This window comes from Ciconia boyciana, chromosome 2, assembly GCF_034638445.1.
Source record: "Ciconia boyciana chromosome 2, ASM3463844v1, whole genome shotgun sequence".
Taxonomy (NCBI): domain Eukaryota; kingdom Metazoa; phylum Chordata; class Aves; order Ciconiiformes; family Ciconiidae; genus Ciconia; species Ciconia boyciana.
The window spans coordinates 44,376,478-44,520,656 of NC_132935.1; the positions used below are offsets into that span (position 1 = coordinate 44,376,478).

The following is a 144,179-nucleotide window of genomic DNA, read 5'->3' on the forward strand; positions in this document are numbered from 1 at the left end:
TCTGTTTTCCTCTTTCTTTACAGATGAGAATTAATGTAAACCAGACAGCAAAATATAAGTATTTCTATTTTTTTATCATTTTTCCTCAGGTATTTAATTTAGTGATTCACTTCATTAGCTCTTCAGGTGCAAATTGCACTGCAGATCAGTATGAAAATGCATACTAATTTGCTTTCTCTTCTCTGCTCAAATCTTGCAAAATGTATCTTCCCAGATGGGAAGATTCCTTTCTGCCCTTGAACACTGGCTGGCAACAGTCTTTCTTTCCAGAGAAAAGTGAGTCAGTCTAGAAGGAATCAGCCAGGATCCTAAAGACTGCCCAACTCCAGAAGGAAAAGTAAACCAAAGATTACAGCATTTGATTTTGACTTATCCAAATATATATATGTAGTGCTGGGAAGTGCTATTTAGGACATGGCTTCTCTACATTCTTTTATAATACAAAATAATTTACCAAATTATATGATGCTTCCCAAAATGGCTGGAAATCATCTTGTTTATCTCACTGGAAATTCTAAAACTTTAGAGCTTTCTTGCAAACTGGATTGAAAAGTGTCTGTTTCATAATTAACAAAGGAATAGAAGTCTTTTGATGTTCCCCTTTGAACTGGGGAACAATACATATCTAGTTATACATTTTAAATGATTCCAGGACATTAGAATTTAAAAGGTGGAAATGTCTAGAAATTTAATTTAAATTGTTATAACAAAATGCTCTTTTTTAATTGTTTCAAAATGTTTACATTAGAGATTCCACTTAATTATCTTCTTGGTTTATGTCATATCTTTTTTTTTTGAGTTGAGGGATGCAAAACTCATTAAAACCCCTTTTTTAACAAAGTGAAAAAAAATCTGTGTCTCTAGTATTTGTGCCAAGAACAAATTTATTAGTAACAGTTCACTGATGATAAATATTTACTCGTGAGAATGTTCTAATTACAAACAATGTGCGGTATATTCTGTGATATGTTAATTTGCAAAGCCACTTGTCTGGCTAAAACTAGTCTCAGTTTTCAGCACAGTTTTAGGCTGCACATCAGATGTCTTCCCAGGAAAAATATGATAATATTAACTCTGTTAACATGGAATGAATGCTGGCCTGTTTCAAGGGCCCATAGCTTATCCCAAATGCTGGACTGTGAGGTAATACAACTCTTTAGTACATTAATTGCAGCTGTATGAAAAGGGGGGCTTTGCTTAAGACTAATGGCATGGGTTTTATATGACATGGGACAAACATTTTTTCATCTTTAGAATTAAAAAATAAGTCAAATACCTCTTCTTAATTGTTCTTTGAACTAGGAAATTAGTATTTCAATCTAATGCCACTGCATATTTTTAAGGAAAAATCCCTGCGCTGCTATATGTTTGTACTAATACATACTTAGTAGATGTGTAGCACAGATACTAATGCAAACCGAGACACTGTGTTATAATTGCAAAGTGTAGCTCCTGGGATTTACATATCGGATGTGGTGTATTAGTGCTTTTAATATCCAAATAGAATTTTTTCCCCTTTACCACAAGCTCACATATCATATATTTTTTATCAACAGAGTATATCTGGAAATGAAGTTTAATTATATTCATGGATAGCTTGTTCCAAAACCTTTGATTTTATGGAGTATTTTGCATTAGATACACTCAAGTAAGTAAGTAATATTGCAGTCTTAACCCCACTGATTGAGTCAGTGTCATGATCTATTGGAAGTCTAACTGATATTCAAAAGCAATCTCCTGAAATGTAGATTTCAGATTACAGCTGATTTGAATAGACAAATGAGAAACATAAGATAGCACAGAAAAAGTTATAAAGGTGAGAATGGATGTGGTGGAAACTGAGCTATGACGTGAAGTTGGAAGGCAAGTTTTAGTACAGTGAAATACAATAAGGTAACTGGGAGATGAGGGTAAAATTTTGAATTCCCTTGAAGCAGCAGTTTGGACCAGCTTGGAAAGCAAGGACTTTGCTGAGACATTTAAAGAGAAGCAAAATGACACGTTTTAATTGAATGTGAAGGTGATCAAGAGTTGGTCAAGCGGAACAACAGGAAATGAGTTAGAGCAGAAAAAGACAAGGGCTCTAAAGAGCATCAGTGATGCTGATAGAAAACAGGAATCTGTAAAACAAACCCCTTGACTTGCAGCTATGGAGTGAGCTTGGAGTAAGAGGTGCTACCCAGGATGTCCTGTATAACTTGATGAAAGGTAGGAGAGCTAGATATACCTGGGACATGGGTTTGGTCTTCATGTGGGGACTGATATTTCAAAGAAAGAAAAAAAAACCCCAAAAATAAAAACAACAAAAAAGAGCCTTTTATAGAAACAGCCAAATCACTGACCAGCTGGTTCAACTGAATTGTTTGATTTCTTTTTTCCCAAGTGACTAAGCTGGCATGAGCAAAACAAAACTTCCAGAAGCAAAATGAAAAATCTTTCTTTTCTGGAATTGATGATCACTAAAAGAGGTGTTACATAAAATAATGTTAAAGTTTTTTGAGATAATTAGATCTTTGGTGTTTGTGGGAGTGCTTTGTGCATTCAACTGTTTTGAGGCTGATCTATCAGTGACTAACACAGAAAAGTGGAGGTGGGATGCTGTGCCACGTGGTTTTCAGCGACACCGCAGCTAACAAAGGGGGAACAAAACAACAACAACAAATCTTGTCTCTGGGTTTCTTTGAGGAAAAAAAAGCGTTTGTTCAAAATAAGTAACGTGATTTCTGCAATATTTGTTTCCCTCTCTTTTCCTTAGATTGAATTCCTTAGGGTCAAGGGATTTTTTTGTGTTTGGGTCACTGCTAATAGCAACTTAAGAGATTATTTGAGATACGCAGGTTTACTTCAGGCTTAAAAAGGTACATACATGCATTTACTATTATTTCCAATACTGTGCATCATAAAGTAATAAACCTTTAAAGATATGTTAGGCAGTGGTATGCATAGCTAAAAGGATTGGTTTAAAAAAACATCCAAAACGACAGACTTACCTGAAGATAAGTCAGAACTTCTGATGTTTTCTTTGGGTTTAGTAGATGCTAAAGAAGGGTTAGTTAAGAGACATTTATTGCATCCTCATATAATGACGTATTTTTAAATGAAAAGGAACGCTGTAATGTCTCAGATCTATAAACATGTATTTAAGTGGTGGCATTTACTTTCTCATTGGTGGGGAACACACACAGGTGTTGTGCCTGAATGCTTACTGTAAATTAACAGCCATCTTGCCTAAAGTTGGCATCTGAGTGAAGCAGATGAGTAATAAATACCCCTTGTAGGCTTTGTAAGGTTCAGAATTAAAACTGCAGTCTGTGTTAAGGGGACTGTTCAACATTTTAATAGGAACAGCAGATATTGTAACACTAATTCAGTAATATTAATTCAGATCCAATGAGGCCATTATTTATGGCAGACAGTAAGACACCAACTATTGTGCACAGAAGCATATACTCCTCAAACATCTTTGGTATCCTTCTCTTCAGTCTCTCCTATTGTAATTCTAGATACCTTTTCAGCATCTTCTATCTTATTTTGAATTTTTTTAAGACTTCTGCTTCACTGCTTTTTGTGACAGTGAAGTCCAGCATGCAGGACATTCTCTTACTCTGTGAGAATTACTATTTCTGCCATGAAATGTAAATTTGCTGCTTTCAATTTCATGCACTGGGTAGTGACTCTCACCTTGGCTTTTTAGGCTCATCTAGCTTTCCTTGGGTGTGTTCAAAAACTCTGTGTATATGGTACTATAACTACCCCAAATACAGACTAAGATTTCATTGTTTCAGTTGCTTCTCTCTACTGCCTTTGACAAATAACTTGATGTGCATCCTTAATTTGCTTCCTCTAGAGTGGTTTGGTTTATATACTCTTTGGAAGAAAGAGGCAAGATTCAGTCCTGAAACACTGCATGTAGAATCATATTATCATTTAGTTGTTAGTAGTTAGGTTGGAAAGAACCTTTAAGATCATTGAATCCAACTGTTAACCTAACACTGTCAAGTCCACCACTACACCATGTCCCCAAGCGCCACATCTCACATCTTTTAAATACCTCCAGGGATGGTGACTTAACTACTTCCCTGGGAAGCTGCTTCCAATCCTTGACAACGCTATTGGTGAAGAAATTTTTCCTAATACCCAATTTAAACCTCCCCGGCACAACTTCAGGCCATTTCCTCTCGTCCTATGGCTTGTTACATGGGAGAAGAGACCGACACCCACCTCTCTACAACCTCCTTTCAGGTAGCTGTAGAGAGTGATAAGGTCTCCTCTCAGCCTCCTTTTCTCCAGGCTAAACAACCCCAGTTCCCTCAGCCGCTCCTCAGAAGACTTGTGCTCTAGACCCTTCACCAGCTTCGTTGCCCTTCTCTGGACACGCTCCAGCACCTCCATGTCTCTCTTGTAGTGAGGGGCCCAAAACTGAACACAGTATTCGAGGTGTGGCCTCACCAGTGCCAAGTACAGTAGGGGACAATAACTTCCGTAGTCCTGCTGGCCACACTATTTCTGATACAAGCCAGGATGCTATTGGCCTTCTTGGCCACCTGGGCACACTGCTGGCTCATATTCAGCCAGCTGTCGACCAATGTCCCCAGGTCCTTTTCTGCCAGGCAGCTTTCCCGCCACTCTTCCCCAAGCCTCTAGCGTTGCATGGGGTTGTTGTGACCCAATTGCAGGACCTGGCACTTAGCCTTGTTAAACCTCATACAATTGGCCTCAGCCCATCGATCCAGCCTGTCCAGATCCCTCTGTAGACCCTTCCTGCCCTCAAGCAGATCAACACTCCTGCCCAACTTGGTGTCATCTGCAAACTTACTGAGGGTGCACTCAATCCACTCGTCCAGATCATTGATAAAGATATCAACAGAACTGGCCCCAATACTGAGCCCTGGGGAACACCACTTGTGACCAGGTCCCAACTGGATTTATCTCCATTCAACACAGCTTTCTGCCTGGCCATTCAGCCAGTTTTACACCCAGCAAAGCCTATGCCCACCCAAGCCAGGAGCAGCCAGTTTCTCTATCAGGAGAATGCTGTGGGAAATGGTGTTAAAGGCTTTACTAAAGCCTAGGTAGACAACATCCACAGCCTTTCCCTCATCCACTAGGCGGGTCACCTTGTTGTAGAAGGAGATCAGGTTGCTAACCATTTCCCCTTGGATTATGGGGCTTCATTCTTCTTCCCATCCCTGTCTTCCAGTTCGGGGGCTGGGTACCTGGAGAAAAACTGGTCTTTCTGTGTGCTTAAGTGCATTGGATCTATGCCTGTATCAAATAATGAGCTTGCATAAAAGGCTTGGGCATTAGCTTGGAAAATGCTAATGGACAAGGATCATTAAACAAGGCAATAGTCACACAAAGGTAATTGTCACAATACTTTTCTGTTGTATTTCCATGGCTACATAAAGGTAATTCTATAACAATTTCAGTTACACTGAAATGTAATTTCATTTTGAAATTACATTTTCATTTAATTTCAAATCATGAAAATTCAAATGCAGTTCCATTCACTTTCCTTTTTTCTCTCTTGTGTAGATCTGAAAAGCTGACTTGCCATTCCCTGTTTCTTGATGTTAACTCTCTCCTCATGCTCATGATGCTATCACTACAGTTGTTCACAGATTTAATACTACTTTACCAGATGGATTAAAGCAGACGGACTAGCTTTCTCTCTTCCCTCCTCCCCGTTAGTCTCTAAATAAGGGTAAATTTCTTGCACTTAGTAAACTGCCCATACTTTTGTATGGTAAAAAATAAAAATCTTCCATAAAGTAATTCTTTAGCCATAACAAGTAATTTGTGCCTGAAAATTTATGAACATTCAGAAGATTGTTCATAGAAATTAAATTGCAAAATCTGTATTTCAATACAAGATGGATTTTCCTCCACTGAACTGTAGAAAATAATTCAAATGCAAAAACATAGTTTTTTTCAGAAACTATTAATTTAAACTTCTAGCTTATAGTATTGCCAACACATTTCAGAAATTCAAATAAATACTTTACTTATCGCTCTTAATTCTGTTAAAAACATTGGTTGACAAAACCATATGAGACCTAACACTTTCGTTGCCAGTAAATTCAGGTTTGTGGCTATGAAAAGCTACCAACATGCTCATTCTACTCTGTAGAGAAAAAAACAAATAAAATCAATAACTTCTTCATCACAAGCATTTCATGCAGAGTGAAAAGCTAACCATGTAGGTACAGTTTCAAATACCTCAGCTGACTGTTTCATGGAAAGCACCGTGTTCTAAACAGAAACAGATTTGGCTGATCATTGTCTCCAGCCAGCCCAGCCATCTGATGCGTTTTGTACAGGGAAGATGCAGGCAGAGCTGCAGGGAGGTTGCTCATTGACACAGGCTGGCTCTGCCACTGGCTCTCTGTTTGAAAATACAGTTCAGCTTCTTGTAGAACAAGATAGCTGAGCCTGGAAGAGCCACTACGTCAGGTAAGGTCTGCTTAAGAAAACAACTATGTGAGCAAAAGAAGGTTTTAGTAAAGAGGCCGAAGGTAAGCACAAATTGGTTTTTTGGAGCAGCACGTTTGCAACACGCAGCAAAGTATTGCAAAAGAAAATGTAGAAAGGTTTTGTAGCTAGAGAAACATTCCCCTACCCCATAGCAAGTGATAAAAGACAAAGCCTTTTGGGAAGAGTCCTGGCTAGAAAGGCTTGAAATGAAACAGTACCTCCTCAGTTCTTGCTGAACAAGGTGTTCACTTTTTAATAACTTTAAAAAAAAGTATTGTCTGTATTCTCCAAAGTATATATTCCTTTTGGAGAAACTCACGAGGCCTCAAATCTGTCTTGATGATGGGATTTGGTAGGGTGACGTTATGAATGAGATTAAGTTATAAATGAACACTCTTATGAAGGTGTATCTATCCATCAAAAATGGAATAATGACTTTTTTTCATCCCTCCAGTTGCCTATGGTGTATTTAAAGTCCATTTTAAAAGTGTGGAGTTTTTTGGCACAGGCAACAGGCACAATCTGTGACTGTTCTTTGAGCTTTCCAAGTGTGGGATGGGTGTTGAATCCATCAACACTATCATGAATTCAGCTTTTGCTGAGCCTTGTAAAATATGCCCATGTAAAAGCTGTCCAAAGCTCATAGCAGATCTCTTAAAAAGATGCGGTACCATCAACATGTGTAGTAATAAGATATTATAAGTAATAGTAATTAAGAGAGCAAAAATGTTTTGTTTTTCCAATTTTAGGTGGAAAGCAGCATGAACCGTAGGAAGGATTCTCTCATAAAAGCACATGCTATGACCTAAAATCGTGCATAGGCATAAGGAAAGAGGGAGAAGCAGTAAATACAGGAATTTCATTTTAAGGCAAAAAAGAAATTGAAACCTCAGAGCACGTTCAGTCTTTAATAACAAGAACCTTTACAGGACAGGACAGCACTGGGTTAAGCTGCAGAAGATTAAGAGCCTGCTTTACAAATGAATGGGATGATAGAGGTGCTATGCAAAATCCTTCCAGTTAAGTGGAATTTTAATAGTGTTGGGAATTTTTTGCAATTTTATTGCACTATTGCAAGCCTGTATTTTCAAAAATACTCAGTTTTATCTTTCAAAAAGGTCTCTAGGGATAAAATTGATCCAAATTTCTCTAACATATCAAGCCATTCTATCCCTACCAATATTAAAATCCCTAAAACCATGCTATGGGGGAAGCTCTTGAAGTCAGGGGCATTACAGGAAAAGTTCTCAAGGGTACCCAAACGTACAGTTGTGCCTTCAACTGTTTTCTCAAGTACATTTAAGAGCTACTACAACAGCCCTGTGTAAAGCTCCTGCTTGAGAAGTAGTTATGATGCTGGCAAGTGTATTGAACCTGTGCTACAGTTGGACTCTAGTGTTTCTAACGTATTAAAAAATGCCTTATCCTTAATCCTCCTGGGCATAATTTTCATGTATTCCTCTTTGTAACTGTCAACTTTATTTGCATTTCATTGTTGTCAATTTGAATTTCTTGCCTATATTTCCCATGTGCTATGTATTGGAGGGATGGGGACTTTTGTTTTCTCACAGTTTTCACTTCACCTCGACAGAATTTAAATTAAAATGCTTTCTCTTGCACATGTTAAAATATTTTAAAATAATTTCCCTTTATCATTGAGATTCATATACTTGTATTTTCCTCCTCTTCAGTCTTGTGTATGTACACTTCCATGGTAAAGGCTTTTTTCCTTTTTTTAATTTTATTTACCTTGAGTTGTGTCTTATCTTTCTAAATTTAAAATTAACCATCTTCTTTACTTTTTACTGACCATATTAGAAGCCAGTTTTCAGCCTCTAGATCCAGCAGCAATATGTCAACATTTGGGCACTGGAATAATTATTTAACAACAAGTGGTTATTAATTTTTTCATGAACATATGCAGGAAAATGCACTATAAATAATTTGTTAGAAATGCAAAATACATTTGAGAGGGAGAACTAAAGGTTCAACCTACCTGTCTACAAATGTTAATAAAATTGCTAATCTGCTCCTTGCTCAGAAAACAAAAATCAGAGCTGACTGCAGTCATTTTCATCCCCACAATTTTCACTGACAGAAAAAAATTACAGGGAAGCAAAGCCTACAACAAGCCAAATTTGGCTTAGTACATATAATTTATCTCTCTACCCACACTCAGTTAAACAGTATGGTATAAGGCTCGTCTAATTTCCTTGTTCCAACACAAAGACACCCACCATTGAAGTTAATGGTTTTTATTTTATTTTACAGAGCTATTCCAGCTAAGCTAAATTAGCAGGAACATTTTAATCAAAGCTTGCAGTGGATAGTCCCTTGCCAATCTCAGGGGGACTACAGTTTAGTGCACGCAGAGGGTGTGTTTGGTTAAACATATCTATGCACTGATACATGGTCGGCTCATCTCATGAACACAGACAGACTGGCTAAAATGTGTTATTTGATCATAGCTCTAACAAGCTTAAATTAATGTCAACGTTACCTTTCTTGCTTTTGTGCAGTCTGCAGAAGGAAATTACAACGGAGTATTCAGAAAACTGTGCAGATTATCGACCTTTGGAGAATTATGGAGTGAGCACAGGTAAAGCTAAGCTTGAAATCATGGCAGCTTCTTGCCTCACTGTAGTTTCTCCAGTGGAGAAATGTAGTTTAGTTCTCAATGAGTTGGAGTTGTTGTACATTATGAAACATTTGATGTTTATTTTATCGTAATGTTTAGGAATAAGTTACCTCAATAAAACATCTCATTTTAATGGTCACTTGTTTAGTAGGAGTATTCTTGTGAGACCTATCATATTTTCCAGTACCACTTCTCATCAAAGATGAAGTAGAAAAGTATAACAGCATTCCTTACTGAAAATAAAATTGACTTAACCGAGCTTAGATTAAGGTCTGAAGTAATTAACCGCACTGTATATCTAACAGTATGTGAGTCTGTTTCGGTCCTCTGGAAATGTTAGAATTACTATTTGCTATGTATTCCTAGTCTTCTTCAAAAAGAGCACAGCCAATTGGAAATGTGATTGCATTAACCATATTAAAAGGCTATACTTTTATACTAAAAACAAACAGAAAACAGTTTTTTACCTTTGTGCATAATACCTAAGATACCATATCAAGAAGACAGAGGTGGGCTCTTCATAGTGGAGCAGTGGGAGTACAAGAGACCACGAGCGCAACTTGACACAAGAGAGGTGCTGACTGGGTATAAGGAAGTCCTTTTTCCCCCTTATGACATTGTCAGTCACTTATGTGGATCTGGTAATGAATATCCTGTTCAGCTCCACCATATGGAATAAGAACCCATACTCTTGGACTTACATATGTTTATAGACATAAAATCAGCACAGATAAAAATTGCTGCAATTCTTCGGAGGGTCTCAGATCTTCCTCAAGAAGTCTTTGAGAATGTTTCCTATTGCACCTCTTTTCTTATCAAGAGCTAGTCTGATTTTTTTTTAATCTTGAAGAGTATTTGAATTATTTGTCCTTAAAAACTTTTTTTTCCCATAAATATTATTTTTCTTGTTTTAAAAGACTTCTAACAATGGAGTTTTTCAGTAATTAAAACATTTTAAAAAATTAAAAATTTTTTAAGTAAAATGAAATCCTGTATTCTGTAATGCACACTTACATTAAAATTAGTTGTGTTACAGTTGAAGACTAATTCTCCAGATGAAAATAAACCACTAACATAAAAACACCTTTATTTTGGACTGTTGTCTGAAAAAAATTAGTTCATGCTGTTGATCACATTTCATATTCACTGCTGTCTTTGTTCACTGTAAAAAGGATTGCTTGGTGTATTTTCAGTAACGTCTTCTTTGTAAGAAAGCATTTCTGTTGGGTGAGATTAGGTGCTCAGAGCAGCCAAATGTATTCTGCCCAGGGACTATGAGTAGTGTCTTGCTCTTTCCTTGACCTGTCTCCTGATTTCTGCATAAACTGAAAGCATTGAGGGCTAGAAGCCGTCTGTTTGTTCCTTGTGTGGGTCTGGGTGCTCAACCCAGACTTGATCTATGATCGAGACTACTTGTTGCTACAGGCGGCAAATAATCCTTAAAAAGAAAAAAGAACTCTTTTAGCAGATGGATCTGATGCCATATGAGCAGAAGTCTTTCCTGACCTTGCAGCAGACCTGTATGCTGCACAGCTAATGATTGCAAATTTCGCTGTGTATGTGGAGTGGAACAGGGTGTACAGTCTTTAGGCTCAAAAGTGTAGGGCTCTTCAGTGTGAGGCCCCGAGCTGTCCGTGAGAGCTGATTCTTCTTCATCATCATCTTTTTCTTCTCTTCATCAACACTGTCAAAGAGGACTTGTCACAGGCTGTCATCATTAAACACATACCGAAATAAGTGCCCGTACTGGGTCTGGCTGGGATGAAGTTAACTTTCTTCATAGCAGCCCATATGGTACTGTGTTGTGGATTTGTGGCTAGAACAGTGTTGAAAACACACTAATATTTCAGCTGTTGCTGAGCAGTACTTGCACAGCATCAAGGCTTTCTCTTTTTCCCACTCTGCCCCCCCCCAGTGAGCAGACTGGGGGCAAGCAAAAAGCTGAGGGGGGGCACAGCAAGGAAAGCTGACCCCAACTGGCCAAAGGGATAGTCCAAACCATATATCATGATGCTTGGCAATAAAAACTGGGGTAGAGGAAAAAGGGGGTGGGGATTTGGGGCCATTGCTCAAGACACTAGATACTAGCTGGGCCTCTGTCTGCTTGAGGGGGTGACTACTTTTGCATCACTTGTTTTTTCTCTTTCCTTCACTTATTAAACTGTCTTTATCTCAACCCAGGAGTTTTCTTGCTTTTTCTCTTCCTATGCTCTCCCCTGTCCTGCTGGCGGAGAGGGGGAGTGAGCAAGCAGCTGTGTGGGTGCTTGGCTGCTGGCCGGGGTCAACCCACGACAATGACTTTTTACATATTTCTTAAATACTGTCAGGAGACATTGCCAGACTCCAGAATAGATATTTTAGCAGGGTTTTAAATGAAAAAGGAGTTAGTATTAAAACGTTGAAGAAAATTGCTAAGAAAAGTTAAGGAATTTTGAATGTATGACTTCTGACTTCTCATTAACTAACCAGATAAGAAAGCAACAATTACTAACCATGGCAGGGTTAGTTTATAATTGGATTAATTTTTAAGAAACAGATTCTGAAAGAAAGTTACTTGGAGCTAGTTACCATCACAGATCTAACCACCCACTTTTCAATGACAAGATGGGTTTCTTTGACTTTGCCTTCTCTAATATAATAAATAGTATCACATATGCTTTCTTTCTTTCTATAATCCAAAGGAGAACAAAACATTTTGTCCTATGAAACAAGACATACTTCACACCTGATACCCATGGTGACTGATGACAGAATGAGGCAACAATCAATAAATGATACATGCTAGCCACAGTGTGATTTTGAGGCAACTACCTTAAGTATTGTGAGGTGTTCCCTGCGAGATACACACTTTTCTCCATCTTTGGTCTTTGGTACTGCTATAGTACTTGCACTCAAGTCTGTAGTGCAAAAGGGATATTGAAAATTGGATATTCTGTGGGCTAATGTAAGGGGGGGGGGAAGTGTGAGTAATATCTTTAGTCCTTTCCTTTACCATCATACTCTTCTGTAAGACAAACTGAGCCTTAACTCGATGCTTACCAGAAACGTTACTTAAGAGAACTTATGCAAAACAAAATATTTAGCGCGGGTGTCTGCCATATCATATCACACACTTTCTACTAACATAGATAGCTATGAAGAAAACTAATGTATGCTGATTAATTTTTCATTTTCTAACATCGTTCTCCAAACACCAGTTTTGGCACCTCAAGCAAGTAATAACAGCCGCTAGCCTGTCTGGGAGCACATTTGGCTTTGACAGGACTGTTGGATGCCAAAGTAGAGAATATGTTTTGTCCCCAGTGATATCTGGGTCTTTGCTTTGCTCTTTGCCAGACGCTAAAAGAGAAAATGCTTAAAATGTTGAATGATTTTTGGATCAAATGCAACATGATGTTTCTTTCTTCTAGAATTTATAAGCAAAGTAGTTTAAAAACAAAAACACCTTAGTGATGCTTTAGATACCTAAAGCAGATGGAAGAGACTATGTGTGAGCATTTTATTTATGCATTTTGAAAGGCATTAAAAAACCCTAATGTATTGCTCTATACTGATCTTCTAATAAGAAGAGAGAGAATTTCACTTCTCTACCGTAAGATCTCTGCTAATTTCTTCTCTTACTAGTCTCTTCTCTCCCTTAATAATAGTGATAAAGTTTCATTTGAAAAAAATTACATGGGAAAGGAAATATCTCAATGGAATTTCTCTGAAGAAATGACATGAATGTTGCATTGTATTGACTCAAAATGTGCTCTGAATTTTATATTTTATCAATATTAATCAATATGTCCAGGTCAACTGTTGTTGTATTTCATGAAAATTGTTATTCATTCACACTTTCGGTCTCCCCAGAGATCAACTTATCTCAGCTTGCCAAGTATCTAACACAGCTCCTCAGTGTCCCATGGCCTCTCCCTCTGGTTGAGCTAGGGGAGGATTTCATGTGGAATGAAAGTAAAGGTAATTCATCTTGGAATTTTCTGTGGAATGGGATTTTGTTTTCTCAGCCACCTACAAACCCAGTCACTGTCTCCTCCGCATTTTTCCCTGGTCACATTCTGAGAGGGTAAATAATATGATCAAGTTGCATAGCCGGATCTCAAGTGGTGAGAAATACTAGTGGAGAAAATTAGCAGATTGAAAACATTGTAACTAGATTCCCAAGTACAAGAATTGGAGCTGTGTTTGAATCCATGAATTCCCATTCCTTGCATGTTCCAGATGCCAAATTGTGCTCTAACCTCCAAGTATAGTTATCAGCATGCTTCTTTTTCATTGAAAGAGTAAGCTGCTTCCAGCCCTGATCCTTGCTCCTGTCCTACTGTCTTATTTATATATGTGATCAACTGGAAGGGGAAATTCATGGCTGAAAATTAAACCAGCGGTGAAAAAATGCTATTTTTAACTTGTCCCTGTTCTATCACACAGCTCCACAAACAATTGTAGTGGTGCAACTGAAGCAATGACACTGGAGCAGTAGCTGACATGGCTGTTCAAAGAAATGTAAGTATAAACAAATTATTTTCCTTTGCCATTATGAGCTGGGTACAAATGCTTGTAAGTCTGCTTTACCTTTCTGAAATAATCTTTCTGAGAGCTGTGAACTGTCAATTAATTTTAATGAAACACCAACTCTGAAATGTGAGGATGTTAAAGTTCATACTGCACATTGCTTCATTGCTTATCACCCTAGCAGAAGCAGCCAGCTAACATGATCCTCTCACAATCCTGCATTTCCATTCCAAGCATTTGGGAACCAAATGTACATAAAACATTCAACAAAATTACCAAAAATTTCTCAGGTCCCTGTTCCCTCCCTCTATTTCTTCCTACACTTCATGTATCTGTTACTGAACAACTGAAAATATGAAAGTTTCCTAAATATATATATGGTGAAATGGATGCTAATATTGGTTCATGCTGGCTTCTCTCCTAAACATATTTTTGTGCAAAGATTATGGTTGAGTAGATATTGCCCATCTTGACTTTCCAGAAATATGTACTAATCTCATGAGTAATTCTTAATACCATGGTTTTCTCTTGCTTGAAACCATAGTTTTCCTTTGGTTTAGTTTCCTCAGCTTTTCTCCAAGTTTCATTTTTTCTGCTGTTTGATATGGTTATTGAAATGTCTTGAAGACTGCATATTTCAAAATACCAGCAGGCTCCTGGCACCAAGTAGAAGATGGATAAAGAAATCAAGATCATTTCTTTCTGCTCACACTAACTTGCAGCTGTAAGATCCTCTCAAGCCTGCATAAAACACTCACCAGACATATTCACCAGACACCAAGAAAACATGTGAATGCCTCACTAATACCAAGTAGTATATCTCATTGTTATGAGGACATCTTTCTTATTAAAAAATGTAAAAGCTGTTACTCAAAGAAACCCTTAAATACTTCCATTGTGAAAATTAGTTACACTTGGAAAGGGATAAAATAAGATTCTCTTTTCAGTAGTTTTTTGTAACTCAAAAAAAGTCATTCAACTGGCTTTCTGCTGTAAAATTTAAGTTTAGGTAAATAGTCAGTTTTATAACTATTAAATCAAATGTATACAGGAGTAGGACCAGAGAATTTTAATTGGTTTTGACTGAGCAACTAGTTTTGAGGGAAAGAGGTCTGGTTGCTCATACAAAACGGATGTAACCATAAATCTGTCTTCAGTGAAGATTTGCAAAAGTACTACATATTTGGTTTATGCTCCAGCCATAGCTGTACAGAGTAACTCTCCTCTGCTTCTTCCACATTTGTCTCTCCTTCTGTCTGTGCTCCTGTCTGCAAGCTTTATGTTACTACAGTATATTCCCCTTATTTCTAAAAAATTCTCTCCCATTTAAAGTGTTGGTTTTTTTTTTAAAGAACAGGTTTGAAAATGATTTTTCTAAGCATTTCTTTAGTGCTGGAATTTGAAGGAGTATAATTACAGTTTTCAGGGGTTTTTAGTATTAATATCTTTAAATAAATTCATTTAGGAGGTTGGAACAAGAAGCTATCCAAATTATTTTAACTATTACTTAAAAACAACACAGAAATATTTTTTAAAAACTTTTCCCCTTTTAATAATTTTTCTTTGTCTGTACCCAATCTGTTTCCCAAAACTATATGCATGGGAAGACAAAATCTTTTTAGACAACTATTTCTCAGCTGTTCCCTATTTTGACAACTCTAAACCAATTTGAGCATGACTTTCAATACTAAGAAGTTATTTTCCACTGAGCTGAGCTTCATTCACCTTTACTAGTGGCAGGGTGAATATCTGGAGGGGAGGAAAAACATGGTTCTAAATGGATTTTGTACTCAGGGATGAAAAATGAAGATAGCCAGTTGTCACAGTTACATTTCAACTTTTTCATTTCTCATGATGTGGCTGCTTTTGAACTTGCAGGCTAGCTTTAGGTGCTTCCATGCAGGCAGCAATTTAGGAAGAGTTAGCTATGGGCTTTAATGGGTCTATTTGCCTGATACCACTTTCATAGGAGGGATTTCATGTGCTGTTTGCTGTAGCACCAAAACTAATGCTGTTCCTTCCCCATAATTTTAGTTGTTTTGGTAACTCAAGCAATTTTTTCAACTTTTACACATTTTCCTCATAGCTTGCTAAGTCAAGACTTCGGATTTAGTCAGCGAATGTGCCTTCTCTTCATACATGCACATTACATTTTTTGGTTTTCCATTATCGTGGTCTCATCTCCTGCAGAAAAGCACCATTTTCTTGCTGGCACTGTTCCAAAGTGCTGCTGTTTGAATGGAAGGTTATTCAGGTTAACAACCACTCGTTGTTGCTATACCAACCCAGCTGATGGTGTAGCCTCACTGCTGAGCAGCTGGCTTGGTACAAGTAGAGGTTTTACAAGCTAAAACACAAGCAGCTGGCTTGGTTCAAACAGAGGTTTTACAAGACAATCCACAGCTCCTGAAGTCGGCATTAACACATTTGCTGAACTATGAAGCAAGTGGTTAGAAATATGTTCAGCTGTAACTCTAAAACTGTTAAGTTTTCATTTTTAATAGTGCAATTTCTATCCTCATGAAAAATAAGCTGTATTTATGAAATCTAGCAAACAAAATGCAAGTGTTCTGTAACGAAACTCCCTACTTTCATTGATTTTCATGACCTGTCAAGACACTGAGATAAAATTAAGAGTATTTTAATACATAATTTGGAGAAAAATCTGATTTTCTCTTGCAAAATTCTCTGCCTTTCCATCACTCAGGAAATTATTTGATAAACTGTCAGTATAAGAACGAGATAGTATTTCTGAATCTCATTTAGAGCTGATTTACTTAAATAAATGCAATATTTTTATTATCTTATTGGGCTATAAATATTGAGCTTTATTACTGCTATGTAATAAAGGATGTGCAGTTCCCAATAAAAGTGTAATTCTTTGATGCAATTTACATCATATGTGCTTAGACATTTTTGTACTTAGGATTTCTTTTTTAGATCATTCAGAGTAGTAGCTCTATAAACTCCTGTCATCACAGACACAAACATAACAATTAAAGCTTTCCTCTGAGAACACAGGAGGGATGGAGATCAGTCTTTTTCTTAATTTGTCCATTTGTAACCAAGAAGTGTTATGCAGGTTACATGGTACTGAAAGAATATTCGATTTCAGATTCCAATAAATACTACAGAAGCAGCAAAGCGGCCATAAGATAATAGCATGTTTTGAAAGTGAACCAGAAAGTAGATGATGAAGAAGTGGAAAGACGAATATTGTGCCAGCCTTCAAAAAGGGCAAGGTGGAGGGTGTAGGCTGGTCAGCCTTACTTCAGCCCCAGGACCATTTTTTGAGCAGGTCTCCCTACAAGCCATTTCCCGGCAGATGCCGGGCAAGCGGATGACCCAGAGCAGCCAGCGGCGCTTTACCAAGGCAGCTGGCCAACCTTCTTCCCTTCCATGAGGAAGTGACTGATTCTGTGAACAAGGGGAAAAACATTCAACTTGGTTTACCTTGACTTTAGCCAGGCCTTCAACACCATCTGCCACAGCATCCTTACAGACAAACTGGAGGGAGCGGGTTTGGATAGGTGTACGTTAAGGCCAGTGAAAAATTGACGGGACTTGCAGGCTCAAAGCAGAGTCCACAGTTTGCAGCCTGACTGTGGCTAGTGCCAAGCACCATTCCCAGGAATCGATTCTGGAGCAAATAGCATTTAACATCTCCATTTATGACCTGAATGATGGGATACATACAGTGCACCCTCAGCAAGCTTGCAGGTGGCACTGAATTGGAGGGAACAGTCAATATGCTGACAGAAAGAGCTGCCTGTCAGAGATGCTTTGACAGGCATGAGGAACAGGTTTCCTGGGAGAAATCTCAGGAAGTTTAGCAAACATAAAGGGGAAGTCCAGTGCCTGGGACAAAATAATCCCATGCAACAGTAGCAGTTGGGCTCTGGCTGACTGGGGAACAGTCCTACAGAAAAAAGCCTGGGATGCTGGTAGACAACAAGTTAGGTGAGGTTGCAGCGTGCCCCTGCAGTGATGATATGGCTGCATTAGCAAGAGTGTATCAAGAAGTCAAGGGAAGTGATTATACCTTTCTAGTTGGCATTTGTGAGGGTAAGTCTGACCTACTATGTCCTCTTTTGTGTCTCCTTCCTCCCCAGTACAAAAGAGAGATTGAGAAACTGGAGGAAGTCCAGCAGAAAGGCTCTGAGATGGTCAGGGTGCTGTAGTATAACATATGAGGAGAGGCTAAAGCAGGTGGCTTATTTCAGCCTGGAGAAGAGAAGACTAAAGGTGATGGAATGTAACTGTAGTCTTTGGCTACCTAAGTGCAGGCTATAGAAGACTCTCACTCCAGCTTCTCTATGAGGTGTATAGGATGACAATCGACAGCCACAAGCTGCGTCAGGGGAAATTCTGACAGTTATATGGAAAAAAAAAATCAAAATGAGAGTGGTTAAGCACTGGAACATGTCACCCAAAGATGTTGTGAAATCTCCATCCTTGCAGATATCCAAAAGTTGACCGGACAAGGCTCTGAGCAACCTTATCTAACACTGACGTTGGCCCTGCAAGTTAGGCTGGGGAGGTGGGAATGGGTTGGATGCCAGAAGTCCCTTCTAACCTAAATTATTCTGTGATTCTAAGCTCAAGTTAAGCAGAGGGGACCTCTGTTCTTTCCCAAGAAACTAATAAATAGCTACATTTAGTCACTCTGATAAGGTCAATGAAAGCAATAAATGCCTTCTTAGAACTGCCGAAAATGGATTAAACACTGTCTTTGGCTAACCCAACATCAGAGATACCACAATCTGACTACTGTTTGCCACTCATTGTCCAGTGACACATTTTGGCAGTGGTGATTTATTAGATAAATGTATCAGCTGCAGGGCTGAAACTTGTTCCGTTTAGTGATACTTCCCTGAACATCTGTATCATCCCTTTAGGCATGTCCTGTTTGCAATCCATGTACTATGCTTACAATTAGTCTGTCTCAGAGTTGAAGGGTTTTGTGCATCTGCTACATTTTTAAAAGTATGACGCAGGCACTATTGTACTGCATTATACTATCATTTATGGATATAGGTGTTCACAAAATGTAATCTTGACCTTATTGAAACAAGTGGTTAATCCCCACTAATTGTACTAAGGATGTCACCCTAGTGTTTCAAGAAGATTCACTGACACATTAGCTCCAAGAGCTTGATGCTCATTTGGTGACTATTCCACAATATGAGAACCAGGAGACTTTCGCTGATAAGAGATAAAGAACTAATCAAAATTGGGGGGCTTGTATATTTCCGTGTCTCGTGATCCTTCTATCTTCTGAAAGTTTTAAAAATAGTTACTGACAGAGAAAAGAGAGGAGAGCAGGAGTGGTATCTTAGAACTGATCTTCAGGAAGGTGCTTTACAGAAAATTTGGCACAGCATTTTGCCCTGTTGTCAAAGACTAAGGTTTCTGTGAAACTACGCAGCTTGATGCATCCAAGTCCGTTTTTATTGACACTTAAAAGAACAATTAGAGAGCCCTTGCTGGCACTGACCAGTACCAGGATGTGAGGATACACACTGATGACATAACAGTTATCTGAAACATTTATTCTTCCATAAGTGCATTATGAAGCATCTTTGACTTTAATATACAGCATGCAAACTTTTAATCAATTTATGCACATCAAGAAAGTTAGAAACCCACAATGCTTACTTAACCCTTTCTGTGCTGAAAAGGCTGCCTTAGTGTTAATATGCTTTCATAGAACTATTGGTAAGGCTAAGGTAATTCCCCAGTGAAAAGCAGTCGGATTCATGTATTAGAAAGACAATAGATGCTGCCTCTCATACCCCACTGCTAGGACTGGTAACAGTTTATGATTTCTGAGGTCAAGCACAAACAGTGAACTGAAAACAGGGTTCAGCTGTTGAGCAGTATTTTGTATTTTCCCTAGACTGTATAATTTGGACACTCAATGATTAACTCTAAAAACATTTAGGAGACAACATTAAATCCAAGAAACAAGTACCACACAGACCAGTAGGTTTCAAGCTCATTGTCAGAAATTTAATTCAAAACAGATCATAAGAGAAAACTGAATTAAACGATTTTAGACTTTCCTACTTTTCAAGAGTATTCAGTTCAGTCGTGATGCTAGTTCAGCATTCTCACACTATTGAATCCATTGTTGTTTTCTTTCCCCAGATATGCTAAATACATCCATTTAACTGCCATGACATCCTTTGTGGAAAAAGGAAAATACTGTGAATATTTCTGAACTTATCAGTACCTTTCCTTTAACAGTCCTGAGAACCGGAGCAAGTAATGGGACCTCAGATAGCTCCAGTGTACTTATAAATGCACAGGTCCTCTTCAGACTCAGGTAAAACCATCCGTGGAGGATTATATTGGGCATGTCTGTTCTCTATTTTGAGATTATCAGTGTTCAAGGACTCCAAAAATCTGTTTTGGTTTCATCATTTTTTATCTACATATTTGTAAGGCCCAGGACACACAAGGCAGCCAGACTCTATGCTACAGTGGGCATTGAGGTGCTGGCTTTGGGACAGTAATGATGAGAGTGGTGGTCTGAAAACAACACTGAATTCTTTAGACCATGAATAATAAATATTGTCATGATTATTAATTCGCACACAGAAAATAATGGATGCCCTTATTCACACTGACTGGATTTATCTAAAGATCAAGATGTTTATTTTAGATAGGTTTTGATCATTTAATAAGTTTGTTTTGATTGAATTTCAAATTAGAACTAATAATTCCCTCATTGTTAACTGTGACTCATGAAACGTCTGGAGTGTTTCCAGATATTAGTTTACTGTTAGTTTATAACATGTGATACAATTAAATATATATACCACACAACCCACTGTTAGAAATACTTGCAGCTATGCAGAGAAAAATGTCTTCTGAAACTACCACTGTGTTCTTCTGTAATTACAGTGAAGTGTTCAGTGTTCTCTTTCCAATGCAACATTTTCATCTGTTAACCTCAGACTGTTTCTTTCCTTCCATGGCAATCAGAATTAACTTCAATGGAATACCACAGTATCACACACTTGTAATGCAAAGTCGTTCCTCTTCCAATACAAAATGCTAATTTTATGGTAAGCTTTTATTTGCTGAAGCCATATTAGTTCTTATGGGACAAAAAAAAAAGCCATCTTGATATCTAAAATGTAAGGGGTGTGTGTATATATCTTCATGGTTTATGAAATGTACTGTATTTATCTGATATCTGTTAAAATCAATGGAATGTTTTAGACCTCTGAAACACTGCTAACATTTTCTTTAGCAACTGGATCAGATTGGTAGGCAATACAGGTTATTTGATTTAGACCGTACATTCAGGTTTTAGATTATACTGATTAAATCCAGCATTTATATGTCTATATGTTGTGTTACATCTATATTATTCCCATATCTTATCTACTATAAAATGAAAATTTATTTTTAAGAATATGAGATGAACGGCAGGCATTTCCTGGAATATTTTATTCAATAAAGGCTTATTTGGAAGGCCATTTCTATTAATGTGTGGTTAGGAATAACTGCTGATGAACAGATTAGACAAATAAGACTTCTGTGGGCATGCACATAAGTCTCTCACTACTTACAAGTGGCCTCACAAAGCTTGTGTCCAACGCTGCATAACTACACACTGTAATTTGAATTTCAAACTAAAAATTGACTCCTGCATCACAGAACTGTCAATAGCTGCTAATCCTGTACTTCACGATATTGTAACACATTTAAGGAGTTTGTAGAAAGGAAAATACTAACATTTCTGACCATCATGACACTCAAAATGCATGTCCACAAGTCTTGTGCTCTCTTTACATATGAGTAGTTCAAGCAAGTTCTTGGCAGATTTGTCACCTTAGAATTGACATCTAGTGTGGTTGTTTGAAGCTTGAAATGTATGTGAAATTATAGTTTTGTTTCACAAGCTTGCAGCAGTACTGCTTGGTCCAGATCCTATATTAATTCTGACATTCAAGCACACCTGCCTTTGACAGCGGCAAGGGCAAAGACTGGTAAAACAAGAAAAACAAAACAGAAAGGTGTTTCTGCTTAATCTAAATATTTACAACGTTATCATTGCTGAGTTAGCAAAATTGGAGTTATAGGTCATATTGTGTAAATTAGCAAGAAAAAAACAACAGTTTAGGCCAATTTCTTCAAAACAGTTCTCAGTTTCAGTTCTCAGCTGTGACAATTGTGGCACATCACAAATGTCTAATAGAAAAATATATGCAGCTAATAAAAATAATATGAATAGATGAAAACAAGAACAAATATTTTGACTCTGCACAAAATTTGCTTTTTTTAGATTCCATATGGGTTAGAACCTTTCAGTTCCCTTTTCATGGAAATGGTGCAGGGAGAAGAGTCTGGAGATAAACACCCACAATGATTTCCAACACCCAAAATGAATTAACAAATGATGCTTTCCCCAGTCATTTGTTTGATAGTAATGCCTGTAGCAGTTTTATAAATCAGACTCTGAAAATCTCTCTGAAAATGCATGTTTAGAAACAATGCCACTGGAGACAGTGTTACCGTACCACACATCAGAGGTCAGAAAGCTCTATTTAACCACAAAACGGTAGAAATGAAAGGATGTATGTCCATGCAATAGCAAGGTTCCTGTTCTGTCATCAGGAGACTGCTGATGCTTTAAAATGCGTGCATAAAAAAGTTTTGAGCTTAGCATTATTTTATACATTGTCTATAAAACATGTTTTGTTCCGTATCTTGCTCCTACACCTACAACAGCATTATGTCAGGAATGTCTTCACTTGAATCTTTACCAAATGATGACATAAACCACCTGGACTGTATTTTCATTTCCCAGGGAATATTTCCTGGCCCAAAGCATAACTCTGTTGAACAATTTTAGGTTTTTAAGTCTATGACATAAAACTTTGAGCAAAAGGCAATTAATCCCAAGCAAAAATCCCTGACAAATTATTTGCTATCTACCCAGTGACTGCGGCTGTATGCAGCCCTGGAGCAACAGCCTTTCAGCCTCAGCTACCCTTGCTGCCATGAGAGCAGGCTTAGATGCTCCACCATTACACCCACCCGTAACATGTTCATTCTCCAGGCTGAGACCTTTAATCTAAAATTGAGTCCTAAACTGAAAAGAGTTGTTTTCTGCTAGGGTCCTAGGAAAGCAACTGGGGAAAGAGGATTGACAAGCAGCTTAAAGAAAGTATTTGTTTACTATGGATATGCAACAGCAATTCTATTTCTGAAGCAGTGTGGAGCAGGTGCGCTTCTTATTACTGCTCATATTTTGGGACTGATTTTTTGTCAAACTACCTACCTGCTGCTTGTAGGTGCTGAGGTCCAGCTGACAATGTCACAGGGATGAACCTTCTCTTAAAGAGGTGCAAATCCTCTGCATAAACTCTATTGCCTTCCACAACTTGGTGCAAGGTTACGTCTGAATACAGCCACATTTCTGACACTCCCTGGGAGGGCTTCTGTGAGGACTCCTCACAGACTTGCAAACTAGCCTGTAGCTTGGAAAGATATCTCTGTGTTCATTTAGTTTCACTTCCTTTTCGGAGACAGAAACATGGGGGAACACTGGTTTGGTTTAACAGATTTCATTCTGCCTTAAAGTTTCTTTGACTGGAAATAATCAGCCCTCTCTTTGGTTATTCTTCTAGCTGCATTTATAAATCAGCATTTTTATCAGAGTTTACTATTAACCATACCCGAGTGTAACAGTATGAAGCAATTCACCCACCACTTTGGGATTATTTGTTGTGCTACAGCAGGGACTTCTTGTCACACATGAAAAGCTCTTTGTACTATCAAGACAACTCATACTGCTCTTTTGTACTCAACATACAACTCCACTATAATTTAATCAATTAAATCATGTGGTATGTTAAAAAAAGCACACACATTCATTCATATGTTCTTGATTTAGATGCACTGAAGAAATCCAAGGTAATTCTGCTGTTTGTCATTGGCTCTAGACCATGTTTCATAAAAACCTCAGTATTGTTGGAGTGTATCTTGGGTGTAAATCTATCATTTTTAATAAGACAGGAAACAGTATTTCTAGTTTCCCCTTTACAGGCTAAATCCATCACCTGCCTCTCAGAGAAAGTGTTCTAATATAGGACCTGGAAAAGCCTTTGTGATCAAACCTCTGAGGTAGGTTCTCTTTTTCAGTGTCAACTATATGTTTGTAACAAAGATTGTTAAGTAAGACTGTGCTTTCCAAAACATATTGTCTCCAGTTGCCAGAAGGCATCATGACTTTTAAATTAAAGCTCTGGTAGGCTACCTATCTCATCCATCTAAAATACAGTGCCCTGGGACCCATTCCTATAGATTCATATAACTTTTCCATTTTTATTGTGAACTGCATATTTCTTTTTTATCTGCTCTATTACTCTTTTTGTTTTCCTTTGAAACACAAATACATTGCCAGTTTGTTGGCTCTGCTGTATTTTTAACTACTGACTGTCTTTATTTTGCTCCTTCCAAAGATGCTCATAAAAAGTGTACTTTTACTCATCTATTATTACACTGGATTTGTTGTTTATAGCAGGAATAGCAATAGCTTAAGGCAAGAATAATTGAGACGAATGCTTTTTCAGACTTCAGAGTTTTGCTGCATGAATGCTGCATGAGTTTTGTGAATTCATAGATAAAGTACCTGTTTTAATCTAGTTTTCAAAGTCCTTAATGATGAGACTGTCAGTGATGTGAAATTTTGTTTTCTTTCCTTACATACACAATGGAACATTTTTTTAGACCTGAAGATCTACAGATAAAGAATTCAAAAGCAGATCTTTTACCAGAATATACTTTACACTTATCCAACTCTCTTAGGTCTGGCTGTGAGCTGGATACAGGAAAAGACAAATTGGAAATGACTGAATAGTACCTTACCAGGAATTGAGGTAGACCTTCGACATCTAAGATTCCAGACACTGGATCATTTGTCAGAGATGGATACCTAGTTTTAAAATTACCGTGAGCCAAAGCACAAGCTCACTTTACTCAGAAGCTGTGATTTTCAGAAACACCCACTAAGTATAAGCAGAAGTCTCTGGCCTTATCAAGATACGATAATCAGAAATAGAAAGAATGTTTCTTTAATATCCATACAGATACTTCTTTTTTCTGTTATCAGCCTCTTCTCTCAAGTCTAATATGAAATGAAAGTGGAGTATGGGTCATGCCCTTCTAGTGCAGTGATCCCATTATCATTCTGTTGTGCAAGTTTGGCTTTCAGCTGTGTCAGAAAACCAGAAATCCCATCCCATCTACCTAAACATGCCATAATTTTCTGAGAAAAGAAAGAAAATTGGGGCATTAACATTCTAAGTACTAAAACTAGCAGAAAATTAAGCCAAACTGACAAGATCAGCAATATCCCTTTTACATGCAAAATATCTGACTGCAGAAATAACATTAGTGGTGGGTCACTGATCATGACATGTAACCTTACTGAATACGTGTTTCCAATTATGTTCTAATCCAAAGTCCTGTTTGCAATTACTATCTTCCACTGTCATCTAGTGTCCAAAAAACTATCTGCAAGTGTTTGGTGATTACACAGAAGAATGAAATACTATTTTTTTCCCGACTTTGTTTAAAAACTTTTAATCAAAAAGTAATTCCTAAAGTTTGGATATTCAAGGTTTTCTTCTGTCTATATAGTTACTCAGCCTTGAAAAAGTCTATAAAGTCTATGCAGCTGAACATGCATGCCCAGCAAGAAAAGATGAAACAGAGAGGAAATACAGGGCTTTGAAAAAAAATACTGTTACAGAAGATAGTGGAAGGAACAGGGACTGCAGGTCCCAGTTGTGTCTGGGTTTTAAGGGAATTGCGGGCTAGAAGAAAGCACAGTAAAAATCTCTCAATACAACTGAACAGAAGAAATAAGTAAATATATCTAGTGAAGAAAAACATTAGGATATATTGCTAAAAAAACCAAACAAACCAACCAAACCCAAAACCAACTAAAACTTTAAATTGCCAAAACAAGAACATGCATTAAATATATTTCATACTTTCCTCTTTCCTACATAAAGTAACAAGAAAGCAAACATGACAGGTTTGAGTCATGGTCTCTAGGGCACTTGTAAGGTATTGCAGTGAGCACACAGTTTCAGCTTGCATAGTGAAGAACAGAGCCATATTCATAGCTATTATGTTTAAGCCTTACTCTTCATAAACACCCATGTTTATAATTTTGATTAGTAATATTGCACTGAGAATATCTGATCACCTTTTCAAAGAAATATTTATTAGTTTTCAAAGTGAAAGATTATATGAAACTGTTGTTTCTACTTACATGTACTTGCCACAGCCACATGATCAAATTCAATTTTCATTTCACAACATTCAAATACTGACAAGATATTCTGAGAAAAGTGGGGACTATGCTCACACATCCAAAAGGAAACAGCTTAAAAATAAGCGTCAATAACCTGAGATGTTGTTAATCTGTTTAGCCCTGCTGAAATCAGCCTCAAGGAACCATGGCACCAGACTCTTAAAAATGACAAACTTAATGCAAGGCATTAATATCTGTTCTTGAATGTAAGGCTGCTGCCAAATGTGAATTATCTGTTTACTTTGTAAATGTTATTCCAAGGGTAAAAGGCAGTATTAGTGAAGCTAAATAACCCAAAATGACATAAGGGCAATTTATTAACATAAAACATATTAATCAAAGGGTGATTTTTAAAAAAATATATTAAAAGTTGCCTTTGGAAAAAACAAAACAAAACAAAAAAAACCCAAAACCCAATACTGTTTATGTAGGTGAATAGGTAATTCAAATATAGAAACAACCTTAATTCCACCGTCTTATGACCTATGAAAGATATGAAGGTTTTAAAAGAAACTTTCAATCTTTACAAATCAGATTCATGCCACCTTAGACTGCAAAAAAATTGATCAGAATATTACAATTTTTATTTGAATAATAATCATCAACAGGTAAATGTTGCACTGATTTAAAGGTTTAGAAAGAACAGATCCACATTCATCTGCTCATCCTTGCAACATGGCAGCAATATTCTTACAAGTTCAGCTTAAGGAATCTTGGTGTCCATACAATTTAAGAGTAAAAAAATAATAAAGCCCTCACAATAATTTAATTTTAAAATATTTATTTGGCAGTTAGTGCAAGAGTAAAATAAAATTGCTATTCTTGATTAAGGTAGGTACTGAACTTAAGTGGGTAAGGGGAATAAAGATTTCAACCTGTTTAATAGAACTTTTCTTAAGTTTTCTTCCTGTATTCACTACATATATAAATAACCAACCGCATTTACCAGTTTTTAGTGCGCAAAAGAACACACCATCATCCTCTTTCAGTTGGCATCTTACAGTAATGAGTGGTGATGTCTTGATTACAGAATTCTGGTTAGTGTTAGAATAAGATGAATAGAAGATGATTTTTAAGTCCCAGTATGTCCTCAGAGAGGTCCATATGGCAAATGCAAAGACACTTGGAACCCAGTGAAATACGTGCATTATTTATTCTCCTCTCTATTGCTTCACCTAGTGACTAATGAAATTTCAGTAGCTCGGGGTTCTGACAGTATTTTAACTCATTTTCTGTAAAAAACCCAATTTATTCTGTACATTTGAACTATAATTTCCTTGCATTAAAGTGTGCTGAAAGAAAATTTAATAGTAACTTTAGAACTCAGTAGAAAATACCATACCAGAGATGACTGTCCCACCTAAAATGTTGTTTTAAGAAAACAAAAATTTTGTTCCAAAAATATTTTTTTTGTTATGGTTATCTTTGATTTTTTGAACACAGTAATTTTCAATTGGAACATAACCTTGGAACCCAATAAGCAGTTCCAACAACTTCAAGTCTTTGTGAAATGAAGTATATGTATTTAGTAAAATATCTAAGTATCAATACTTAAACATTTGATGTTGTGCTACATTGGACCGCTAAATTTCTACTTGCTCTTTGTTAGAGCATTAGAAGTATTCAAGGATATGCCTTTTTGCATATAGTAAGAGACTTGCAGACAACTTTGCAATCATTGGACTGTAAAAGAAACAGAACAAAGATAAACTTTCTTTCTGAAAACCCTCCTAACCTCACCAAGGATTCTATATACTATATTCTGCATCAGAATTCAGTAGAAATTCCTAATGTTGGCCTTTAATGAAAAAAATCAAAAGACAAATTCATCCTTGCTAAATGAGAGATTGGGAGAATAGTTAAGAACCAATTAGAGAGTAAGAAATAAATCACATAGGACTGACATGCAGGTTGCTAGACCATTGTGTTGTTTTTAATGTGTATATTCTCTGGTCTGTTCTGGGATTGCTGTCCTACTACTAAAAAATTTCCTAAAAAATAAATAATAAAAAAAACCTTAAAAAAAAAAAAATCTTAAAAAAAAAATCCAAAATGAAGTGTGAAAACTTATGAAACCATAGATCAAGTGAGATTTGGATCCCAGACATACTCCACACTGTGTATGGTTAAAGAAGAAAAAAAAAAAGTAATTCCTATCATTAAACTCTGACAGCTCCAACACTTGCTTTCAGACAGTTAAAAATGTAAAGACTAGCAATGACCTCTACTGTTGCGTTTTAAGTACTGCAATATCGTGTTGCTAGCAATAAACCACAGCATGCATGAAACAGCCAGGTAATTCTAGACTATTATTCAACTATGTTGTGTGACACAAAAGCAGCTCTTTTAAACAAGAAAAAATGCTTTGCCTATCAACTAAAGCTAACAGCAGCAGAAATACTCTGCCATTTTCCTTAAAAGCTAGTAAAAACTAGTGGAATACTGTTTGGATTGATAGTGTCTGTTTCTGACGATACAGAGGGGGAAACTTTCTGTACTCTTCTTCACACCTGGTTCAAGAACAAGGATTATGTATCAGATGAGATGCCACTCTGGTTGGCTCATATGCCCAGGACAGGTAGGAAAGGGGGAGCAGGAGAAAGTGAATTAAATCCCAACAAGAAAAGCAAATGAGAAGCCATTATATTTCATCCTATTGCTGGATATGCATCCTTTGGACCATTTGTGGAGAAAGGACAGAGCAGTGTTGCTTTCTAAGATGACCTTCATGCAAGGAGAAGGCTATTACTGTCCCCTACGTAAGCAAATGCCCCTGTTGCATATTGGCTTTATCAGCCATGAGCGTGAACAGAACAAGCCTAGATGCACAGATGTGGTTTAAAGAAGACACTACTAGGACCTGAATCAATTGCTTATTTAGGCTTGAGAGGAAACACAATACTTCTCTTTGGTTAACACCACAGAATTCTTGGCCTAACTCTTACAGCTCAGACCGTGCTTTTAGATTTCCTGTACAATTATTTAAGAAGTGGGATCCATTTATTTCTACTAAAAAAAAAAAAAAAGTCTACAGCTTCAGTGAAATATTAAAATTTGTCTTTAGGGACAAATCGCCACAGCAGGATGGTTAAAAAGATCATATGAAACCTGCTGTGAAACCCTTGTGTGTCTTACCTGAGCTTTCAGGGGTACTTCACAAACATAGGTGAAGTGAAATCACAAAGTGATCCCCCTAGGTTTTTCCAGGGCTTGCTCTGGTCACGAAGCACTGAAGAGAGTAACATTTCTGTGCCTAATTCCACTCTTGGATCTGTCTTGCTCTCACTTGCTCCTCACTTTTCTTCTTCTTAATATTTCTTTCTTTTTTTCTTCCTAACAATGTTAAGCACACTACTGAGCTATTCCTTACAGCTGTAAGAGTTTCCATGTGCTATTTAGCTCTTTGATTTTCTTTAAATGCCTCCATTTTATTGCTACTTCCTGTATCAATGTGGGTATGTTTTTTTCAGAGTACACCTGTGCAATACTCTAGCCAATCTTTATCTGCAATTTGAGATTATTTTTATCGTAGACTTTCAGAAATGTAATCCTGTAATTAGAGACAAAGTCACCATAAAACCTCTCATCAAAAGTTTGACTCTGCTAGCCTGAAACTGGTTGCAGCACTGCTGGTGCCGCAGCTGCAGCAACACAGAGCTCAGGCTGGCTTAGCCGATTGTGAATTTCCCCTTTGCTGGTTTTGCAGCTGTAGCTGAGCCATATGATGTTTCAGCTGTGCTGTAACCGATAAAAGATACAGTTGTGTAAAGCAAGTTCCGCTCCAATTCTATGATCTGAAATCCCATATAGAGCATGAGCACTGTGTGTCGATTCTAAGATTAGCTATCTGCAGTAAAATCACAAAACACTCCAATTCATGCTAGAATGTACCTCACAAGATATTAAACAGCACAATGATCTTAGGGGGGTGTGGAAAACAAAGGCTTTTTGAGACGGTAGTCTGGAGTATTTCTGAATTAAAGATAATTGCAAGAAATGCTTAAATTGCTATGTGGCTCTGGAGAGCATAATGCAAACCAAAGCTTAAGCAGGCTCAGATTTTAAGAAGCATTTGGGACAGATCAGGGGTTTCTCTTCTGCTGCATCCTAAGCAAACTCCAAAATTGAGTTAGTGCTGAGAGAAACATTAAACAAAATTCTTTATGACAGTTTCTCCAGCGCTGTCTTTCAAAATTAACCTCTTATAACTAAGCTGGAAAAAACAATTCCTCCTGCAGATAGATCTAGATTAACTGGGATTTGTGACTCTTTACTGACCACCAATACTTCTTGTCTCACATTCAGAACAGGTATATTTTGTTCAGATTAGGGGACATACGTAAACTCGGCAATTCCTTTCGCCTAATTTTCCAGAGGTAAAGGTAGTGTGCAAAATTGATCTCAAAAGACACATACAAAGAAAAATGTGGATGAAAACTGAGTATTCTTTCAAAGGATTTAATAAACAGACAAAAAGCCCCAACTCCACAGTCTAGACAGAGCTACTGCTAAGAGCCTATCCAGATTCACCGGTTATATAAAAGACATAGTTCAAAATTAAACAACAGCAGCAACAACAAAACTAATCAGTATTATGTAACATATCAGAGGAAAAGAGAAATGGATAGGAGCAACGTGAACTTGAAGCTATGGAACATGAAACACTGAAAAGCTAAAGTCCATAGCCAGTCAAGGCAGGGGTCAGTTGCTCTTTTGTTCCCAAAGTCCTAGAACTAAACACTGAGCCTATAACAAGGTGCTGAAAATGGTAATGACATGAAAATTGTCTACTGCTAATTAAGAAAGTTACTAGACACTCACAGAATTTAAGTAAGTCCAGGTAACTTGGGATTGTACACTGTAGTACATTAAAGTTAATATTAACAAAAATGTGAAAATCAGGGAAACTTCAGAAGACTGAAAGAGTACTAATGTTAGGGAAATGTTCAAAAAGGGCAATTAGATAAAACTGCTTAATCTATAGTTTGCTGTGACACGTATATCATGCTTTTTCTTTATGATGCAGATCAATTCAGTTAATACAGCTCAATTCAGTTAATTCAACTGTTAATACAGCTCAATTCAACAGTTCAATTCAGTTAATACAGCTAAAAGGATTAAGAACACAGTTAATGCTCAGAAAGGTTCTGTGAAAATGGATCCAAAACAGTAAATTTTAATTGACTGGGACTACATATTTGAGGAAACAACATACATACCACTTACTGAAGTTAATTTCTTCACTGTTAAATCAGGAACAATGCAAAACTTTATGCAGAAATCTGATTTGTACATACAGAGTAAAAAATAAAGAAAAGCAAAACGCCAAACAAGTCTTCAAGGAAAGAATCCTCTTCCCAATCGGGGGGGAAGCATTACAGTTTTGACATATTTGTCTTTCTTTCCTGTGTCCAAATAATTGTGCAGGTATTGATCTCTATTACCTCTAACTTGCTTATTTCAGTAGAAGAGAGTAATTTGTAATGAGTAGAGATTTTTATGTGTTAGTGTGCTGGTTTCGGCTGCAATAGAGTCAATTTTCTTCACAGCAGCTAGTACGGGGCTATGTTTTGGATTTGTGCTGAAAACAGTGTTGATAACACAGAGGTGTTTTAGTCACTGCTGAGCAGTGCTTACACAGAGTCAAGGCCTTTGCTGCTTCTCACCCCACCCCACCAGCGAGTAGGCTGGGGGTGCACAAGAAGTTGGGAGGGGACACAGCTGGGACAGCTGACCCCAGCTGACCAAAGGGCTATTCCACACCATATGACGTCGTGCTCAGCATATAAAGCTGGGGGAAGAAGAAGGAAGGGGGGAACGTTCAGAGTGATGGCGTTTGTCTTCCCAAGTAACTGTTACATGTGGTGGAGCCTTGCTTTCCTGGAGATGGCTGAACACCTGCCTGCCCATGGGAAGCAGTGAATTAATTCCTTGTTTTGCTTTGCCTGTGCGCGCGGCTTTTGCTTTCCCTATTAAACTGTCTTTATCTCAACCCACGAGTTTTCTCACTTTTACCCTTCTGATTCTCTCCCCGATCCCAGCGCAGGGAGTGAGTGAGCGGCTCTGTGGGGCTTACTTGTCGACTGAGGTTAAACCACAACAGTCTTTTTTGGCACCCAACGTGGGGCTCGAAGGGTTCGAGATAACGACAGGTTTGACTGGAATGATCAAGTTTAGATCAAGTTTAGAGCTGTTATGGCTGTTTAGCTATTCATCGGCAGGTTCCTGTGCTTGCCATGGGGCTTGCTTGCCTTACTGTGTATTAGAGTCGAGTGCTCGTTAGTGGCTGCTTTTTGCTTTTCCTGCTTGCTGTACTGCTGTACTGCTGATCATCTTCCTCTGCTGTGCCTGGGAACTTTCTGATAACAGCAATGGCGATGTGCCTGGGCTGGCAGATTGCCAGGGCATCGCTGCTGCTTCTGTGCTGCTGTACTGGACAGGCTGGACTCCAGTGTGAACTTGAGTCAAAGGGACTGTAACCTGTCAATGAGTCTGTGTGGGAGCAGGACACCCCAAAGTGTCTGTGGCCGTGGTTATGTCTGTGCTGCAGCAGGTATACCTCTGAAGGGATTGTGGCCCAAGGATAAGTCCACGCTGGAGAAGGTACACCTCGAAGTATCTGTGGCTATGGGTAAGTCCATGCTGCAGCAGGTACACCTTGAAACATCAGTGGCTGTGCATTATGTCATTCTGGAGCACCTCAAAGCGTGTGGCCATGGATAAGCCCATGACAGAGCAGGTACACCCCTGAAGGGACTGCAGCCATGGATGAGGCCATGTTGGAGCAGGTACAGTCCTGAAGGGACTGTGGCTGTGGATAAGGCCACAGCAGAGCAGGTATATCTCTGAAGGCATTGTGGCCCATGGATAAGGCCATGCTGGAACAGGTGCACCTCAAAGTGACTGTGGCTGTGGGTAAGGCTATGCTGCGGCAGGTATACCCCTGGAGAGACTGTGGCGCATAGATAAGGCTCCACTTGGAGCAGGTACACCCCTAAGGGACTGCAGTCTGTGGATAAGTCCAAGCCAGAGCAGGGGCAAGGGGAGGAGTTCATTGCAATGTTAAACCCGATGGTCTGGTCCAAAGGGACCAGGGGTGCAGATTGTAATGGAAATACCTTTAAACTGTTGTAACCCATGATTTGAGTTGTATGTTATAGGAATTACTATAGCAGGAGCCACCTGAATCAATGGAGGAGAAGCCTTACAAGAAGCAGTGCAAGTGCAGCAGTGACCTGACCTGAGCTGGCTTTGGTGCCCAGTAACTCCATGCAACACACCACCTCTCCTGTCCTGAGTGACCACCATAACAGACGGACCCCTAAGTTATGGATTAAATGAACTCAACAGACATTTTGTGGACATTTGTGGACATTTATGGACATTTTACAGACATTTCACAGGGGTGGTCCGTAGACTAAAGGAATGATATCTGTGTATTATATCAAAGGATGAGAAGGGGGGTGGTGGGTAATGAGAATGTATTGGATAGTGTGAGACCTGAGCATGATGTAAGTGAATAAGGGGTGGAATAAGGGAAGTAAGTGAATAAGGGAAGGAATAAGGGGTGGAGAATGTGCTAGTATTGGCTAGTTAATTTTCTTTATAGTAGCTAGTATGGGGCTATGTTTTGGATTTGTGCTGGAAATAGCGTTGATAATACAGGGGTTTTCATTACTGCTGAGCAGTGCTTACAGAGTCAAGGCCTTTTCTGCTTCTCACACCACCTCGCCAGTGAATAGGCTGGGGGTCCACAAAATGTTGGGAGGAGATGCAGCTGGGACAGCTGACCCCAGCTGGCCAAAGGGATATTCCATACCATATGACATCATGCTCAGCAATAAAACTAGGGGGAAGGTTGGCCAGGGGGCCGCTGCTTGGGGACTGATTGGGCATCTGTCAGTTGGTGGTGACCAATTGTTTTCATTTGCATCACTTGTCTTTCTTGGGTTTTATTTCTCTCTCTTTGTTATTTTCCTTTTCATTACAAACTATTATTATTATTAGTAGTAGTAGTAGTATCTTATTTCAATTATTAAACTGTTTTTATCTCAACCAATGAGTTTTCTCACTTTTACCCTTCCAATTCTCTTCCCCCCATCCTGCTGGGGTAAGGAGTGAGCAAGTGGCTGTGTGGTGTTCAGTTGCCGGCTGGGGTTAAATCACGATAGTTAGTTTCCATTTTGGTGTCCTATATACACTGGAGTATAAATATACTAAATGCAATCATTTTAGAAATGCATTTTAGAAAGACACTCATTTAAGAGCTTTGGATATTCTTAACTTCAAAATAGCCTACCACAATCTCTCTAAACAATTCCCTGTCTACACTGATTTGAACAATCTATACATGCTTTTAAAATGCATAGGGAACATAAATGATGCAATCAAACCAGCAGTCCTCTGAGTTGCTGTATTGGAAAGCTCAAGTGCAGAGCAAATTCCAAAGCTGCAAAGCCCTGAAAGAGGATTCTACCACCACCCACCACTCATCAATGAATATAACAAAGCCCCTAAGAAGGAGTAATGAATGCAAGTGCACACAGAATAGTCATTTTTTTTCTTTTGAAAATGGTTTAAAATCTAAAATGATTTTAAATTAGTCTGCTCCTACAGTATCTTTTAAAACAATACAACTAGGTACTTAGGAATGTTTTATATGTGTAGTCTCTTCTGGAGATGCAAAGAATCATCATTTCAATTTACTTGGTTCATCGTTTCAGTTTATTCCATTGAGGTCAATGACTAATTCTTTGAATTGAGACTCTGGGAGCTGGAATAAAATAATGGTTTTGTTTATATTCCATTCAGGAATAGAAATTAAACAAAAAGGGCTGAATGCTGTAAGTTACTAGAACAAAGGACAAAAAGTTAATTCAACATGTAATAGATGATATTTTCATTTAACAATTCATCTTCATGTAAGCACAAAGTGGGTTTTATGTATTTGGTTTAAGGCTCCTAGTAGTTGATTTAAATATAATTAATAAAATATATTAAATGAAGAGTTTCTGCATCTTGAATTTCCAGTTTGTGTTGACAGAAAGCTTGGGGAGGAGAGAGGAATTTATATGCTTATTTAAAAAGGTAATTAGTCCTTATTAACAAAACGTAAAAAAACCCAAATGTCTAAATTAGTGACTTAGATTAAATATAATCATACTTGTCTAGCATCTAAAAAAATAGACTGCACATTAAAATCTAAATATAGAAGGAGTGGACATAGTCTAGAAGCATCTGAACCTGTCTCACTGGAGTGCCTGATGAGGTACATTTCCAGGCTGGCTGCTGTGATGCTGGCTGGCTTGTGGCCTGGGGTTTCAGCTAGAGACACCCAAAATCCCTGTTGCTGTAACAATACTTCCATTTGCTTCTGGCTTCCCATACTGTTCTAGGGGTTATAGTGAGAGGCAAAGTTCACTGCTGGGGCTAAGGAAGGAGCTGAAGCCTCACAGGTATCTCTGCATCCCTTGGTTTATAAATTCTGTCTTTATGCTTACCGAACCAGGAAAGTGACTGATGCAAATCATGAAAGGATCAGAGTATGTTATCTGTGAACAGAAAGACCATTAGATAATTGGAAGGTTATTTTGCAAATGGGGACAACTTATCCTGTGCCGTAACTGTAAAAAGAAAAATAAATCAGGTTGTAGCAATGCAGGCCAAGTTAATTCCTGGTATAACTTTTTCAACCGAAGTACCTGCTTATGTAATTAATTTTATTGCTAGCAGAAATTAGAGCTAACATTTAAAACTATGAATGTATATGTGAACATGACTTAAGTACTTTAATATAAAAAACCAAAGCTGCTACACATTATAAAATGGTAAATCTATTCTCAGTAACATCAATTATTCAGTAATGCTACTACAGCAATACCTTTCTATAAGTGTAGTATTACTGTTGTTCTATGTAGTCTTCAGTGTATTACTTGTTTGGCCTCATTGGTTCAGTATCGTCTGTGTGTTGTGGAGAGGTGGTGGTGTGGGAAGGTCCAGTTGCTATATTACACACATGGGGTCTCTTAAATCAAAATGTGCAGCAGGGGATTTTTATAGGATTATTCAGGCTGCCTGCTTTCCCTTGAGAGCTTCTGTCTTTAACCACTTCTGAGGATATGTCCATTCTGATTATTTTATCTGAGATTTAAATGTCCTTTGCATATTTCTGCCCAGGACCAAGAACTGATCTCATGACCTAGATGTTAAATTGACGCTAACTATCCCCTTCCTGCAAGGAGTGCTGGCAATAAACAAGAAAAATCACTTATGAATTCAAAACCTGTGTAAGTCAGAATTACCGAAACATATTGGGAAGCCACACAATGTTAAAATCACTGGTTAGGAATGATCCATAAAGGGGTCAGAGGGAGTGGCGTGCTTTCAAAAATGGCATCAGCTGCTTCTGAGTCATTGGCCATTCAAAAACAAATTACTGAGAGCTTATGGACCAGTCAATGCCCTACAAAAGAAGAAAGAGATGAGACAATCCTTGGTGTTTGCTATGGACTGCCAGGCTACATTAAAGGATAATCAAAGTTCTTGAAGTATCTCTCCCTAACACGCAGAACTTGTGTTGTTGGACATTGGTGTTTACTTTGTATATTCCAGTTCAGAACAGTAATATATACTTCATGCTTTAAAAAATTACTATTTTTTAAAGTGACTTAGTTGTAGGAAAACTTAAATTGAAAATCAATACTTGTTTGAGATTACCTTACAAAGCCTCAAAGGAGAAGGAAGGAACTTGGGTTTAAAACAACAGCCTGGGTTAGCAGGGAAGTGAATGCAGCTGTTTCCAGTATTAAGAAAAAAAAAAAAGACAAAACAAGACAAAAATGAAGGGAAGTTGATGAAGAGAGCAACTGTAAGGGAAGCAGAAGTACACAGAGAATTTATGGCAAGTAGAGCTAAAGAAAATAGGAAGATGTGGTTTTTCAAGTACATTTGGAACTAAATAAATACTGACAGTATTGGTCCATTACTGGCATGGCAGATTACAATTGTACAGAAAGATTGATATGCTACTTCTCTGTTTGATACTGAAATAATTTTTCTGACCTGCTGTTACCAGTTTAAGAGGGGTGCTTGGTGTATTAGAGTATTACAGATGAACTATGGGAATAAACACTTAAGAGCAGAACTCAAGAGGCTTAGTTTACTGGAGAAAACTAAGAGGTGTTAAGGAACCGCATGTGAAAAGACATCTCCAGAGAGAAACACATAACAAACTAAATTGCTGACAGTGAAACTGCTCAGCTGAGGTAATAGTATGATGCTAATTAGCCACTGTAATCCTTGAAAGTTTAGATTCACACTTGATGTTTTTCCTAAAACACACTGTAAATGAAATGCCCTGTCCCATTTGTTTTCAGAAGAAAGTGGAGTGCTCAGACTAACTCCCATCTCCTAATTTTCTTTTGGAATTGAATGAACTCAATAATTTTTTTTAATTTTTTTTTTCTAAATCATTATCTCTCAAAAAGCATTCTTGACTTCAGGAAATCCACCATCCCCATCGTTTGTCGTAGCTAATCAACAATGCTTCCAATTTTTTATATGTAAAATTTTGTTTTACAATTGGAATTTTTAATTATAAATCACATCTACAGTATCCAGTTTAATATACAAAATCTATTGAGAAGTGTATATTTAAATTAAAAGAAGCAGAGTTATTGCATAAGCTAAAAGGGGTCATAAATGCAACAGGTAAGGCAGAATGGAGTACCATATTGAGGTGTTAGGTTGGATATAATTTGACAATAAGTTGGGGAACGAACACTCATAACAGATAAATCAATTCTGAAATTGACTATAAGAAGGAGATGGTAATCTGTAACAGAAATAGGTTCACCTGTTTATTTCATATTGGGTTCCGTATCTACACTGTTTAACTTTGCATATAAATCTACTTCCAGTCATGGCAGCTGTCACAGCCCTGGAAGCACTAACAAGCTTTGCGACCTCTTCTCCCCCTCTGAGGGGCCTGGCTGCCTCTGCTCGAGGCCAGCTCCGACACGGCATGGCCGTGGAACCTGGCCAGGCTGCTGTCAGAGTGCTGTGTGGGGGTTGCTTCCCCTTTGCTCAGGAGCTGCATTCAAGCTTCAGCCGTTGGCCTTGGCCCTTTCTTGAGCTAGGTTGCAGCTGTGACTCCACTGATCCTGCTGCACTGTGCTGGCTCTACCCTAGACCTGCCTTCTCACCACAGACTTGTCTGCCAGTCACTGAACTGGTGGCTGAACTGGATTTTTGTCACCAGACCTCATTCTGGTACTGTGGGACTGTGCCCCTTGTCCCTAACAGTGCCCCTGCCTGCCTTGCTGCCAGCCTTGGCTCCCAGCTTGCCTTCCCTCGCAGAGCAGCCTGTTCTTTTTGCTCCCTGACTACACCTGCATAAACATGTAGTTTTTAAAAGAGACACATTCTTTGATATATCAAATTTAGCACCCAAAACTAAAAGCACACAGTGAAAACCTCCTTCAATCTTCTTGTCTCTTTTACAGAATGTGAAAAAAATATACAGGTGAATTCTAAACAGTATGTTGAAAGAATAATAACCTACATTTGGTACAGCACTTTGAAAATGCATAGAGTTATCAGCAACCCTGATTTAATGCTTTCTTTTCATATATCCTGGAGCAAAATAATCTTCATAAAATACTGCTTTTTTCAGTATAGAAGTGCTAGATATAAAGGTTAAACTTCTGTTTTTGTTCAGACAGGCTCAGGAAAAAACCCTGTAATTAGTTGCTTGGCATGAAGTGGCTCTGGATCACTTTGAGAGGAAGCAACATAATGAAATGTTACAAGAACAAGCCAGACCAACCTGCTCTGCTAGCAGCGCTTTGCTTACTCCCCAGTTCCTGCTTCAGTCCTGCCTGAGCTGCCTCTCAAATCAACAGTTGTCCCACAGGTGCTGTAAAAAACTGAACAGTGCTTAAGTGCCTGGAACCTCATTTTATGCAATTACTGAGAGCTTGACTGGCAGAAGTGCTTTCCCAGAAAACTACGAACCCTGTTGGCACTGCAGCTTCAGCGTTTGAATAGTTGCTGTTGCTTCTCTCAGCTCCTCAAACTGCAAGAGGTCACTCTCAGTAGTATCTCTCAAGACAAGTTTAATGAGGCTCACTGGTGCTTCAGGCTTACTAAGCCTCAAAGCTGTTTTTTACCTCTGGCTTACCTCCCTGTTTACAGTGTGTATGGCACTTGTTCTGTGAAGTTCTAGCTGGATGTCATCCCCTTGACACTAAAGATTAGTCCTTCATCACATTCAAAGAATTTATGAAGGAGAAGACCATTTTAGGAGATGCAAAAAGAAGCTGACATCCGTAGAACTAAAACACCACTTAACTTTTGACATAATCAGTGTTATATTACACAAAGCTGCCTTGAATTGCTTTGTTAGAAACTTGTATTATCTTTCCCATTGCATTACACCTGTTCATCGGAGTACTGATGCCTTCTCAGCTCCATTCACTGTTGTAGTCTGAAGTGCCAAAGATGTCTTTCAGAATGTGGGTAATGGGGACATGTCTCCCAACAAGCTGCAAAATTGGAGAGCGCTTGTTTATCAGGTGCCACAAGGTGGCAACTGAGGGTAGTGAAGCCGTGTTTACTTTCAAAAGCCCACGCCAGTGGCGTTTTCCAGGAACAAATACCTGTCTGTACAGGCTGTGACTGTTCAACATTGTCTTTAACGTAACAGGCAGGAAGCTCTTCAACCTGGCAGAAGTAGCTACTAAGAGTTTACTGTGAAAACCATAAGTCTGGTCCAGCTTGTGGGAAGTAGTAGATTTATAAGCTGATGAACTACAAGTAAAAATAAAATTAGGTGAAGAGCTGTGCATATGAGGTTTAAACAGGCCTAAGAGGAAACTTTAGGTAAGAGGAAGAAAATGCTTTATATAACAAACCTAACTATTTTACTGAATGCATCTGTCCCGCTGGCTGAAAATGAGATGCTTGCGCTCTCTTCTGCATTTCTCTTCCGACGTGCTTGCTTCATATTCTGGCTGCAACATTGTGCTTTGAATTTCTTATATGCCATGACCTGCCGCCTATGATGTACGTTACAGAAGAAGGAGTATCATGGTGAGGCAGCAGAGGAGGTATGACCCAGTCATATGCTGTGCTCAAGGGATCTTTGCTAGAGGATGTCTGTTAACTCCAGCGATGTGACCCCCACCTGCAGTTCTGACTGAAACAAGCCACTTCCTCGCACCCGTCTCCAGTCCGCTCTTCACCGATTTATGCAGCTACGTCCTCATCTCAAAGAAGTTCAGTGGGCTAAGCCTGTAAAGAAACTTGTAATAAAAAAGAAACCTGAAAGTGACGTGTGCAAGCTTCACTTTCGTTTTCTCAGGACAGGACTAAGAGGCCGGTTCCTACCCTACAGCTTACGGTCTGCTTTGTGTCAAAAGCTCCGAGCCCCCACAGGGGCCCCAGTTCCTTCCCCGCGGCCCCTGCAGGGAGGCAGCGAGAGGAGCCCGGCTTGGGCGGTGAGTGCACCCGGAGCCTCCCTCTCCTGCCGGGGGAGGGATGAATTTAACGTTTGTTACAGGTGGAGGCGGGCTCCTGCCCGCCTCGTTATCCTTCTTCGGATAAGGCCTAGGCGGCCTGTGGCCCCAAGCCAGGCAGGCCTCGGATCGGCATCCCCACCGGCCGGGCCGGTTAACGGCCGCCAGTCACGACCACCTCGCGCTTCAACGCTCTCCGGGGTCTCCCGGGGTGAGCGCGAGGGCGCGACTTCCGGCTCCCCTGGGCCCGCGCGCCGCCGCCGCTTCCGCCCCGCGGTTCCTCCTCCGGGCCGCCCTCTCCCGGCATGCACTCGCGCCGGAAGCGGCTGACGACAATAACAAACATCAGCGGCGGCGGCTGCGCCAGGACTCCCCGTCCCTGCGCTCCCCAGCCCGCCCCGCCGGCCCCGCGCCACCCTCCCGCCACCCAGCCCGCCGCCTCTCCGCGTCCCCGCCGGCCGCAGTGACCGCTGAGGCGGTGCGTGCCCCCGCGAAGTCGCCGGGCCCGGCCGCGCGGGGCGGGGGGGGCCGCGCCGCCGCCGGCGCCGCCGCCGCAGGATGCGCGGCGCTGCCGCGGGACCCTCGGGTGAGTGGCGCCGGGTGAGGCGCGGGCTCCCCCCGCCGTCCCGCTCCTCGTCTTGGCCCCTCCCAACCGGGGGGAGGGCGGGGACCCCCGCCAGCGGGAGCTCCGCTACCGCGAGGGCGGCCTTGGCGAGGGGCGGCGGTCCCGGCTCCGGACGCAGGGCTGCACCCGTGGGGCGGGCGACAAAGAGCTGGGAGGCGGGGGCGGGGGGATCGGGGAGGACTGGGATCCCGCTGCTGGCTGCGGTCCCGGGGTGGCCGGGTGACCCCCACGCAGCCGGGCGGGTGGGGGACGGGGAGCGGCGGTGTCGGGGCAGCGCCGGGCGGGCCGGGGTGCTCCCTCCCTGCCCAGGGCTCCGCTGCCAGGGCGAGGGATTCGCGGTGAAGTTACTACAAGGAATGACTCAGCCTGGCTGCGCCTCCCTGCTCGCCGTCGGCAGCGGTCGGACGAGCGCCGTGCAGAAGCGTTGTGTTTACAAACGTTGTTCTGCCTTTCCCTCGGTTGTTTACGTGTCTCTGCTCCCGAGGAAGCATTTGTCGTGTGCTGAATTTTCCCGTCGGTTTCTCGTTATTGCTTTCGTGTACACTTTCAGGCTGTTCTTTTGATCTGTGCTGGCGTTTCCTTCTCAGTGCCCCTCAAAGTTCTGGCTGACGGTGATCCAGAGGTAGAAATACTGATATGAATGCTGGAAAAATTAAATGAACTGGTCTTTCTAGCACTCGTGTTTCTTACTTAACTTCACTTGGAGATGAAAAAAAAAATCATGACTGAACCTGAGATGCTGGGAACGGACCCAGAAATGTTAGTTTAGTCCTCTTTTATAGCCATAGCTTTTTTTACTGTGTCATTTGTTTTTTGTCTGAAGTAATTAAGTGGTATGTTCTGTCCATGAGCCGTTCCCCGTGGTTTGTATTTAAAACTTTCACCTTTATTTCTTTATGGGAGAGAATGAGGAGGTCAAGTATTTTTTTTTGCTGCTCACATAAACACACGTTAGAAGTAGTTCATGCCATTGGCTTTATGGAAGAACTTACAGCCCTGAAGTTGTTTGGTTGACTGCTTGGTAAAAGATACCTCAGTGGTGCTGGAGAAATAATGAGGATGGAAAAACATGCTTCTTACAGTTGAAGTTCATACAGCTGGGAAGTACTGTGAAGAGTACTAGATGCTATAAATACTTCATAACAATAAAGAAAACTTGTATGCTATTATGGTATGTTTAAGTTGTGAACTTTAGGAATGTTTAATATTTAGTACCTTGGGAAGTTTTTAGAAGATGAAGCACATGAAGAAAGGACTTTACTGTTATCTAGTGTTTTAACATAAACTTTACTGCCAAGAAACAAATATTAACAAGAAAGAAATCAGGTGTTTAAACATCATTAAGTTTAGTTTAAAGGAAAGTGTGCAGAGGGTATATTTGTACTTATACTAAATACTGTCTGGAACTCAAAATGGTTTTATTTTATAATGTTGGGAGTAGTAAAGAAGACAACTTACTGAAGAAAGTGAGGTAAGGGACTTCAGCTGTGCCAGTTACAGAGCTGGAAATACAAATGGGATCTTTTGGGGTAATGGATTAGTGTAAGATAGACCTCATTACAACAACATATTTCCAAAGTGCACACTTTGTACAAGTAGCTGTATATTTTGTAGATTTAAAAAAAGAAAAAAGAAAACCTATCTTATGCTGTATTGTGTTGATCTACCCTTGTGCTCAGCACAGATTTGGGTTAGTAGTCTCTGAGATCATATTTGAGGGGCTGGCGCTCTCGCCATGTCATGTTACCATATTTATAATTAGAAGCGTATGCAGCAGACTTGCACTCTGACTGGAGAAGAGGGCAAGGGTTATTTTGAGGTCTTTTGTGGTGTCTGTTTGAAATGTTACTTGTCCCTACATGTTGTCTGAACACAGCTAAGATTACATAATCTTGCAAAAATTAAGGTGGAAAATATAATTTCTAAACTATTAGTACATTTCTTAGAATTTCAGTTATCCTGGTTACATAGGGGGTGAGTGTATGTGGGGGGGGTAGGAGTAGCACATGGCGATCTCTTCCTTTTGGTAAGAGAGTGGTAGTTACAGTAGGATCATTTGAAAGAATTTTTCCGTATGTTATCCTGAAGGGTAGGCTGTTACCAGTGTGTTCTTAAGTCTTTATTTGGTTTTAAGCTAGCAGTTAGTTTCTGTGGAAGACTGGCTCAGAGTAGTGTGAGAGTCTGGAGTCTTTTACTGCACAGGTTGGATTCATCTGCATATTGTGGTAAAGTGAAGTAAGTCAAAATGAAAAAAATATAGCGTGCATACCCAGCCATCCCATGAGCTACTTCAGAGTCATTTGGAGAGTGTCCAAGCAGTCATGCGTCTCCTTCTGCATATGCATATTGCTCAAGAAAGTTGTGCTCCTGATTTTGGTCCACAGCTCAATGACATTAGGTGAAGAGTTTCGGGGGCAGGGGGGTGGGGGGAAGCGGGGAAGAAATTTTTAATACCCTACTATTTTCAAGGACTGTCCTGGTAGTTAGCATTCTGATGCAGAGTTGATAATCGGTATTATCGAGTAGCAAACACTTGATTACAAGGTGCCAGCTTACGTAATAATATTTTATTATACTGCAGGACCTGTTTGAACACACTGATATGAAGCAGGCAAAAAAAGTATCACTAACACGTAAATTAATAATCTAATTGCTAGAATTAAAAAGTGTTTTGTAGCTGATTTGTCAAAGTAATTATTTTGGTGTACAAGTTGAAAGATCCTTGCATGAATTTTTTGTTGTAAAAGCCTACAGCATGATTAATGATGATGAAGAAATTGCTAACAATTATTTTTGTGAGCTAATTAGGATTCTGTGGTTACTGTGAAAGTCGCTTGTCTATTTATGAGTTAATTCATATTGCAGATCCACTTTTAATTTAAAGTTCAGCTGGAAGACATCATAGCCATGTATCAGCTATTTCTATCTCTATTCGTAAGCAGGGTTGGAAGTGGATATACTTTGGTGATGTGTTTTCTAATGGGATTTGAGCATAACTAAATTGTTAGTAATGCATAAACAATATCTAAATCTAAATTGTTGGCACTTGTCGATAGAAATATCAAAACAAATTTACTGATACAAAACTTTCGTTCAGAGATACAGATGGGGCTGGTTACTGTTGGCTGGTCAGGAGAACCACCTGGGATGTCAGGGGAATTCTTGCTTGTCTTCTGTCCGTCTCCAGGTGTGTATTTTAGTTTTCTTCAGGTTTTGCAGTCTATGGTTCCAGTAGGGTTCTGAGCTCAAACTACCAGATAAAGCAACAGCTAGTGTAGCTCTTTACATGCATCCAAGATGTTGACAGTTTCTTTTGGGAACAGAGTTTGCAGCTGGGCCTGCTGTCTTTATCGCATGAAGGTGAAATGGTTACAGTGTGCTATATATAAATCTCTAGTAGTTTGCGCATCTAGAAAAGTAGCTCTTGCAGAATGTGGTAGCCTGCTTTCTATGTGAAATGACTTGTTTAAGCATTATATTAATTTCTCGCTGACCTTTATTGGTTACCTGTTGATTGAAAGTAAAATACAAAACTGCTTTGTTGACTAGCTGGGTTCCAAATGTCCTGTATCTGTCTTGCTGTGTAATGTCATAGGTCCAATAAGCAGACTGATGTGCGAATATTTGAGAACAGCTCTGCTTAAGGAATGTTCTAATGGGTCTCTGACTTCAGAACATGCTTTTATTTTCTTATTATGAAATAGCTCATATTTTCTTACCTCCTAAGACTTATTTTTGAAACAGTATTTTTGCTTTTTCATGAGAGTAGGAAAGTTTTGGTGGGGAAATAGTGTGTTCAGTATTTCAATTGCTTGTTCTTCTTATTTGGAGGAATTAGGTGAAACTAGTGTCTGTATGATAGAAGCACAATACGTCAATCTTTATTATTATTCTTGAAGATGTGTTTGAAAGGCCAGTATGCTGTTTTAAGTTTGAACAGATTGAAAGCAATGTGTGTATTAGAGGTAGAAAGGAGCATTGAAGAACTAATTAAAGGGAAGGTTTTACTTCTGTCATGGATTAAAAAATCAGACCACTCTTAGCAACGCTAAAATATAAATTCTGTTAAGGATGGCACTTTGCTGAGATCCGATTTCTGTGAACATTTGAGCTAGCTGCTCCTAAATACCCAAATTTTATTTTGATTTAGTGTTCATGTTCTCTTTTGTAACTGACTTATCTGTCACTTTTTTATATGATTGAATATGTTTATGCTACATTTTGTAAAATATGCTCTTTAGTCTACTATGTATATTGTAGGTATGGATGTAGCAATTTTTGCTCTTTATCATTTGAATGGTGGTGTTTTCCTGATATTGCAGGGACTCTAAATGTCAGTGGTTTATCACAAATTTTATTTTGGGTTTGTTGATGCCAAGTAGCTGTGCTGGTATGTCAAAAGTATGGATATTTGACCCTTATTTAGTGTAGTCGTGCCTAGGGTAGACAGTTCATACTGACAAAATGGTGCTTTTATTTATACAGTTTTCCTTCCATCCTCCAGAGTGTGTATTTTTATTAAATTCAGATGAAGTGGAGATTCTTATATAACAATATATTGTGTAACTGGACTAGCAGCTCTCTTCTAATATATTATGCTTAAGCTATATTGCAAGTATTCTGCTAGTAAACTCAAGATGACTTATTTGTCTATTGTAATTAAAAATATTCTTTACAAATGCTTGTGTTGTCTAGTGATTGAAAGAGATTTGATTCAAACCCCGTGAATGCTTCTTTAAACAAAAAATGAAAATATGACTCAAAATTCTCAATTCTGTCTGAACGAAAAGAGGGGGTGTAATGTGTAAACTTTCCTTTACTTATGTTATGTGAAAGACTCAGAGATAAAATACCTATGAATTTCAAAAAGCAGATGTCATATAACAATTTCACATGCATGTTATGGCTGCAAACAGCACAACCAGGGTTCAATAAGGTAGGAGTACAGTTGTAATATCTCAACAGTTGTGGGCTGTGGTTTGGGTTTTTTTTCTGTGAGGTTGTGTAGTTCTTAAGTTGGTAATATTCCATAAAGGGATTTATTAGTGCACTTTGCTAGCTGTTTTAAACTACCAAAGATTTATCCCAGAAAGGTAAAGAAGGCCAGTTGAAAATTACTAAACACCTTGTTTAGATAAGATAAAATTTAATAGTCTTCAAACCCATCCTGCAGCTTTTCTCATTTCTCAATACATTGCTGTTATCTTTTTTCCCATGGATGCCAATAGAGATCTGAAGGTGATTTGTAACTATGTAACATGCAAATAGAGTAGCAAGCTGGCTTGCCAAAATCTAGACAGGATTTTTGAATATGTATTTGTAGGAAGGGTGGGGCTTATGTTGACTCTGCATATCACTGATGGTCCTTTACTTGTCTGTTTCAGGTACCACTGAAAAAAAAGAATGTTGATAAATAGGAAAAGGTTCATAGGTGATGTGAACTATAAGGAATTTAAAAATGAGAAATTAGAGAAATTCCATCTGTAGATCATGAAAGTTCCAATGCTAAATTTATGAACATCCATATGAATAAGAAAAATTTGAAACAAGTTGGGAAGTTGCTCGTCATTTGGACAGTTTACCAAGATGGTGGTGGATTTCCTTATTACTGGAAAACTTTAATGTTATTCTAATATATGATTATTTATTAATAGAAACTAATTAAGGAAGAACCTGTGACTTTTATGTAGGCAATCAGACTGTCACAAGGATCTTTACTTGTCTTACATTTCATTATTGTCGATCTTTTACTTTCTTTTCTATCTGTAGGGTTTTCGTTCCTGTGAAATAAATGCCATTTAATCAGTCTAACTTTCTGTGCTTTCATCCTTTAAAGTAGATCTGGCCAAGTTGTCTTCTACTATCCACGTGAAAGAGAAAAAAAACCTTGTAGCATTACAGTGGTGTATCTGGAGAGGGGAGGGCAGAAGTGGCCTCATAGTCTATATTTTGAGAAACTCTGTCCTCAGTTGCATCTGTAGTAATTGCCCATTTTTGAGTTATCTTAGCCTGTTCTTTAAGAGGATACTGGCACTTTTTTTAATAGGTTACCATTTATAAGAAGTTATTAATAACTGGTGATGGCATGGGCAGTTAGGAATGTAAATGATGCCTTCTGGAAATTCTCACTTGCCTTCTTGCATGCTGGTGCTGATGTTCGGTATCCCCTGTATACATCAGCCTCTTTCCAGCCTTAGTTTTAGTGTAACAGTTTGTGGGGCCGTGTAGTGAACTGGATCATGGAACTAATTTGAGCTAGCAGTAACCTGGGGAAGTATGCTGTTTCTAACTGGTTACAGCAAAGTAATCCAGTTTACTCCATAGAAGTATGGAAAGTTGCACCACTGAAAGTTGGTGCAGGGAGAAGAGCAGAAGAAGAACTGGCTGAGGAAAGGGATTCATAAGTCTGGTGCTCTTACTATAACCAGTGTTTATGTGATTGTGGTCTTGGTTAACCAGAGAGAGAGTGTTAGTGAAAGAAGCATTGGTGCCGGCTTGTCTGAGTTTGATGTAAGAAATAAAGGAATTTTTGTTGGCTGTTCCTTGCAGAATTGTTTGCAAACACTGTATGATTTTACATGCTAATTATTTTTAAAGAGTATATGTCTACAGGGAGAACCTTCCCACCACTATGGAGTCAGTCAGTAACTTGAATAAAACCACCTGAAGCTCCACATACCCAAGAGCACTATTCTTTGCAAAGTGAATATATTAATCTCTGTAATTAGAGGGAGACTTGTAGTCTACAAATGCTTTCTGAAATGGCAAAATTATACATTAAAAAAAAAAAGCTGACAAAACCTTCAGTTAACTTTGTCAGAGACCGAGTTGCAGACAGCTGTGGAAAGACTGTTTCCATCAATTAAAAACAAAAAAGAAAGATAGAAAAAGTGTACTTCTACAGGCCGTGGGCTGTTTCCTAGCAATAAGAATGTCAGAAATCCTTTGTTTGTTTTCTGACTTGTACCTGTTAACTGAGGCACAGATATTTAACTTTCTGTCAGGTAAGAGATGCGGGGTTTTGAAAAATGTGGTAAAGTGTTTTTTGTTTTTTGTTTTGTTTTGGTTTTGGGTTTTGTTGTTGTTGGAGGAGGAGGAGAAAAACTTGTCTGATCCATTATGGATTGTGTTTTGGCAGCTCCTCTAATCAGTGAAAAGAGCAGTGTTAATAGATGCTAACTCTCAGATCTGAAATATACATATGGAATCATGACACAGTACCTAATAATGTGCTTGTTGCCTCATAAACATGTTTGAAACTATTGCTTTCCTAGAATTCATGATAGAAGTTGTGTCTGAACTTGTAAGAACTATTGTTTTGGGCCACGTGAATTGCAAAGCTACTCTTTCAGTACACAATGTTTTCTTACCTGCCCAGATGCAGTTGCTCTTGATCTCCTGCTGTTCCACCATTGATGGTAAGGATCTGTGAAGGTATCGCTGCACCTACTTTGCTGAAAGAGGAGCTGCCATGTAATTCAGAGTTGCAGGAGCAACTCTGAATATGGTGGTCACATATAACTCTTAAGTATTAAGTTGGTATTGTGTAAAATGATTCATCTTAAAGAGGGGAAAAAAGCCTCTTATACTATGAATTACTGTATACTGAATTACTGAGTTTTGAAATTCCTCTTTAGTGAATTGGGAAGTAGGGGCTTAGGCATGTTTCCTGGTTGCTCTGCAGAATTGCAGCTTCTTTCCTGTGTTGAGTGGAAAAGACTTGCTTTACTGACCAGCAGCTGAGTTTGAGAGCTGCTAACAACACAGCGACTGTTGGAGATGCTCTAATTAAGTAACCGCCTCTGTGCCTGATGCACATCTCAACACAGTATAAATAGAGCTCCAGATGGTACCTTACAGATGTCAGGGATTGACATCCTTTCTTTAAGTCTACAGTGTGGCTTGAACATGAGGTTTATAGGCTATGATATAAGGTGGTAATGGGAGATAGGATCTCTACCTGGAGTGACATGTATCTCAGTGATTAGATGTGGTCTTCTGGTTAAATTTATTTTGGAGGAGCGGGGGATGAAATTATTCTCTGCAACTGGGTCAGGAGGAGCCCTACTATTTATTCATCACATAGTTTAGGATTTTTTTTTTAAAGTTTAAGTTTAAGTGGCTTTTAAAGCATGTTTCCTTCCAACACTCAGTTGTCCAGATAAGGGTATGCATTTGCATTGTGTTTTAGGAACTAAGCCATTTCTGTTGCTAAAGGCATTTAGAAAGAATGTGTGCCCTCATGGTGAGGTCCTTCTGGCTGTTCTTCTGGTGGTGGTGGTAGTCTCCTGCAAAATTAAGGTATTTCTGGTTAGATGCATTGGTTGCAGTATTGAAGAAAACTCCTTGAAGTCTGCTTTTAGAGATGATCTTACAACTAATGTGAAGGAAGGTGTTTGTTTGCTTAAATCCAGCTTCAGCCTCTGTGTTTGTTTTCCTTTGATACTAGGCTTTATGTGCTATAAAATCCTTTGCTTATGAAGTGAGGTTTGCAATTTGGAGCAAGAGAGCATTTTTTGAGAAGGGCACCTGAAAAAAACAAAGGAAATAGAGGTAGAAGACAGGTTTGTAGAAGAAAACAAAATGAATTGGAAGGAACATTCTGTGCTAGTCTTGTACCTTTGTGTATTATAGAGTTGCCTAAGTCGAAGTTAAACAGGAAATGCTGCTTTAAAAGGAGAGGAGAGAAAGGTGAAATCACAGGAACTGCAGCATCTCAAAGGCAAACCGTAACATTTGCTGTATGGTAATGAAGCACAGCTTAGTAATGTGCCCCAAAGTTGGCTCTCCATCTCCAGAGGTAATAAAGGTATATTCTCCTTGAGGGGAGATGTTCTCTAGATAAGATATTCAGTGAATGAGGAATAGCACTTGAGTCTTTTAAGCATGTGATGGACTTGTCAGCTTTTGCCTCAGATGAATTGACCTTTTGACAGGCAGTTCTGCAGTGATCTTCTGTGAGATGCCTAACCCTTGTAATCAGGGGTAACATTTGTGACTCATATTGGAGATGCTATCTGTTACCTGCAGTATATCCTCAGCTGCTCTGCAGTAAGAGGAGAGAAACTTCCTTTATTAGCAGCGTACAGATGATGTTCATACAGAGCTATGTGAATGTCTAATAATGAGCAGTGTGGAATTGCAGGCTTCTGAGGGAAAGGTGAGAGTCTTCCCTTGCTTAGGTAGTTAAGCTAGTTCTGTCTGCTTTCAGAGTTGAGCCCCTTCCAACCTGGAGATATACACAGGGGAGGGAAGAGTTTAGGCCTCTTGGTCCTCTGTGACCTGGGAGATGAAGCCTTGATAAGTATGGCACTTACTGTACAGATGTGAAGCAGTACTTCTCCAGGCACAAAAAGCAAGGTACTTTATGCTGCTGGTGTGTTGCTGTTGTTAAAGATGGAATTTTTAACCACTGGGTTTAAAGGAAAGCTGTGACTTAAATTAATTCCAGGGAGTTAAAGAAAAATGTATTAATAACTTTGCTTAAGTTTAGTTTGTAATCCAGTTTATTAAAGGAGGCATGGGAAATGAGATGTCAAAAACATGTTCATGAACTTAAATATTGGGATATTGTAGAGGAAACTTCATGACTTTAAAGTGAAGTTGATAATGCCCCTTTAAACCCAGACAGCGTAAATGTTGATTTCTGTCTTTGTCCTGCCCTGAATGCCATATTTCAGTGTTTGAGTTTGTGGGGTTGGAAAGCATTGTACCATGAAACAATGGAACAGTCAGAATTGGATAATGGAGTAGGGATTCTGTGCTTAATGGCAGAAATGGATGGTTAATGTAGCCATAGGATTATTTGTGGAGTGCTGTGAAACCCATGACGCCTGTACTGTAATTACAAAAAGGAAAGGTCTGTAAACAGACATTCATTTCCTTTTACGGATGTAGCAATGAGCATGTTCTGAACTAAATAAAATACATTTCAAAACTTCTAAACAACATGCATTGAAAGTATCGATCAACACAGACTTCAAAAGTGCTCAGTTGTTGAAGAGTTTATGTTGGATAGGAAAAGCTTGCAATACTTTAATGAAGTGAAGCGGATGTAGTAATTGCATTGCAATGTAAACACAATGTAGAGCAGTGAAATAAATGTTATAACCAGCATAATGTATTCATGGCTGCTTTTGGTGTTTTGTTAGCTAATGTAACAAAATATACATCCTCTGAATAAGTTATGGAAGCTTTTTCTACTTTGTGCTATTCTTACTTGCATTTTTGTTATCTAATTCTTTTTCTTATATTCATGTCTGCCATCTTCTGTCTGCTCTGGCAGCTGCTACAGAAATTTCCTTTTCAAATTTTCAGCTATTTTTTCAATGGCGTTACTGATAATTCATGGCTGTTGATCATACAAGCTTCCATCCCATAATTTAAGGGATCTAGTTTATATGATAGCATAGATCTAATGCTGCAGGTCACACAGTTCAAACAAATAATCTGGGTGGATTAGTCATTTTGTTACAGTTTGTCTGATTACATAGTTAGCAGCTCTGTCTTCAGTAGTTGTCAAATTTTGTAATTGTTCAACCTCTATTAAAATGAATTAAAATAATTTCAGCAATGTAACACTGAAAAGCTTGAAACTTGCTATGTAACAGTGTAATGCTAAAAAAGCCTGAAATTCTCTTAATGCCCTGTTGAGGTAATACAAACAGAAGAAGAATAAAATGTATGTGTTTATGGATATATTCTGTTGAAGCTTGATGGTGCCTGACTTTCACACCAAGCTTGTGTTAAAAACTTGTATTACTGCTGAATTACAATATTCTTGAATCTTGGGAACAAACTTGAAGGCTAACTTGTAATATGTAGCTGACCTTGCTTGTAATAGTCTGCTGTAACCTGACCTTTAAAAGGAAAGGGAGTTACGCAATTGTGACTGGTTTTCATGCATCTCCCCCTTTAATCTCGGACTTTGCTGGCCAGACTCAGCCAGAAGTTGTCCGGAGATGCAAGACTAGGGAGAGCTCTCAAAATTCAGTTTCTTCCAGTGTTACGAAAACAGGCATGATTCCTGCTGAAGGGAGGGCTGCAGCCTGCCTTTATTGGGCACCAGTGAATCTGCAGGAGAGCTTGGTGTTAAAGGCATGTATTCTCTGAAACCTTGCTTTACACGATTCCTCTGTTCCTGGAAGTACTCACTGAAATTTGTGGCAACGTTGGGAGTGGGTGAATTCTACTTTTTTTTTTTTTCTTTAAAGAGTTACTTAATACAGATTTGTCCTGCCTGTGTGAGTGTACTTCTATTTCCCCAGGATTGTTTGTTGAAATGTTGGGTGGAAGAAACAACACTTGTTTTTTGACTTAATGGTTGCAAAGGAATTAGAAGAATAGAGATTATAGCGTCGTGATCCTACTTTGTGGCAGAAGTGTTTCGGTTGTGTTTCGTGTTACTCATGTTAATGTGCATTACTTTGATCTAAAGTAAGCGTTCATAAATTTATTTTGCTCAGTACAGCTGCTGACTACCGATAACTAAACTAGAAGAGGACACTTCAGTTACTATTTTTGCAGTGGTGGTACTTAAACACATTGCTTTTTTCCCTTTTATTGCACCTTTGCTTCTGACAGGGTGATGTGTGTGCATTTTGCATAGGAGAAAAGAGGGAGTGGACAGGAGGGAGGAAGATAATAGCTCAAATAACAGCCTAACAAAGTGCTATCTGTTCTATGCATGTAAAATACATGTAATAGTTGTGTAATTTTTTCCTTTATCGTAAGGTTTTCAAATTTGGGATGAAGTGCTTTTGATTTACCGTTAGTAGCATTAGTTGTATAAAATGATTTACACATTCTAATAGTTTTCATGCTTCAGCAAACCTATTTTTAGTACTGGATTATCGCCCTTTATAGTGCCTGATCATCTTCTCAGAAAGCTTGCTAGGGCATTAACATGATAGAAATAATGTCCGTTTGCAGTTCGGAGTTTGATTGTGCACTTGCCTGACTGTCCCGAGCACAACTGCTCATGGCCACCTTCCTTGCCCAGGGCTCCTTCTCCTTTGGCTCTGCTACCTAACTGGCAACAGTTAAAATGAACTAGGGTAGCCTAAAAAGACCGCCTTTGTTCATCCGGCTCATTTTGATTGTTGTAGTTTCAATTGTAGTTTAAACAGCAGTTCTGGGAGAGGAAGCCCCTGGCAAGGATGCCAGTGAGAAGCAGCTGGTAATGGTAACATCTTCAGTTTATTTAAAAAAAAAATAAAATTAAAAAAAAATTTCTAAAGTAGGTGAATGGCTTAACAAACACAGTTACCTTGTTTCAGGTAAGGAAGGTGATGCTGATTCCTGAAGAAATCTGTTGGATACAGCTGCAGGATAAGGCTGTTCATTCAATAGCTGTAGCATGTGTGTCTCTTTATACTGGATTTTCTTAGATAAATTGCATTTCTTTATGACTTTCTGTATTGCTCTTAGCATCATCATATCAGCATTCTGCACGAGTTCTGAAAAATACTTTCAGTTAATGGAAATACAAGCAATGGTTTTTAGTGAACTAACTTTGCCTCTTTGTAAATACTGAAGAATATCACTAATGGTTATTTTAAACCAAACCTATGGGCAAAAATATTCAGGTATGTAGCAATTTTGAGCAGACTTGTAACTGGATAGCATTGTTAATTAAAAAAAAAATACTACCACATAATTGTTCTTCCTGGCATTGACATACACTGATTTGTGGGTTAGATGCAATGATGACCATAAAATCCCGACATTTTAATAATACCTGTAATTGCATTCTGTATCTTTTCTTTGCAGATCTTCTCTGGCTTTGAACAGCCATGCTACCCTGTTGCCAAAAATCAAGTAAAGCGAATGTGTGCATTTATTCTCCTCTTGAATTTGAAGAAGGTGGTGGTAGGTTCGTATAGTGCCTGAAGGTAATTCTTTGCTTGAAGTTAAAAAGTTTGAGACTGCTGATGCATGTGTGGCAGATGCTGTTATAAATATTTTTTATCTTGATAATGTTTTTTCTTTCTATGTTTTAAATAGTTAGCTTTAGTGTTAAGGTATGGAGGGGGAAACGTTTGATTAAAATTTCACTTTATGTACATGAGGTTTCTGGACAGATTCTCTCTTAAATATTGCTTGAGCTTAGAAAGTAAAGTTTATATGAAAACTAGATACAAGCCTTTTACTCTGCTTAGGTGGAAAAGAGATTTTTTTGGTGGGTGCTCCATGGTGCTTGCTTTAAGCATTGTATTTAACGCATGTTTCTAATTCTACCTGGACCATGGTCACAAATACAAACTTTATGAAGTCTCTCTACATGTGACACTGATTAATTCTGAAACCTAGGCCAAAGAATTTAGTAATAAATTATTGCTAGCTTGTTTTCGGTGTTCAGCAGTTTTTGTCTATCTAATAACTTTGTTTATATTCTTCTTTTTCCAATATAAATTGGAACTGGTGCCACTGAGTACAGTAGAGTTCAAGTATAAGGACAACAAAACTCAATTCAGATAAAATTATTTAACTGGGGCTTTTTTATTTGATGTGGTTCTGTTTCTGAAGCCTTGTTGTGAAAATGCATGTTTTGAGTAGTTTATGTACTATAATTAATACTTGAAAAGTGTATGGAAAGCCACTCTTGAAATAAAGCTCTCTTGACTTTCTGGACTTACTATTCTAATAAAACCTCTCCCCCTTCCTCATTTTAATGGTGTTTTTGTCATTTTTTTCTCTATGGTTTGTCAATTTTTCTCTGTGTAGGCAAAGAAATAAATGCAAATTCAGACTAATTTTAGAATAATACAGTTAGCTGTGTAGACCTTGTGTGTGCGTCCTGTTCATATTTCAAGGAAAGAGGGACTTCTTATACTTCCTGTGAAGTAATTTTATCCAAAAAGTCATCTTTATAATGATAAAAGAATATTGGTGAGTGGCTAAAACTTTTACAGCTTAACTTTTCATAACTCCTTCCACATCAAAAAAATTTCAGGTCGTTAGTGACTGCAGTGGTAGTTGTACTTCTGCAACAGCTTTGTTAGTGTGGAGGAAATTATTCATGCTTCCGAGCACCTGTGGAGGAGAAGAGAAAAAGGCTCAGAAGTACAGAGTATTTCAGTGATAAAATCTCAGATTAAATCTCATTGTTTTACAAAGCAGTTCAATATTTTTCTTCTGTTGTGTACACTGGAAAAACATGTGCTTATAGTCACTCACCCAGATGCTTGTAGGGCACAGGACTGAAAATGTGTCCAATGTGTTGCACTGGACTGTCTGTCTTGAGCGCTCCATATTCGCTATTAGTCATGAAGAAAGTATATACAGATTTAGCTAGTGCTGAAAACAGAGGAAAATATTTTTTAAAACTATTACTTAATTATGGAGAGATACAAAAAGAAAATCTACATAATCTTAGCTATTTTTTTATTTTTATTTTTTGCTAATGCTTCCATATGTCTGAGTGAAAAAACTTGTAGCTGTAAGTTGAGGAATGAATACTTACAGCATAGATCATGCTGCTGTTCATAAAATCTAGAAAAGATGTCTGGAAATAACTACATCTGGGCATTTAAAAATGCATTTCATAATTGAGAAAAGCCAGGTAATGATCTGAGATGGTGGCCTCTGCAACTGAAAGTCATCTTTTTTTTTTTTTTTTAATTCTCCTCAGTGTATATTTTCATATGTTCTCCTAGCTATTTGCATATGCAGAGGCTTACCTTGCCCATGTTTCTGGTCACAGAAGCATCTGTATGTTTAGTAATGGATAAAGAACTATGGAATATGAGAGCTGATGTATTCACCCACTATATATCTAAAAGTATTTTTTCAAAAGCATGTACCTGTCTTTTTCATAACTCATATGTGAAACTAACACTTGAAATTTTTTTTCAGTTTCTAAATGATTTTAGCAGTGGAAGTTATAAACTTCAGAGACCTAGAGAAATCATCATGAAGCTATATGTATTTCTGGTCAACACTGGAACTACCCTTACCTTTGATACGGAACTTGCTGTACAAAAGTAAGAAAGTAAATTAATTGTGTATTGTTTGTTTTTTAAATTAAAAAAAAAAAGTATATATACTTTTTGTATACTGACTTCTGGAGAGATGATACTCAGGTTGGTTTTTTTTGTATGTCCATGTAGTTATCTTCTAGATTTTCATGTATTTGAGTGAGTTGTGGGAGCGTTTTTGGATTAGCATTTTCAGTGCCTTGCGGGTGATTGTGTGTTTGATGTCCCATGAAAGAGCGGAGAGGTTATTTACTTTCTGGGGCAGTGACAGAGGATGACCTGCTCTTAGCTGAGGTGATGTTATGTTTGGTGTTTTTTGGAAGAACTGTCAGAATGACTTCTGATCTTCTGTGACCTTTTATTAGATGGCTTTTTCATTTAGGATTCCTCTGTAAAAGGTTTATTTTTTACTGACTGGCATCATAGGAGAAATTCTGCAGATTGCTCTTTCTCCTGTCAGTATATACTCATCCTGAAGAAAATGTGCACTCTGTAATACTTTCAGATTGGATGCTAAAGAACTGGCATATAGGTTTTTGTCTCATGTTCAGGATGGGTAGAAGTTGGTTCTGTCCTATGTTGTAAGGCTCCAGAATGTTTTATGGCATTTTATATGTAAAACATTAAGCTCTGAATGCCCAACTGCCTGAAACACGAGCAGTGTTACAGAATCACAGTTAAGTCCCAAAAACTTTGCTACTTGTATTTTTTTCACCGCACATTGAAAGCGTCTTGCAAATGTAAAGATGCTTTTAGAGAGGTCTAGATTTACTGCATGTATTGTATCCTTTTTCCTTGTTCTCATATGGGACTCTGATCTAATAAGTAAATCGTGTATAGCATCGTGATAGCCCATATACCTTGGAGCTAGCGAGAGCCAAGCTTACCTGCTGTCTCCGTATTCTATCAGTGATGAATGAGTTGCAAGTAATTGTGCTTGAAAGATTTCTGCCATGGATTTTGTGCTCAAATCCATTGTTTCCTTTCTCCTGAATTCCTGTTTGTAATTTTCATGACTCAACAAGTGAATTTGGATTTTGAAACTTGTTTGGGGTGGAAGGCTGTCTACACTGGTTATTTTCATATGCTCTTCTGCAAAGCCCACTGACACTCAGGGTGTTATTGAGCATGACATAGTTTCGTCTCAGCTATTCTGGGTCTACTGGGTCATTTGCAGATGTGTCAGGACCCCTGTATGCTGTCTGGTACACTGAGACATTCTGTTCCTAAATCATGATGGGTAGTGAGGTACAGCATCTGAACTGCCAGACCAGGCACCTAATAATCTGGTACGGGCCGACTTTTGCTCAATTGGATAGTTCTTTGGGAAAGAAGCTTTCCAGCGGCTGAACCACACCAAATCCAAGACTCTTCAGTTGAACAGTTTAGTTCCTTATTCTTAGCTCTTATTCTTAGCTCCTTATCCATATATATAGACTTGCTCTTTCTAGCAAGATTTTCTTGGGTTCTTTGCCTGTCTCCTTGTACATGGACAGGCCAAGCTATCTTCCCAAAGACCATGGAGATGATAGGCGAATGCGTACTGTAATGCAGCTAGTGGGTACAAGCTTGTGCTCATGAGATGTTTGTAGTGAATTAATGATATTGTATTGAATCATGGTTATTTTAGATAACTGATCTTTATTTTTCAAGTACCATATAGCCAGTAACATCGTTATGCTTCCTGCCAGTTATATCAAAACCATTGATGCTTATATTGATTATTCACTTGATAGTCTGAAGCTTTTTAATACCTTTGCACAGGTAGTACCCCAGTGTGTTATAGTTTGGGTCAGTTACTGTATCATATTAGTAAATTCTTGTTCAGTTTGCTGTTTGCCTGTGTCTTCAAGACAAAGTCTAGAACTGTCTAAAATAAGCAGTAAGGTAAAGATGTCATCACCCAGAATTAAAGGTACAAGGATGGTGAATGAAAACAGGGATGGTTTATTGATCTACTGTTTCCACATTAAAAGTGTCTGTAATGCTTATAGGAATTTATTGCATATATATTAATTGTTTAATTTCCCTTTAAGTGCTATACTGCACTTCATGTACAGTAAATCAGAGTTGATTAGGTGAAATTGTGCTTATGCATAATGAAGTGTTAATACTCTTGTTGTTGTCTTCTAGGGTTTCAGTAAGTCAGTTGTTTGTTCATAAAGTATATATTCAAATAACATAATATGATTTTTACAGTTGTTATCCTAAATGCTTGATGTGACTTGATCCAGAATGTTAGCATGCTATCAGATCTTGGAGAAAGATTGCTGATGACTGACCAGTAATGCAGAGGCTGTCATCTTTTAGCTGATAGCTTATTAGCTTGAAATCCAAAATGCAACACGTTACAGCACTTACAAAACTTAGAAATATGTCATTGTGCAGAATAAAAAGTAATAGTTCTTTTAAAAAAAGTTCTGCTTTGACACAGACAAGTCACCTGTCTCTATTACAGGAATATGTAAAATTAGAGACACAAATACGCTGATAGTGTCATCTTCTCTTCCCATTTTTTTCCCAGTGTGGCTGATCTGAAACATGCAATTCAAACAAAGTATAAGATTGCCATTCAGCACCAAGTACTGGTTGTCAATGGAGGAGAGTGTATGGCACCAGACAGAAGAGTGTGTAGTTACAGTGCTGGAACAGTAAGTGCATATTGCATTCTTCATCTAAACCGTCATTTATAGGGGAAGAAAAAGATGTTTTACTAAGGGATTTTTAAGTTTTTTTCTGTAGAGTACTGTTTGCTGGATTTCTTTGTTTTGAGAAACAGATGTTTATGTATTCAGCTTATATGTGTAGATTTTAACATGCTCTTAAGACACATTACCCATATGATGAAATAATGGGTGATCGAACAGTATGTTGCCTTTACTCAGTGTTTGGCTTCATTTTCTTTTTGAGTGTAGGATACCAACCCAATTTTTTTATTCAACAAAGAAATGATCTTGTGTGAGCGTCCACCAGCTATCCCCAAAACCACGTTTTCAGCAGAGAATGAGATGGAATTGAAAGTAGAAGAATCTCTCATGATGCCTGCAGTGTTTCATACAGTAGCATCACGGACGCAACTTGCTGTGGTAAGTAAATTCTTACTGTACTTGCACACCAAAGGAAAATAACCTTTTTGTATGTTAGAAGGGAAGCTTAATAGAAAGTATGAAATAGTTTGTTCAAAAGACAGTAAGAATGGCATATTAGTGATGATGTATTCTTCAGAGCCTTTGTCTCGAAGTTTCAAGGTAGGTATTGAAATATGCTTGCTGCTTCAGCATGTTCAAAGCTTCTTTCAAAAGCATATTGTAATACAGCTTTATGGATGTGTATGTTTACAGCATTTGCAAAATAAAAGCAATCTGGTTGCCTTGGACCCATGCCTTAATGCTCTGCCTTATTTTCAGTGTCTTCAGTCTGCCTCAACCTGCAAACACAAAAGTTTGTTACTTTGGAAATGTTGTCAACTCAAGTAGAAAATTAGTAGTATAATTTTTAAAAGCACCTTGCCAAGCTTCTGTTTCATCTTATATGTCTAAAAAACCAGTGAGGAATTAATAAAACTAAGCTTCCTTTTCCTAAAATTCAGGTCTTTTATTGAGTGCTGGCTTTTACTTGCATAGAAAGCAAACTTGTCAGAATTCCGATTTGATTACTTTTGTATTATGTTGATAGGGGGAACTAGTTCCCTGCAACATGGTCAGTAAGATATCAAGTGTGCATGCAGTAGGAACGGCTGTGTGGTCAAGAATGTGACACAATGCCTTCAGTAGCTGGACTGATTGCTTTTCTTCATGTTAGGAAATACTGCCCTCATTTTCCTTTTTTCAAATTTTACATTTAAAGATTTTAAATATTTTTCATGTCTCTAAAGATTATTTAAACTTCCAATGGCTCTGGGTGGGGGAATGGTTATGTGTAGCACCTAGCACAAAATGAATAGTAATACATGTTTTTAGTATGTTGTCTTGGTAATAAAGTTTCTTAGTTTCAGTGACAACTTTAATGCAGTCCAAAAGAATATTTAGCACTTGAAATGGCTGTGTTTTAATACTCTACAGCTGAATTCAGAGAAAAGTACTAAGTCTTGCATATAGTACAGGGTTTTTTTGGTTTTCCCCCCTGGACTCCTGACCTGTCAAGACAGGGGAAGTTAGCCTGAGTAATTTGACCTTGACATACTGTCTGATTTAAGGCAAGGTTTGAGTCCAGTAGACTCTCTTCCTCTCTCCACCACCTGTTGACAGTTACTGCTGACTTAGTAAATAGGACCTTGAGTTATTAGGGATCTGTGAATCATATGAGTGTCATATGGAGAAGAGTGGATATCAATGTGAATTCAGCTAGGAGTGGGAGGTTTTCACTCGTGCTCCTTGAAGAGTGTGAGGATTCTGGTTTTAGCAGCTGAAACAAAGTGCTTTCAAACCATTATTTGTGAGGTGTTAAGAGGATCTTATAAAAGTCAGCAAGACTGATATCTATTAAATGCTCAGAGTTGATTGATTTGATACGAAAGGGGGGGCCGTAGTAATTACTGTGGTCTTTGTGTTTGTGGTTTACTTAGGGTAATGGAAGCGAAAGGTGATGGTACCCAGTCTCACATTTCTCATTGTTAATATTTTACCTTCTTTCTTCATCCCATCCCGATTTTGTGTCTTGAAGATTCTTAATTTTAGGTTTGGTCTGGTGAAGTTAGTATGTACTGATAGAACAGATTTAATTCCTCTGGAGTAAGCTTTTTATATTCCAGGAGTTTTATAAAAAATATTCCTACTTAGACTTGAAAATAATTGTTAGTGCTATCTTTTCTTCCCCCTTGATTCTGAAGGATGTATTAATATGCAGAGCAAGCAAGTTTATTGCAGTGTTTCTGCTTTTAAATTAATTATTTAGATCTTTACTGGCTCGTTCTGGTGGCAAGTTGTCTGTAAGGGAAGCCTATATTTCAGAAATACTCTCAAAAGTCTCTGCCTGGAGTACAGCTTTTATCGGTCAACTGGAGCTATAATATTTAGAGACTGAAAAGTTTATCTAGAGAGAGTGATCCTGAGCTGATTTGCAAGAATAAAATAAATCTTTCCATACTTGATGGCACTTTATTAATAATATTACAGGATGGGGGGAGGAATTTAGTATTTAAAGGTCTTTAAACATGGATCTAAGTAGAATGGAGGTCTTATTTTTAGCCTGCAGATTTATCTTGAAAAAGATTATTCTCTGTTCCCCACTTCTTCCAGTTCTTCCCTGCTTTTAAAAGGGCTACAATGTTAGTAGAATCTTTTGTGAAAAACTTAGAAATTTATTTGAAGATTAAATAGGTAGTAATATTCTTAAATCTGATACACCATTATACCCACAGTTAATTTTATCCAAGATTTTAAATCTTTCAAAATGATAGGCTCTGTGTTAGGCTGTGAAAATGCATTGGGTACTTCTTTGGGAGGTCAGGGGAATGACAGAACTGTCATGTATGGTGGAAGATTAGTAAATAGGCTGCCATGACTTTAGATGTACCAAGGTGTGAAAACTGTATAAAGGAGTATTGCAGTATTGTGCTAAAGCAGTTTTTCATGATGCCTGCTTGAAGCATTTTGAGCAGTAATTCAGAAGAAACTGAGGGACGACTGGGAATGTGGTTAGAACATTAATCTTCAAGGTTCACCATAAGCCTCTTGGCTGGGAGGAAAAGGGAACATGGGATATTAATCCTTCTCAAAATTGATTAAGATCTGGGGAGGACTAGAAAGGGTCTGAACCTCTGTAGTTGTGAGATTAATGCATCCAAAGCCACACTGAGAATACTGTATGAGAGACTTCCTGCAAAATGGGCATGAAAAATCTGCCTTAAAATGATCCAAGCTTTGTCTTTTTATTAATTTTAGAGAGATAGTAACCTGCTTTACCAGAAAAGCAGAGTGGCAGTACTTGATGGAGAGTTTTTGCCTGCTGTAATTATTTAGGGTAATTTAATTAATTAAATTTAATTAATTTTTACTACTAATACATGATAAACATGTTTTGTATTAGGAAAATAAAAGTTACAATCTAAATCATTGCTCATGATAGAAAGTCTTACCTATTCTTGCCAATAATAAGAAACAGTGATATGTAACTATGTAAAAGTAGGGGAGAATATTTGATAGCTACCAGTTTCTATTTAATTTGGTATCTATTCTTCCCAGAGGATATACAGTATGATTTTAAAATCAGACTTGATATGAAATTGTAAACAGCATATGAAATAGTAATAATTGCTTAGAAGATGGCTGCTAACTTACTGTGCAGGAGCTCTTGGTTATCTCTTGTACCTCATATCCTGTGTCTACTTTAGTAATAGGCAAACTCGTTGTGTGGAAGATTATGAATATTTCAGGGTGTGAAGACTTTTATTTCTGTCTTGTTTCTCCCTCATTTTAAGCCTGCCTGAAAACTGTTGAATTTCATCACATTTTTCAGCATCTGTGACTTGAACTGTATACTACTTGGCAACTATGCTGTAGAACAGTATGAAACGTGTTTTTTTTTACCGTACCTTAATTTGAACCTTATTTGTACTGTGGAGAAGGGTGGACAGGTATTTCTGATTCACTTTTTCTGATCCATATTTTGTATACACTGGTATATGGCCTTTAACTTTTCTTTCCACAATAGCAAGTAGCTCCAGATTCTTCTTTAACAAGTATGTTTATTACTCCATGCCTTTATTTCTTCTCCATCATTTTTTGCCTGCCTAAAACTGACCATTATTGATTTAAATTCTGCTTTTGCTTTCTGCATTGTTTTGCCATAATTTTCAGATATACTTAGTTACTATTCAAGTATAAACAAAAGTCATCTCTTAGTTCACAGTGGAGGCCGTGGCATTTTTATAGACTTTTGTCCATATATGTATAGGGTATAGGTATATACAAAAGCAGCCATTATTTTTTTTCCCAATTGAAACTAATTTCATTAACTTATATGTAGCCTTTTTTAGATTTTAATGCCTCCTAAACAAAAATCATTCCTGTGAGAAACTTATTATCTCCTGTTTGTTTTTCCACTGTACTGTCATTATCATATCAAGATACCTCAATTTTTTATTTCTTTTTGCTTTAATGATTTTAACTTCTATACAGATTTTCTTAAGTTCCTGTTGATTACACGAGATCTTGTTACATAGAATTTACAGTATAAAGATTCAGTAGCATGAAAGAAGCTATGTCTGTTACCTTAACTTGTTCCTTTATCAATTAAACTGAAATTCTTGCCATAGGTTTTGTCACACGTGGCGCAATGTTTCTCTTACAAACTTTTTTTGTGAGATCCTTTTTGGTCAGTGTTTGTTGCATCTACTGTCTGGCTTTTAAATCTCAGTTAAAGTAACTTTCTAAGCCTGTTTTCATTTTATGTCCCAGTATCCTGGTTTCCTTTTGACTAAAAACTTACCTTTCAGATGTCTGTGCCTAAAGGGTTACAGCTTGCCTTTTTACAACTAGCCTAGTTTCCCACCTCTCTTCCAGTTCAGCAGTTTTGGCCTTGAGCTGCAGTATGTGGACAATGAGGTGCACAGAGTGTTTGCAAAAAGTTACGTACACACTAGCTTAGGAGAAGACAACCTGTTGTCTACACAGTCCATTGTGCAATAAACTACATTGTGTGAATCTTGTCTAATCTTGTGGTCTTTTAACACTACTACTTAAAATAATTTCTGGCAGCTTAGCCTTTAGAAAATGATTATTTATTTATTTATTTAAAGTGATCTAACTGAAGTTCCTGTGTTATTTGTCCCAGATAAAGGATATTGGAAACTTGGACTTTTTGTTAGTGGATATGTTTCACATTTCATGTGACAGTGTTGCTGTCATCATCAAACTGTCAATTCTAGACATTTTTTCTTTGAGAAATGGGAGCAAGGGTGACAAACTGTGCAGTTATTTCATTTGGTTGCTTAAAACCATGGCTGTAGTCATAGTACCTAGATTGTTCTTGGTTTAGTTCCAAACACTTTGTAATACTTAAGCCAAGAAGTATAGTCATGCTTCCTGAAAGCTGTGTATCTACTGTTTAGAGAAATGCTCTTTCACTTCTACTAGAAAGCTGTTTTGAGACCCTCTGGAAAAGGGTTACTTTAAAATGTTGATGTTCTTTAAGACATTGTAATGTTTGTAACAATTGTAGTAGCTAAATTAATGCTATTCATTCTTTTTTGACTAAATTATTAGTCTAATAGCCAAACACACTTCTAGCTCCTCCACAGAAGTCCAAACTTCTTTGTAGTTCGGATTAGCGATCAATAATATTTTGAAGTAATCGAGCTGGGTGGGGTTAAAATAGAGTAGGTTGTAGTTTACCCTAAGGTGTACTAAAAGATCTGCCCTAAGGTGTACTAAAAGATACAGCATTTGTTTTGATTGGCCTTTGTAACCAGAACTGTTAGATCAAGCTTTTAGAAAATTCACCAGGAGGAAAAGACTTGGGTGGCTTGGAATCAGGCTAGTAGAAGTTATCACTTACCTTGTGCCATGGTTTGATTCCCCGGCTGTGGTGACTTATGTCAGCTTCTCAATATTTTTTTCAGTGCTAAATTCTGTCACTTGACTTCTCCTAGCCTGCTTTTAATGTCAGAGCCAAGAACTGGTGAAAACAGTACTGAAGAAAAAGTTATTAAGCTATAACTTACCGAATAACTTGCTCTGTATTATGCTGATGAAATAAATACTTTCTGAGTATCTAATAAGTCGTGAACTGTGTGGACAAATGTCCAAAGGACACAGTCACTGAAAATGACCAATATTAAAGGAGAATGGAATAATCAATCTAACGAAAGGAGAGGAATTGCCATGAAATATCAATCTCCCTCACAGTGACGGTAACTGTTCCAATTACAGGTTTTAAAAACTGAAATCTTGAAGTGATTAATCTAGTAGCTTTAACTGATGTTTTTAGTTGAAGGTGCATGAATTAGAGGTCATGGTCTTGGTGACTAATTTTGGTAAGCAAGATAACGGTTACCTTTTGTGGAAGCGTTTATCTGCTGTTACAGTGTATGGGCATGTGTAATTTCACTTTCAAGGATCTTCTTTGTTGGCCTGAGGTTGATTTTTAGGGTGACTGAAACCCATAAGGAGTCCTTTTTACAGGATTTCAGACACATGGCAATAGAGGACTTTGATGACTTGTTTCCTTTTACCACAGGGTTGTAGAGAATGGAAAGAACCCTGCATTTCCTGAGAACTTTTGTTCTTTAGAGGTAAGTCCAAAGACCACTTAAGACAAACAGACCTTGCCCTGATTTTTTTTAGATTCAGATGAGCAGAATTATGACAGTAGGATGCAAAGATGAAGTCTTGAAATTGATGGGAAACACTTTACCAGTTAATTTCTGTTTTAGATAAAACATACTTTGTTGCTTCTACTGATTTTGGTTGAAACATACTAAATGGAAGTAATTATAATCAGAAGAATCACCTAAATTTAAGTTGCAATGAATGAAGGAAATAATTCAAGTAAACATTCTGTTAAAGCACCCAGCCAAAGATAAAAATCTTTCTGGTAGGTCTGGGAATTCCTTGACAAATTAGGAAGTGAAAATGCCTTTATTTACTCTTCAACATAACAGCATGTTGAGATTAGCCTGGGTTTGTCTAGTCTTGTACTGATAGTGGTGCTTCTTGAGGTCCACATTCCAGTGGTATGGTGAAGCTGTCAGTGTTCTAGGTATCCTGGTATAGCTGAGTAAGATGGACGTAGCTCTGCAAGGCAACTGAAGTTAATTTTTATGCTCTGTGAACCATTGGGTGTCTGCCAGTTACCCTTGAGTGGATCTGTGAAAAATCAATGACAAAAGCAAGCCTGTTGTTAGGCAGGCTTAATTTTCTGTGCTGGAGCTGGCAACTTTACTGAGAAGTGTTAAAACATATGTTGGATTGCAGGCCTTTATTTATATGCCTGACGTAATTCAGTTTTCAGACTTTATTAATTTAGCAGAGAGCTGCTTAATTCTTTTCTGCGTACAGACATACCGGTTATGTGAAATAGGTCAGTCTTGATCCTTATGAATTAGCTTGAGGAGGTGTCCCCAGAAATGTTGTCTATGGAGATGGCAGGAAGAACAAGCCAAATCACTTGAAGATGTATTTCAGTAGTGATGGAATGATGAGGGAGGTATATCTCTAGTTTTTAATTGCTTAACTACTTTTAAGCTACATAGATAACTCCAAAGGAAGCAAAAAGCTTCACTGCTTCATTTTTCTTGCTGCACACCCTCACATTTTGAACGCAGGGTTATAGGATTGACTGAAACAGTGTTTTCTTCTTGACCCCTCCATGCAACACTAAAAAATGAAATAATGGTTTAACATAGTGTTCTTGTTCCCTGCACTGGTATCTGCTTAGTATGGTCTAAGACTGAAACAGTTCTGGTAAGTGGAAAGACAGTTACTCCCTGTTGTTTGAACTTTAGTAGAACCAGCTACTTGGATCCCCTGAATTCAGAGTAATATTCTTTACTATTTGAATGTAATGAGCTTATTTCATGATATTGCCTAAGGAACCAGCATCAAAAGCAGTACTGGGTTCCTGTGGACTCTAATTGTGTTCGGGTTCATCCATGCAGACAGAATTCTACTGCTTGCCCCTCACCACCCAGAGAGAATTTCTTCAGCACTTGGCATACACATGTAAAAATAACTTTGGGAGGATGATAATATGGAATGCTGTTGTAATATCTTGCATATATGCCCTGTAACAGTCATGTCTCTGTTTAGTTGTATAATTTGACTTGTAGTGTGTTAGCTTACAGGTAACTTTGAAAACATGTTATTTGAAAGAAACTTAGCTATGTTTTCAGGCTAATGAATTTTGAGTTCAATGTTAGTTCAGATTGATCTCTAAATAGTTCAGAAAAAATCTTTTGTGTCTCAGTATCGTATTTATGATTGCTTTCATAATGGGATTTTTTGTTTTAATGTCCACGTCTCCTGCGTGTACAACAAGGAGCTGCAGCTCATGTGACAGTGAATACCTGGTTGAATACTTAGATGGCATTGAGGTATTTTTATCTTTATATAACAGTTCCTTTGGGCAAGTCTCTGTTACATGACAGATCCTGACACTTACTAGAATGCCCTTCTGTTACATGGTTTCTAAAAAATAAATATTAATTTGCCACTCTGGGAAATACTGTTGTTTACTCTCACTTTTCTAGGAGTCAGACTGCTGGGACACAAGCTTCTGGTTTGGTTAAATTTGGGTAAATTGCCACAGGTTAGACTTCTAGATTACAGAGTGTCAGTGCTGGTCATCAGTAGTGTAACAAGTGATCTCAATTGTAATGATTTTTTTTTTTTCCCCTACTAAAATTTGGTAACTTGTGACTTCTGTTTTGTGTTCGAAAGTGTTTTGCTGAGGAAACAACCTTGTTAAAACTAAAATCTTAAATTGACAACACTTAGGTTCTCAAAGGAGCATCAAGACTGACATGTAATAAAGCTTCATAGGAAGACACTAACTTGTAACTTTTGACTTCCACTGTGAACACAATAAATATATCTATCTGAAAAAGCAAACACTTGCCAGTAGTTAAGAGTATGTCTCAGGGCGGAAAGTCTGGTCATATCAAGCCTAGTGTATATATTTCCTTACTACACAGTTGAGCTGTACCATACGAAGTGAGTTTGTCCAAAGGAAAATAAAACTAACAAAAGCCTACCAGGGCTTTTGAAGAAATGTTTTTGTTTGAAGGTGGGAGAAGGACAGTCTTTACTTTCCCCAGTAAACTGTCATACTCACTTGAAGGAACTGCATAAAAAGACTTTATGATTGTTTTGATTTTGTAGACGGCTTATATTGTTTTAGTCTTCAAACTAATGTGTGGTTCTGCATATGCTCTCACTTCTGGAATTACTGCCAGTAGTTTGGAGGAAGGCTGACTTCGGGAAGAGAATAGTGTTTGTGAGTTGAAAGTAAAATGTGCGTGTGTGTTCCCAGGACATACATTAGAACACAATAGGGACATTCAGTTACCTTTTCAGCTTCATATTTTTGGTGTATTTTTTAGTATACCTTAGGGTAAAACAGCCTGTTCTTTTCATTCTTAATATCATAATTGAGGAAGCAGTAATTCTGCTTTTTTATATGCTGTGGAATTTGCCTTTGAGTAACTTGTATACAAAGTGAACTTAAAATAATAAAAAATTGTTCAAGTTGTCAATATTGCATTGGTCAGGTTATGTGAATTTAAATTGTATAGACAAACTGAAGATAGTCTGAAGAAAATGACTTGCAGATTTCAGCACTATCTGGATGCTGTCCCAATTGTGTTACTGATTGATTTTGACTTAGGAAGCGAGAGCTCATTTCAAATAAAATAACTATTCTTTTCAATCTGGAAATCCTTATTCTCATGTGCACAGGAAGTGACCAAAACTTAGAACACAAGAAGGCAGGTAGTACCTTTACTACGAAGTCATAGAAATTCGTAATAGCTTTTGATTTCCTTGGAGTTGCATGTATTAGTATGTTTGTATATTCGTTGTTCATCTGCTGATAGCTTAGATACCAGTGATTTGAAGGACAGTGGAATTTTGTCATGCTGCTTGAGATAAAGCTTGGACTTTTTTTTTTTTTTTAAAAAAGAGGGTATTCATAACTCAGGTTTTGTCGATATTAATTCTGAAATGTTTGGATTAAATGCTCTGCAGTTTTGTGGGGTTTTTTTGGGAAGATAAGTGTTATTGGGCTCTAAGGTTTTTTTGTGTATGCATATGTGCTGCTAAACATGTTCAGCAGCAAATGCATTCTAAAATATACTGATGTGTTGGGTTTTTAACACTGCTTTCTCACTGCATTTGTATAATTTGTTTCTCTGTACATGGTTTTCTCACATGTACTATAGCAGAGGACAATTATGTGTTCAGTCCTAGTTTAACAGTATCCTCAACCTGCAAAAAGTAGTAAGATTTTCCTTCTTGGCAGGTAGGTAAATATTAAAACCCAACATACAAGTATGCTTAGGAGAATATTTTCCATGTAGTATGTTATTGATAAAGTATTGAGCTGAAGAATTTATTGTATGACTTTTGTTTTACTTTCTCATTTTGGTATTTGAGTAGTAGGCACTTTGAGGGGGACAGTCTCTTTTCTTAAATTGGTAAACTTAAAATAGTTGCTCTTCTACTAGTAGTTAAAACTTTGGAATTTAATATAATAGGCATTGGTGTTTAGTGCACTTTAGTAAGATATGGTACTTGCCATATGTAGGTCTCTGTTTTAACTCTGCCAAGTTGGGTGGTAATGAAATTCTCACCTTCTTATGGCAGTAAAATGCTTCTGTCATCCAGTTCTTTAACAGAAAAGCTTCCACGTTGGTTTGCATATATCAAGTTCAGGGTATGTTTTAGAGTTTTGTGGACACTCTGCACTGCTTCTCATCATGCTGCATCTGGTTTATTAATCAAGGGAAGACTTCAATTAATTATCTACCCTGCTGCTTTCCTCATGCATCTCTTCTTGCATCTGATGCACCTGCTCTTCTGCTGACAGATCCTGCAATTCATTGTCTTGTTCTGAGCTTCTGCTTGGCTCATCAATAGTTTTCTCCTTAATGGACCTTGTTTGCCAGCTCCTTCTGTCAGATTAGTACAAGCATTATTATTCATGTATGTCTGCACTGAATATTTTATATTAGCAGCATTTAATTAATTTTATAAGGGTTTTTTGAACTGCAGCTTTCACCTGTCTGTTTTGAAGATATTTCTCAGTAAATCATCTATACAATTTTTTATCTAATTAATTTTTTTATTTAAGAATAAAGCAAGTTTTGTTACTTTTGATGAAGTTTTAAGGTGTACAAGTGTTTAGCTATCTAAATTTAACACTTTCTATGTTATGTCTCACTTTAATGTTTTATATAGTTACCACAGTAAAAACCTGAAGAGATTTGAATTTTGTTGGAGATTTTTTTTTTTTTTTCCAGGAAATGTACGAGGTTGCCAAGAAGCTTTGCTCCTTTTGTGAAGGTCTTGTACATGATGAACATCTTCAGCATCAAGGCTGGGCTGCCATAATGGCCAACTTGGAAGATTGTACATACTCTTACCAAAAGCTACTTTTCAAGTTTGAAAATGTATATTCAAGCTATTTGCAGTCCATAGATGATATCAAGTTGAAACTTACACAGTAGGTTTGCCATTAAACTTCAGCCTCAGTCTCCAAAGTTACTATATTTTAAACTTATTTTTGAGTGTTGTATGTCTGCTGCTAGTTCTAATTAATCAAGCATGTATTTGTTTGTTTGATATGTGTCAAGGAGAACATTCTTTCTGTTGTACGCTAGTCATTTAAGAAATGACATTTTTTTCCTTGTATTCATCAACACACAAAAACCTGTATTGAATTAGGTGGAAGATATGCTCGTTAATGAACAGCTGTTTAAGAGCTGGAGTCCTTCCAAATGTGCACTAGAAATAGCTAGATAATAAATTTCGGCATTAATCAACATTTTAAAATACATATTTGCATTTTGAATTAATTGCTTTTTAATACACTTGAGCAGATATTAAGAATGGTGATCTATGTTGAAAGTATGAAGTCATAACATAAACTTTGGGTGTATATGTATACATTTGGGGGGTGTAGATACATGTGTGTGTATACTTGTATCCTGCAAACTCTGGATGTTACTTCAAGGAAAATCTTTAACATCTTTCTGGACATTATAGCATTATGGTATTTCTATGATTGCTTTGCCTAATGGAATGTAAGTGGATGTTGGATACTTAAAGAAATAAAGCATAAATATGTTTCACTTTTCAATTCACTTTAAAAAAAAAAAACAAAAACAAAACCCCAAACCAAAAAAACCCTTGAACTTCATAACTTTTACCAAATATATAGAAACTATTCAAACTCTGCAAAAGTAGTCAGCCAGAGGACACTCAGTCTTTGCTAATAAGCAGTGGTATCCCTGCAGATTGGAAACATAAAAGTCTGAGTTGTGTGTTTAAAAAAAAAAAAAAGTGGGCATGTCTCAGTTTATCGAACTGTCCTTTTTTTCATTGCATTATAAATATAAGCTTACTTGGAAGTTTAGAAGAGTTCATATTCAGCAGTGGAAGAGAGCAAAAATTGTAACTTCTTTAGCTGTCCTCTCACAATGTTGATGCTGAACTCAGTATTTTGAAAGGATAGTTACCAAATCCATTTTGCAATTGGCTCCAATTCTAAAATAAATAGTACTTTATATTACAGGCAGTTTGTATCTAAGTTTTTATGTCACATTGGCTTCTAGATACTGATGGTTTTTTTCTTTTCACCCTTTTTAAAAAAGCTTGGGTTCTGCTGTTTCTGTCATGGCCAAGATACCACTGCTGGAGTGCCTAACAAGACATAGTTACAGAGAGTGTTTAGGAAGACTGGATTCTTCAGCTGAGCATGGAGGGGCAGAAAGTGAAGAAACTGAGGATGGAAAATCTGCTGAATTGGTGCTTTATTCTGATATATCTAAAGTGAACAATAAATCAATGTTAGGCTCATTTTGCAAGTCAGTTGAACGTTCAGCTTTGGAAGGCACGGATCCTGAAAATGTAAAAGATGATAAGGAATCAGGTCAAAATGCTACTGTCCAAGACAATGAAACATCAGTAGAATTGAAAGATGATGATCAGCCTTCCTTCAATGTGTCTTTGTTAGACTGGATAAATGTTCAAGATCGACCTAATGATGTTGAATCGCTGGTCAGAAAATGTTTTGATTCTATGAGCAGGGTAAGTTTACAATTTTTAAAAATCAAATTGTATCGCATTGAATGTTACTGTTTGTTTTCTGGGTGCCAGTGCTTTTGAAGTGACTCAACTTCTTGTTACTTGTTGTTTCTCAGATAACTATGAATGGAGACCAAAGCAGAAACTGGTGGGGGAGGGAGGGGACGAAGTATTTTAAGGACCAAAGTTAATGTTCTTTGTGTTAAAAATACTGAAACCTTTATTAAAATATAGGACAAATTCATGTGGTTAATTGTGATAAATTTACATACTATATATATGCATTCTTTGTTAGCTGATACAGATGCACTCGGAAGAGCCCAACATGTCAGTTTGTATTTCTGCTGCTGGTAGAATAAAACATTGCTCACTTTCTTTACTTTCCAAATGATTATTTTAACCAGTGAGCATTGTAACTGTTTAAAAACCTTTTGCCTAGGAGTTTCCTCCTTTATTTGTTTTCACTGTAGCTTATATTTCTTACCTTGTCTAGCCTTGTTTGCGTATGTATAATTTTATACCATTACAACTCCATATACCTTGAACAAAGAAAACAGTTTCTATTGTCTTTGACACTTTATTTCCTCCTTAGAAGACTGTCTCAGTTATGTCTAAACCCCGTCTGTTGTAGGGAACATTATGATGTGGTCAGTTCTGTACATTGATTTTTTCAGTTCTGTCTTAAAAGTAGTTGGAGAATTGGGCTTAATATTAAGGGCTACTTAAGATTTTGAGCTGTCTAAATCTTAGTAGGACAGAAAAAGCTAAGAGAAAGATTGGACTTTACAAGTTTTTTTCTTTAGCAAAAACAATATTCAATTTTGTGTGTGAAAGACTTCCTAATTGCTGAAGTCTCAGAGAATTCTTTGTCCTATTTGTTCAGTAACGCTACAAGGTGCTTTCTACTAGTTTAGAACAAGTGACAAAACCCAGTAGTTCGGTTGCAAGAGAATAAATTCACTTTGCACATAATATTAACAGGGCACAAATGCAATGTCTCTTAATCAGTATTTTAAGAGACAGACATTAAACAGTTGCTTCCAAATAAATTAGTGATACTAAAGATACAAAAGTGGAAAAAATAACCACTTCAGTTAAATACTTATTGTACCTTTTTTGATCAGCTTGTAGTCTTATGTGACATACATCACATGTTTTAGAGAGGCTATCTTGTCACTGTGTGCTTTTCTGTCCTTGACTTATCTAAGACTAGTCAGAAATCCCTTATTTCAGCTATTGTAATTGTTTTGTAACTTAAGCTGATTTTTGTAGGGGAAAAATACGATTGCTCCTGCAAAAATGAAGTTTCTTTTTGTTTTCTTGGCATAAGCAGAATTGGCAGGTAGGGAAAATGCTTTAGTCAGACTATTCTGGCCACCACCAAAACAAGTGTGATTGATCAGTCTTTATCTATTTTGGTTCACACAAACCCAGAGCTTTGAAGTAATGTGATTGTTCCTAGTTTTCCTTAGGAAAACGTTAATTTACTCTGTTTCGATAGCAGCACGGACAAAGGATTGAATCTTTGCCTACCATTGATTTAGAATTAGTTTGAAAACAGAATTGGCCTGTAGCTGAAAAGGAAAAGAAAATACTAAATAAATAATTTGCAACACAAATGTTCTTTTAATATTTACTTGATGACATTTGCACATAGCGAGCTAGAATAAAATGGCACTTTTTTTTTTCATTTTTCCTGTGTTGTCCCCATGCCCTTTCCTTCTTGGAAATATGAACCATACAAATGGTTTGTGATTGCAATTCTTCTTTGAAACTGTGAATTCAGGTAAGATTTTCATGAAAGTGTAAAGCGTCAGAGCATGAGCTTTATACCTTTGATATTGGTAGTCTTGTCAGAACTGGTGTGTTGCACAGAGTGCTGCTAGGTATCTGGTTCTTCTAGCCTGTAGGTGCTTCTACAAAATGATGCTTCTAATTGCAGAAACCTAGGCTGCAGTAAAAGCAGTGGGTAAGTAGGAGCTAATCAGATGTTTCTGTTAAGTGCTGTCATAGCCACTGAAATAAAAGGCTAGAAAAGGAAGAGAATTTTAAAGATGAGGAGAGCAATATTATCTACCAGTAAAATTAGAGCTGAGTGCTGCTGATGCAATTAGGTCAAAGATGGGATAAAAAGAATGGGTGGAGGAAGTAAATTACAGGGTGGAATGAAAGGAATAGGCCTTCTTTGTAAAAAGAGATAAAGCACAATTAGTTTATGAAGGTAAAAAGGAAAAAACCCACCATATTGTTCTTTAGTATTTTGTCTGTTAAGAAACTGTTCTGGATGCTGCAGTGGAGTAATTCAAGATGCCACAGGGGAGTAATCCTGAACAGGATGGCAATGAAGATTATCCTATAAAAACAATCTGGTTTAATCTCAGAGACTATTTTTATTACTGGTTCTTAAAGATGGACAACTCACTTTAGAAGGACCAAGATTCATAAGATCATTCATGACATACTAAAAATTAGCCTTTGCCGTTTTCAGAGAACTTCAACGTATTTTGTCACGTTAATAATAGCATTAATTATTTATTCTGAAAAGTTCTGGGCTAACTACCAGTTTTTAGTACTTCCCCTTGTGGTCTTGTTTGTTTGTTTGCTTTTGGGGTTTTTTTTTTTGTTTGTTTGAAGAGAATGAAAGACCTATTCTTTGTAGTTGCTCCTTAATTTGTAATACTTTTGCTCTTCAGATTCCCCTCTCCATACCCCAGAGGGGTGTTTCCAGGATGAAGGTGCCGTGTGTGAAAGCTTTCATACAGTTAAATAATAGATTGAGGGGAAAATAGTACTTCAATTTATGTTAATATTGAGTCATGTAAGTGGCTTCTTTTTTGAGGGTTGTGTGCTCTGTAAGTGGCATAAACCCTGCATGTTGACAAAAAAAGCCAGTACTGTGACAGCTACTATGACTTCACGGAATAGTGTCCTTTTCACTAGATTCTCATATAATAGACGGCATACCATAACCATTTTGGATAAATTTGGGCAAATTTGTTCATGTTCTGCTAATACCTAATGACTCTTACTGTGTTCCAAACTAATATATTCCAGGTTTAGGCTAAACTCTGTCCTACATAAGCTGTTGCAATTACCTATGTTGTTTTTAGAACTAAGGAAATAAAGACTAATTTATTTCACAACTCTTACAGTGAAACTTGAAGAGCCACCCTTAATATCTGTGGACATTGGTAGCCTCTTAATGTTTCAAACACTTTTTTTCTGGATAATGGCCTGTGAAGGAATATGATGAAATTATTTTAAAAATGTGTTTTTATTAGGAAAAACATTAGCAAAAAGTATTACAAATGTATTATTTTTCCATAGCTTGTTTTCCACTTACTTGGAACTGATCTGCTTGTCTAAGGAATCAATTAAAACATTCATTTAGTGGGAAGAGGGTAATGGGTCTTGCAGCTCCCATCACCCTCCCTACTGCACTTCCCACTGAGTCACATTCATCACTTGTTTTGATTGTAGCTGTACGGATTCTGTTCCGGGGTAGATGGTGTCCATTAGCTTTAAACTGCCTCTTCCCCCCATACTGTTGTCCCCTCAACTACTGTCCCTTCCCCTTGTAAGGATCCTGATTTCTATGATGGTCTGGTTGGAATACTTCAAAGATTTTCACTCTGTGGTATAAAATCCACAGACTCATTAACTCAGAATTCTGAAACAGATGTAGGCACACATTATATTTAAAAAAAAATAAATAAATTAAAAAATTAAGGTTATAAAAACCCATGTAGCTAGCTCATGTCACCTTTCAATATATCAACTGCTCTTTCTTTCTTTCTTTCTTTCGTTTTTTTTTTCCCCAGCTTGATCCAAGGATCATCCAACCCTTTCTGGCAGAATGTCGACAAACTATCGCCAAACTAGATAATCAGAACATGAAGGCTATTAAAGGCCTTGAGGATAGGCTCTATGCATTGGACCAGATGATAGCAAGCTGCAGCAGACTGGTGAATGAACAAAAAGAACTTGCTCAGGTAATAGACATTTGTGTGTGTAACATTGGAAGATGGTAGATTTTTGAAACGTGTATGCTGTTAAAGATTACAACAAAACAATTGCATGTCTTAATGCAAGATAGTTTTCAACTTATCACACTGAAGATGCTCAAAAAGGTGCTATATTCATAATAATTTGACATTTAAATATTGGTAGATTTTACATCTTGTGGTCATGTTTTCAGCTCATAACTCCAACTACCACATTAATTTAAATACTTTTTTAAAACATCAAACTAGTTGAAAATGCAACAGTGGGTGGGGGACAGCACCGGAACTTAAATATAGGGCTTATATTTATGTCGCTTCATCTATATTGGAGAAAAAGTCACTCTACAAAGTAAAAATGTCTTACTTAAAATATCCTAGACTTAATGCACTAGGAACATGCAGAGCTGTAGTTCACTGCAACTTTGTCAACTGCATATTAAGCTGTATATTTTTATAGCTAAAGTATTTCTGTCAACTTTCTCTTGGTTATAATTTGGAAAAATATGTTTAATTCCAATTCAGCCAGTCAGCTTTCTCATAAAGCACCAGTGTAAAATTGCTGGCTTCAGAGATACATCAGTATATGGTATTGTTTCTGGAATAGAATACATCTAGTTTATTTTTATTTTAGCAATTAGGTTTCTTCTGGATGAGTAAGAATCACTTAGAAAATGACAAAATTTAAAAACTTTGAAAATACTTTTTAAGGTGTGTCTTGTGTTAAGGTGTATCTTGTTACATCTAGTGAATAGTTTACAAACAGGTTGTGCTGTATTAGTGTAACATTTTGCACATTAATGTGGAAAGCTGCTGATAAAAATAGGATCTGATGAAGGTGTCTAACAGTTATAAACACTGTAGATATTTATTTTGAAGCTTGTTTGAAAATTGGTGTTTTTAACAAATATTCTGAGCTTAAGGAAAAGAAAACATCTGGCTTAAATATTATCTTAGTATCTGCCTGTACATATCTTTGTGAAGTCTGTCTAAATTCCACCTGGTTTTACAGCTACGTTTAAGAGCAGACAACTTTTTGCCAATGGTAGACCGTCAAAGACAGCCTGTCGTTTGCAGTTGCTCTTATACTGGAGACTGGGATGCTGTGAATTGATTAATCTTTGCTAGTTCATCCAGTCTCTCATTAAATGGAAGGCAGAAATGGAAAAAACCTCAATAATGGAAAGGGAAAATGAGGCATGAAATTGGCATCATGCCCAGGTGGCATGTCCTGAACACTTCCTGTCACACCAACTAATTTGTTGGTTTGGTCTTAATATGTTGTCATCTTCTGACCTTCAACTAGTTCCAGAGTCAAATACATGCAGTCAGACGGTTGGTGAGCTGTTCCACTGTCCTTTTGTCCTTTCTCTTGGAAATGTTATTTAGCTCTGTGCCACTCCATGCAGTTACCTTTTCTTGTTCTGAGGGTGCATGTTGTTTTATTTTTTGAGCTGAAAAGGGGTGTTATGACCCTGCTGCAGTATATATGTAAGGAGTTAGAAGTTGGGGACTTTAAGGTTTGAGTAGTTGTGGAGGGATTTTGTTATCCGTATAGTCTAGAAATAGAAAAACAGCTAGAAAATCAGAACTTCAGTTGGAGATATGGAATAAGAGATAAGTAGATTAAATTTAATTTTGAAGGGAAATACTGAGTCCTTGGTAACTTGCCACTCAACAGTACAGGATCAAGGAAGAGGTAATGTGGTTAATGACTGATCACCAAGCTCGTAGTGAAGAGATGGACTAGTGTGCCTGCACTAGACAGTGTCATTTGAAGTGACAAGAAATTTGATTGAAGACTATTTTAAATGTAAAATATATAGCTCCTGGTTTTTTTAAAACATTACAGTGCCATATTAAAGCTTCTTTATTAAATACAGTTTCTGTGAAGAGCTTCAGTTAACTTTATACTTAAGATTGTCCTTTAATGCTTTGTTAGCAACTGAAAGTATATTAAAATCTGTATGTGGTTGTTACCTGATGTTCAAATTTCCATCATTACATCAGAGCTGAGACCGTGAAGAAAGGCATGAGTTTCTTATTTTTGCTTGCACATTGGTATGTCATTAGTAGGATTAAGTGCCCAATGCTGCCTCCCTGTCTTGGGGTGGTTAGAGCCCCCTTTTGAGGAGGAGACAACTGGGCTGACAGTTGCATAGGTCCCAGGCTTCCTGCTCCATCCTATGGCTGGTACGTAAAGGTGGGTGCTACCAGAACTTCTCACAGCATCGTTTAAAAGTGGAGCCTGTCTTCAAATAATTTCAATGAGTAAGTCTAGAAGTAAATTTGTGCTAAATCTCAGTCTTGCAGTGTTTATATTGTAGGCCAGTGCTAAATCCGAGGGAATTCAGCATGATAGAAAAGCTACTCTTCCATCCCTATACTTGGTTGCCCAAAGCTGTGAAGGGTAGTTTTAGCTATGTTTTCCCTCTTCAATTGAATGAAGAGCCTCCCTCAAGTTTACCAATCCCACTTCTGAGTGAGATGCCTAAAAGTCAGTTGGAAAGATACTTTGTCACCTTGTTTAAATGCCACTGTAAACTTAGAATCTGTACCTTTTGAAGACTTGTCAGAGACTTGTAACTTTCAAATCTTCATCTTTGCCTTTTCTTTTTATAAATTGTCTATTCCTTTACTTGTGATATAGGGGTTTTTAAGAACAGTCAGATAAAATGTGGTGGTGTGTTTGGGTTTTTTATTGGTTGTTTTTTTTTTTGAAGCTTCAGTTAATTAAATGTTTTAAGATACTAGAGCTGGTATGTTACTCATTCAAATGATAGTCTGCATAGAGATCTAAGAAGAATGGTGAAGTGTACGGGTTTGTTTATATTTAAAATTATAGATGAGGACTTGTGTATTTTTAAAGGTGGTGCTCACAGTTTGTGTAATAACTGTTAATATTTGGTGTTATCTGAAAAAAAACCTCATACAATTTTCCTTTACATCACACCTTCCAGCAGTGAACTGTTTCTGTTCATAAAGAAATAAAGTGGAGGTACTTTACAGAACAAGGATAAGGAACATCTCAATGGTAGTCCCATTGGCAGTATTTGTATTGGAAGATATAGGCTTATTTTCCCCAGGACAGAAAAAGCTGATGTCCTATCCAGAATTTGAGTTGACTTTCTACTCCAACCTCAGTTTCATTATTAAAATTCAAACCAAACTTATCCCATGGAACAAAGTTGTCTGCTGCTAGAAGGCCTTATTGCTTAGTTAATTTGCTTGTTCCTGGACCTGCCTTAAGAGTTCTTTTGCTTCCAGTCAGCCTTTTCAATTAACTGACCATTAAACAGCCTTTTATATGAAAAATTACATCCTGAGTTATATAGTTGAGTAGCTGATCTCCAATCCCTAATGTTTAATATGGAAAACTGCATTGTTAAGTTGAAAAACTATTTTTCTCTGTGGAAGCTTGGATTTGTAACATAAGCATATAGAATTGCAGTCAGTAGGTGGCATTACGTAATAAGAGTATGTATCTAGAAAATTTGGAGCCTCTCTAATCTTTCAGTGTGGTTCTGTCCAATAGCTTATCCTTTCCAATATTTTCTTGTTTGATTTTTTTTTTTAATTTCCCTATTAGTAGTGTAACTTTTCAAAACATTTTGTTACATCCAAATGCATTTCCATCAATTAGGTTCATAGAAATGTTACTCTTCTATTAGCTCTGTTAAACATAGTCAAAAAAAAACCCTGGTTGGCAGATGACTTCCTTTATTCTGGGCTTGTTCTCTTTCACTTGAAGTTGTTGGGAAAAGGACTTTATCACTATCATATTCTGTACTTTTACTTTTTTCCTGCTTCTTGTTACATCAAAGAAAACCTTAGATTTATAGGTTTATAATGATTCAGGGTCTTCTCAGCTGCTTATTACGTCACTGACTGCTTTCCTTGTTGATTGTTTGACCTTCAGTCTAAAATGTTTTAAAATATTCTTTATTGTTGCTTCTTTGATTTGGAAATAGTCATTGGGAAGAATCCATAAAGACGTTGTTATACCTGCTTTTCAGGACCTTTCTTAATTTGACTGTGATGCTCACGTCATGGATCCTGTCATCTGATCAGGGCTAGAAAGGCAAGAACTTGCAAGAACAATTGATTATTTAGATCTTGGATTTCTCCACAATTTCTTGGGGTTCTCCCCTCCCCCCCTTTTTTTCTTAGTTTACTGTAGTTTTTCTTAACTGGCCTTTTTCTAGTATGCTGAGATTTTTCTTTCTAATTTGCATATTAGGGTAATTTTAGTTTAAATTTTATTTTCAAGATGGGCCCACAGATACAGAAATGGCAAAAGATACTCAAATTTATGAATAGCCTTTTGGAACTGAGAGTGAAGCTGGAAGGGATTTTCTAGCTTACTGTATCCAGTTTTGTGTAACTTCAGGCTCCATGCCATGTGATTCATTTAAAAAGCTTACTGAGCTGCTATTTAAAAGCAATTATTTTCTTGACTTCTCTATTCCTGTTGCAAAGTTGTATAGAATCTGATTGTCCTAAAGTTTATAAACATCTGTTAAACTCAGATCTGAAAGTATTCTTGTCTAATTCAAATCCATATGCTCTCATCCTATACAGCCTTTCATTGTGGTGCTCGGCAATTCCCTAACAATTATCACAGCATGTTTCTTCAATGTGTTTGTCTTCCTTGACTAAACAACCCAAGTTCTTTTGATGGGGCTGTCCTCTTCATCTCAATAACAGTTCTTCCCACCTTTTCTGGTTTCCATTCACTTGGCTCGGGTAATACATACAGTTAAAATGTTTACAACCTGCTTTTGTTTCCCAGAGGGTCCTTGCTTATTCAGTACATAAGTTGTGCAGAGTTCAGTAAACGGTTGACTCTTCAGTATTCTCTTCCATGTTTGATGTCCTCCTTCATTTTCTTTTCATTACACTTAACATACTTGTTTAATACTTACTTTGATTTCTGTGCTGTTCTCACTAGGATATAAATATTTATTGCAGGCTTTGCAAATGTGTTTTATAGCATCTTATGGCAAGATTGCTTTACATTCAATATCAAATCAGTAATGACAGTGGTTTCATTTTTCAGCAGTTTTGTATAACTCTCTATGATTTACTGTTCTCTTCAACTTCAGAAAGAAACAGTTAAAACTATTGTCTGGTTTTGAACTCTTTATTAAGAAAACAAAGGCTTAATAAACAAGTTTGTAGAACTACAAATTTAGTGAACACTGTGATGTTCAAGTGACGTGTCAGAGATGATATGAATGTGGACAAAATCAAAGCTAAAATTGGTGGTGCTGGGTGGTATTTTTGCCTAAAAAACCACACTGTTTCCAGCAGTATTTTATCTCACCTGTTGAATGTGATGAAGACAACAATGGCCTGGCACAGTAGTTGTTACAACAGCAGCTCCCATCTTCTTTCTCTTCTGTGTATGTGTACATATGTTACCTCCTGTAGTCAGCCATCTAAGACATGTCTGTCTAAGGCAGTCCATCTTCCCTGTTTTGCTCCCCACCCTTTTAGGGGTTGCCTGTTACCATCTGCAACAGATAATTCTTTGCCATGCCCAACTCCTATGTGCAAATAAGATGTCTAGCTGTGATCTTGGCTCTCAAGAAGAATTAGTTTCATGTATGAATTTCTTTATGCAAAAAATACATTCTTTAGCCCACAGTAGTACTGAATATGCTCTAAGTTGATGTTAAGTGTTGCATATGCCAGAAGTTAACAAGCTAGTTGTTTGCAGAAATTAGAATGATGGTTGATGCCCTCCATCCTAGTAGCTACTTTTCTGCTGCATTAACTTCTGTGATCTTTCACTGGTGTTGGTTAGTTGTGTAAAGTTCTTATAGGGTTGTGTTGGTAACTGTTTGGGGGGGAAATATCAGACAAGATTTATTTAGACTGGATTATAGAATGAGAAGAAAGCAACTTTGACACTTGACTTCTCTATGTAGCATTCTGTTATACTCCTCAATGTTACAGTAAGTTTATTAAAATGCTTGCATTCTTACAGAGAAGATGGATCACTTCCATGCTTTTTGATTGTCACAAAGCTTGTGTAATAAACATGTCTCTTTCCTCTAGGGATTTTTGGCTAATCAGAAGAGAGCTGAGAACTTGAAAGATCCTTCTGTGCTGCCTGATTTGTGTTTGAGTCATGCAAATCAGCTGATGATTATGTTAACTAATCACAGAAAACTGTTAGATATTAAACAGAAATGTACCACTGCCAAACAGGAGCTTGCAAATAATCTACAAGTCAGACTGAAGTAAGTTACAACTTTTCAACTTTATATTGCTTCCACTTGCATCAAGACTGTTTAAAGAATGTGTGTCTTAAGAAAATCCTTGGTAATGCATAGAGTTTTTGTTAATGGGAGAGAAAATAAAAGTTGGATCACTTCAGTTTGTATATGAAGTTATTTGTAAGTGTGAAACAAAATATTATTTTAAGAGATACTTTTCTTAGAGTTTAAATGGTCTTCATATCAATAAAACAATATCCAAGAACCTACAATCCCCTCTCCTCTCATCAAGCTCAGAAGCCGTCAGTATCTTATTTAAAACTTGACTGGCAATTACATTGATGTTTTCAAAGGATTATAATAAGCATAAGTGAAACACTCTTCAGTAGCTTGTGATCACATCAAAACAGAAAAAAATGCCAGTAGTTTGATTTACTTGTAGTTCATGAAAAACAATTATATCCAGTCAAAGCCATTAAAATGGTAGTTTTTCATGTAAGCATCATTACTGTATAACATAGAAGGCAGTAAGTAGTCTATATTGCTCAATGCGAAATACAGTTTTTCACACTACTACACTTTATTAAGCTTTAGATAATTTATGTCAGATACATAGGAAAAGTATACAGAGTTTAATAATTTTTGGAAGAAAAAACTTGGTTTATGCTAGCAGCTACTAATTAGGCAGCGTTGCAAACCTGTTAAACTTGCATGCTGGATATTCATCAAGTAGATTTTTTTTTTTCTTGAAGAGATTGCAGTTTGTATGGATGAGGCAGGTGCAAGGTACAGGAAGAAGTAAAGCAGAATCAGCAGTGCGCTAGTGACAAAAATCCTGTTGTGTTTGTAAAATAAATTACTGCTAGGTAAATTGAAATGTGAATTTGTCTGTCTTTGTTACCTATGCATCTGCTCTTAGCCCAATGAAAAGATGACTGTTTTTGCACCATTTTTCCACTGTAGCAGGTATTTAGGGATAGTACATAGAACCTAGGTTGCCATAAATATCACTTTCATTTTCTATGTGTTAAAGTATTTGTATAGTATGCACTTAATTCATGAGTTATTAGAGGAAAAGACTTGCATCCCTTTGTAAGGAATTAAGCTAGTGAGATGTGGAGAGTGAATGCAAAGAGGATAGATCTGAAGAGAACAATGAAGCATAGCTTAAAAAACAAACAAACAAAATACCCAACAACAACTCGCACCCACTTTCACCACCACCCCCAAACAAACAAACAAAAAAACCCACTGTATTTTGGGTCAAACCAAAGGTTCTTCTAGCTTGTCTTCAGTAGCAGTTAGTAACAAATGACCATAATGGGAATCCAAGAATGAGGAAAGAACATAAACTTAACTGTATGTAAATATTCTTAAAGGAGAATATTCTTATCTGACCTAGAAGCAGCCCTTCTGTGTTTAATTGCTGATGGAGGATTTTTTCCATGAAGTAGTCCAACTTCTTTTCGAATCCACAAAGTCATGTTTTTTGCAAGTTTTGCAACTTAACTATATGTTGTGTGGAAAATGTACTTCCCTTTGTGTTTTGAACTGGCCACTTGTTGGCTTTGTATAACGCCCTCTTTTTATTTCTTACTACTCATTACTATGAGAAAGTCAACAGTGCATGTCTTGTAGTTTCTCTGTTAGTTTATGTTCCTAGTTGCTTAATGTTGACTTGTTTGTATTTGTTGTTTCACTTTTACTTCACTTCTGTCAAGAAAAACAATTTTTTTTTTTTTCTACTTGCGGGACATACCTCCACCTTATGACTTCTCTGGTGGCAAAGTTGTTGTAACGTTTCCCCTCAAACACACCAGTTGATCACCTTTTCAGTAGTTATCCTGTGATTTAGTTATGTTGGTGGCTGTGCTTGAAATTAATGTATTGATTGTATCAATAAGATAATTGAAGGTGTGCTTACAAGGTGTGGGAATTTGTATGTTACAGGGGCTGTAATTTGTAGTGCCTGAGTAGATGGCGTGAACTTCCTAAACAGTATCCTTACCCTTAATATTTCTTGTTAATGCTTTGCAATAAGTATTTTTAAGATTTAAAAACAAAAAAGTAGTCTCTTCTTTGCTCTGGATGTACCAGCTGTTTTTAATTCTTCTGGAGAAAGTTGCTTTATCATTCCTCCTAAGGTTATGTATGCGAAGACCATTACTTGTCAAAAACAATACCTGAACTCAAATGGTGGTAAGTGTTCATTTTTTGAGCACTGATATGGATATCTTTCTGTGAGAAATTAACAGGGAACTGCAAGGCAGCTACTGAATTCTGAATTGCTTGGTACTTCCAGATAGCCTGTTGTTGTCCCATGTAAAATGATGTCATTGTTCAGTTCATCCAGACATGTTGCTAATCTTAGTGAAATTTAAATGCAGGAAAGATGACTAAGTTGTTATCTTCTAAAGTGTAACCTGCTTTTGTAGGTGGTGTTGTTTTGTAATGCTTCATGCTGACCAAGATGGAGAGAAACTACAAGCATTGCTTCGTCTTGTAACAGAGCTCCTAGAAAGGGTCAAGGTTGTAGAGGCTCTCAGTACTGTTCCTCAAATGTACTGTCTAGCTGTTGTTGAGGTTGTGAGGAGAAAAATGTTCATAAAACACTACAGGGAGGTAAGTAAGTAAAACTTCGAGACCAAACCTTTGTGTCAATGTATAAATGAACAACTAACTACATATTTTCCCTTCTGCAGTGGGCGGGTGCTTTAATAAAAGATGGGAAACACCTATATGAAGCTGAAAAGGCAAAAAGGGAATCTTTTGGTAAACTGTTCAGTAAGTACTTTCTCTTCTGTGAAATCAGAATTGTGGTTAAGTATGACTTTTGTCTTTGTAGTTAAAATACTTTTGTTATGTTGTAGTTTAAATACCTGTATATTTTTTTTTTACTTAAATTGGAAATGCATGCAGTGTGCCAGATGGTCCTATTATGAACAAAATATTTTTCTATTAATTTTTCTGTTAACCAAGTTAATGAACTGTTTCATATAGATTATCCAAAATACTGTGAAAGTTCTAATTAGTTTAATGCTTGTAAAATACAAGATTCCTGATTATTACATTTGAATGCAATTTCTGTTTCAATATGCTCTGTGAGCTTTACTGTTCTTTTAAATAACACTTTTGAAACCATTACTGAATATTTGAGTATTGTTATGACTTCTTCTATGCTACTTCAGAAAAAAACAAGAACGAAGACCCACATCTAAAGAGCTTGCCCAGAGGTTAAAAAAAATAAATTAAAAAATAAGTTGCTGGTAAAAGAAATCTGATTATTTTTTATTTTTTTCTGCAAAGTATGCAATTTATGTTCTGAATGAACTACTAAAATAAGAAAATTGAGCAAAAGGCTATCAAAATTTTGGAACAGAGATTAGCAAGATTACAATGAAAATTTGGAAAAGGAGTTGAGGTTTTTATAGGGGTGAACATTAGGCAAAAAGAGGCTGCAATGAAGTGAGAAGTTCTACTTTTATGGTGGGTTTTGCATCAAATTGTGTGGTGACTTGTAATTTTTATGTTGTCAAGAAATGGCATAGTTAGTAATACTTTCAAATTTAGTTCAGCTGTTAAACTGCAGTAGCTTAATTGTTTTCTTTTGAGGCATTGTTTGTACGTTGCATTTCTTTCTTTTAAATAACCATTTTTTTTCTTTGCCCAGGGAAGTCTTTTCTAAGGAATCGTTTGTTTAGAGGACTTGACTCCTGGCCTCCATCCTTTTGTGTATGTACTTAATATCGTCTTGGTTTTAATTTCATTTTTATAAACAGTACTTCCATAAATTAAAAACCTAAGCCTAATTCATTCAAGTTACATGCCTGTCACATTGCTCTGACAGATGAAAAAGCTGGGAGCTAGTGTTCTTTGTTATTTCAAGTGACCTATGTTAACATCGGTTCATAACTTGCAGTGTGGTGGGAGAGGAAATGTCAACTCGATACTCCTTTTTAAAAAGGAGTCTGTGGTATTGAACAAAAAATTGCCATTAATGATCAGAAAAAAGAAGCCAGTAGGGATAATTTGATCATCTAACCCACTCTTCTGAATAATAGAGCCATAAAATTAATCAGATGGTAAGAGGAAATAAAAGGTTTTTATTTTTTTCTATAATCACTGAATGAGTGGAAAAGCATTGTCATCTCTTTGTTGGCTGATAACATGAAGTGGTGAAAAAGTCAAGCTGTAATCAAGCATTGCCTGTTAACTTTGATTTCATACAGCTTGGTTAATTCAAGTAAGATAACTGTCCCTGATTCTAATGTTGCCATATCAGTTTGCCTCACTTAACCTTTTCAGCTTCTCCTTTGCAGCTTTTTTTGAAAGGATACTTGGAAAAATAAGAATGCTACTCATTTCAGTGTGTTAAAAACTGAACTGAATTAATATGTGACTGTATGTTTAGTAGCACAATAAGTAAAGCTTCAGTGCCATCTCTTATCCCTTAACTTTTTAAACATGTCCTTAATATTTATGAAGCTTGGTAACAGGGAGGAAGTACTGCTGCCCAAGGCACTATGGATAGAATTAATGGCTGTAAATGTAAATGCCTTTTTTTTTCCTTTTTAGTGGGGTGGGTGTGGGGCCAGACATGGTTCCTTTAAAAAAAGTATGACATCTTTTGAGAGAGAGATCAGTTTAACTGCAACTTTTCTGTGTTATTAGTTAAGCTCTTTTTTTAATCCTTCCTTAGTCGTCTTGATATTATTTACCTTAACAGTGTGTAAATTAACTTCTTCTCAATACAGACACGAAAACCTCGCAGATTTGATAGTGAGCTTCCAGATATCTCATTAAGTGACTTGCAGTTTTTGCAGTCATTTTGTCCTTCAGAAGTACAGCCATTACTCAGGTAAATCACTTTTTTAAACTGTTTGTGCTATGGAAATAGCTTCCCTTTCTGTCCTGCTCCTACTCACAATTCATTTTTCTTAAGGAACAGACAAGGATATTTCTTGAACTAATATCATTCTTAGCCAATGCTCTTCAATGACTTAATGCAAATAAATATTACCTATATGCTTCATGTACTCAAGCTCAGATGATTTGAACACATGTATTCTGTATTGAGGTGTAAAGGATGTTGGATGTTCCTCTGAGCTGTGTCATAGCTAAAATCCAAAAAACTCTTGTTGTCAGTTTTAAACTGAAATAAACTCATAACTTCATGTATGTTTTGTCAGATCAGGATTAGTTTTGTTTTTTTTCATTTGCCCATTGTTAATGTGGTATTCTGGAGGAAATAAAATAAATTTCTTTAGCCCAGCATGAGATCATAGAGATCTCCTATATTCAATTATTGCTTTTTCTCTGACAGACTTACTTTACTAAAAGGTGTATTCTGTAAGTGCCTCTTTCTGGAAAAGCTGACTGTTAGAGTGAGCTTTCAAACTCATATACCTTAAATCTGTAGCAGCTGGACAGAGAAATGCCAGCCAAGATAATGGGCAAGAAAAAGGCAGTAGGAAGTTCTATGTAAGGTTCTATCTAGGGAGAGATCTGTCAGTATGACCACAATCAGATGCTGCGTGTATCCATCATCCTTCTGCTAGAAGGGATCTGCAGTTAGAGATTTGCTGAGATTCCATTTTTCAGCCCCAAGGCCACAGTCCCACAAAGAATGATAAGGTAAATCCAAAAGGAGGATGCTCCGCTGTCATCTGTCAGGTTCACCAACAGTATCAGCCTGATACCTGCTATTGGTGCACAGTGCAGGAGCTGAATTCACTGCTGTTTTCACTTCTATTTTGTACTGGCATTCTTTTTGATTCAGAATTCCTGGCCATCCTTCTGGTATTGCTGCTGGAATTAACAGTAAGTATAGTGAGTTTAGTCTGCTTGACAGTGGATTTGTCCTAGATCATGATACAGCTGGTTCTCTTGTTATGCTCTTAAGCTTGCTCCTTAGTGATTCTGCAGGAAAAAAAATGCAAACTGTAGTATCATATTGCTGATATTTGTCTGATTTTCAGGTTTCTGAGAATTTTACAACCTTCCTGGGAAGTTCAAACTGAATTCAGGAAGAATTTTGCCTTTCTGCTATTGGCAGAAAAACAATCACTAACCAAACTTTTAGTTGGTCAGAATTGTAGTGACACAGCTTTCCACTTGATGGCAGTAGAGGTGGGATTATGTCATGTTCCTCCTGGTTTCTGGGCTAAGGGTTACGTTTGGTGGTAATATTGACGATAGTGGTGGACTTGGAAATTGAGTCGGCAAAACTGTCGCACAGTTTGGTAGAAACTGAGCTTCAGAAGAAACTTCTTTGGTATTTTCATGTAACATCTAAAAAGCAAGCAATAGGTGAACTGGGACCCAGCACAGAGGCCTTTTCTGTCAGCGCTGAACCCCTGAGCTGCATAATTAAAATGATGCTTCTGTTTACTTACAGTGTTTCAGTCTTCTCAACTTATATGTTTGAGCAATTATTGAAATCTTAATTCTAAAAAAAAATACACTAGGTGCCACTTGCCCTGTATATTGAATAGAGAATGCAAAATACATTGAAGTGTAATCTGCTTTTATTATATTGTTAGTCTAAATGAGCTCCTGCTTCATGGTTTCAGTGGGCTATTCCTGAACAAATTAAAAATTCTAGATATACGGATTCTCAAGAAAAATTAAATGTTGCTTTTCCAGAGGTTTAGAAAACTTGAAATCGAAAGCTTATCTTGCAGCACTTACAATGCAATCATGACACATTAATCAGTCTTTTAATTTAGGTTACCTATCATTAAAATAAAACAGTAGAGAATTATTAGCTACTTCAAAGGGAGAGCTAGACTGGAGAGAATCCAACTGGAGAGAAGAATAGAGTCATTTGCAAACATAAGTACTTCGATTACAGATCTAATCGCTATCAATTCTCTTCTGTTACTGTTAACGTAATTCTGGGTACTACTGGTAAATGTTTTCCTCAGAAGGAAAGACTCTGACTAGTAGTTCCCCATCGTTGTTTTTATCACTGTCTACTCTTAAAAGCTCTCGAGTTCTTAATTTAAAACACAAATAGCAGGTGGTTTTAGTGGATTTTCCATGTAAAATAGGTGAAATGAAGAAAGTACAAACCTTATATAGAGGAAAGCATAGTCTTGTTGGAATATGCACATAATAATTTGATATATTTGAATATTAGATTAACAATGTGGAAAAAAAACTTTAATCCTATACTGTTTTTAAGGGTTCCCATACTTTGTGACTTTGAACCTCTTCACCAGCATGTACGTGCTCTACATAACCTGGTAAAAGCAGCACAGAGTTTGGATGAAATGTCACAAACCATTACAGACCTGCTGAATGAACAAAAGGTATTTTTGTTTTTCTTTACCAAGAAAAGAGAATATTCTATTCAAAACAGTAGAATATTTTCATAGTATTGTTTTATCAACCTCTTCAGAAAGAACCCTTGTTTTTCCAGTTGTAAAAATTAGTTGGTCTCATAACTGCGTAATAATAATTTCCTTTTGAATCACATACTAGTAAATATCCTGAGAATTTTGAGCTCTTAAACGAGTAAAGTGAGTCTATCTAGAGAATAGTCAAAAGATATAAAATATCTTTTAACAGATGCTTATATTCCACAGAAATTGTAGAATTATTCTGTTAATATTTCTGCTTTCTGCCATTTTCTCAAGCTTCTGTGTGCAGAATGTGTGCATTTTGCCTTTGTCGCTTTAGTTTGTATTTAATGAAGTTGGTTGTTACTTCTCTAGATGTTTGCATTGCTGTTTGAAGTCCTTTTGGCACAAACAGTTAAGGAGAATTCAGGGTCTTGATTGGTTGTCCCCATTAGCCTGAATATTGATGTATCATCTACTCCTTTGTTGTAGTCCTTTTTGGGGAAGAAATATGTGCAGTTTTTTTCTTTGAGTATAGAAAGAACAGATGGCAAAAAGAACTCTTCCTAGTTTCACTGTGCCTGTCAAGCAGATTCTTTCACCTAGAAACTCTGTTTCTACCAGTCACTTTTGATTGTTTCTATGTGTTCAGCCTCTAACTTTCATAATACACCAAACGGGGTCCTTTTAGTTCCTGACTGTAGCCTGTCCCAGTGAAACCCTGGGTGAATTTAGTGATGCTTAAAATTATATGTGAAGTTGACTGCTTCAAATTGGGTTTCTTTAGTGGTTTTGCTGTAGAAAAAGGAGTGTCATTTTTTGTGGGACTCCATGTTATCACCTACAGTGTAAGTGTTTGTATGCATTTTGATGCTGACTTAGAAGCATCTTCTGTAACTGCCGAGGTTATGGGCATGGTCAATGTTGAATTAGCAAATATCTGCTTAAACCAGGTGACATGAAGTCCTCTATCGTCTTACTCCTCTGGAACTTGAACAAGAGATTTACTGGAAGTCTTTCATTTATGGAAAATATGAGATCTGGGCTGCTCTTTGTTCTGTAATATCGAAAAGGTGTGTCATTTGTCATAAATTACTTCTTTTCTGACTTTATGAAGATTTGGTTTATGTGAACAGCCATTAAGAACAAAAGTGTTAGGGCCTGATCACTGTATTAGCCAATGGAATGGCTAGGAGTGGTGTAAATTTTGTGAGATCTGGGGCTTTTTTAAACATGCTCTTCCAACAGACCATGCCTTGACATATAGAAGTCCACCCCCAACTTGGAGCATCCTGAAACTTATCTTATAAGAAACCAGGATAGTGGCAGGTGTTCTAACAAATTCATTTTTCACTAAGGCTTGCATTGTCAGAAGACTGTGAAAAAAATCAAAGGAGTATATTTTTAATCCAAAATATACATAACAACAGTGGAAAAATAAACAGGAAAGGTGCCTTACTTGTTCAAGTCTTGATGGTTTGCCCTTTTTGGTTCAGACTTGCTTATCTGAGAAATTTTTATCGGTGTCTGGCTGCATAAAAAAGATGTTTGTCAAATCAGGAGAATCTGTTCTTTCCACTCTTCTCTTTCGCTGTGCTTTGACCAGTTTGAATTCTTGGCTGACTCAATAATGTCAAGTGCTTAGACAGATTTGGATAATTGTCTCTTTCCTTAGAGTAAATTGCATTGCACAATCAGAGCTGGGCCATTCATGATGTCATCTTGAAAATGCCCATCTCTGTGTGTAATTTCAGTGATTCATTTGAACTCTTTTTTTGGAGTTAGAGCAAATAGATCTGTCAGAGATTTTTCCTTCTCAACGACAGTGCTCTTGTTATTACTTGATGAAAGATACTAGGTCTTTCTCTGTGTTGCTTTGTTCCACAGATGGTCTAGAAGTGTTTTGTTTTGTTTTTAAATTATACTACTTTTGCCTCTGTGTGGTTTTTTTTGCATAGAATTACTGAAATAATTTGAAAATGTTCTTTTCTTATCCTTAGTATTGCTGGGATTTTACAGTATATAATTAGAGGGATGAATAAACATTTAATAATAGTCCTGAAGATGCCTACAGCTTAATGCACCTACACATTCTGTTGGTGAACTGTGAGATACTGTCCCACTTCGGTGCAGAGCTGGCGATGACTGTGCAGGCGTTGTGTTGCCCATATAGCAGAATGTTGCTCTTGTCCTGTCCCAAGGAAACACATTTGACCCCAACCTCCCTTTCCATCCAAGTGGCAGCAGAAGCCTGGTTCTTTAAGTTGGACTGGGGTAGTTTCCCTGGCTTGTTGGCAGTGCAGCAGTTTAGCTCTGTCTGGGTCAGGTGGGAGTTCATCCTACTGCATCAGCCACAGCAGCTGGTCTTTTGATAGTTGCTTTAGGCAGGACAAAAAAAGGTGTGGCTGCAGACAAATGAGCAAAGAGCAAGTCAGAGAGGAGATCCACTACCTTACTGGGGATGTTAGTAACATTTCTTTTTAAGTGTCCTGTAACTCTTATTATTTCAGCTTAACATTCTATAAACTTTAAATGATGATATGCTTCTCTATCTGATATCAGATTTCTTTTTTTAGTATTACATCAGAGTAGTTGAAGAACGTTGTTGTTGATTTTTGCTTAATTTGCTACTACTTTGAAATATGTCTTCCTTTTTAAGGCTTTCTGCTTATTCTTTGTAATTTAGTGGTCTCACACCAAAGATATTGCTGTGCCCTGTCATTTCCATAATACAGACAAAGTTTAAGCAGATCAGTGATTGGGTTAAAGATGTCCAGGAGAAAGTTAAGGTCCCCATAGGAGTCAGGTAAGATGATTAAGGTGTTTTCTCCATGGTTAGTAGGTGATTAACACATGCAATTCTTTGGTATTAAAAGTTTTTCTTGTAAGAGAAGCTGGCTTTTCAAATGAGGTTATGAATCTACCATTTGTTCTAGTTGAGTTCGAAATTCACACAGTGTTTGTAATCTTTCCAAGAATTACCCCATTCCCTGACTATGTTTATCATAGTAATGTAACTAGAACCACCAAGCATGTAATCCAGCAACACCTGAGAACTTAAAAATTAACTCTGCTTCTTTGTCTCTGCTTTCTATTTTGTCTTGTTTGCTCTTGACTCCTTTTCCTTTGTCATCACAGGAATTACAGTGTATGACATGCATACATTGCTGCCTGTAGATTGTAAATAGATGGCAGGCACCAGCTTCTCAGGGAAATAGGCAACAGTAAAAGTCTTCCATATAGTTTCAGCTACTCAAAATGTGAGGTTTAACTCTTCACTAGGCAGTAATCTGGTACTCTAACTAGAGACCCAGCTCACAGCAGCCACTGCAGAGGCATGGAATTTGTTAGAGCCCCAGGTCATGAGGATACCAAGCTCAGTAGAGTATTATTCCACACAGTGACAGGTTGTTTTGTTTTTTTTTGTTGTTGTTGTTCTTCATGCTATATCCTTAGTCTTTACCTTCTAAGATGATTCTGCAGAGGTGCCAAAAGTAGATACCATCTTTCCTTTGTGTGTGGCTTTCTGTAGGGCCTTCTAACATTCAAAGTCTTTGAAGTGCTTTTTTAGTATGTGCTTACTGACATCTGTGTTGCTAGCTTTTATTACTGTTAAAGCTCTGGTTTATCAATGTTAAATGTTTGTCACTTAAAACATATGCTTTGAATCCCAGCATGTACCAGCATATACAGTATCCTTCAATATTTCTTTTTCTAAGTTTTCTTAGACAAACAGCAAGCTGAAATTAAACCCAAGGGAAATGCTTAAACCTGGACTAGTAGTACCTTTAACAAAAGCAGCATTTCCCTTTAACTTTTTTGTCTCATGTCCTGTGTTCGTTTTTGTTAACTATAGACAATATTTTGTATATAATGAGCATAAGTTTTTTACAGTGGGTTTTCATCACTGGATTTCAAAATCATTGTATGATTTACTTTCATATAGATGCAAAAGCTAATGGAGGTGAGGTGTAAATGCAGCTCTGCTATATAGATGAGTGTCAGAGCTGGAAATAGATTCTTCCTAAATCTCAGTTTAGAATTCAGTCACACTACATCTCCATTAAGAGAACATTTACATGGTATGGAGAAGAATAGGGTCTCTTTTTGGGTAGCAGCCATTTGTAAAAGATTGAGAAAACAAAAATCGGCTATTTATACATCAGCAGTCTGATATCTGTCACTTCTATCTGGTTTTTTTGAGTTCTGTTGCTGACCGTTTATTGCCCAGCTCCACTAACTGTTGCCAGTCAAGTAGCTGAGTTCAATGGATAGCAAAAGTTTCTTTAATTAAAAACTAACTACTAAAGAACACCAGACACATGATTTAAATGCATGGAGACAGTGTGGATGGTTTGGAAAAGAGGCATGAGCAGCATTATCAGGAAAATCAGCTAGAGACAGTGTTGGCGTTTTGGAGAACAGCACCATTCTGAAACATCTCCAGCGCTTTGAGACTGAACATCTTATGGGAATCTTTTACTGCAAATATTCCCATGAGTCTTTATGGATAGTTTCTTTTCAAGATGGTCACATTCTTCAGATGAATAAGATCAAACAAGTCCTTCAAGGATGAAGGATAGACAAGCAAGGTAATGGTTGGGATATGGTGTTACAGACAATGCACCTGAAATCTTTCAGGACACTGATTCATTCAAAAAACTCAACATCTCTTCCAGTTTGTGATCCGGATGATCCCGCTCATGCCTCTTCATCCTACATGTCACAGATACTCTCCTTATGTATTTTAAGTGTGTGTATTTCACTGTAATTTTCTTAGGAAAAATTGCTTCACTGTCTGTCCTATTACAGACTTGTTCAGGAATGCATCATTCCTGGATACTGAGGCTGTATGTTGCTTTTTGGCTTCCATTGGGATGTGTTTTGCACTTGCTGAAGCTTAAGGGTTTTATTTTTGTTCTAAGAATCTGCAGATGATGATATTGTTGGCATTAGGGCTTTTATATTCCCTGTTGTATTTAATAGTTAATAGTATGAGATACTACAGGTTGACCACTTGTTCCTGGTTCTGGTAGATGTGAAGATAGTAATGGAAGAGGACACACTTCACTTATTCTGTCAAACAAAGCTTGCAAGTGGTAAATTTATTATGTTAAATCTATTAAATAAATAGCAAAGATAAGAAAATCTGTAACTGAAGTGTAATCTTGTAGATACATTATACTGTACGCTAAACTGAGTTTTAGTCACATTTGAAAAGCTTGACAATCTCAGAACACAGGCTGTTTGCACAGTCTCTAAGGCCTTGCTGAGGTTGATTATTTTTTTTAAAGCATTTCAGAATGGTGCTTTACTGAATTTCAGATGCATATAAATAAGTGCCTGTAACTTGGCCTGCAGTTACAACTATTATAGCTATGATAAATCAAAATTCAGTGGAATTCACTTAATATATATATTCCATGGCAGTATAGAAAAGTGTGATGTCTTTGAAATAGCAAAGGTTGGTTTTCAAATGCTGTGCGTGAATTTACACTTTACAGCAGAGTATGCACTGGAACTTGAGATCTTGCTTTATAATTAATATAGTAATGAACAAGAACTGATGATAATGAGATTTAAACATGTTATCTAATCACAATTAATTGGAAAATTGATTTGAAGGTAAGTTTTTAGTCTTTTAAGAATCAAGAGCAATTCCAAGAATCTGGAATTGATAAGAATTACTTGGGAACAGTTCCGTGAAGGTGGAGAAGCTTTACTTAATCTTTGCATTGGTTTACAAGCTGCTGTTACTGATGGATGATTATGGGTGGTTATTCTAACCATTAGCTTTTCAGCCGGAGATTGAAGGATCTGGTGCTACAGAATCAGGTTTGGTGGTATCCAGGGTCAAATGGCAAAATGACAAAAATCGGGAGTGATGGGAACATCGTGGAGGGGAAGAAAAAAATCCACTCAGACTCTGATGTCTTGCATTCTGAAAAATCAGAATGTTGCTTTTAATTAGAATGTGCCCTTCATTATACTGTCTTACTTTTACACTCTCACAAGCCGAACAATTCTCATGCGTGTTTTCGATATGTTAGTAGACAACGGTTTTGTTGTGGTAAAGCTTTTTGTAAACCACCTTAATTTAGTATATTAATGCTGACTGGATTACACTGATTTTTTACAGCAATATTAGCAACAATAAAATACAAACATTTTAGTAACAAAATTATTAGGAGAACGGAAATCAATAGGCTGTTAGAAAACAAAGTCTTCAGTTTTTTGTGTCATCCAAACTTATGTTTAAGCCCTTTCAAATACAATTATATGTGATCTATGTAGGACTTTTGGATAGATGAACATTTAATATTTATGTATTTAGAAATGGTGATCTTTTGAAACTTACTGGAAAATCTCTCTGAATTTCTACAATTTTTACTTAAATTTTAGTTGTACGTATTTTGGACTGTTACGGATAATAGGGCTGACTTTTGAAGTTCTTGGTTTTGCCTGGTAATTTTTAATCAATTAAAATTATTAACATTTTTGCCTATCACTTTGTTAAGTGTTTGTTTCATATTTTATAACTTGTAGGCCTCCAACAGTCAAGCATCGCCACAATCTGTTACTACACCAAGGATGGAAAGTACAACAGGAACTGCAATTGCTACCTCTTCAAGAACTCCTCCATCGCTCAGTCTTCAGGGTCCCCTGTGTCCTCCTGTGTGTCCCCCAGCTCCATTAGAAGAATTGTCTCCAGACAGCATTGATGCTCATACATTTGATTTTGAAACTATTGCCCATCCGAACTTGGAGCAAGCTCTTAAGCAAGGATCATTAGACTTGGATTCATTAGCAGAAAGTCCAGAATCTGACTTTATGTCAGCAGTAAATGAATTTGTAATAGAAGAAAATCCAGTATCTCCTAATGTAATAAGTGATCCACAAAGTCCAGAAATGATGGTGGAATCTCTTTACTCTTCAGTTATCAATGCAATAGACAGTAGACGTATGCAAGATACAAATTCTCGTGTAAAGGACGTTTCAGTAGAAAATGCATCTCTCAGTGTTTGCATGGAGAAGTGCAGGGTTATTGCCCAAGACTCAAAGGTACATTTAAGAGGTATAAAAGAAGATCTTTGCCACTTTAGAACACTTGTACAAAGAGAACAGTGTGACTTTTCTAATTCTTTAAAATGCACTTCATTAGAAATAGTAAATACTATTGAGAAAGTAAAACTTTCACTTGAAAAAACACTAAAAGATAAACATCAAAAAGAATTACAGTCTTTGAAAAGTGAATATGAAACTAAAATGAATAAATTATTGGAGGATGGTGAAGAAAATCAAAAGAAGATCAAAAAGTTAAAAGGTGATTTATTAGGCCTTGAGGAAGTTCTTCAAAATAAGAATGATGAATTTGCAATGGTGAAAAATGAGAAAGAAGCTGTGGTTTGCCTTCAGAATGAAAAAGACCAGAAATTACTTGAATTGGAATGCCAAATGGAGACACAGAATTGTGAAATTAAGGAGCTGAGACAGTCACGTGAGATAGTACTTGAAGACTTGAAAAAACTTCATGTTGAAAACAATGAAAAACTACAACTCCTGAGGGCAGAACTCGAGAGTTTAGAGCAAAGCCATTTAAAAGAACTGGAAAACAACCTACAAGCCAGGCATTTACAGGAATTTGAGAAGGTGCTAGCTGAGCACAAGGACTGTTTAGATAAATTAAAAAAAGAGAACCAGTATAGACTTGAACAAATGCAGGAATCTCATGCAGTAGTTGTGCAAGAGAAACAACAACAAGTAGAAGAGTTACAACTCAAGGTTTCAGATCTGTCTGATTTGAGGTGCAAATTAGAAGTTGAACTTGCCCTGAAAGAGGCAGAAACTGATGAAATGAAGCTTCTTTTAGAAGAAAGCAGAAACCAGCAACAAGACATGTTAAAATCTCAGATTGCTAAGGAAACTGAAAGCTTAAAGAAGGAGATAGACAAATTAAACAATAAAATACAAATTAACAGTGATGAATATCAAGTGGGCTTATCGGAACTAAGGACTCTGATGACAATTGAGAAAGACCAGTGCATTTCTGAGCTAGTAGACAGATATGAAGAAGAATCAAATTTGCTCAGAACTGAACTAAATAAAGTAACACTTCTTCATCAAAAAACTTCTGAGGCAGAAAAAAGACTTTCAGAGCAAATAACGGAACTGCAAAGTAAGTTAGAGTTGGAAGCGAATGCCCTAGAAAAGGAAAAAACAGAAAAATTGTCTCTCTGTGAGCAGCAGGAAAAATATGAAGCTATTATCCGTAAGCTTAAGGAAGAGAAAGAACTGTTAGTATCTAACCAAGAACAAGACAGGCAGTTGCTCATTCAGAAGCTCAATTGTGAAAAAGAGGATGCAGTACAAACTGCTTGTAAAGAGTTTCAATTACAGAGGGAAGCTGCTGAAAAAGGGCTTTTGGAAAAAATACATCAACTTGAGATGCAAGTAAATCGGAGGTACTGTAAGAATTAAGTTGCTGTGTTTTCTTAGTATTTTAAAGTAATTAATATGGTATATTCATGATGCACTATACAGTAAGTAAAATTTATATGTATTTTTAACAGTGTTTATCTGGGTTGTTTTCTATATTCAAGTTTCAAGTTACTTCCATTTTATAGGTTGTAATATTCCTGTGTCTGTAGTTAATCTCAAAGATTGTAAAATATCTTATACAATATTATTTCCAGACAGCAGTGAAGGTTTTCTATTTCAGTCTTGTAATGCTACGTTGAAGGAGTGTTTCCACAATAGCATGTTGCTTGAAATTCCGATTTTGATGGTCTCAGCCTCTCTCTCCTTTCCCATCCTGTGCTCTGGTATTAACACTGTGGGAGCATTGCAGTGGCTAGCTTTTAGGCTGATAACTTTCTTTTATTGGCTAACTATACACTCTTGTTGGTGCTGATGGTGGCATGAAAAAGTATGTGGGAATAGATGTGATTGACTGAGAACTGTCCGATGGCCACCTGGACTTCCATTAACTTTAGCTGCCATGGTTATGTATTTCAGGGTCTTCAGTTTGAGCTTTAATGAAACACACGTGGGAAATATCATTTTAAAGAACATCCTAACATAATTGTTTTTCATTATTAATTTCTGCAGTGTTTTTCCATTTTAAAAAGAAAAATATATTTTCCCTTGACATAAACACCTAGAATTACTCTTTCTGACTTCTCATATCTTGTCTACTTACTAGTTCATAACGCTTGTTAGCAGAGTAGATTATGATGTTGTGGAATGGAAATACTAGAATTTTTCTATGTGACTACTGCTTAGAAACCATATTCTATTTTGAAATGCTAGAATTTGTCACTTATGTTCTTGTAGTGTGAAGGAATGCAGTGGATAGATCTTGTTTGTACAATACCTATATAGAGCATTTTTTTCTAGGTATTATGATACACCAAGTATGTGAAAGACCAAAAAATGGACAGAATGGGTGTAAAAGAAGAGTACTGCAGAACATGAATACAGACTTAAGTTAGCATTTAACTTTTTCAAATATCAGTGTAGTGTTTAAAAAAAAAAGAGAGGGGAGGTTATGCAGAGTCCAACACATGCGCATAATTCACTTACATAGTACAAGGGAAATCTGAGTATCTGCTTCACTTGAATTATCCACTTCAGTCCCAATACCTCAGGATTTTGATATGTGAAAATATCCATCATTAAATGATGTTTGTATCAGTGTCTGTGTTTTGTATGTCAGTGTACGAAAAAATACATCAAGATAATATGTTTTTTGAATTAAGATTGGGATATAATGAAATTAAGAACTGCTCTTAATTGAACAAAATCTTCTCTTAATGAAATATGGTGAAATGAGAAGGAAAAACATAAACCCTATGTTCTTTTCCTTTTATATGTATTAAAGTACTGTAGAAATTTTTAAAACTTGACTCAACAGGAAGAAGATGTAGCTGTGTCATCAGACTTCTTAAAAATCCACCATCTACACTTAAATTTGAACAACTTCAGAGCACAGCTGTGTTATCCAGCACCAACTGGATAAAACAGATAGTAATGTATTTCAAAGAAATATTATCTGCTTCAGTCTAAAGAAGTGTTAGTAGTTTGTTATGAATTCTGTCAAGTAATTTAATTTTCAGTGTGACGTTAAAATATGTCTTGCCTCCTAAGGCTGCTCTTTATGCCTTTAATCTACTGTTAGGCTTTTTCTCTAGGAATAAAGACATGCTGTGTTTTATCTCCAGAGGGCATATATGTTATGTGAATCTGTCTTAATATTTCAAAGTCACTGTCCAGCTGTTTGGTTTTTGAGTTCCTAATACCCCAAGCTATGTCAGTAATTAGAGATGACTTGTTATCCTCACTCAGTCGTTGTTTAGCAGTTAACTTGTAATGGTAGAAACCAACCTTTATTTGGCATGTGCCTATATGCTTGTCAGGTAAATGTCCTTTCCTGCAAGAGCAATGTTACATTAGCCGTCCGGAAGGTGTGGAAAGGGAGGTGAATTGTTAAATTTGACCTGAGTGTTGCACTGGTATCAGGAATTTAGCTTTTGAACTTACATGAAAGCTAACAAAAATATTTAGAAGTGACAAAGAAATGTTTGTGACCCATGCATCACCAACATATGAAAAGTAATGTTTTTTGGTTGTCATGTGCCTGGAATTCAAGTCATCGTGATTAGGAAAGATAATAAAACTGCAAAGCATTTGTTACTCTTCTATTTAATCTTTCTACTGTATGTAGTATGTACTAACCAAGACTACAGAAATTGTGTTTTTCAGTTAATGACTTTCATTGTTAAGCAGTTTGCTGGTTAGTTAAAAGATTTATAACATTATACAGAATGTTAAAAATAGAAAAGGAATCCTGACTGCTTTGAAAACTGAATTACAGCTTTGGTGTCTTCCGGCCTTGGTATTGTCCAGCTGCTTCTATCAGACTGCCATCAGTAGCAAAGCTTCTCTGTGGAGCACATGCTCACTCTCACAGCTAAGCTTAATTTAGAAATAAATTTAAATTTAATCCAGCACAAAAATGCTTTCTCAGTGGCATCAAAAAGATTTGCCTGGGTGTCTCAGGACTTGCTTTGTTCTCTGCTTATTTTACTTCTGATTTCTGGAATGTCAAAGGTTGTTTTTCAGCTCTGATAACTTGAGTTGGCTTTCAGGGCTCTTTTATTTACAACTTCTTACAGGCTTTTTGAGGGTGTAGCTACTGCATAATAGTTTGTATCTTCAGTATATGCCCATGTGGTAGAACAGTGGTAGTGTTGCTAAATACATCCTTTTTATCTTAGGGTAGAGCATTACAGTGTTTACTTGCAAAGGAACCCCAGCCTCTGAAGAAATGTGCTTTTGGTATCTTGAAAACACTAAAAAAAGTTAGGCATTGTCACTATTGCCATAGTTGTCGAGACCTTTGCAGATTAAATGTGTAAACCCAATACCTGATATAGTGACGAGGTTTAAAAACTAGGAATGTATGTTAGCATACTTTGCAGAAAATAACAATATCCTTTACTTGGCTGTCATTTGCAGTCAGTCAGTAGTCCAGGCAGCCTGTCTGAGGAGCAGATGATACCTGCTTTGGTTTAGGGCAGCTAACAGGCTTGGGTTTAGGCTGATGTATTAACTTGGCATTTAGATAAAATGGAATAATATGAGTGAAATTTTGCTCGTAAAGTAAGGTGCAGGCATACCTCCTCTTTACACTTCTCAGACAAACTTGTCCTGTGCTATCTGAACTTGATAGGGAGAATTGATGGCAGAAACAGAGGTAAGTGAGTATGTGCTGGATCATATGGTAAAGCAAAGACTCTGTAGAAATAGCTGGAACTGGTCATTTCATGGATGCCCAAACTCCCATCCAGTATACAGTGATCAGAATTTTAGGTTCCCTGCCTCCTCTGCAATTCAGTTTTCTTTCATGTTGTCTGTGCTGAATCTTTCTGGTGTCTCTGAGGTTCTGTAGCCCTTAGTCTTAACAGAGAAGCTTTGCATTATGAAGCAAGAAGAATTCTTGGAGCATTTTTAGCATTAGGAGTTGTGTTTGTGAGTGTTAGTATATTAGCACATGATGTTTTGCTTTCAACACAGCCTACCTAACATCAGGAGACCATACCTCCAGTCTGTTCTGACTAGAGAAAACCATTGACAGATGTATGTAGATGTAAAGTTAGGTTTGGGGGATTTTCTTTATACTAAATATGATTCTGGTGTTGAGGAATAATAGAAATTTAAAATAATAGTTTTTTCACAAAAGTTGCCTGACAAAGGGATTTGTCTATTCCAGTGTTCTTCAATGGTGGTTCTTGGTAACTCAAACCAAAACACAGGAGAGGGTAGTTAATGCTTTCGGTTCAGTGATGGCAAATATTTGGCTTCTGTAATATTGCCTGTCTCGAGCCATTTAAGGTCGTTATCCTTCCTGCCTTGATGACTATTGGTGCTTTCCTTTCTTTATGATCATTACTACTCTTCTCCAGATTCTGCAACCCAGAGTTTTGAGTTTCATATCTGGATTCCTTAGTGCCAGAGTTATTGCTGAATTGCTTTAATTATGTGAGAGTTCTGGAGGCTTTGCATTTTGACATACTAAGAATCTTCAGGGAGTTGATATGCCATTGTTCCTCTTTTTAGCAGTTTCCACACCTTCTGTTATGTTCAAAAAATGAAAACAAAAATCTCTCCCCTCAACAAAATTTCAAAATTAGAGCCAGTGTAGTACACTATAAAACAGAATGCCCAAGAGTGAGAATTTGGTGAGATGTTAATGATTAAAAAGTAGAATTGAAGATTAGTAGTGGCTTAACTGGAATACAGTATTTATTAAACATTTCAGAAAAATGTTTCCAAAAAGGAACTTCTGACTTGTGTGTGTTTGCTTATTTCATGTATTCTGGGACTCTGTATGTGGCTCCAAATTTAAAGCCTAAACATTTTATTTTAAGTCCTCCCACTGAGTCATCTGCTGAATCAAGCTTGGTTGCTGAACTTCAAGAGAAGCTTCAGGAAGAAAAAATGAAGTTCTTAGAGCAACTGGAAGAACAAGAGAAAAGAAAGAATGAAGAAATGCAGAACATCAGAACATCGCTCACTGCAGAACAGCAGGTAAAGCTGATTCTTTTCTGTTACTTTTGCTCCCATGACAAATATGTGTTCTTTTGCCCCCCCTGTGTAACACACATCTGTGAACTGGGCAATCCAGGCTTAAGTTTTGTTATTTTGTGACTTCTTTTGCTTAAGTTGTTAAGCTAGTGCTGTAAATTTTTATCCATTAATCTGTTGAACTCCAGAAAGACACAGGAAATTCCACAGTTTTAAGTTAACAACACAAGCTTTGTGGACAACGCAAAATTAATTATTTGAAATACTAATTGATTTGGAATGCCACTTAATGGCTTTTAAACTTCGTTAGCCTGGGCAGGTGGCATTTGAGGTTCAAAGCAGATGTTATCTTTTACTTAAGCTTAAAAACACTATGTACTCCACACCTTGATACAAAATCATATTGCACTGGATTAATAATTATAATTGTATCCACACATTTTTTCCTTTCAAAACATCTTGAATGTCTCAGATTTTGTAGATGAGTCTTCAGTTCTTAAATTAAATCTCTCTTAGTAGCAGCTATTATCTACAGCTTCGTTGCATTTAATCACTAAGAAAGGATTTTCTGTTTTAAGCACCTCTAGTTACTTTAGCTATGGTAGGATCAAATAAGGACAAAGAGACAGTGTAGTGATCAGCCAGCTTGGTGAATGAACGCTATGAATCACTTGGTGCGGACAGCAGAAAATTGCAGACAGTTATAAAGAAAGGAATATTTTTTTAATTTTTGGACTGCAAACATTAATACTGAAGTGAGCCTTACATAGTAAATCTAATAGAAATATTTCATATATTACATTGGTAATTGTAAGATTTGGTTTTCCATCAGAATATGCCTTCATGTGCCATTTTCCTCATTATCTAATAAGATTCTTCATTTGTGTAGCAGAGCGTGGAAGAGGCATTAACAGCAAATTCCAGGGAAGATGGAACCTTTTTATTTAAAAAACAAAACCAAACCAAAACAAAAAGCCACAAACCCATAAAAACAGTGTATCAGTTAGTGCTGAAAGCTTACTGGACTGGCTCTGCTGATCACTGAATATTCTGGATATTTAACCTCACTTCTGATGTAATTTTTTTTTTTTCCTCAGTAAAGTTATCTTAGAGGTGTTACTTATGCTTGTGGTGTGGGATAGTTTTGTTATACAGACATATACCAAAGGCCGCTGTGCACTATGTAAGGTCTGTAGCCTGCCAAAGAGCTTGCATTTTAAGATTGAGAGTTGATAGGCATAGGTCAAGACAATCTTAAAATTCACCAAAAAGTGAAATTGTAATTTAAAAATTGTAATCTAAAAAATCCTTTTAATAGATGGTTGTTGGTAGTTTTTGTCTGTCTCTTCAGCACAGCCTTAAGAGTGGAAGGGGTGAGGGCATAATGGTTAGTAGAAGGATTGAAGAAGCAGAAAGATTTGTCAGACTGATACCGAATATGTTCAGTTATTCAAGCTACCAGCCAGGAGTCTTGTATGACTTCTGCATTCATTCATTGTTCACTGAGGAATTAATGCATGACTTGAAATGTAGATTTAATTTAGATTCTAGTATATTATTCTAGTTTATTAATAATGATATTTTTCTTTATTACGTGTAACATCTTAGTGCAGTGCAGCTTTGTCTTAACCATTTTAATCCTTAAAGTAACCATTTTTAATATAAAACATGCAACTGTTGGACATTAACTAGAATATAAAGCATTATGTTTAAAAAACCCAACAGGTTACAAATTATTACTTTTTTAATGATTATTTCTTTATAATTATACTACATGTGTATGTTGGGCTTGGGGGAACCAGAGGGATTAAAAAAAAAAAATATTACAGAGAAACCTCAAAACAAAATGTACAGACATGTTATCTCTTCAGCAAAGTGATATGTAAGCAAGTCTAATTCCTTGTTTAATTATAATTTAGGAAACTGAAATGCATGCTATCTTTTTTACTTTTTTGTTCTAGTGATGTATCTTGCATTACGTTTATACAGTACATTTCTTATTTCAGTAATACTTCTTTCTGTTTTCAGACCAACTTTAACACTGTTCTGGCAAGAGAGAAAATGAAAAAAGAAAACATAATTAATGATCTTAGTGACAAATTAAAAATGCTTACACAACAGCAAGAAAAAGATAAGGGTAAGCAAAGTTCTGAAAAAGTATTCATCTTTTCTAGTAGGACAATTCCATTCACTACAGATTGGTTTTGATCCTTAGTGTTGCTGTTATTAAAATAATTTTTATTTACTTGTGTCATAGATTTGATTGAAACACTTTCTGAAGATCGAGCTCGCTTACTTGAAGAGAAGAAGAAGCTTGAAGAAGAAGTTAATAAACTGAGAAGTAGTAACTTTTCTCCGTCAGCCTACTCAGCGGCGCCTTCAGAAGCTTGTGGAGCCTGCGCAGCTGATATTCCCACTGACACAGACAGATTGGTTTCTGACATTGCAGCTGAAGGGAGAATGGACTCCACGATGGAAACCAGTATGATGGCTGTGCAGTAAGTATGGGGCACTGTAGCAGAAATACACAAAGCATGCTCTCGTTCTTTAAATGTGTGCTCTTGAGTGTTGTGAAGTGCAAATGAGCATGTTTAATACTCTTGCCTTTGTTCTTGCTAAAAATATTCTTTTTAATGTACACATACAATTCTGCTGTCACAATCATCAGAAATGTGTGGTTTTGATGACTTAGAAGTATGCAACTTAAAGGTGAAACTTGGCCCCACAATTATGAGATGAAAAAATACACCTAAGCATATGAAACGTAATTCAAATGGGAGAAGAACAATTGTAATAGTGGCCTAGAATGAGCTGGGTGGCTGCATGTTATTGGCATATCTTTTGAACAGTGGCTGGCTCTCATTTAAAAACAAAAAAACTTTGTGATTGTTTGTGTACGTCTGCTGTAAGATAGCATAATGACATTCCTTGATAAAGGGAAAGGGCCGATAGGTATGTTTGGTAGAAATTACGCTGAATCCTCAGGATTCCAAACAAGTAATGGGACTGAGGCTGATTAAGTGGCCTTGATGGATTGATATTTTGTATTATTGGAGAGGAGGACAGGTATTCAGCATCCCTTTGTTTGTATAACCTCTGAATCATCAGTACTGTCAGCTGTGATGTACTGCTGACTTGCTAGAAGGCAGTGATGGGACTGGGAAAAAACTTTGCAATTTTTTAAACCCTTACTTGAGGAAGACAGCTAGGGCAAGCAACTTATGTACTTCAAACTAAACTTTTCACTTAAAATTGTTTTTTTTGCGTTTGGATCTGGTTGATAATCTGGTTTTACAACAGATTCAAATAACATTATGTTGATATCGCACACATTTAATTCTTTGTCACCCTTTTTGTATGGAGGTTTAATTAATTAGGGGCTAGTTTGCAGGTAGGTGTCTGAAGCTATGCTTGAAATACTGAGATGATTACAGAGATCAGAGAGAACTTACGGAGTTTTGTTGCAGTCATCGAGTTCACTATATTCTTTATTTTGAGTGCCCTACAATAGCAGTGTACTTTGGCATATAATGCCTTGCCTAGTAAGTTAAGAGTCTACATGTAAAGCTAATAGACTGTGATCTGGTCTCAGTGCATGACTATATGAAATCTTCTGAACTTCTTAAGAATTACTTAATTCTGACTGGTACAAAGTTGTCCTGTTGGTTGTTGTCAGGAATCCAACCTACTGCAGCTATATCTTCTGTTTTTTCAATACTGACTTCCATGACAACGTACATCTAGTTCAGAGCCTTGATTCTTACTTTAAATGTACCTAAAGTAATTTTGTAAAGGTTTTTGAATAGTAAAGACTGTCTGATGCTCCAAGAGAAGGGATTATGATGATGCATGCAAAAATCCTATTTTTTTAAATTTTCTTAACAATTTTCGTAAATTTATCTTAACGAATGTAGAATGTTAGGCTTAAATTCTGTACTAAAATGAGCACATTCTATTACATGTACTTTCTGACCAGAATAAGACAAAATGAATAGCACGTGATATGTGTGCGTTAAAATAGGACTCATTGCTTTAAGATACTCAGCTATTTGCATGCTCGGTGCATTATGAGAATCCATTCAGAGTAGATTACTGGGAGAGAATTCAGAAAAAAGGGTGAAGTCCAGGGCAGTCCAATTGTGGTGTTTTGTGGTGTTTTTTTTTAACTCCATATAGAAACTGGGGAAAACTAGAAAAATTAAAAGATCTACAGTATGAGTGTGTTTCTGCTACAGAAGCCTAAGAAAACTGAAATAGTCAACATTTAGTATTTTTTACTAATTAATGAGAATTGTTCTTCATGCTAACACTTTCTACCTCCTCGTGGTGGAAGATTTGCATTTCTTTAACTCTCTTCTACTAGGAATACTCATTTTAAGATCCTTTTCTACATTGTCTAAGGTCTCTAAGGAAATTTGGATTTGAACTGGAAGGCACTTCTAAATATTAGCAGTCACATGAAATGTTGTCTTTTATGCATTTACACCTGCAGTAGTTTTTTAATAGACTTTTAACACCTCAGTTATGATTGCATTGTCAGATTTCTTCTCTTCTCCTAATCCTCTCATAGAATTTCTCATTTGTGCAGTTGATAAGTATCGCAGGCTGTGTCATGCTACCCTGAATAAACAGCAAGCCTTCTTTGTTCTAGTTACCTCAGTGAAGGTAGGTAGTCAAAGGTACCTAGTACCTTTGTTCTAGTTACCTCTCACAGAAGGAATGAACCTGACTGGGAAACACACAAGTGGAATGAGGCTTTGCCAGAGAAGCAAAAGCAGAGTTGTTAGATGTACTTACATTCACTTTAATCGGTGCCCATCACAACCGATGCTGCCTAATCCAGAATAATATACCCAGTGCACTAAACTTCGTGGAAGCAAGGATAAAAACACTTGTTGCTTACCAAACTAAACTTGCACTGATAATCAGTAAAGCACTGAAATACCCTGTCTTTAGAAGGAGAACTATTTCTTACGGTAATCATTCTAGTCCTGAACTCTCAAAGCAAGTTTACAAAAAAACTTGAAAAGATAAGCCTGGGAACAAAAAAATTTGGCTCAATGTACTAAAGGTCAGGTAATAAATAGGGAGAAATTATTACAGGTTTCTGTTGACCTCTTCCTATTATATAAGGGCTAAACAGCCTTTTAACTGAAATGAAGTAATGATTAGCATGGCTTAATTATAATCTGTAAGTTCTACTTGGCATTTTGCTTAGATTTATAGGATGTTTTGTCAGACTGGATGAATGGACTATACGTCCAAAAACTTGTCCATTTTCTTTTCCCAGCCAAATCAGTTTGGACTACAAAATACATCTGTTTCTTCCTTATTAACCTGCCTTTAAAATTATATTTTAATTGTATTAGGAATTACTCCGTGTTCTTAGGAAATTTCTTATTAGGATGTTAGCATTATCTTATCATGCCCCAGTGCTCAGTTTATCTCACAGATAAATGGAGACAATTAGCAAGTTCACATTAGTGTCTCTCTACCAGAGAGTCCCAGGGCACAGAGCCTTTAAACTACAAAGGTTAGAAAAATATGACATTGTAGAGCCGAACCACAATATCAAGGGTTAACTGTCAAAGCATTTGGACCTGTATCTTTCATCCTATGCTTTGAAAATAATGCAAAATATGCAGAAATGGCCCCATGTACATTTATAAACTAATCAGTGACTGAAAATTTACTGGCTTGTTGCAACAAAGAAGCTCCTTGGTTTTAAAGGGGGGGGAAAAAAGAAGAAGGAAAAAAAAAAATCCCCCAAAATTTTCTGCCAGAAATGTCGATGCTGCTTCTTAAGGTATCTTTCTGTGGTATCCCTCTGTGGTAGCAAATATGTGGCACTTACAACTGAGTGAAGATGGGGGAGTGGGAAAGATAATTTTTGATCATGAAAAAAAAATTCATTCTTAACCTATACATTTTCTTCTTTCTCTTTTAGTGAAAATGTCCATATGTCTGAAGAAAAACAGAGGATAATGTTGTTAGAAAGAGTGAGTAGATTGTTTGTGAGGTTAAGCATTACAACTAAGTACTTAAAAATACATATGTGTGAAGTTGCGCTGTGGTCAGTTATGTACTCTGATGCATAATATCTGCATGGCTTAAAAATACCATTCCAGGGAATGGTTTTTCATTGTACTCATTTTGGATCAGTATAATTCATTGAAGTAATTCAAAGTAAGTATTAATACATTATACTTATACTTGACCTAGCTTAAAGTTTGTTTATTCTTCTGTTTATGCAGGCTTCAGTATGAATGAGTCAGGTGTAATATTTCTTCTTAGGAGTGACAGGTCACAGATCTAGGGAATTTCTGTAGCAAAAAAAAGTTTTGATTACTTTTTCAAATTAAGGCATCCAAAGCAGCTGGACAGGAATTAAGATTGATTTACCTGTTTCTCTTGGAAATGGGTAATTCCTCCTCTTAAGCTGCTGCTACTTAGATAATTTTAATTCTACCTGGGATGCATTATAATTTTGACAGTATTGCTTCTGTAAAAAGTGACATATCACTTGTTATCAATGTGCTTAAAACTGCAATTTTCTGAAGTTATTGTCATGCTCCTACAGGTTAGAATTATACAGGCTAGTTTATACTTCACCCCCCCTGCTTCTCCCAAATACATACGTTAATAAAATTTTCACTTCTGTTACAACTCTTGAGCATAGCTTTCAATGTGCACTGAGTAAAGGAACCTGAAATAAAAGTTGTTATTCTTGGTAAAAGGCTAGATTAACCCTTAGTAGTTACACTGGGATCTTTCAGATTCTATTTATTTTTAACTATCCAGTCGTATCTAACTCCATTCCAGTTACCTTTTTCTTGCCTCTTCAAAGTTGACCTTAAAAAAAAAAAAGTCTAGCTTTCAGCTTTCTAGGATCACATAGACTAAAATCTGTGATCAGTTGGAGAACGTGAATGTTTTCTGTCAATGGATTGTTGCACTGTGTGATGCAAGTGGCTGGATGTTTCTGACTAGGAGCACTTACATGCTTTATTCTGTCACCTGCTTACAAAGGATATGTCATGGGTAGAAGCTATAAGATAGTAATATGTTACATTTCTTTTGCTGTTTTATCAGTTAAATGTTTCTCTAAGTTAAGCAGAAGGATGAGTATGGAGATAAGCATAGCTTAGCAGTGGGTTTTGTAGCACTGTGGTAATTGCTAGACTTCAAATTTTTTTACATGTCTTTGTTCAAAAGATGTTTTCATATTGTTTTAAAACTGAAAGCTGTAGTAAGTATGTATATTGCATAAGTAGTCTGGCTCTGGCTGTAGCAATACTTTTTAAAAAATGTTTATACTGTATAAGATGTATTAATCAGATAAGATTTTCTTTCAGACTTTGCAGTTGAAAGAAGAGGAAAATAAGAGATTAAATCAAAGATTGGTAAGTATTTGTGCAGTGCATGTTTTAAGTCTCGAAAAAATAAGAAAAGCTTACAATTGTTAAGTTTGTTAAAATCTAAAAATGTGTTTTATTAACTTCAAAAATGTTTTCAGTGTTAAGGCAAGTGGCAAATAGGTAACCGGATAACCTTTCAGGGGTACCTCAACTTAGCAGTCTTCTCATGGAAAAGATTCACAGGACTGGAGAGAAAGAGACTTCTTCCCAAAGAACACAGATCATCCAGGCTTGTCGTAGGGGAAGTTAATTTCAGTGGTGCCATGGCACAGTTTTTCAACAACAGTAGGCTGAAGGCCAGTTTACAAAAATGTAAACATGCCTGCACATTAAGCATAATTAGGAATGTTAGCAATAACTTAGAGATTGTTTTTTGCAAAACTGCACCTGTCATTTTTGTAAGATGTGAAACTTTAATTCTGCCTAGCAACTGGAAATAAAAACAGCCATTGTGTTAAACACTCAAATAATAGTCAATGCCTGCAGAACAAAAAAGAATACAGTGACAGAGTTCCCTTGATTCCTGTGCCACGAATCCTTCTCCTTTTATTTATCCTTGCTAGCAGGTCTCAACCTTAAGTCTTCCTGTGTGTATAGGAAATAGACATGTCCTTTGGTAGTTTATTGGTTGGACTGGCCATGGAGATCTCACTTTCTTTAAGTGACAGGTGATATCTAGGAGTTTGGTAGGAACTGATATCTGTGTAGTTGCAAGTTACATTTTGTAGCAAAAGTGTTTGAGTTTCTCCAGGAGAAGCTGCCATTTTTCTGTCCAAGATAGGATTGAAATTCACTATGTAATTTACTCCTCTACATATTCAGGTATGAAATTGCCTTTTTTTCCCCCAAACACTTTCCATTCCACATTAAAACCTGTCCACAATAACCGTGCTAGTGCAGGGCATAAGAAAGGATTACGAAACATCTAAAAGCATATTTTATAAAGAAGGATTATTTTTATTCAGAATGCTAGTGAAGTGCACAAAAGGTATTTCAGTGTAGTTTTTATAATACAACTCAAGCACACTGGACAGTCTTCCAAACCTCTCTGTAGATTTCCTGAATTAAACTCTTGATCTCTTGTCATCTCAGAGTAAAATGAAATTGAAGAAAACCCGGTGTTACACAAGACAAATACAAAATTCTTTTTTGTTGTTATGATTAATACCAAGCCACATAAGAAAAATCAGCAGCTCATTGGTGTCTGAAGCAATTAAAAATTGGTTTCTAAATGAGCATAGGAACGTAATATCTTCTCAATTTCTTACTTATAAATTGGTCTTTTAATAGATAAAAGAAACTATTTTTATTTCTTGTCTCTTCATCATCCTTTTCCTCCCCTTCCCAATACACTTATAAAAGAGAAATATACATCAACACTTAAATACCAATATTTGTTTCTATCCAGCTACTTCAGATAAGGAACCCAGAAGGCGTTCTGCACAATAAAGCAAAATCTTTTCAGGTCACTGACTTTTGCAGCAAATCTTGTGGGTTACGTCTGCAAGCAATGAAAGATACAAAGGAGCTCTTTTTAATGTGAGAAATGTTACTACAGGATTTTTGTTATTTTACATAAATTATTGAGAAAGGGACCCTTTTTTCTGTTTAAAGGCTATTAGAACTCTAGTAAAAATATTCTTTATGAAGTTTTAATGGAAATATTCTTAACATTCTAATTTGTTCTGTTTTTCTTAAAGTTAAAAATTAATGAAAAATACAGTAATCAAGCTACTTTGCATTTTAATTTAACACTTATTCCAGTTTTAAAAAACAGTAAGAAAAACTTTGGTCATAATATCTGAAGAGAACTGTCAAACACTTTAGCGAACGATCTAAGCAAATTATATGCATTTAACAACTTTCATGTTAGCTGCAACTTTTGCAAGAAAGAAAAATACAATGTGAATAAGTCAAAGAAATGTAGTCTCTAACAAAAAGAATAGATCTGAAGTTGGACTCCATAAAGAAAACTGCTGAAAGTGTCATCACAAGTTGAGAGCTTTTTGTGTTGTACTGTATTCAATTTGGACTCATTCTTTGAAGAAATGAAGAAAACAAGCTGTGAATAGGCTTCAAACTCATATTAAGACAGGCTGATACTGTTTTCAGGGAAGTGGGGGGGGGAGACTAATAATAGGAAATATGCTGTAGGTAACAATCTTTGAGTTACAGCTGAAAAATCATGTGCTAAACTTCAAGTATGAGTAATCTAGATTTGAATAGCATGTATAAGGTCCAGGAAGTAGGCACCTATGGAAAAACTGCAAGACCTTTAGTCAGAGTTTCTCCAGGGCAATTATGAATGGTCTTCTGTGAGGAAGTTACCAAAGGGTAATGGAATGTATACATTTATATCAGATCAGTATCCCTATCTACTTGCCTATATGTGGGCCATGTATCCCTTTGTAGATACAAAGTAGCTTTACCCATTTTCATGTCTTATCACAGTTACTGTAGAAAGTGTATGTAGACTTATATTCATAGTTAGATCTAGTTTGTCCTATTGAAGTTGGTTCATGTGCCAGTATAAATTAATTTAAACACATTTAAAGGCAAATCACGCATATAGGAGATAAGAATTATGTCCAAAACCTTACATAATTGAGCCTTTGTTTGGTCTTAGTACATCTGACTTGAGTTTATTCCAGGGAGTGCTGCTCTGTCTATTACAGTAAACTTGAGATTATGTGACAGTCCTTAGTAAAACTGAGAGACCATATTGAGTTCAACATCCAGAGCTGAATTGCAATAAATATATTTAACCTCCAGTGTTTTACCGTCAGCCTTTTTTAGAATGTTAGTGGCTTCTGTGTTAGAGTGCACAGCTATATCATAGGTCTTGTGTATGCTCAGAACAAATATTCACTGGCGCTGATCTGGAAAGCACTTCTCAGTTTTAAATAATGAGGGGGAAGTCAGCTGTGTAAGAAATTTCATAACCAAAGGTAACTTTAAAAAAAAAAAAAACAAAAAAACAAAACCACCAAAAAAACAAAAACAAAAAAACCCAAAGCCACCAAAAACACAAACAAAAACCAACCAAACCTGCTGCAGACAGGATGACAGAAAGGTATGCTGTTTTCTTGAGTGAATATAAGATCTGCAAGAATAGAAACTGTTTGAAATCAATAATAAATGATTTATCTTAACCATATTGTTACCTGCAATGTACATTTCATGATAGCTTACCAATACTTTATAGCTTTTCTCTTTTTTTTATAGATGTCCCAGAGCATGTCATCAGTATCCTCAAGACATTCTGAAAAAATAGCAATTAGAGAGTAAGTACATGTTCATTTTCATATAAACAGATGGATATGCCTTCAATAATAAGTATGTAGTTAAAGAATATCACAATTCTTCTGTTCTTGCTCTGTGGTGAAAAGATATATATAGGTCATCTCTATAGTTTAGCTGTCAGTTATTGAACAGCATAAATCAATTTTTTTAAACCCTTTTTTTTAAACAAAAAAAGGCCTTTCTGAATTCTGTGTGTTGGTGGCTTTCTTGAATTCTGTGCCTTTCTTTACACGGTTCATAAGGATAATGCCTCATGAGATTTTTGGAATCCTCCCAGAGTTTTCTTTTTTGATTACTTCTTGCTTATCTGTAACTTTCTTGAAATCATGCTAAGAAAAAGTAGAAGGAATCCTGTTCACCCTGAATATGCGTAGTGCTCCATTATATTTCAAGAGAAGCGTTACCTTCCTAAAGTCTTCAAAACTTTTGGCTTACCTTGACAGAATGAAATGAAATTAACTCAAATATTTTGTTAGATATTATCAATCTTTTAGCAGCTGTACGTAGAATTGTTACTGGAAAAAGAAGTATTAATTCTTGCAAAATATGAAAGCTACAGACAACTGTTCTTAAGTAATTTATCAGTCTGATACTGAGTAATATAAAAAAAGTTTTTGGAAATAAGACCAACACAGCTTATTCCTTTAACGTTTTCTGAATTACACCAAATTGCGTTTTTATTGTAACAAGGTCAGTATGTGCAGAATCAGCTTTTCCTGTGAGCATCTGAATATTCCGGCAGCTCTCTTGGTAGTCTTTGGTGAGGAAAGTGTCATGAAAGAAGAATTCATCTGTCCAATAGAGGTGTCTTTAAGTCAGTATAGTGTGTCATCATAAGTCCAGGCAGAAAAGCCTGGAGTATTGTTTATTTAATCTGAAAATGAACTTTAAAGAAGATGAGCTAAATTTCTCTCTAATTTACCTATTTATCTCTGACTATGTATCTGCAAACTCCTTTTATGGAAAAGAGTTTTCCCCTTTCTTCGCCACTTCCTCCCCCATCCCCAGAGTAGTAGTAATATTTATTCTTAGAGCCCTCTCATGGTCTAATGCTTAATTTGTAGCTATCTTGGACTTCGTTTTATTAATGGGTAAATAATTTATTTCAACACATTTGCACTGTGAAACAGAAGTTGGAGACATAAAAAGTTCTCTGAATTCTGTTACTGAAACTTGGCATGAGAACTCGGTGGCTTCTTGTGTTATCCTGGTGTCAAGAAGAAACAGATTTTTGAAACTTTTTATGTAAAGTCACCATGGTGTTTCTTTTGCTTTTAACCCTTTGATCAAAGTTGAACACTTCATCCCTCCTTTGTCCTGTGTGCTTAAAATTTTAAGATTGAATAGCTACATAAATGTTTTGCTGTATTTTTCTGTGTTCAAATTGACTTCAGTTTAAAACATCAAAAGAATGTTTGTAAACACCGGTACAGTGATCATTACCATAAGTATTGGTGAATAAAAATAATTTAAAATGGAAACGTTAGTATTTTGTTAGGTACTTCTCTTTATATTTTAAAGCAAAACTGTCAGTTCTTTTGAAAAAAATAATTTGAGCTGCGGGATGTAGAAAAAATTTCAAAAACGCTTTTTAAAAGGTTGAGTGTTTTGTTGACTTCAGAAAATATAAAATGTGTATGAGTTGGCATAACAAGTAGAAATGTCTGTGCTGCTGTTCAGCTAAGTCTCAGTCTGTGCAATAGTTGGGAAAAAATTGTAGTGTAATTAATGTAGTTTTAAGCTGCTGTGCTTTTTTAGTTAAGTTCCTTGATTTTTTTTTTCTCCCCTCCCCCCCCCAGTTTTCAGGTTGGCGATTTGGTTCTCATTATCTTGGACGAAAGGCATGACAACTATGTATTGTTTACTGTTAGTCCAACCTTGTATTTCTTGCACTCAGAATCTCTTGCTGCACTGGATCTCAAACCAGGTGAGTGTGGTAAGTGTCAGATTACTTCCAATTATTATCTTCTACAAATAACACTCTTAACTTTCTAACATTTAGTAAGTGTTTTTATAAATATATATGTGATAAATATGAGAAGCATGTAATGTATAGATAACTGTCAGCTATCTTTGTAGCTTTTGCTATTTGTTTTGATGCTAAACATTTTTCAAGGCAGAACATTTTAAATCAAATTTATATAGATGTTAATATCTTGGAAAAATAAGGAAAAATACCTACATCTTCAAAGTAAGCTGTAAAAAAAAAAAGAGAGAAAATGCCAATTTTGTACACATACAGAGTATGTTAACGTGTCTATGGGGAAAACATTCCCATCAGACTGCTTAGCTATTCAGTAGCATGAATAATAATGTATAATTGTGTAAGTCTCAGGCCTATTTTTATGTGGATTTATGTTTTCAATGTCTTTTTTGATGAGGAAAGTAAATACAAAACTCAAGGTAACATTTATGTCAAAACTGCATGCTCTATTCTTATTTTTTAATACCTGATTTTATGATGTTCTTTGAAGATTGTCTTTGGATAAAATTTGTTCTCTCTGTAGCTCATCTTTTCAAAGTGACTGGAATTTATGAACCCAAATACACATCTGGAATAAAATGTGGACCACACTAGAGGGGGATTTGCAAGCAATGTTTTTGCTGATAAAGTTTATCCACCCAATTTAAATGGTGTTTAGCAGGGCTCATAAGTTTTCAGGGAACAGTTACTGTATGTTTTTTGCTTATGTTCAGGTTGATGGCACATTTGCTTTTTTCCTCCCGTAATCTTCACATTACTTATTGGCTATTTCTGGCAGCTGTGTACATTTGGTTAAATTGAAGTATTAATCTTTTTTAAATGAGGAAAAATAACAATGCTTTGCGCTAAACTATGTGCTATATTAGATTCATGTAAATGTCTTTAAACTATCACACCTAGTATTTTTTGCAAACCAACATGCTCCCAACTTTGTTGCAGAAATGTCTAAGAACATTTTGTATTAATTCTAATTTATCAGTAAAATTTTCTGTATGTTGTTGCATGTCAGAAGCTGTCAATTTACTCTCAGTGAGCAGACTCGTAGATTTCAGTTATGATGAAAGATGATAGTTCTGAAATAATTGTGTAGTCTTCAGAAGATCACCAAGCTCTAACTGCATTCTGAGACTGCTGAAGAATCTGTCCCATATGTGTTCTGTGAAACATACAGGAAGAACTCCTATCTTAGTTGTAGATGTAATACATTCTGAGCTATGGCATTAGTAGTGCATACATAACTATGGGATATATGATTTATTTTCTTACTACTGGTTTACATATATAAGGTAAAAAACATGTCACTTTGTATACTACTCTGAGTACACAATTCACTGACCTGTCTGTTTTCAAATGGATTTAGCTTGCTCCATTCCTTACCACTTGCTAACCAGAGTTAGTCTCAAATTTGAGAAAACTGCACATAAAACAAACACAAAGACTTATCATTTGCTTTAGAAACACATTTGTCTTTAGCGCTGTACTTCAGGAAACCATGTCTTGATTCTATTTCTGCATCAGGGAAGTGGGGAAAATGAAACCCAGAACACTAGTATTATTTGTGATAGATTAAAATTGGTGTGGACCTAGGTGCTGCAAATTATTGTTTTAAGGGCTGCCAAAACGTTGCATCTAAATATGACCTTTTGTACCAACGTGCACATATCAAGTTGTTAATCCTGTGTAGATCCACCTACAGGATTAAGTGTCAAGGATTTAGGCTGTTGTAGGTTGTCTCTTAGCACTTAGCATGTCTCTTAGCACTTAGCATTGTAGGTTGTCTCTTAGCACTTAGAGTGCTGTGACAACACTGAAATTGCTTGAGGACTGCATGGTTTCTGAGTTGTCCCTTATCTTCAGCATACAGAAATTTTCATTTGCAAATGTAAAGAAAAAAATCCTGCATCTTTCTCCTGTTTTTGTTAGATCAATGAAGTCTGTCAGCCAAGCAAATTCAAAAAACCTTAAGATTAGTTGTAGAGCATTCAGGGCAGATATGAATACTTTGCACTGATTTGTAGGAGTGTGGAGTAGAACAGAATCTGCTCTGTTATCAATAGGCAAACTAATCCTTGTCGTGGTTTAACCCTAGACAGGACTAAGTACCACACAGCTGCTCACTCACTCTCCCCCCCGGTGGGATGGGGGAGAGAATTGGAAGGGTAAAAGTGAGAAAACTCGAGGGTTGAGATAAAGACAGTTTAATAGGTGAAGCAAAAGCCGTGCACACAAGCAAAGCAAAACAGGGAATTTAATTCAGCACTTCCCATGGGCAGGCAGGTGTTCAGCCATCTCCAGGAAAGCAGGGCTCCATCACACGTAATGGTTACTTGGGAAGACAAATGCCATCACTCCGAATGTCCCCCCTTCCTCCTTCTTCCCCCAGCTTTGTATGCTGAGCATGATGTCATATGGTGTGGAATAGCCCTTTGGTCAGTTGGGGTCAGCTGTCCCAGCTGTGTCCCTTCCCAACTTCTTGTGAACCCCCAGCCTACTGGCTGGTGGGGTGGGGTGAGAAGCAGCAAAGGCCTTGACTCTGTGTAAGCACTGCTCAGCAATGAATAAAACATCCCTATATTATCAACACTGTTTTCAGCACAAATCCAAAACATAGCCCCATACTAGCTACTATGAGGAAAATTAACTCTATCCCAGACAAAACCAGCACAATCCTGTGGGGTAAGATTAAAATGTCAAACTCTGATTCTTGAGTGACTCATGTTCTAGTCACTAGATACAGTATCTCATAAATAGTCATGTTTAGAAAAGCATTGATTTTAGTATTATGCAGAGCATGTGAGCTGTTCCTTCCGTCTGTTTTGATGTTTTCTTCATGCTATGATTAGTGATAGAAATAGGAAAGCAAGTAAAATGGATATAATTTCTTGGAATACAAGGCAAATATGCATTTCCTTACTGTTATAGAAAAGGATACAAGTTGTATGTGTATTTATGCCCACTTTGTTGCCCTTTTGACCTATCAGTTTATTATTGAGGTTTTTCACTTTTCTCCTTTCTGAACAGTATCGGGTACTCTCAAAGACTGCAACCAAACTAACAGACTTGCAGGGCTTTAAAATTATTATTTAAGGGTAACTAGTTTCTATCAGTAATACAGAAAAATAATAAAATGTTTCAGTAAGGTCAATAATAATAGCTGAGTACAGAAGACTTTCTATCCTTTGAAATACTTCAAGAAATTCTTACCTTAAATCAGACCAAAAGGTTGACATGGGTTGACTAGAATAATTTTGAATCATTAAATGAATTTCAGTTTTGATTTGCATTTGTCTTCTCTAATGTTAACTTTTAAAACAAAATTCAAACTGCAAAATCTTTTTTTGTTTGAAAATGCCAGTGACCTGTCTTGACATCTGAACTTATTTAATTTCTGTTAATTTATTTTAAAAAGGTTTTTTGAAGAATTTCTGCTTTCAATGAAATCACTTTAGCAAATAATCTTTAACCATATTGAATGTAATATCCTGTTACCTGTAGTTGATGATCCAAAATAATAAATATATTGTCTCTTTAGCTTCAGGTGCATCTAGGAGGCCTTGGGTGCTAGGAAAAGTGATGGAAAAGGAATATTGCCAGGCAAAAAAGGTAAGGAAATAGGAATGGAAAATCAACTGTTAAAATTAATAGAGAGGAAAATCAGATTTAATGTTTGTAACAATTGTGAAAAGTACTCTCTACATAAGTGAGATGGAAAATTGTCTTGGGTTCTGCCATTCCTGCTCTGTTTTTTAGTCAGTGAATAGCAAGAGAAGGGGAACTAGAAAAAAGAGTAAGTGAGCAGTGGCTTGGGTAGTTGTGTCTATACTGCCCAGAACCTTGCCAGACTCAAAAGGGTCTTGTAAATGCTGAGAGGTGGGAATCAGTTTCTGCTTAAAAATATAAAAATTAGAGGAATAATCCCACATTTCTAATGTAATTTGATTTTTTTTGTTTGTTTTTTGTAGGCACAAAACAGATTTAAAGTTCCTTTGGGTACAAAATTCTACAGAGTGAAAGCAGTACCATGGAACAAGAAAGTATAACACAACAAAATTTTAGTTCATTCTGTCTCCATTCTTTTTTGACTTGTCCTTCAGTGCTTGTTCATCGCTCCAAATAGCAGGCCATCTTTTTATACTGAGGTTGTGTGACAAGATACGTCATTGATGTACTGCTTTTACTTTTTAACAGGTCACATTTTAGAAACAAGAATTTCATCAAAAACTCTGGCCCTAATTGTTCCGGTTTTTTTACCCAGATAACTTTAGGAGTGTGGACCAAATGAGTTCATTTTCTCAAAGGGCAACCACATGAAACATGGTTTGTCAGCCATGTTAATTGCCTGTTAAATATACATTAGCTTGTATTTAGATGTTAAATGTTAGTTACCATTATTACCAGCATACGTCCTTTTGTGAAATCATTATCAAAGTACTTGCACTCTTTAACAGATTCTTTATATGTGTAAAATTCATCAACTATTTAAAGAGGAGTGTTCATTGCATGCAGATAATCATATAATTTTTCTTCAACATGAGTTTGCCTCAGTAGATGAATAAAAATAACTACTGCAACTTGTTTCATTACATGAAAATGCTCTTTAATGTTAAAAAAACCTTGTAATTTGATAGACTGATTTTGAAAATCAGTCACAGTTAGATCTGCAATCTTCAAAAGCACTTTCGATGGATTGATCACACAGATTCTGGAGGGAAGATACCTGTGCTGTTTGGTAAAAGTGAAGCACTTGTTCTTCCCAACAAAACAGAAATCTTGTATTAATCTATTTAGAAAAATCATATTGATGAAATTGTATTTCATGGTTGAGTTTCAGGAAAAAACTCATTGTACATTAACCATACAAGAGTCATTTAAGTAACAAATTATTGTAATTGTAAAAGACATGTAGAATTTTAAAACAATAAAGATTTGAAACTGTATGTGTTTGAAGTACTTGTGTGCCTTTTAAATACTATCTATAATATTTATTTCATGTTAATCTGTTGCAGCTTCTCTCTGATTCCTCCAGCAGTTTCATTACATAGAAATACCTAAATTTTCTACAAGAGGCATTAATATTCAACAACATTCAGGAATTACAAGGATTACCTTGTAATGATAAAAAAGAATTTAAGTAGACAGAAATTAATTTTGTCAGCAAATCAAACTGATAAATGAAATTTTTCAAAATAGTTATACTGGCTACATTCTTTAAATGTAGTTAATTTATTTTATTTTTTTGATAATGGTATAAAAGGATGTACTATAAATGTGTAGCCAATGGAAAGTGAAAAATTCTGGATTAAATTTTGACCTTATATCTAGGACTTAATCCATAGAGTTATTCAACTGTAATTTATCTTCAGAAGGTATGGAGTGGTGGAGGAAGAGAGATAAAGAAATGGTCACATGAAAATGTCAGTGCTTCTGCCCATATGTTGCAAATACTATTCCTCCAGACTAACCAGTCCACTTGAATACCAAGAAACTTCTGTATATGCTTTATTTAAAATTTTGTTGAACAATTTTAAGTTCAGATTTTTATGAAATGCATGGGCTTGCAGTTGTATCACACCTTTGAAATAAATCTAAGACAATTGATCTCTGGAAAACAGCATGTCATTTCGTCAAGTTGCATTCTTATCTGACTGTTAAATTTGCTAGTTGATGTACTGACTTTTTAAAATTGCTTAGCAAAAAAAGTTCCTCCTTCTTCAAGAACAGTATTACCATATTTGAGTACTGCCCAGTGTCAAATATGTAAATAACATAGATCTATAGAACAGGATTAAAGCAAAAAAAAATCATGATGCAATTATTTTTTTTAATCACTGAATTTTTGACCTTCAACTAAATGGGAATTAGTTCTGTCTGCAATTTGGATGCTTTCTTGTTCCTTTAGTCAACTGAGTCACAAGTGGTTTAAGAAGGTGCATGCGTAGCATGATTCATTCCTTCTAATATGCCAAGTGTTTAGAAGCCTCTGTATCTTTTACCCCACCGACAAACTTTCCCAGCCTCGGATAATCTCCCTACTGCTCTGAATATTATTTGTACTTCAGGGACCAATCGTCTCCCAGAAGCCACCAGGCCTAGCTAAGAGGCACAGAGTCCTTGCATTTCTGGGAGAACAGTTACTCCTTGAGTAGCAACAATGGATCTGTGTAGCAATGTGCAATCCAACACTACAACGTAAGATCCCACTCTTCTGTTATTGAATAGTCCACTTCAAAGATAAGTAAAAGGTCGCACAGAATTTTCTCCATGGAGGAAAGGATGTGTTTGTCAAGTTCTTCCAAGTTGGATAAAGCTGTGAATTTGATGATGGCCCTACAGGACTGTGCAGCTACAAGCAGCACTCATTTTTGGGCATGCAAAAATTAAAGTGTTTTTGTAATACTCTCTTTAAGCACTAAGGCCTGTGTGTCTTGCTACTCTGTGTGGATGACATACCATGAAGTTCGTTGCAGGCACTGAGATGGTGTCCTGAGCGCAGAAGTGAGGGGAGTAACACCTCCATGCTGAGAATTAAAAGAAAAAAAAAATTTGAAGTTATTTCATCTTTGTCTGTAAAAAATCTGAGCTTTCTAGTCTCGGTTTATTGTTGCCCACATTAAAAATATATCTATATTTAAGCTTATATGTGGACAGTAGCAGTGATGATTTATGATCTTATGAAAGTTGGCTTGATTTCTAGCTTAAGATAGCCAAAGGCATGACTGACGTTTATATAACTCAGAAACACATGAGCAATATATGAAAGTGAACTTGTGAAGCACCTAAATAAATTGATTAAAATAAAGTACTGTAATGCAAACTGTGAGGGAAGAAAAAGTCCTTCTCTGCTGATATCTGCCACTTAAAAGAATACCAGGATGTATCTGTTATTGTTACATGACATCATATTTTTAAAATATAACTAACCAGCAATGGCTTTGGTTTTTAGGAATATTTGTCATGTGTTTCATTTTATAATCTTTATGTATATTCAACATGGAAAGTCTGTCAAACAAACTCCTAACATTCAGTAATGATTCTGAACAGTCATTGAAAAAAACATAGTTTACATATTTTTTTGTACGTCACAGCCTTACTAGTTCTTGAAACTATGCTTGTTATGCTCTTGAAACACCTATGTGTTTCATCTTGCTGCATAACAAAACTTTGTATATAGCTATATGATTTGGATGAGGAGCATATTCAGAGGGGATGGGGGGGGAAGTTGGAGGATAAATTTGATGATCTGAGATTTCTCTAATTCTTTTGTGCAGCTGCATGTTGGAAGCTTACTGATTATTAAAAAAACCTCTTGTGCTACTGCTAATATATGTTTATTCCATGAGTCTGGCTTTAGACAAAGGCAACTATGTTTTTAAGTGCAAAAAGGAACATGAATGGTAGAGAAAGTTGATTGAAAGCAAATGTTACCCTGCAGACTCAACACAAAAAGGATGTGATCAGTTAAGGGGCCTTTTTTTTTTTTCATTGTTCTTGGAAGCCTATATCCATTTGAACACTCTGGGAACCACATGGCTTTTTGCACTGCTCTGTAGTAGGTTTCAAGTCAGGAGTTTGTGCTGTTCAGAATTCAGCTGTGGTTCATTTGAATCTTAAGATGGTCTATGAGTATGACCAGTTTACACTTAAGTATACACTTTTCCCTAAATATAATTGTCATTATATGTGTTGCATAGCAGGACTGGAAGGTCTGCCCTCTGCTCTGCAAAATTATTCTGTGCCTTTTTTGCAGCGCAAGTTTTCTCCATGACCTAATATTGCATCTTTTCTTGTTTTGTGGAATTTTAGCTAGAAGTGAGATTGGCTGTAAATAGAGCAAAAATTGAATAGTACTTTGTAGTGCTTTTTCGTTCCTATAAATTTTTCATTAATAAATTGTAATGCGGGGGAATTACTTCTTAGTGCCAAATTGATAATTCTAGAAATGGAGCATTCACCATACAAGAACTCTATTTTTTTTCCAAGCTACATTTACCTATTAAACTTCAGTGAACTATCTCAGTGCTGTATTTTGGGGTCACTGATGTCTTTAGATCACTTTACAAGCCATGCTGCAGTCCTAAAGCAGTGATGATAAATGATAAAGGATAAACAGTTACTTCCTTTAGCACTCACTGTATTAACACTTGCTCATATCAACAATATCCACATATAATACCGAGGAGCATGGGAAAATCTAGTTCCCAGAGTCCAAATACTGGCAAAGAACTGAGTTCAGTGTTGACACACTCAAGTAGTGTCAGACTCACGGAACGGTTGAGGTTGGAAGGGACCTCCCAAGGTCATCTTGTCCAACCCCCTGCTCAGGCTGAATTGCTGTGACTTTTTCACTAAAGGTCTTGAGTTTACAACTAATCTGGCAAACGTTCAACTTAGTCCTTTGTTTTGAAGCCTGGGGTGAAACCAATGGTATAATTTGAGTAATTTTAAAATTTTCCCCTCAAAAAAATCATTATCTTAGGTAAATGCTAGCTTTTAACATGCTTTCATTAGAAATATTTTTTAATTTTAAATGCAAGAAATGTGACAGCTGCCAAATTCTTATGTCTATGGCTACTTCCAGCAAACACACCAAATTTTTGTTCTGTATATTAATTCAATTTCATACTTCTAATAGAATGTTTCAGGCCATGAATTTATGGTATATCATTGCATTGCTGAATAGTTGCTCCATATTTTTGGCTCAAGTCTACGATGCTGATTATGGGTGGCAGCCTTGCTTTTCTTTCCCTAACTTTTCCTGGTTGGACTTAAATTTGCCTTTTACCTATTTGTCTTGGGACTTAACAAGTGGTTTTCACCGTCTGTTTTGCTTTCTAGGCAAAATTACTGAGTAAGGAGCAGATTTTTCTGTGGTGGGAGGAGCGTTGCTAGTAATCTTGTCTCCTAATCAAGAATTTGTACAGTTCACCAAAGGGTGTTAATGGAGAAGCTTTGTCATCACACTCATGTAGATTAATAAATCCTGTTTCTGCCCCAGATCTCTACATGAGATCTACTTATTCTAAACACATGGATGCATGCTTGTGTACATACCTTTAACAAATGCCAATACTTGCAGCCAAAGCTGCCATGTTTTGGTCCTGTTTACATGTGCTGGGAGTATTAGAGGTCCAGAAAAATTCAGAAAGTAAGTAATGCCTCAATTTTTTTTTTTTTGTGAAGGTTAGCTACAGGACTAGGACCTATGTGTTTGTATAACCAAAGCGTTTCTGTTTTTTTAGAGTTTAACGTTTATAAGCTTACCCATTCTATAGTCATTGTAGGAAAAATATAAAGAAAGAAAAAATAGAATAGCCTAAAGATCCAGGCTACTTAAGGAGAAGCAGTCAGTTTTAAGTACCTTTGCATCTCTGAGCCTGTATTAATTTAAGCAATTGGAATATTACCACTTAATGTCTAATGTAATTGCAGTTGTAACTGGGAGACTGCTGAGCTATGCCTCTCAGAGGGTGCTGGTCAGCATTAATTGACTACCATGTCTCTTGTGAATGGTGGGGTGTATTTTTAGCGCAATGGTTGAAATAGTAGAAAAAGCTTATGATGAATGCTGAACTTAGCAAAGATGTTCCTGATAATGTAGAAAACTGATCATTTTTTAAACTTCAGAAGAGAGCTTTATTTTGTGTAACTACTCTATACACAGAAAAAAGGTATTTAGTTTCAATTGAAACCAACTACCTAAAATCAACTGTCTGCTTTTAAAAGGGCCGTAAGCTGGAAATAACCTTTCTTGGTATATACTAAGCTTTCTTGAATTGGACTGAAATAATTTTTCAGAGATTGTACCTTTAAAAGTATTTGATCAACAAAACAGCTAAGCAGTAAAATTCCCTCTTTTAATTTTAGACCTTGTAATACTCATCGTATTTGTAATCCTTATGTTTCTAGTTCTTACGTATAAGTTAACTTTTGTAAGCACAAATAATTTGCCAGAGATATGATGCATGCAGTTAAATATGCTTCTTTTGACCTTCCAACAATACACTGTAGAGTTTGCAAAAAATTTCCAAATTAACAGCAAAGTGTAAGTACATATATAATGTGCTTGATTTGTGGCTAGTCCAGAATACCAGATCTTTTGAACCTATGTATGATTGCATTGTGTGTATATACTGTGATGGCATATGCTTCAATTTTTGCAATGATTAAGTTTTTAAGCACTGAAGAATTAAGGAAATGTCAGCTTACGACTGCTTGTCAAACTTTGCTTTCATATGCATGAGGATGCACTTTTCATTTGGCTAATTAGGTGCACTTTTCCTGCTCTTCTTGTCTCTTCCACATCTGTTCACACAGTTATACATTAAAACCTTGCCTTGAACATGTGATTACAATCTTTTCCTTTTTATGATGACAATTTCTGAGCAGAATGCTTGCTATGTGCCTCTTAGGTAAGACGTGAGAGTCTCCAGATTATCCACTTGTTTTTGGTACCTGAAAACCAAGGTGACCAATCTGAGATACTTGGACTGCTGTTTCAGAGGATAGCAGTTCATAGCTTCAAATACTGTGCTCTCGTGATTTGTGCTTTCTCCAGTAGGTAAACAAGAAACTGCTATTACAAAGTAAAACAATGTGTGCAAAGGCACATAGCGCCAGAATTGAAAGCTACAGCCTTGCATCTATGCCCCGTTTGACACTTCTGATTCTCCTCTTAGGTACCTCTGGAAACTGAATGTTGGTAGTCTGCATGGGGTAGTTCTTACTCTGTAAGCCAGTTTCCTGTATAATACAAGGTATGCAGTTGTACTGTGGTGTGTATCAAATCACATACCCCTTTCAGACTATATCTTTAAGGGACACCTAATACACACAATAGAAAATTCATTTTTACAATGGTTGGTTCAAGAGCTGGAGTCTATTTTCAGCTGGGTCTTGTAGGTTTCGATTTCTATCTGCTGGGATATTGTGCATTTTTCTGCTTTATATTAGACTTCCATAATGTGCTTATTAGAAAAAAGGAAAAATCGTTCCCAGTGCTTCTCCATCTGTCAAATTACTTCTTTCTTTCCTAATCTACAAGTGTCATCTTGAACTTTCATTCTTTCTGTGGATATCATTCCTTAGCAATCATCTTGAGAAATTTTGTTAAACTTATGTCCCAATACTCCATAGGAAACTTAGGATGAGCCATGACTTTTATAAGGTCCTTTTTGACTGTCTATGATAATCTCTCTGTCTTTTTAGTCTCACTTTACTCTTTCCAGCTCTTCAGTGAGTTTGGGGAGAGGGACTTACTGTTGACAACTCAAGTCCATTCTGTATACCCCTGTGTGGTTGAATGAAGTAAATGCATTTGTCTCATTGTGGAGATGAATCACATTTTCCATTGCACGTACGTAGTTTAACCTATCCACCAGTGACAAAGAATAGTGCATGAGCTTTTAATGCCCTGGTGCTGGAGCTGGTTGGTAAGTTTTTAGGAGAAAGTTCTTTTTTGGAAAATCCCAACTCTTACGAACTTGAAATGTCCCATAGAAGTACATCTGACACTTAGGAAACTTCTTATGAGTAGACATGCCACCATGTAATCTGGCACGAAGGGGGTCATCTGCTGTTAAGGGAAGACACCTTGCTGTCTGACTTCCAGGCCATTGATCAAATAGCTTTCTCCAAGGGGTCTCACAGTTCATTTTTTTCCTTAATTACAAGAATTAAGCATCAAAACTGCAACACTTTCTATGCAATGGAACAGCTGTTTAGTAGCCATCAGTGGCACCAATCTCTCTCCTACCTACAAAGCATTTTTGTAACCAAATATTTTAATAGATATATTAAGAAATTATGAGAAGGAAAAGAGGTTAAAATGACTTTATTTTCCGTATCCATTAAACAAAGTGTTCAGATTTTAAACTTTTCTCTCCACTTATTTTTGTAATGTTGTGCTCCTTTGCCTGTCAGACAATGACATTTATTGGTTTTGTGTTTCTCGGACAACTGAAATCAATACCTGTCTTGTATCTTTTGTTTTAAACAACAGGCTACATAGCAGTTTTTATTCTGCAGAAACATCTTGGTGTCACTGAATCTCGGACTAGCTTAGGTAATTCTGCTGTAATTTCACTGGCAATCAAGTTTTGAGGCAATAATCAACATTTTAAAGATGGTATTGTCTATATGGTAATTATTCAAATGAATGCATCTCTGCTTGCTTCCTGTGACAGGTATAGAAGATGAAATTGTAAACCTATTCAGCAGTTCAATGCATAATTTGATTTTTTTCTAGCTTTACAGAAATGTTTGTTCAAGCATCCTCAAAATGGATAAAGAGAACCAAAATTATACTAATAAGTATTATTTTTATTGTAAGGAAAATAAATCTGTAAAGTATGTCTTGTACTTTTAAGCATAAAATAATCTTTTAAATAAGAAGGAAGTCTAATGATGAGGCTGTTCAATCATTGCCCAGTAGATGTTCTTGGAAACCAGTTTTAAAAGATGAGATGAGAAAAATTACAAATCTGCTATGTTGTGCTAATGGCTACAATTCTCTTTTGCTGAACTTTACATGTTGAGCAGTGTGAGAAGAGTATTCTTAAGAGTTTATGGTTACCATCTTCACCGGTACTGAGAAATGAGTTGGAAACCTTTAAAACTAAATGCATTTTTACAGCCTAAAGAAGAGAGAGCCTTGGCTGAGAGCTTGTACCCACATGTGCTGAGGGGTACCACTTAATGACCAGTGGGGAGAAACTTCTACAAAAAAGGAAAAGTGAGGAAGAAATGGCAATCCTTTTGCTTTCTACTTGTCACAGAATTTACACCATCTTCCCTAAATACTCTTCACCCGCTCTTCATGTTTTCAGTTGCTCCATATTTGTTATTTAACTTGTTTAATTATTTCCCTGGGTTGGTGGGATTTATTTTTTCCATGGGGGATTTCTGCAGAAGCTGAATCACTTTGCTACAGGCTGGATGCTATTTTCCTTCATGCCCATACCTTCTTGTCTTCAGTAAACATGGTGTCAGCCTCCCTGCGTGCACTGTTTATACTTGTGATTCTCTTGCTGAATTTACAGGTGGGAAATTAATGGCAGCACTGCTTTGCTGTAGACCAGGCGTATTGGCTTTGGGCTGGGTTGTAACAGTTGTAATGGAAAGCCCCAGTGTAATGGTCTCAGCTCTCCTGCTGCTCTGGACTGGTTTTATAGCGTTTTAGCTTTCTTCGTCAATGGCACCTCGTGCACATTCCAGGGGAGCGACGCACCCGCTGTTTATGGCCAGTTCTGCTGCCCGGGTGACTTGTTTGATGTGTTTTCACAGCAGGTTGTTAGTCGGATGTTGAGGTTGCCTGCTTCATACTGTAATTATTATCCCATTGCTTGCGTTAGTGTTGTGGTGAATTAAATATTTCTTTCTAACAAAATGCTCTTTCCCATATGATGCTTTAACACTCAACCTGCTTGCATAATCCTGCTTTGTGGGTTCAGGAGTTCAGTTTGTTTCTGTATTACGAGCCCTTCACTCTCTTGGTGAAGGCAACGGAGCCAGTTTAAAGGAGCAAAGGAGAGACTGGATGTTTGAATATGTGCTGGGGAGCAGTAGACCATGCTGAGACCAGAGGTCTGACTGTTGTTGGCCTGTGGCCATGCTCATGATGCAGGGTCTTTAGGATGTTGGTTTGCCTCGTGCCTTTCCTTGCATGGAGCCAGGCTGCTGCGGCTGCATTGACCCCTGGATGTAGGTGTGAAGAAGAGGAGGACAGTGGGGGTGTTGAAGAAGCCCTGCCAGAAGCTTCCTGTGCTTCCTCTGGGCATAAATCCTGGGAATGGGCACCCAGACGGTCCAGACCATTTTAGCACAGGTTTTAGCTCCTTGGCCAGCAGAACAAAAAGTAATTTCTGAAACTGTTAAAGTTTAACGTTTCAGCTGAGTGCTAAGAGCACTCTGCAGGATCAGTGGTGAAGCAGTTCTGCACATGTTGTTCTCAAAGAAACTAAACAGAGGATGCTGTTTGAAGCTTACCCCCTTTTCTACAAAGTGTGATGCTGCAAGCGGTAGTCATTTGCAAACTCCCCCAAAAATTCAGTCCATTACCCTGCCAGCTCCATCTCTTCCCAATCACAAATATTCAGAGTTCAAACCCCTTGCAGTTGTGGCATTTATATATACTTAATACACCTCCAGAAAGTACAATCTCCACATTTTTAGCTTCTTACAATAGATGAATAGTTTCTGCAGGACGATGTCTGTCACTGTTGCATAACCTTTGGGTTCTTTCCGAGGGAATATTTTTGTTAAGTCTATGAACACAGTTGTTAGATAAATGACAGAGCAATAGTAGCACTTCCATTTCTGCATGCTTAGTTATTCCTTTTTAAACAAGCATATGATCATAATGTGAAGTAGTTGATTTAGTAGTTATTTTCATTTTAAATCCATTCTAGATGTGAAAAAAATGTGATGAAATTCCAATGCAGGAGAGGACTATTATTAAATTTTTGAAGGCGTAAAATGGATCTTGGTAAATTACTATTTCAAGTGTGTCCTAGGAATCCAGGAATCTCTTTATAACACAAAAGCTGTGGGTTACTTCAATGAAAAGGAAAAAAGCTAACTATTATTCTCATACAATTTTTTTGACATAAGTAATGTTTAAATCTATTTTTAAAGATACAAAATTAGGTGGTTTCTTATTTTAAAACCAGAGTTAAAAAATTAAGGTTCTCTTTTATTGAGCTGTGTCTATGTATGCAGGGTAGTTAAACAGGTATTTTGTGGTTTTAAGACACTTCTCTTGTGTGTTTATTTGATGAACTATAAAAGTAGGCAATAAATATGGTAACAGCTACAATGGAATTACTTGCTTTCTTCCTTGTGTTTCACCCTTGAGAAAAGGATTGTGACTAAGGCAGTATGCCTGAGCTGTTAGTGCCCTGCTTCTAACATATGTTTCTATATAGGTTATGTAGCATGAAAGCAGCAATACAGTGTTGCTGCATCGATAGCTATATGACTCTGATGTTTTAAATGTGCTTAATGTAAAGCTGATAATTCCTGTCTCCTGTTTCTGTCTGATCTGAGATTAGTCTTTTCATTAGACCGACTTCCTCTAGGTCTGCTTTTAAAAGTTGCATGTGTTGAAGACAGACATCAAAAAAGAGTAATTTCCTGGAAGGCATTAGTTTAAGTAGCCTATTTCTCCTTTTTTTCCACTAAGTTCTAATTTTGATTTGTGAGTGAACGTATCTCCTGTTTAAAAAAAACAAAAAAGGAATAAAAATTGTAAGGGAAGCATGGGACTGGCCATACAGACTACATTTACGCTTTGGAAGAAGAAAAAACCCAAATTTTAGAGAAATAATAGAGTTTTAGAACAAATAATGAAGGAAGATCTATGGCTAATGGATACAGTAACTTGCTGGGTATTGGACTAGAGAATACTTTCTTAAGGATAAGTAACAATATTTTACTATACTGTAGTTCCACTTATTCTTAGTAATGGCTACTCATAATTCCACTCATTTCTCTGTGTGGTGTTTTGGTAGATGGAAATAAGGATCTTGTTTGAGTTGCTTCTCCGGGTCCGTGTTTCACATAGACTTAAGCCTTACAACCTGTAGCTGCTTTGCATCTTATTCCTTTTCTCCCATTTGTCATGTTTTCCACTTTCGACATTGTATGTTTAGCCCTTGTTCTTTTCCTTGTCTCCTGATTTTTTTCATCTCCTTTATTTGATACTGTAGGAGAATATTATAGAATTTTTTCCTTGAGGAGATTGCATCATTTGCTACCCAAAGGTCCTGAACTGTGAAAGAACAACAGGAGCAGTGCTGTGCTGGGCAGCTGAAGCTCATCTGCTGATAGTTTGCTTCTGACCTGAAGACTTCACACTTTGAGTGCCTCTTTGATGGCAATTTTAAGGAGGAAATGGCTGCTTCCATTTCAGGAAGGTATTAAAACTATGAAGAGGCAAGAAAAATTTTGTTGTCTTCAGGGTAGAAGTGAAGATTGATTATTCGTGGTATTAGCTGCTTGCAAAAGTTTCAGTACTTGTAAGAAATATCAGAGTGGAAATGGCATTATTCAGGTTTGAGGTGGAAATTAGCAATATGATGCAGATTCTAGAATAATCCTGAAAGTTCATATATTAGATATTCTTGTAACAGGAATAGCTATCGACTTTGAAGGGGGAAGGAAATTTTTATTTATTTTACCACAGCCAAAAGGACGATCGGGGGAAGATTGCTGGGTGCAGACTGCTGGGAAGAGCAAGCCCAGCAGTGGCTGCGACCCCAAGGAAAGCCAGTGGGGCTCTGGGGACCCAGTGACATCTGCAAAGTGGCATCTGCTGATATGCGCTTCCACAACGGTGAAAGGATTATGTGCTGGTAATATCAGCCACGTACACAGCCGTAGTGTGGCTCAATGCGAGCTGTGCTTTTTGTTTGTGCTGAAGATTATGGAAGTTTTCTGAAGGTTCCCATGTGCTTCACCAAATACTCCAATGGATCCTGGTTTTCCCAGTATTGCTGGTTTTCTAGCATGGGAAAAGGTTCCCATAATCCTCACTGTTCGTAAGATGCAAATATATGAAGTAGTTAATGAAAGACATCTGATCCTGCATGGGGCTGTATTTCCAGGGCAGAATGTCGATCCCTGATGTGTTACCTAAAGATACATTAAAAGAATGCATTAAAGTCTCTGACCAGTTCAGAGATTTGAGAAGACCTTTTCATACTGCTTTGACTAGAGGTGCTGAAGAAATGCTTAAGGTTCTGCTGTATATGCTAAAAATAAAGGCCGAGACAAGCAAGAGAGCCCAAACTGGTGGCTTAGGAAAGATCAAAGTTATTCTGACTGGTTTGTGTTACATGGGGGGGGGAAATAGGTACTTGCCTTACTTACACTTTTACCCTTAATTTCTTGTACCATTATCCTTGTATAGGCTTCACTGTGATGTTACATAGTACAGACACCTACTACAGATAAACATCTCAGTGGCTTCAGATGAAGGATATCTGATAGTCTAATGTTTGTAATGAACCACAGTTTGAGCGTGAAATGCAGGGCTTTGCAGAGAAGTTCAGGCTTAGATACGTGATTCCAGGTGCTCAATTTCCTCATCCTAAAGCACTGGGCGGGGGGGGCAACATGATGCCCAAAGCCATCCAAGATCTAGGATCTATACTTCCAAGTTATTTTGCCATTTTCTGATTTGTTTAATAGAAAATCCAGAATAACCATGTTAGAAACCTACCTATCTGCAGTTCCTGTAATGTTGAAGTGTCAAAACGGACAATGGTTAAAAATAAAATAAAATCCGTGGTTATTTAGGATGCCAGCAGCTGACACTGCAGTGGTAGCATGTTGTGTGCAGGGACAAGGGTGGTGCTTTCTGATGACAGTGTTTATGAATAAGATAATCTCATAAGAAAATGAAGATATCTTCAGAGATGGGCAATAGAGAATTAATTGACTTCAAGACACATGAGAGAGTGAATTAAAAATGCCAGACCTTCCATCCTCCTGGAGGAAAGCATCAATCTTGCTCTGAGGCTCAGTGATGCCAAATGAAATTAATGTAATGCCTCCTGATTGCAGAGCAGTGCTATGTAAAGGAAGACCTGCAAGTCCAGGCAACAGCAAAACATCACCTGTAAACTGAATTTAGTGGACTGGTCCTAACCATTCAGAGTTTGGAATGGTTTTTGCCAATTTTTAGGAGGTGTAGGTTTTTTGTTTTTTTTTCTTTTTGCCTGTGGTAGGAATTTGTAACTTTACACAACTGAGTTTCTTGACTGGCAGGAAGAAGGGGTAGAGATTTTTCTGCTCGAGAAAGTGGTGGCAACTAGATGGGTATCTGTGAGGAAAGCAGGTATTTTTTTGGTACTTTGAATTCCTGAATATCACAGCCACAACAGTGGGAAATTCCCATGAAGTTATGAAACTAATAAAAAACCTGCTGTTGCTTTGAAATATTATTTTTTTCCAAATTAGGAAAAAGTCATCCGTGACAGGAAATACGAGCCAAAAGACAACTGATGAAATTGCCTTTGATTTTTTTCATTATTCATGAGAAGCCTTATCTTTAGTAAGAATGGTTTCTATTAGTGTCTTGCTGAGATGAACCTTTGACTCCTCTAACATCTGCAACGCCATGGACAAGGTAGTCTGTTAACTGATACGGAGTGTTCTGCAAGAATTCAAGCAGTCCTAGATAATAAACACGCCATGGGAGATGTTGCAGGATCATGCAGTGACCAGCTTGGTCAGAAAAATGTTGTTGGAGCCTTTCTCCAACATCTTTAAAATAATAAAAGGAACCAACAACCTTCTACAATGAAATACATGTGCCAAAATAAAAATACACTTAATGAGAAAGGCTGCCTTCTGGGATTTTATTAAGGGTATATCAATTTAAAGGTATTTTTTTAATCATGTATAAGCTAAAGCTCTCAATATCTGTTCTATCTAATTTGATGTTTGGTTTTTCAACAATTAAAAAAAAAATCTAATCTCACTTAAAATATTTTTTCACAGGTTTATACCAAATGTGTCCTTAAAAATCATTCTGCACCTCTGATACTTGAGGAAAATACAGGAAAGAGGGAAGTACATTGAAAGGGGTGGGGGCAGAGAAAAATAAAAAAGCTGATGCTCATTTATGTTGGGAAAACTAAAATAGTCATGTTAAAAATCTCTTGGCATTTTTCTGTGAGACTAAGCAAATGTACATTCATTATAATGAGCTTAAACATCTAGGTAACTATTTTGGGAGCTGGCTGTTTAGAGTGGTCTTCCACTACAAGCTAATTAGATGAAGTGCCTTAAAAAACAAAACATCCATTGAGCTGTGAACTTTAGCTAGCAAGTATGTTCTTAGAGTAATTTTCATGGTGATAAAGTGACTCAATTATAGATAAATATGAATTTCTTTTAAATAATTCAAGAGGTCCTTATATTAAAAAGTAAATAATTAGTTTTAGTTTAGACCAATCTATTTCTATAGTGCTGAGGAAAGGCTTCAGAATAACTGCATATTCAGCTAGCATGAGCAATTCTTCCATCTGCCAGAAAAGCTGGGAATGACTTCTCTTGCTGCTGTTCTACTGAGTGTTTTCATATGTGGGGGGGTTTTTTTGTAATTTTATAGTATTTATGTCAGAAAGATGATTAGATCACTTAATTTGACCTTAGTTTGGCATGCTATACGCCATTACATTTTTCTCCATTAGGCCTGAATTGAACACAACCTGCCTAAATAAAAATAACTTAACACAAGCCTGTCTTCCACAAGGACACTTCGTCTTGGTGTCAAGACCTCTACTAATTCCTAGCTATTTGTTACAGTGATTAATCTTACTTTTTAGAAATAAGAACAAAAAAAAAAAAGGGCCTGACTTCTAAATCTAATGCACATGGCTTAGTTTCCAGCCCGTGTTCTTGTCTTGCTAGTCTCTGGCCCAGGGCATGTTAGACAGGGCCTGGGGGGTATGTTGCACACACAAATGCTTGAATGACCCTGTGTCTGCTGGGCTATGGGAAGCAGGAAAGCATCTTCCCCTCCTGAAGATACTTGTGTCTTATTCTTCTTTTTGACTGACTTGCATAGATCTCTAGAATTCTTTAAGAGGTTTTTTGGTTGTGGTAGGTTGTTGTTTTTTTTTTTTTTTTTCTTCCTGTGCCTGGAGGGGTCTAAGGTAGCTTCACAAAAATCTACCAACCAGACTGACTGCTCTAACCAGATACACCTCCAAGGGCAAAGACTCCACATCTCTCAGGAGGGAGCAGTTCCTACATCCATTGTGTCTATCTGTGCACATGATACTTGGTGTTTGTCCAGTCTTCAGCTCTGGGACTAGAAATCCCAAAGCAGACTGTTATCCTGAGGGTGGATATCAAATTATCTCTAGGGCAGATTTGCATTGACTGAGTGCTCTGTTGCCAGGAGGAAAAAGGCTGAAGGTGCTCTCATTGTGTTGGATGTGTAGACATCATACTGAAGTTATTTATTTAGAAATATTACAATTTTTTAAAAAATTACTCTATTACATTCAAAAGCATTAACTAAAACCAGTATGTTGAGCAAGTTAAATACCCATAAAAAGTGACTATGGGTGTCAGTGCACAGAGAGACACAAAGGTGATTGACAAACCTCCCAGGAGATTATTCCCTCCAAGTCCTGTTAGATGTGATGGCAAAATGGTTAGATGGTGGAAGAGGTGGAGTCAGATCTCCTCAAGCAGGGGCAGGAATTTTGCTTTTCCCCTTTGTTTTGGAGTTTAATGGCTTAACTGTTATAAACAGGACTTTGGGGCTGCATTTTTATATTAAGTTGTGGGGGTTTTGTGTGCCCTTCTCCCCCCAGCCAAAACTGGTCAACCATTTGATTTATCTCCAGGCTTGTTTGTGGCCGAAGTCTCCTTGAGGTATTTGATGTGCTGTCAGCTGCTGGTCTGTGATGGCCTTTCTTCTCAAAGGAATGATAGGTTATTTTCAGTAAATAAATAGTTTATAAAAAATATTGCTTAGTTCTCCCCAGGCACCAGAAAGAGTCTCCTGTTACTGAGGCCTGTGATTTAAACCTCTATACAGGAGGAGGGTAGCACTTTCACAGTTGTCTTGTGAACAGTTGTTTATTTTAGCTATCCTAACTCCCAGAGAAATGGGAATAGTTGGTTGATGCGGATCACTGAGAGAGGTCCCAGGTTTGCCTAGCAGGGTGGCTGGAGTGTTGCCTAAAGAAAACCCAGTTCCCTGAGACTCCTCATGCTTTTCCTCCGCTTTTCCTTCTGAATTTGTGTGGACCTCCACTACATGAGTTGGCTTCTGTGAATTTATTTTATCTCATACCTATGTTGCTGGCTGTCCTTAGCATTATTTAGGTTGCCAAGTGCTTAGCTTGCAACAAAACCATTTTGAGAACCTAGGTCCTACTGACAAATCTTGCTTCCACGTTCCACACTGACATCTCATTTGCAGTGACGCACTGTAATGAGCATGCCCCACTAACTGGGTAGACTGGCTGAAAGCTGCAGAGGTCAGGTTGGTTTAGGAAAATGAGGTTCTGAGTTGCTCAGAAGACAGAACAATATAATGTTTTAAATGATATAAAAAGCAGTTCATGCAGCCTCTCAAGGCCTTAGCAAGGGGGGAAACACAAGAGTGATCAAAGCAATCAAGGCACTAACAGTTAATGAGAAGTATCACTTCTTAACTTACACTTTTAGCATTCATGTCAACATAATGGTTTTAATAGATCTTCAAAGCCATTTGTTGCTGTTGGCTCAGTAAACCAAAAACTGATTTGATTTCCTCTTTCCAGACTCCTTCAAAACACTATTTGCTGTCTTTTCAGGCTGGCCTTCTTGAAATGTGATGGGTATGATATGTTGAGTTTGTTGTTGGGGTTTTTTTTTCCCCCAACTTGGTTTGAAGGCACTTTTAGCCTTTTGATCTTTCTCTGATCTGGTTTTGTTAAATAAAACGACTACCTAAGCATTTCAATGGTATGGTAATATCAAGGTTCATTCAAACACAAATTATGTCTCTCTGACAGCTGCTCTTGGCGGCAGAGGCCCTTTGGTAGCCGATGAACAGCAAGGCTTCCCACCTTAGGAGCTGTGCCTAAGCAGGACACGATGCCAATGCTGGGAACGAGCAGTTAAGTGGGAAGTACTGTACTCTTTCTCTGTGAGCATCTCTTCAGCTGCTGCAGCTGCCAGATGTGGAGAGACCTGCAAGCAGGTTGTCTCCCATGACACTTGCATTGTGGGAGGTGGGAAACATCCAGCACAGTCTGAAGGGTTCCTAGGAGTCATGAAAGATAATAAACATGCTTTAAAAAAATAAAAAAAAAAGTCCTCTCAGATATTAATCCAGCTGGAGAATTTGTCACTGGTATAGAAACAGCCCTATTTAGCAAGGTATAAACTTCCCTTTTTCCTAAATGTTCCAGGCGTTATGGAATTTGCAGCTTAAACAGCTGAGAGGAGAGGAGCACAGCTGAAGTATTTGAGGAACTGCATTACATAGACAAGTAGGGTCATAACTTATTAAAACATTTGCAAAACACATTCCAGTGAGACGAAGTTAAACAGCTAGAGCATCTTCCCACTTAAAGGCATCGGGGAGCAGAATGGGTAATCACGGAAATCGGCTGCCCAGGCGCATTCCTCGGATGGCTGAAGCCACTTTTGATAACTCTGAACTCCCTATCATTGGCTTGTAGGGCAAATTCAATTGGTATTACAGTCTAAGTGATGCTGGAACTTACATAAGAATTTTTTCCTTCCTACGTCCCACTGTATTTCCAAGCTGTACGTGATCATAGGCTGCCTTGCAAGCATATGTTTGGGTCAGAAATACAGTAGTGTGCAATACACTTTTTCCTGAAAATCTTGCATATAAATACTACAGGTGGGAAAGATGAACTCAGTTGTCCTCCAGTTCAATGGCAGTTGGAAAACTGGTCTGGCTGTCCTAGTGGAATGATGTAATACTGGCACTGGTAAGCAGGAGTAGAGCCAGGGATTTCAAGTTCATGCACAGAGCTCCTAGGCTTCTTCTCTATGGCCCACCCAACATGCAATTAGTGCAGCTGCACGGTCATGACTCTTTCCCCTTTCATCTCTCTTAGCTATTGCATCTTGAGGGGTCGGAGCAGAGGATGGCACATCCTCTAAAGAAGAGGCAGACTAAGTGGGAAGTTTTCCCCTCATCACTTCCTAGGAAAACTGTGCAGCTACATGCAGTGAAGGTGCTTGCCCTGCACCTTTAGTGGCAAATGTAACGTTAATAGTGATGCACAAATGTGTCCTGTTGATGACGATGTAAATGAGAAGTTGTCTCTGCAATGTTGTCCTGGTTTCAGCTGAGATTGAGTTAATTTTCTTTAGAGTGGCTGGTATGGGGCTATGTTTTGGATTTGTGCTGAAAACAGTGTTGATAATACAGAGATGTTTTCGTTGTTGCTGCACTAGCCAAGGACTTTTCAGCTTCCCATGCTCTGCCAGGTGCAGAAGAAGCTGGGAGGGGGCACAGCCAGGATAGTTGATCCAAACTGACCAAAGGGCTATTCCATACCATATGACGTCATGCTCAGTATAGAAAGCTGGGGAAGAAGGAGGAGGGGGACATTTGGAGCGATGGCGTTTGTCTTCCCAAGTAACCATTACGCGTGATGGAGCCCTGCTTTCCTGGAGATGGCTGAACACCTGCCTGCCCATGGGAAGCAGTGAATGAATTCCTTGCTTCGCTTTGCTTGCGTGCGCGGCTTTTGCTTTCCCTATTAAACTGTCTTTATCTCAACCTTCAAGTTTTCTTACTTTTGCTCTTCCGATTCTCTCCCCCATCCCACCAGGGGGGAGTGAGCGAGCGGCTGCGTGGTGCTTAGTTGCCAGCTGGGGCTAAACCATGACAAATGTATAAAAGGCAAAACAGATAGGAAAGTTTCTCAGAGGTCTTTGGTGAGCTGGAACCACAAATCCCTTCAGAAAGCTGCAAACATGGTTCTGAGGGCAATAAGCATGTTAGAGAGGCTTTGTTTTATTTGTCTTGTGTCACAAAGTTGTTCTGAATATTAAATAATAATCATCATAATATGCAGGATATATCCATACTCTACACTCTCCACTATCAACCATTTAACAATATACAGAAACCCACCTGCCATGCTAACTGCAGAATTAAATGTATTTGTGTATCATTGCTTGAAAACTTATTTGAATAATGCTTGCACACAATAATGAGTAAAATCTGCAGATAAATTGATGAATACTGTATCTGAAAGTGAACAATAAAGTGGCCATCCAAGCTGTCATTGGCCAGTTTCTTAATAAGATGTGCAGATTTAGGATTAGTTATTCTTAAATCAACATCCACTTCTGCAACGTTGAGTGCTGATAAACGTCATACGCTGTTGTATTAAGTGTAAAAAATTTATTGTTTTTCTGGCTCTAAGGCTAAAATGCTATTAGCCCAAATGAGCTATCAAGGTGATATGATAAAGGCCTTGTTGAATATTTATACAGAATTAAATTAAATACGCATGTGCCACTTGCTCTACAAAGAACATAAGGGAAAATATGACTAATACATAAGAGCAAAGACTAGTTTACTTGTCAGTTCATGATCATGATATAGATGGAATTTCGTTCCATAAAAACAACATGACAAAGAGTTCATGAATATTTTCATCAGTAGCTAATGTTTCCATTCCCAGAGGAGAGCTCTCAGCCCACAAACAAGAAAGGCTCTACATTTAAGATTCAAGGGAATGGCATCATAAAGTGTAAACTGTCTGCAAGAAACTTTCAGCTTTGATAGTTTTATCGCATTAGAGACAAGTGCATCACAGCTGTGAAGTACTTCATAGCACAGACATGACCCATGTTTATAAAAAAATCTTTGACTAATATAGCATTTTGTTATATTAGAAATCTGTGTTGTAATACGCAGGGCTGGGCTCCGCTCAGAGCAATGAGAGCTTGTAGGTGGAGGGCAGTACTGTGTTTCCATTTTGTTATCCTTTTCAGGTGAAAGGTGCAGCTTTTCCACTGCTACAAGCGTGAGGATGCATTTTCAGAGGACGGCACAATGAATTTTTGTTTGTTCACTGTCTGACATTTAGGATTGTTCATAAATGTAATAGATTAAATTACAGATTAGTAAGTAACATGTAGGCACAGCATATGTACATTTTCACAGAATCACAGAATCGTATAGGTTGGAAAAGATCTTTAAGATCATCGAGTCCAACCGTAAAAGATCATCCGTAAGATGATCCAACCGTAAGATCATCGAGTCCAACCGTTTGAATATGGCTATGTCATAGAAATTATTGGCCTTGTTTAACAGCTTAAAAACAATTCTCTCCTACAATAACAATAGTCCTCATAAGTGAATATGAATTAGTTAAATACAATATGACTTTGAGGCCTTGTGTAAACAGTTTATGCACTGAGCTGATTTGAAATAGCAATATAAAGTATTTGGAGCTACATTACCTTCTGCCAAAATGAAATCTGTGCATCATTTTCGTCATTCTTGTTTACCTTTCTCAGCCTTTTTATCCCTTATTCTTGAAAATGGGAGGGATAGGCAAAGAAAACTGGAAGGAATACTACCCAAATATGGGTAATAAAAAAGCAGTGCTGCAGCAGATCTCGCACATAGGAGAAAGTAGCCCTAAGAGTAAATGAAAGAGAATGGTGAGTCTAAAGTTGGAATAATATTCTTAAAAGTAGATACTTAGCAGACTGAGTTAGAGACATCATAGATGGGGGAAATATTTTCCAAAATGTATTATGGGAAAAGGTTTGCAGTCTTTAAAATGTGATAATTAGAAAATCAGCAAGTTTCTATGAAGGGAAAAAATCCACAACCATCTAGCAATATTTTTATTTTCAGTTGAGTGCTGTGACACCTTTTCCACAGAAGGAGTACAGAAATTCAGGAAGTTCTTATTATAGCTGTTGAACAAACCCAAATGGGCAAACACTTTGTTTTTTCCAAGTGAGTGCAAGTTCTAGTGGCAAACAGCAAAGCTCTAAGAAAATGACATAATTAAGTTACCAGATTACAGACATTTACTTCTAAGGAAGTCTTAAAGAACATTTTACTAAATTTCTATTTTTTATACTATTTTAACGTCTCTACTTATGAGACAGCTGGCCTATGTCTGTAGACCATGTGTGCTGGTTTTGGCTGGGATAGAATTAATTTTCTTCATAGTAGCTAGTATGGGGCTATGTTTTGGATTTGTGCTGAAAAGTGTTGATAACACAGGGATGTTTTAGTCACTGCTGAGCAGTGCTTACACAGAGTCAAGGCCTTTGCTGCTTCTCACCCCACCCCACCAGCGAGTAGGCTGGGGGTGCACAAGAAGTTGGGAGGGGACACAGCTGGGACAGCTGACCCCAACTGACCAAAGGGCTATTCCATACCATATGACGTCATGCTCAGCATCTAAAGCTTCCATCTAAAGAAGGAAGGGGGTGATGTTCAGAGTGATGGCGTTTGTCTTCCCAAGTAACAGTTTTTTACACATGATGGAGCCCTGCTTTCCTGGAGATGGCTGAACACCTGCCTGCCCATGGGAAGTGCTGAATTAATTCCTTGTTTTGCTTTGCTTGTGCACACAGCTTTTGCTTTACCTATTAAACTGTCTTTATCTCAACCCATGAATTTTCTCAGTTTTACCCTTCCAATTCTCTCCCCCATCCCACCAGAGGGGAGTGAGCAAGTGGCTGTGTGGGGCTTAGTTGCTGGCTGGGGTTAAACCATGACACCATGCAATAAAATCTTCTGTTTAACATGCAGTGTGGTCCAAAGCAGCCAGGATGTATCTGGAGTGGGATAGTGAGCTATGTCTTTCAATGCCTGAAAGCATACTGGGGAAAGCAAGGAGTCTCTGGGCTCCATGCCTTCCTGATGCTCTGGGCTTAGGGTACACATGGGGGCAGACCCTGCACTGCATTGCAGAGTGGATCCATGGTACCAGGTGCGTAAGCACTGTGCAGTGCATTGTTGCATGGGCAGTCATGCCCCTGATGCCCACTGACGTTGTGCCTATTTGTCCAGGATTCCCAGACATCCAGTGCCCTACACTACTGAATATCAGGAAATGCTAGCTGGTGGTCACTACAAGAAATACTGCATCTCTCCAAGTAATAAGTTTCTCAGTATTTTGCCCTCAATAACTGTTATATAAAGTACCAGTGAGGGAATATTCACGTTAAGAGCAGTTTATTCTATTTTTCTCACTTAAGGGCAGTTCCACATAATATTGTGTGAATAGTCAAGGCTACAGGAAGAAAAAAAGGCTCAATTTTTTGGGTGGGAAACAAGAAGGAAGTGGGAAATAGTAATGGGATGTTTGTTGTAGAAGGAAGATATGTAAAAGGGAAGATACACACACAAAGCAGCAAATGGAGTGGAGTGGTATGCTAGGAACTTCTCTGTCAACACAGAACTCAGGAAATTTAATGTTATGGAAAGATACCACAAAGGCAGGGGCAATCTGTCTGTCCTTCCAATACCCCTTATAAGAGAGCAAACTTTGTCTTGTTTAGGGGACAGCCAGGCAAAAATCTACTGAGAAGCTGCTATGGTGCCCAGGAAAGCAGTTGATTTTTGAAGAAAATGACCCAAAAGCTCAGGAGTAAATGATCCCATTTTACAGGAAGGCAGATAATTCTGACAAAAGTCCTATTTGGCCAAGCAAAGAGCTTTTTGATGAACCAAAATGCAAAATGGGAGCATGTAAAAAAGGGGAAACGATTACAGGCTGCAGAGGTGTAGTATAAAAGCATTGCTTGGACATGTAGATATGAAATTGGGAAGGTCAAAGCCCAGCTCGACCTAAGAGTAGTAGGGCTTTGGGTGAATGGTGGGAGACAACTGAGGGAGCGATGACACAGAGAAGGCTGAAGTACTCAACACTTGCATGCATACATCCCCCCTTAGTCTTCAGAGGAAAATCAACCCTATCACAGTTTGTGAAGAGGAGGGAGAGCTATCACTGAGAGCAACAGGTGACAGACTATGGAAGGTGGATGGGTGATACGGAGTATCAGAGGAGCTTTAGGCTGCCTCACCCCAGTTCTTGGAAAGATTGTGAATGATGTGCCTCACACGATGAGGCAGAACATACCCTCAGCAAATTTGTGGATGACACTGAATTAGGATGGGCCTTGAGAAAAATGAAATTTGGGTAAAAAAAAACCCTCATAAGTTTCAGCAGGGACATGTGCAAAGCAAGGAGTCTCTGCACTCTGTGCCTTCCTGATGCTCTGAGGTATAACTCCATGCATCAGCACAGTCTGTGGCATGACCAGCCAAATAGCTCTGATAAAAAAGGACCAGGTGTTACAGCAGAAACCAGGCTAATATGAGTCAACAGTGGTCTCTCATCACTAGTAAGGCAAAACCCATGCTGGGCTATCTTGGGAGAAGTATGGCCAGCAGGAAGGTTTTATTCTGTCTGCTTGGCACTGCTGAGGCTGCTGTAGTCTGTCCTCTTCTGGGTCCCCTGGTTTAAGAAGGTTGTTGGACTGAAAGGTCTATCAGAGAGCTAGTGAGGTCAGACTTGTGGGGTACCTGTGGGGTACCTTGTGGGGTACTTGTGGGGTCAGAGGTACCTGACTTGTGGGGAGGGGCTAAGGGTGCTAAGGGACTATGGTGGGGAGGGGTTGTTAATGGCAGCATACAACTACTGGAGAGCAGGCTAAGGGGGACTTGGTGGCAGATCACTTGAAGGGGAGTTACAAGCACAGTAAAGCTAGGCTTTCTTGGATAGTGAAAGATGGTAAAGCAAGGGACAAATCACAACTTGGGAAGTTCAGAGTGGCCTTTCTTGGCTAGGAGGGTTGTGCAGCACTGGATTAGGTTGCCCAGAGGAGCTGGGGTTGGTGCTTTCGGAGGCTTTCAGGACTCTGCTGGACAAAGCCATGGCTGACCTGCTCTAGTGCTGGAGATGGCCCTTCTACTCAAGCAGGGGGCTGGACTGGATGGCCTCCACAGGTGGCTTCCAACCAGCACTTCTGTGATCCTGTGAATTCAATGAGCATTTATACATTTTATATCTATGGTTATATAGTAGTTATAGTTTTCACAGTTGAACTTAAAGGAGAAAAAACCCAATCCAAGACAGAAGACTACAATTGTCATGATTGTAGAACATGTCAGCCATCAGCTAACAGAGAACTTGATGGATTCTCATAGGATTAGAGATGTTTCCTCATACTTCTTATGTACCAGATGCACTTTTTTAAATGTGGGAGGGAAACTGTTGGCCCTTACAGACCTCTGGCTTACTGACTGAGTAGCAATGCTGACATGGTTTAGCCCCAGCTGGGAACTAAGCACCACGCAGCCACTCGCTCACTCCCCCCTGGTGGGATGGGGGAGAGAATCGGAAGAGCAAAAGTAAGAAAACTCGAGGGCTGAGATAAAGACAGTTTAATAGGGAAAGCAAAAGCTGCGCATGCAAGCAAAGCAAAGCAAGGAATTCATTCACCACTTCCCA

The 144,179-nt window shown here is 37.3% G+C and overlaps 1 protein-coding gene across 6 annotated transcripts; it reads left to right on the top strand.

Moving 5' to 3' along the window:
- The first annotated feature begins 40,799 nt into the window (after nt 1-40,799).
- Nucleotides 40,800-120,781, top strand: RB1CC1 (RB1 inducible coiled-coil 1). Of its 6 annotated transcripts, XM_072852490.1 has the most exons (25): nt 40,800-41,069; nt 53,880-54,001; nt 54,834-54,998; nt 55,965-56,092; nt 58,611-58,737; nt 59,002-59,172; nt 70,044-70,246; nt 71,397-71,832; nt 75,651-75,821; nt 81,894-82,078; nt 84,490-84,676; nt 84,757-84,838; nt 85,725-85,786; nt 86,809-86,912; nt 89,241-89,367; nt 95,944-97,859; nt 102,327-102,486; nt 104,512-104,620; nt 104,741-104,981; nt 108,431-108,482; nt 109,839-109,886; nt 113,127-113,185; nt 115,004-115,140; nt 118,721-118,791; nt 119,151-120,780. In XM_072852490.1, exons 4-25 carry the CDS (start codon nt 56,022-56,024, stop codon nt 119,226-119,228), a joined length of 4,797 nt encoding a protein of 1,598 aa, XP_072708591.1. In that variant the 5' UTR covers nt 40,800-41,069; nt 53,880-54,001; nt 54,834-54,998; nt 55,965-56,021; the 3' UTR covers nt 119,229-120,780. The 6 variants fall into 6 exon arrangements, with proteins under 6 accessions (XP_072708591.1, XP_072708589.1, XP_072708593.1 ...); XM_072852488.1 differs by lacking the exon at nt 54,834-54,998; XM_072852492.1 differs by lacking the exon at nt 54,834-54,998 and having other exon boundaries at nt 115,004-115,131.
- Nucleotides 120,782-144,179: the final 23,398 nt, after the last annotated feature.

What these genes read in the sequence shown, in the direction of transcription:
- RB1CC1 (XM_072852490.1), top strand. Translation starts at nt 56,022, where the DNA reads ATGAAGCTATATGTATTTCTGGTCAACACTGGAACTACCCTTACCTTT. An exon ending in ATCTTTTGGTAAACTGTTCA is followed by an intron (nt 84,839 to 85,724) that starts GTAAGTACTTTC and finishes TTCTTTGCCCAG; the next exon opens with GGAAGTCTTTTCTAAGGAAT. An exon ending in ACCAGTATGATGGCTGTGCA is followed by an intron (nt 104,982 to 108,430) that starts GTAAGTATGGGG and finishes TTTCTCTTTTAG; the next exon opens with TGAAAATGTCCATATGTCTG.